At 43.3% G+C, this 110,944-nt stretch overlaps 5 protein-coding genes across 11 annotated transcripts; 1 reads left to right on the top strand and 4 right to left on the bottom strand.

Annotated features, from left to right (window-relative positions):
* Nucleotides 1–4,549: 4,549 nt before the first annotated feature.
* Nucleotides 4,550–13,014, bottom strand: b3galnt2 (beta-1,3-N-acetylgalactosaminyltransferase 2). Its single transcript, XM_076743949.1, has 12 exons — nt 12,779–13,014; nt 11,936–12,062; nt 11,450–11,550; nt 9,324–9,523; nt 8,975–9,070; nt 8,509–8,616; nt 8,311–8,389; nt 7,524–7,707; nt 7,063–7,188; nt 6,715–6,874; nt 6,567–6,623; nt 4,550–5,606 (listed from the first exon to the last, which is right to left on the bottom strand). The coding sequence occupies exons 1-12, from the start codon at nt 12,885–12,887 to the stop codon at nt 5,469–5,471; spliced, it is 1,485 nt and encodes a 494-aa protein (XP_076600064.1). The 5' UTR covers nt 12,888–13,014; the 3' UTR covers nt 4,550–5,468.
* A 3,084-nt stretch (nt 13,015–16,098) lies between these two features.
* Nucleotides 16,099–28,535, bottom strand: gng4 (G protein subunit gamma 4). Its single transcript, XM_076743513.1, has 3 exons — nt 28,119–28,535; nt 26,730–26,835; nt 16,099–18,252 (listed from the first exon to the last, which is right to left on the bottom strand). Exons 2-3 carry the CDS (start codon nt 26,826–26,828, stop codon nt 18,124–18,126), a joined length of 228 nt encoding a protein of 75 aa, XP_076599628.1. The 5' UTR covers nt 26,829–26,835; nt 28,119–28,535; the 3' UTR covers nt 16,099–18,123.
* A 369-nt stretch (nt 28,536–28,904) lies between these two features.
* Nucleotides 28,905–84,297, bottom strand: lyst (lysosomal trafficking regulator). Of its 7 annotated transcripts, none has more exons than XM_076742782.1 (54): nt 84,247–84,297; nt 82,629–82,906; nt 74,094–74,185; nt 68,604–68,802; nt 65,745–65,835; nt 62,726–64,832; nt 59,263–60,211; nt 58,966–59,151; nt 56,362–56,518; nt 54,555–54,766; nt 54,363–54,429; nt 53,577–53,686; nt 52,477–52,843; nt 52,230–52,386; nt 51,942–52,115; nt 51,698–51,858; nt 50,795–50,985; nt 49,863–50,108; nt 48,631–48,804; nt 47,702–47,851; nt 46,735–46,872; nt 46,451–46,649; nt 46,237–46,365; nt 45,092–45,716; nt 44,117–44,297; nt 42,874–43,043; nt 42,473–42,703; nt 42,122–42,288; nt 41,352–41,504; nt 40,502–40,693; nt 40,164–40,375; nt 39,842–40,051; nt 39,220–39,396; nt 38,910–38,986; nt 38,602–38,790; nt 38,004–38,149; nt 37,804–37,900; nt 37,551–37,612; nt 37,299–37,354; nt 37,039–37,191; nt 35,446–35,690; nt 35,007–35,073; nt 34,764–34,920; nt 34,118–34,258; nt 33,812–34,029; nt 33,489–33,719; nt 33,175–33,364; nt 32,952–33,088; nt 32,634–32,732; nt 32,030–32,169; nt 31,792–31,889; nt 31,539–31,695; nt 31,370–31,441; nt 28,905–31,279 (listed from the first exon to the last, which is right to left on the bottom strand). In XM_076742782.1, exons 2-54 carry the CDS (start codon nt 82,707–82,709, stop codon nt 31,141–31,143), a joined length of 11,526 nt encoding a protein of 3,841 aa, XP_076598897.1. In that variant the 5' UTR covers nt 82,710–82,906; nt 84,247–84,297; the 3' UTR covers nt 28,905–31,140. The 7 variants fall into 7 exon arrangements, with proteins under 7 accessions (XP_076598897.1, XP_076598898.1, XP_076598891.1 ...); XM_076742783.1 differs by having other exon boundaries at nt 46,451–46,646; XM_076742776.1 differs by having other exon boundaries at nt 52,230–52,843.
* A 1,880-nt stretch (nt 84,298–86,177) lies between these two features.
* nid1a (nidogen 1a) lies at nt 86,178–99,633 on the bottom strand. Its single transcript, XM_076743937.1, has 20 exons — nt 99,337–99,633; nt 97,121–97,423; nt 96,817–97,043; nt 96,440–96,735; nt 96,184–96,324; nt 95,451–95,702; nt 94,953–95,153; nt 94,619–94,852; nt 94,279–94,416; nt 93,585–93,713; nt 93,139–93,285; nt 91,542–91,661; nt 90,814–91,035; nt 90,470–90,642; nt 89,234–89,360; nt 88,949–89,120; nt 88,431–88,588; nt 88,223–88,346; nt 87,441–87,553; nt 86,178–86,771 (listed from the first exon to the last, which is right to left on the bottom strand). Exons 1-20 carry the CDS (start codon nt 99,538–99,540, stop codon nt 86,641–86,643), a joined length of 3,612 nt encoding a protein of 1,203 aa, XP_076600052.1. The 5' UTR covers nt 99,541–99,633; the 3' UTR covers nt 86,178–86,640.
* A 5,098-nt stretch (nt 99,634–104,731) lies between these two features.
* On the top strand, nt 104,732–109,818 carry gpr137ba (G protein-coupled receptor 137Ba). The gene is made up of 7 exons (XM_076743916.1): nt 104,732–105,436; nt 106,214–106,263; nt 106,435–106,657; nt 107,902–108,048; nt 108,686–108,814; nt 109,061–109,182; nt 109,292–109,818. The coding sequence occupies exons 1-7, from the start codon at nt 105,056–105,058 to the stop codon at nt 109,404–109,406; spliced, it is 1,167 nt and encodes a 388-aa protein (XP_076600031.1). The 5' UTR covers nt 104,732–105,055; the 3' UTR covers nt 109,407–109,818.
* The last annotated feature ends 1,126 nt before the right edge of the window (nt 109,819–110,944 follow it).

Here is a 110,944-nt window from a genome sequence, read left to right as displayed (position 1 = left end):
TTGATGGTTTTTTAATGGTTTTTGGTCAACGTGGAGCTTAAAAATAAGCTTGAGGCTCGTTTCATGGGATTTGTTGACTAGAAGAAAAGTCTGGAGTATCGACAGACTCATCTTTTAATGTCACCTGATATATGGGATTATTAAAAAGATAGTCTTCATGCCGGCGTGGTTATCATATTCACGTCACTGTTCCCAGAACAACGCATGCTCCAATGCAGAATTCTGCAAGCTCGCTCTTGTTTGTAAAAACCTCACAGCGCCCCAACGTCCCACTGGGGATAAAGAGGGATAACAAAGCGCTCACTTGTCTCCACCTGCAGTCATTGTAGTCCTACACCAAACTGTCATTGAGTGTAAAGTGACTGTATGCTGATTAAAGGGGCACTCCAGGGATTTTACACATTAAGGTCAGTTTATTCATTGTGTGGAGAAAGTACGACTGAAAACTGCTGGATAGTGTTTGTGTCTCGGAGGGGAACTTTTTAAAGAATGGGGGATTAGAGATTACAAATTTACAACAAAATCCGTGTTACAAACTGTGTCTAAAAGTGGCCATTTACCCAGTAGAAGGCTATTTGGCCAGGGCCATATCTGACCCGTTCGAGGGAGTAAAAGTCCAGATATCTTGGCATCTGCTACATCAATTTTAACTATTCTTGCAGCCTCGTGCAAGTGCAACACTAAATAGACGGAGTGCCCTTTTAGTGCTGAACTGGACTCACTTAGCTGACATCATGACATTTCTTCCTCACATGGAGTTGCATCAGGTTACATCAAATGATTGAGCAGTTTCCAAGAATCTCATCATCAGACCGATGAGCTAATTCATGATCCTCTTAAGACAGAACGTCTGTCAGTAATGGTTCAGTAATGACTGAATGACTAATTATCCCTCACAAACACTATCATAGTAAATCTGCAGTGTCACTGCAGCAGGGCTCAAGAGGGCTTATGAAACTCTGTGATTCACTCAGTATTTCCATCACTTTGTCAAAGATGCGTGTAATTATGTGTACTGTCTAATAGCCAACCTTCTACTGAATGTATCATCTAACTGATCCACAATGTCACACATTTCTCAGCAGTGTTCGGCAAATGTTTGCAAAAAGTGACAGCCACAACCTCACCGGGCTGAGACACTGTAGCTGCTATGGAAATGAGAGAGAGCTGTGGGTGCAGTGTCAAATTGGGAATGAAAATGTTGCCCCATTAGGGCATAGTTGTGTATCTAATAATATCTCCTCATTCCCGTGAATCAGAATCAGTCAGAAATACTGGTTTTAGATGCCGGGTGTCATGAATAAATGATTTCCTCCTCGTTTTGGTGCGCACAGAGGAGGGGGGGTGTCGGAGAAGAGGAGGCTGATTGACAGCAATGTGTGATGCTCTGCGAGGAGAGTCTAAGAATCTGGAGTTGTGTGAATGAGTATGCAGATGCACGCCACTCAGCAGACTGTAAGCAGCTCTCTCAGATCTCGGACAGCTGTGCCTGATCTGAATCGTGGCGTCTTCACTTTGACACCACAGGTAAGTTTTCATTTTACCTTTACTGTATGTTTACACGGTGCGGTAAAGTGAGACATGTAGGTACTGCACATGCTCTCACTAGTGGCATTTTGCTTAAATAGTAGTCATGTTATTCCACATGGTCAAGAAAAGTGAATCCCTATCAGGGGTTCTTGTACCCCACAGAGCACTTTTGGATTTTGGATTTAGGTCAGGGGAACGTGAAGGCCACTCAATGCCTACACACTCTGGCCACATGAGGCCGGGCATTGTCCTGCACCAGGAGGAGCCCAGGGCCCACTGCACCAGTTTCAGTGCTGACAATTGCTCTGAGGATTTCATCCTAGTACCTAATAGCAATAAGAGTACCATTGGCTATGACATGGAGGTCTGTGCGACCCTCCAAGGATACACCTCCCCAGACCATCACTGACCCACCACCAAACCGGTCATGCTTGATGATGTTACAGGCAGCATAACATTCACCACAGCGTCTCCAGACTCTTTGACGCCCTCATGCCACCCTCATAGAGTCTGTTTCTTACAGTTTGGTCAGAAACATGCACACCAGTGGCTCGCTGAAGGTCATTTTGTGGGGCTCTGGCAGTGCTCTTCCTATTCCTCCTCACACAAAGGAGCAGATCCTGCTGCACCCCTCTACGGCCCTGGGCAGCCCTCCTGGTATCTCCTCCATGCTCTTGAGACTGTGCTGGGAGACACAGCAAACCTTCCGATCGCATGTATGGATGTGCCATCCTGGAGGAACTGCACTACCTGTGTAACCTGGCTGGGCTGCAGGTACCGCCTCATGCTATCAGTCATGACAAGGACACTGACAGAACTGAAAACTAGAGAAGAATCAGTCAGAAGGATATGGAGAGAGCAACTGTCTGTGACCACCACATGCAGAGCCATCCCTTTTGTGGAGGTTGGATTGCTTTTGCCTCTCCGCTGCACCTGTTGTCACTTTCATTTGCACCAAAGCAGGTGTGATTGAGTCACAATCACTTGTGCTTCCTAAGTGGACAGATTGATATCCCTGAGGTTTAACTGACTTGGTTTTCTACCGTGATGATCAAGTTTTCCCTTCAATTTGTTGAGCAGTGTAGAAAAAAGTTGACAAAGTTGAAATTGTTATCTAAAAGTAATGAATATACAGTTGAAGAGCTAAAGGTAATGGATTAACAGCTGAGCAGTTGGCTGAAAGTGGAGGATAAACAGTTGAAATTGGCAAACTACAACACTGAAGTGGAAGTCAGTGTTGGACGTCAGCTGGACGTCAAGAAAATAAGACTCAAATTCATAATGTCAAAACATTTTTGTATTCAATCTGCAGCGCGAGAAGATGAGTTTTGGGAAGAGGTGAGACTCCAGATGAAAAGGATTTATAAATACAATTAACTCGAGTGGCCAAGTTCTCTATTTTCTCAGAGCAGCGCTTGTCAAGGGCTAAATGGATGATTGCACTTTCATGGCAAAATATTAATAGAGTGAAAATAAGTCAGTGGTTCAGGGAATTGTACTCTTGTCATCGCTTAGAAAAGATTACACATGCGCTTAAGGGCAGAGAGGATTCAAACACGTGTGGGGTTTATTTAGATCAAACATATGGATGAATCAAACGTTCTGGGTCGCCGAGATGAGCTGAGATCTTTTCATTATCGTGTTTTGTTGTCAGAATATTTTGTTCTACTTTATTCTTTCACGATCCAGCTTTGGGAGCGACGATCATGTTCACAAATATTGATCTCTCGGAGAACAAAGGAATTCTAGAGCAGCGTTTCCCTTTGACACATTATTTCACACCATCTGCTCTTGCTTAGGCCAGTACATACGCCTTTTCCTCTGAACACGAGGCAGTTTTCAGCAGAGGACTACCCTCCACGTTATATAAACTCTGTAGATAGTGGCGGGAAATGAAGTGAGATAAAGTGGTGAATTTCAAACCTAAGTAGACTCATACGACCCGGCCGCAATTTTTTGATAAACACGGTACAATTTGTCTCAAGTTATTATGATAGCGGCTGATGTGGCTGATTTGATTGCCTGCTTGAATGAGTATATGTGAGAGAACAGGGCTCGTGCTACATGCACAGGGAATAAAGCAGGCAGAAGATGTGGAGCATATCTGAAAATACAAAGCGCTAATAATTTAAACATCAGTGACTGACACAATCCCCACGACTCTCATCAAAATTTAGACAAATTCAGGAACTCCATCCTCTAAAGAAGCACCGGAGCAGAAATGAGAAGTGAGCTTTTTGAGTTTTTTTTCCCACACTTCTCTCTGGGTTCACAATGAAGGGCTTCGTGCCAACCCAGCGAGAGAGGCTGATGAGGGGAAAAATGCCATCCTTATCTACGTAGAAGAGTGGAACAGATGCGGATGTGACTTTGTTATCATGCAACACTGAAAGAGAGGAGGCAAAAGGATAAGATGGTGATGGAGGAGAGGGGAGCGGGGGTTCAGAGGAAGGGGTGTGCTCCAGCGTCAGGGTCCATAGGACAGGCCTAAATAAAACAAACAGCTTGTATTATCCTCCATTGGTGAAATATTCAGCATCATCTTTCATTATTTACAAAAATATACAGCGAGGGAATCTAATTCTAGTGACATCAATCACACGGCGACGCTTGAATAAACAAAACTCACTGCAGCAACTAACAGCGTGCGCTCAGAGAAGGTTTGAAGGTCTAAAAAGGTTTGGTGTACGAGCTGATGGCAGGATGCCTTCAGTCCTGTTGATTAACATGAAGCCACTGATAAAACTGGGACTACAGGTTTCCCTGTTCGTCATTCCATCGGTGTCCGGCTGTTTCAGAAAAACAATCACCGACGGAGATCAAAGTGATTTTACATTCCTTTTAAGTTGAAGAAAGACGGATCTGTGTAACAAGTCTGTTTGCTGGCGGAGTGTCTCTGGTGCCGACTGAGCAGCGCTCACGGCGATCGCTTCAAACTGAACATGGATCCCACACAGAATCAGCACCTGTGAGTCTACCGTGTCCACCGTCCCCCAAAATAAACGACAAGAAAGTCATTCCTCTCTTTGAAGTGTTCTTTATTTCCTGTGAGGAGGGTTTCAGAAAACCAGTGTTAAACCAGTGAGTCTATTTGCTCGGTCAAGTTCCAAAAACGCGTGTTGCAAATACACAAATTCAAATCTGTGTCGATATCACAAGTGTTAACATACATACAGTATGACGCCTAACAAATACAGTAAGGCCACATCACTATTTGCACAATGACAGTCACAGTACAAACTGTGTATGTGTGTGTGTGTGTGTGTGTGTGTGTGTGTGTGTGTGTGAGAAAGCTTGTCATAAATCTACAAATAGTGAAGAGGATGAAAAGCTTAAGACAATAATTTACAAAATATAGCGATGTAAAGCGATCATCTTTAAAATTCCATCAAATGTCCCTTTGAAGCCAAAAGGTTTAAGTCTGTCAAGTATCAGAGAGCCGATAATTCTTGTATTACAAAGTACTCAAGTCTTACAGCAACGGTTCTGATGATCATCACATGCTGGTATTGCACATGGTCTTATCAATCCCTGTCAGTTGTCTCATTACTAAAACGTCCTTCAATCCACAGTCTTTTTCCACCTCTTGTCTGCTCCACCGAAGACATTTTCAATGTCAAATTTAATAACTGAGTTCATGATACAAATACTGAGTGTGCTACAGCTAAATGTGAGTTTTTAACATATTCTGAAGCTGCAAATGGTTTATTATGTTGGCACAGTCTTTGTGTTAATATTAAGAACCTGCGATGGCATCTCAAAGTTTTTCAGATTATTTTCCAACAGAAAGTCCCAAATTTCAAAAATCTAAGTGTTTTTTTTCATATAACAATAAAAGTCCGAAAGGACCCCGTTTTAAGGAAACCACAGAAGCTGAACTGATGACCTGTGTCGAGTGCATTCTACCCACAGCGCCACCTGGTGAGCGTGAACCACATCTAGTGGCCCCAGGGACAGCCGCAGGGGTCTCCGCAGGTCCTCTTCCTGTCCCAGAGGATGTGCAGCTCCTCGGCTGTGTGCTGGGGAGAGGACAGCATGTCCAGGTAGCAGTCTTTCTCACACAGCCAGCCGGGGTCCTGGCAGTAGCAGAGGGGCGGGACAGAGGCTGAGTTAACGCGCACACACTGACGGGGATATTAGCCGTGCACCGGTTCAGGTCTTACTCGGGTTTAATTGTTAACATGCACCTTTGATACGCTGCAATTGAACTCCATGTAGCCGAGTTCACACAGATAACAGACTGATTGTAGGCGTGCAGTGAAACGCTGCACAGGTGGTGCAGCTGTGCTAAAAGGCTTCTGAACTATAAGGAATGAGCAGTTTGTGTTTTGAATATGAAAAAATGTCAAATGTGCATACAGTTTGTCACAGCTGTAAAGCAAACGACAGCGAACATGAGAGCAGTAAGAAGAGGAGAAACATGACCATCTCAACAGCAAGGGAGAGATTTAAGAGTGAGAGGAGGTCAGCCGTTTATCATAGTTCACACTTTTCTTTTAGATACTGCATGTTTCAGTAGAAATATTAGTAGTAGAAATATTTTCCTATCTCTCCCATTGCTTTCCTGTTGATCGCTCTGCTGTCCTACTTGTTAGCTTCAGTCACTTTGAAAACCACTAACTTGTATGAAAAGTCCATACAAATCAAGTTTGATTGATAGCCCACAGTAAGCTGAGCTCATCACGTCAGCTGAGATGGAAGATTCACTCTTATTTTGATTCTGTTTATTCCATGTTTCCATTTTTAACTGATATTTGCATTCATATTTTTGTCAACTCTTTTTTGTACCATGTCTGCTTCCAGAAAAAAAACATTGTATACATGATTAAAAGTCATTTCTTCTTCTTCTTCTACACTGTTTTCTAACAGACACTGAATGCCTCTCGTTGGTGGACTGTGAAAACACCAAGGACAGCGCTGCGAAGTGTTCGTTGTTCTTTCCCTGACAAAGGCTGATATTGTCATTTATAGATGTATTCGAATGTCGCCAGTAATCAAATCATTTGTGATCAAGGTGCTTCATCTGGATGTCTTACCTGATACTTCTGTGGTCCAACAGCTGCCATCCATATCCCCATGCTGACATCTTCTCCCTGTAACAAGATCAGGGCAGAATCCTCACACTATATATTCACAACTCCCTGCTCTCACAGCACCACAGTCACTTGCTCTCGGGTACTCTACCTGGTAGGCCTTCAGTTTATCTGCATTGCTGGCAAGCCACTGGACCAGGTCACGGGAGACCACATAGCCTGAGCCGCAGGCGAACGCCGGGTAGGCTGGACTAGCGTACTCCAGTTCCTGCCACTTCCCAATGCGATCCACTGCCCAGCTCTGCCTGAAACTGGGTCAGGGCAGCAGATACATCACCGTCATCACATCCTGTCTGCCTCTCACCTGACCCATCATCCTTTTCACAGAGCGTTCCTGTTTCTGTCATCTGACATTCACCTGACAGCGCGCTGAAGTTGCAAACACAAGTGGACCAAAATCAAGAGTGAAATGCACGTTCAGACACCAAATTGCACTTACTTCCCCCACCAGAAATTGCTGCGCCTGAGACCCTTGTGGTCAATCTTCATTAATACTGAGTCCACGTCGATGTAACAATCATCATCAGTCTTCAGCAGCAGATTAAAGTCAGCGTTTCCCACAGACCTGCCAGAGAGGGAATTTGCAAACTTAATTAAAGCCCACCTTCGGATTTTTAGCAATATCCCAGAGTGGATTTACTTTCAAACACTGCTGAGAGTGAAGGGCAGGAGGTCCCGCAAGTAAATAATATGCCTGTCAAGTCAAAGCTGAAGACCACTCTGTATATTTTACTACCTGATGACACACAAATGTACTTTTTCCCTGACTGAGTGATTGCAATCCTGATGCTAACAGAGACATTTTGAGCCAATGACACACTTTCATTTCAGGTAGCTGATTTCCTCAGAGGACTCAGGCAATTTGGAGACAGAGAATCGAGTCATTAGCACTTGGCGTACCATTTATAGAACTGAAGCAGTTTGGAAGGCACGTTCCTGTAGGTGTCTACCACGTCGACAAACACCATGTCGCCGTGCCTGAGGCTCTCCTGCTGCAAGGCAGCGTCCTCCTGCCTCAACCTGGAGGCATGGTGCTCCATCCGAGCTGGACGGTCCCGCAGGAGCCCCGACAGGCCGTCTCCATCTGACTCACAGGTGGTGGGGGTTAGGCATAGGGAGAAACGTAACGGAGGTAATGGGGGGGAAAAAAAGAGAAAAAAAAGGATAAACTGGGGAAAATGGAGGAGTTCTTGTCCAAAATGAGATTTTGAAAAAGTCACATTAAGTTTGTATTCAACCTCTGTCTGAATAAATTACGGCACCTTTGAGGGATAATAACTTAAACCACTGGCTGGCAAAACACAATGAGAAAACTGTAACATTTCACTGAATGGAACATTAGTTCTGTTTTCACAGACATTGGATGGTGAATTTAATTTGGTTTTTCCCAAAATGGCCACAAATCCATTCTCAGATAAACTCAAATGCAAACGCATGCAGGTGGTATAATCAATAATGTAACACAACAGGGTAGAGAGGGGGAAAAGTGTTGTTTCATTTGGCACATATGCAAGAGCCCCGAGGCGAAAAAGGAGCTAATCTCATAACCTGCCAGAGTGAATCACAGTGGTTTTTTTTTATATTTACATGCAGACTGGGATTTCTTTTACAACACTTGGCTCATAGGGCGATTTTGATCGAGCTGTTTTCATAAAAAGCACTGAATTAATTCTGTTGCTGGACCAACCATAGATAGTAAATGTGAACCCTCCAGCCAAACCGGGAAATCCAAGCGCGCTTCTGTGAGGCAACACGCCCTCTGCAATCTGCAATTCAAGGAAACAGCAGTTTTTAAAGTTTTTAACCGCTTGAAATTTTCCTCTGCTTCAAAACTTGAGAGAAAATATTTTGATTTTTAGATGTTGGACGCCACGTCGGTACGTACGGAGGAGATCTTGAGCACACCTCCTCCATCACTGAGCTGCACAGAGGAGGAATTGACACTCAGTCCAGCAGAGTCCAAATTCTCCCAAACCAGTGTCCCCTCAAAACCCTGGACAAAAAAACAGATATTTAACTCTCTGTACATGTGGCATATATTCATAAAATCTTGTTTCTGTCATTTTCTAACTTCTCATTTTGCAGCAGTGATCTACACGTGTACTCCAACATGATGGGGAGGGCTTTGACCGCTATGTACAGCCATCCGTCACTAACTACAGGAAAAAGTAAAGACACAGTTTAGCTAGCTGCGTTCAGTTTCTGATTTTCCTTGAAGAACTTTGACAGAACTTCTCTGTTTTGCAGACACTACAATCAACATGAATGATGAATGAAATGAAAGCCATCGAATCGTGTTAGAGTCTCTCTCTTCTGGGTGCTGGCTGGGGAACATCCTGTGAAAAACTGACCTTAGGCAAGATGAACTGCTCCACTGGTTTGTACCACACCCCATTCACCATGGTCCCTGGGCTGATGGCACTGAAGCGAGCAGTGACCACAGCCTCCTGCAAAAAAATCAAGCTCCATCAACAATTCATGAATGTGCAAATTCACCTTCATCCACACTCTGTACCATGCTGTCTTATCTGTTATCTTAAAGACAAGCAATCCAAAAGGACTTGGAGTTTATGTCTATAAATGAGGCAGTCAACAGTACCAGCAGCATCCTCCAGCTGCCCCCCAGGCTCTGTTTCTACTGGGCTCCACAGAAAAACAGCATACGGGATACATTCTGCTCAGAGGTCCAGGCTCTGTTACCTCCTGGTCCAGCTGGAGAAGCTTCACCGTCACATTGCTCTGAAGCTCGGGCCGGGTCCCGCTGGGAAACACCCCCAGCCTGGTGATCACCACGGGGTGGAGGACCTTGAAATCCAGAGCGATGGCCGACACGTCGGAGGGGGCGAGCGCCGAGGGGTCGGACACCGTCACGAGCTCTATCTCTGCATCCTGGCCTGCCGCTGGGACAGAGGGATGGCAGACATTACTGCACAAGCACGGGTGAAATTTATGACGCCGCCAGCGTGCTGACCGTCGCTTTTCGGTGATGAAGGCCGGCTGATTCGGGGGGAGGCAGAGCGCTCAGAGAAGAAGGCAAGCTCTGGTAAAGACACACCATCAGCACTTTGAGGAGCTGGATCGTAGGACTGCTGTCCTCAAAGCCAGTTTCTGCTCGTGAGTGTGGTTTCTTAATTACAAAAGAGCAGTTTATTACCCAGGAGATCAATGAAAAGATCAAGGCTGTTAAAGGGAAGCAGGCTTTTTTACTTTATATGCGTTCCACAGAAGTTCTGCTGCTCACTCCAAAATAAAGACAATTAAGAGGCGAAGAACCACAAAGAGGAAGCAGCAGTTCATCAAACCAAGTGACTGAGTGGGACTGAGTGGCAGGCTTTTACCAGAGTCTGCACATATATTTAACATTCCTACGCTCACTAAATACAAATGATTAGTTTGTGCTTATTTCTCAAAACTAGTAACAGCAGTGCATCTCTTGGCACTGGACAGCGTGAGACTGCTATTTTATTCTGGGGAAAAATGAATAAAGCTTGGCATAAATTATAAATTATTAACAGCAAATTCAGTGTTATTTAGCATCTTTTGGCGATTTTTTTTAACATCAGGCAACAACTGAAGGGTCAGAATATTCTACAGTGTTTACAGTTCAGCAGTAAAGTACGCAGAGTGCAAGTCAAGTCACAGCGATGGAAACTTCTTACGTTAGTTAGTCTGCAGATGATTGTTTTGTCAGAAAAACACTAAAAGATGAACATCCCAGAGCTCAAGATAACTTCTTCAAAATGCTTGTTTTTGTCTGAAAAAGACTAAGAAAGCAACTAATATGGAACAAATTGTGCAGAAAAAACGATTTAAACAGTTAACTGCTGATCAACAAATCAGTTAATCATTTCAGCTCTCATTTCAACACACTGATCCAACACTGTAACACACACTCTTCATGTTTCAGTCTCAAAGCGTTTCAATATCATTAATTCTTCTTCCTTTTCCTCAGCGAAGCACAAACAACAGATTTAGTAAAAGAAGCTGATCAGCATTCACCTCGTTGTGGTCCTGAAGAAAAATCCCCGTGATGAATGCAGCACACACAAACAAATTTCAACAACAATTAATTGTCCACTTAACACGTGCTTTGACCTGAATCCTGAGTCAGGTACCGGACTGAAGCAGCCACTGTCTCTCTGTCCTCCAATCACACCGAGCATCCCTCACCAAAGCCCGCCCGCCCGCCCGCCTCCGATTCTGAAGCAAATCACGTCAACACTTACAACCATTAACTCTGCGGAGAGCGGAGAACGGGCTGGAAAAAACAAAACATCACCATGACCCTAAAGGCCGTCATCTGAAAAAGCCTACTCCGACGAGCAGTAATTATGTTTTCATGAAGGCAGCGCACGCTGAACAGAGCGGGAAAAGTAGTGAAACGTCTGCGCTGGACTGACTCTGGAAGGTGAGAGACATAACAATTACTGTGGACGTTCTATCTGACAGTGAGCCGGTTCAATTATTTCCTGTATAGTGCGTCAGTGCTTCCTATAGCTTTACTTTTCAAGTGTCAGTACGCCGTTCTTGCAATGGCTGCAGCAGCGGCGTCGACTGTGAGAGATTTCTGCTTCGGCCTTGGGCGGAGAAAGGAAAAGAACGGTGTCCTTGAGGTGTGGGTGAACATGAATAAAGGTGTTTTACTTCTGTTGAGAACACACATCTTTTTCGTTCCTTCAGCTCATCTCCTGTTTTCTGCCTCGGCTACACTTTTTCTTTTTCCATTTTTTCTGCACATGCAAGCAACAGATTGAACACAGAGCATCTTTCCATATCAGTGTGTGGGGCTGTCCTTTCTTTCTTTCGTTTTTTTTTTTTTTTTTTACCTGGCTCAGTGAAGTTCAGGAGGGAGCAGGAGTACGGATCCTCTCTGTCCTCCTCTGGAATGGGACACCCATGTTTGCCCACGATAAACTTCACCCCCACTCTGAAAATAAGCACAAACACTATTGCATTCATCTTTTTTTTTTGTGCGATATTAGGCTGCAAGATTTCTAAAGCTTGTCCATCTATCCACCCTCCGTTGCCATGGTTACTGGGGGTTGCTTAAAGGCCATCACACCTTATCTGTGCTCAGATCACTGAATGAGAAGGAAATGGACAAAAAGGAAGAATGAAAGAGAGAACAATATTGGCCGCCGGTCAGGTAGCTAAAGATAAAAGGGTTGATGGGGCAGTCAGTTATTTTCTGCCAGCTGCGGGCTTTATTTCCACTGCATGAATCTGCCCTTGGAAGGAAGGAAGGAAGGAAGGAAAGAAGGAAGGAAGGAGGGAAGGAGGTGTTGCTGGAGTTGGAGCTCCAGCGTACAGACCTGTGCTGGAAGTGGGGGTGATCTCGCAGGTAGCCCAGCCAGGTGTCCCTTATCGCTTGTCGCAGTTCATAATGGTGTCTCGCTGACAGCACTCCCACCAAAACTTCACAGAAAGGTAAAGCCTCATCTGTGTCAGAAACAGAAAGCCACGCCAAAATGTTGGAAAAAAAAATCTCAAAACAGGATGCCACTTCCTACCCAGTGATGAGGTGTTTAATGGGAGGATGGTGCTAAAATATGAGCTACAGCTGGTGACAATGATAAGGCATCAACCGGAGATAAAAACACGAACATCACACTTTGATGAAAGCGTGATTTGCGCTTCACATTCCTGCTCCTGACAGCCTCTCATCTCTAGTTTTCAGCGGCTTGCTGTGATGCATCCTGTACCTGACCTGAAAATGGTCTTCATGCATCAAAAGCTGGTTAAACTCTAGTCCTCTGATAAAGAAAAGCGGGTTCAGCCTCCGCTGTAGCCCCGATAATAAGTGACAGTCATTTGAAGGCAGCACGGAGCTCAGGAGTTGCACTGTAACAAGGCGGAGATGCTCAGCTCGCTTCAGTTCAGACATTAGATGATCCCAGCAACGCCCAACACTACTGAAGTGTTACATTCACACTATTTCCCACTAAAACACACACACGGACACACACTCGAGCACGAGCACACGGTGAGACGAGCACAAACTGCCTGTTCACACACAAACTCACAAGCACAACACACACGCCGCGGCAGAGAAAGCAAAGTTAGCCAGCCGCTCGGATGTGAAACAAAAAAAAAAATGAATAAAAAAGTTGCGAGCCTTTGAGGAGGTGAAGCCCGTGGCTGTGGCTAAAAAGTACCCGAGTGTGTGTTGTTGTCCGGCGGGGTGGAGGAGGGTCGTTGTGCCAACCACAAGTGCACCAGGACGGCGACAGCACAGGGCAGCAGAATGAGCGCTAGCCTCCGCATGGACGGAGCCCTTCACTCAGCCGGAGCAGCCTTCAGCTTTAGCGGCGCGGAGCCTCTTCCTGAGCCGCACGGAACTGCACGGTGTGAGCCGCTCCGTGTGTGCGCTTCATTTCAGCTCCGCAGCTCTCCGCCGGGCTCTCACCACTGCCTCATGTCTGCCTCCGCCGCTCGGAGAGACGGACCAATGGGAGACGAGGAGCCCTGCTGCGGTGCACTCTGGGAGATGCAGTTCTTTAGCCAGTCAGAACAGTATTGTACAAGAATCTCTACAATAAAATATTGGTAAAGATAAGTAACCTCTTCATGCAATTTGTTATTATTATCATTCTTATTAGTAATAGTAGTAGTAGTAGTAGTAGTAGTAGTAGGAGGAGGAGGAGGAGGAGGAGGAAGAGTATTAGTAGTAGTAGTGCTACGAGTAAATATATATATGAATGATATAAACTGTTAAGGAATAATAATAATGTTATGGTTACATAGAATTAATTATATAATATGAACTTTACACATACTATGATATGCAGTTTACAGAGGCTGGACAGAATAATGAGAACACCTTAAAATATAATGTATTCCATTTCAACTTTTCACACTTTTCTGTAAGATTTCCATCTCTCCCTACCATAAATTTGTATAACCTATTAAAAGATAAATGTGTGCACCACAGAGTGTTTCGACTCTACATTTCAGCATTTCTCACATCTCCATAAAAAATTGAGCAGCACCATGCAGTTGCAATTTCCATTCAAGCAACTTAAAAGTAAACCAATGCTATAGCAAGCACAATAAATAGTTTATTGCATGTCCTTGAAGTAAATTTAAACACCGAAACACTGATTATGGCTACAAACAGTGTTGCCGAGGTGAACCTCCCCATGTTTATCACATAAAGAAGTGTCAGGTTTTTTGGTTTGTTTGCTTCTGTCTACATTGTGAATTTCTTATGAAGTGAGAAAAACCTTCTAAGCAGAGAAGAAAATTAACATATGAATCATTTTATACCTCTAAAAGCCAGGTGACATGTTGTGGCTTTAAGATTAGAACATAATGTTATTAAACCCGTTCCTCTGTGCTGCACATAAATCATTTAAATGGAATCTATTGTGCATGGAGAGGGGTGTTTGAGGAGGATTTCTTCTGACTCTGAGAACACCAGTGTTTCTCCTGAAGAGGAGGAGTGGGCCACACCACCAAGAGCGCCTGCTGCCATGCTTGTAAACATTTCATTTGTGCTGATTTTAATGGAGTTCCAGTGTTGCATAAATGTTATTTTAAAGAAGACTCCACCATCTACAATATCCTAGGGAAAAATACTAATGTAATGGGAATGCACTGTGCCGCCGTTATGAGTAGAAATGAAGCTACACCAGAACAGCATGCTGCGACTGTAGATGCATAATCTTATCAGAAATGAATACTATTCTCATGTATTTTGCGTACACTTTGGGGGCTCAGTGCTCAATTTGGAAAATTGCTCTAGCACAGATTTCCAGTATTAGATAACCTACTGCCCTAGGGATAATTACTTTCCTGTGCATTATATAATTCATTTTGGGGCCATATTCATAAATTTACTGATTACAATGATTCAGTTTTCTCTCTGCAACACATTATTCATTTGAAAGGAAAAGGCTATTCATAGCATATTTGGGGTTTCTTGAAACACGATCTAAGATCCTGCTCTACTGCAGATATCCAGTCCTCCTCTATTCGAGTTTGTTGTTTATGCTCTTAACTCTGAGCTTGTTATTTATATGTTGAAACCTGTTTATGCTCTATTTATACTATTCCAACCCATGCATTTCTTCTCTTTCTCTTTTGCTTTGCAGCATTCGAAACACTCAGCACTCACTGCACTTTTCTGTGGATCTATAATTTCTTTTCATCTCGTCAGGTCCCAGCTGAGAACCATGTGCATACTACATAATATTGAGACCTATTTCTTGAATTTCTAATTTTAGTGGTACATAAAACTCTGATTTTTTCCTCCATAGTGCCTAAACTCTTCTCCCATGAAAGGATTTTTCTTATCCAAATTCAGAGGGTGCCGCATGCTGTACGGACTGCAAAACCCTCTGGCATAATTTTGTGATTGTGAAGTGTTTTTCTATAACCTCAATTAGTCAAGACTAATTGGCAAACAGTTCATTTAAAGTTAAACATCCTCAGGTATGTATTTAACACTCAAAAATGCAGCTGATCTGCTTCATCGGGACTATGTGGGTGTGGCTGGATCAGATTTTATCGACCAAACAACCCACAAACGTTCTGACTCAAATGTTGCTAAATCCTGATTGGTGCACAGAAGTTTGTGACATCACGTTTCTCAGTGAGTGAGAAGAGCACAGGAAAAAAAATAAGACAGAAACCCCTCATGTGAAAAAAAAACTGTTCTAACTTTAGGAGGCAATGCTGCGTTCATGCAGGACCCCATCATTCACAGTACGGAGCTGATTGAGAAAATAGGTTTTCAGGGCCTTTAACTTGAAATAAATGTTGATAATAATCCACACCACAGCTGTGCCAAGGCGGGAAAAAATATCCCCCTTCTAGCTTCTCTTTAATTACATTCTGCTCCTTTGAGATTGGTTCAGAGAAATCAATAAGGGACACGTGTCTTATCAATGTCATTCATCAAAAGTGTCCATACTATTTTGTACGGTCTGTTCAGTTATAGAAAACTGGAATTTGGCCTATGAGAGTGAATCACCAGGCTGCTTCCTGTGCCTGTCCAATGATGGATTAGGCCAAAGAAAGCAATTCTGACTGCTATGATCAGCGGAAGTAACTGATATCTATTCCCAGGTGCGGCTGTGCATACATGCATCTATGGACACATGAAACAGCTACAGCAGGACATTTGAATGCTGATGTCAGCGGCTGATTCCCCGAACCTTCATGCGACCTGCAGCGCCAACTGATGTCTTGCTTTTTTTTTTCTTTTTTTTTTTTAACTACACTGCAAAGCAAACTGGCTGCAGCTGAACTGAATCATAATCCATTAAAGAAAATGCCACGACACATGAACGGTGCATCCAGATGGCCTGTGGTTCAGCTCAGCCACAGGAGGTCTCCACTACACACCAGACTATCATGTTCCTCTACACAAACCCAGAACGATTCGCAGTGGCATTTTATGTTAACGGTGTGATGGGACAGACTGTTGCTCAGACAGAGACACGACGCACAAATATCGAAGACACAGCACACGTGGGTTGCCGTTTTCCTTTAATTCATTTGATCCATCAAAGGATTTACAAAGCCTGCTATTTAAATGCTATTTTTTACCAAAATGATAATTCCATTCATGAATACAGCTGCACATTGTCGACATATCCGGACTCCAATTCTGTGCAGAGTAGCACCCAGAAAGTCAACGAAGAGGCAATATTTCATATCATAATAGTTCTCTCTGTTATAGATAGAAATAAATCCATGCAATATTCATCTCTAGCCTTTATATTTCTTGTTTCAGATTTGGCACCATCATTAAGATGAGGTCAGTGAGAGCGCCCTGAGGTCAGTCTCAGGTTTGCTTTTTTTTTTTTTTTTTTTTGACAGGAAATAAAGACAGCAGTTATCCTGAAAACAATTTGAGTCCAATAGTTTGTGTTTGTGACAGTCCAGTGTCAGGTTGATTCCTAATGCGAAGGCTGTTCAAGTACCAGGAGGAAATTTCTTTGAATTTTACAGAAACAATGATGCAAAAAGCCTGAACCACCGAAGGGATCATATTATGTAAACCGACCCTTACCTTTATTTTTAAAAAATACTCAGATAGTATCAATAATTGCATGATTTATAAATGTTTCTTTTTTCTCCTAAGTATCATACAAGCTTAGTAGCACTAAACGTCATGTAGCAGTCAGTGCTGTGCAACAAATATTCAATAATACTACTGATAATAACAATATTAATAACGATCATAACAATTCGTCGTAAAAATTAGCAAATGCTATTCAACTACCATGTAAAGGAAATGTTTCGACAGTGTGCTTTTTCTTCCAAAACAAACAAAACGGAAAAAAGGCTGTGGGACCACAGTGTGAAGATCACACTGCTCTCACAGAAATTGGCACTGTAACATACTGTACACTCTAAAAGACTGACAGTCCCTCGGAAACAGAGGGGGCTGTCAAAAAGGAGCAGAGAAACATGCAGGCCTCTGGTTTGGCATTAATGTCAAAGGCCTTGCCATTCACTCTAGGACAGGCAAAAAGAATCAGGCTCAGGAAACATGCCCAGAAAACAAACGAGGCCGTTAAGGATATAAGAGGGAAAGATCTCCTGCAACTTGTAAAAATATTCCAGTCGAGGGCGGCAGGATTAACTGATAGTGTCTCTGATTTGGAGTGTGTGAAGTATATGACGAGTAAATCAAACACAGCAGCAAAGGTAGAACGCATTAGAGCGGGCCTGCGAAGGAGGTGGCAGATTCATAAATAATTTTTGACTTAAGGGTTGTTTGCACAGTGATAACCCTGAAGAACTCATTTCGCTGTTGAAACATTAGCTCTGCACCTTAGAGCCTATTTATTTATTTGCAGCAGAACTGATGTGCAGCCACCTCCTTCTCATTATAAGTGCAGTTTGCACCAACTGAAATAATTGACTATGTTTTCGCGCTCTAATCTGAATCTGACTGTATTGCATTACCAAAACGAGCGGGCTAATCGGTGACTGTGGAGGCAAATTGAAATAGAAACCACTAGTGAGGGAAGTGTCAAATTTCACTGGTGCTTTCAGTAAGTGTTGCTACAAATAGTCAAACCTGTTCACTGAAAGCAATAAAAAAACGAACTGGAATTCTGTTCAAGATGATACAAAGATGAGTGTTTTTTTTTTATTCAGATACAGGGAAGGAAAATAAACGTTTAAAAAAGTCCTAAACACTGGGCAAATTTCTGTTTCCTGAGGCATGTTAAGATCTAGCACAAGAAAATAAGAAAAAGAAAAAAAAAAACATCTCTCATCTCATTAAGCACTGAGCAAGGCTGTTCTCTAATAACAAAGCAATAACAAACCTATTTAACAAGACATGATACGCTCACTGGGTTGCCAGTTTGGTAGCTGACTCCCCCAAAACCTTCAGCCACCAGGACAGAGCTGACCAACAACAGAGTGTCCACCTGGCAAAACTCAACTCAACGCCTATGGCCAGTAGCTTCAGGTGTGGTGAAGACAGAGAAGGCAGGCAACGCCATGCCTGCACCTGTACGGCTCTACAGGCAGGTCATCAGAGGATGGTGCAGAAGAACTTCTTCTCCCGGAAAGGGTTCTCGGAGGCGGGCACGGGCATGATGAGGGGGTCCTCGCGTATGTGGGCGTCGCAGTACGCCATCAGGTCTGCAGCTGCTTTGGATACCTGATACGTTGAGATGAAACACAAGAGCACACAGAGGTGATCAGATGATTAATCTATAATAACGATGACTTAAACTTGTTTGTCTGAACAGCCTGAGTGACTGATCTCTTCTCCTTAAACTGTCTTGAATGGTGTTTGGGATATCAAACTAAGACTAGTCGCACTTGAACTTCTTCAGCTTGATTTTCAACATTTTTAACTGTCTTGCCTTCATCGGGGCGGCATCTGAAGCTGTTTCCGGTTTTCTGATATATAATTCATGTGACTTTAAAGTTCAAATCTGATGGGGACCTTTGCTGCATCTCTCTCCTCTTCATTTTCTGTCATCTCTCCTCTGTCGCTTTCTAATAAAGGCCTAAAATGCCCCAGAAATACTCGGTAGATGCTGCATGAAGATTTATGAGCTGCACATTTTGTGGAAATGAATCATCTGGTCTTTTCTCTTCAATATAGCACACAGGAATTAAGACAGTATCTTTGTCAAAGAGATTTTGGGGAGCTGCTCATTCAGAGGGAGGCATGTTGGATTTCTAACTTGGCACTTTTAAACTCAGGAGGATCAAATAAGGACTAGATTAAAGGTCATTTTGTAGAGTTCAGTGGATTACATCTGTACCTGAAAAAAAAAACAAAAAAAAAATCGGGAGAACAATTTGAATTTTAGCTCAAGCGTTAAAGTCAAATCTAGATAACCTTAACTTATTTCCAGTTAGGGTTATTCACAAGTATTAAGAGACGGTGCAGCTTTGAATATACTATGTTATGAAATTTTTAGTGGAAAGAGTAAAATTTGCTCTTTTGCATTGCACAAGATTAAGAGTCTGCAGCCATGCTAACAGCTCTGTGAGGCTGTGCAGCAGTGCTTTCAGCTACATGCTAACACAGGCGTGCTAACATGCCCCAATGTTTAAGGATAATGTTCACCGTTTTAGTTAGCATTCCAACATTTGCTTATCCCCACAAAATAAAGCTGAGGCTGATGGGAAAGAATTGGAGAAATTAACATGTTGTCCTGATGGAGTCCTCAGGATTCATCCTCTGGGGTCATGAACTAAATTTCATGGCAATCCATCAGATAATTGACGAAATATTGAGCCATGCCACTAGCATGGCTAAAAATGGAGGCTCAACCTTTTTACCTATTCATGCCTCACATGCATTATCGTATTTTGTGTCAAGCTGGTTATACAGCTGTATGCTTTTTTCTTTGTCCTTCAAGACTTAATATTTTGCAGTCTATTATAAAAAGATGATGGTAAAGTTGTTTGGTTAACTTGACGATCAGTGCTATGAGGATGTACGAGTCACATGACTGATTGACAGACTGTCAGCGAAACTGGAATCAATCTGAGACGCCACCCTGATCACCAAGAAAACTGCAAACATTCGTGGAAGTGAATGAGGCACAGAGCGCTGGAGAAGAGCTGTTTTCATTTTGACAGACTTGCACAGAAGCTCAGGCTGGTCTCCCTGTGTGTTTCCTCTCAGAGAAAATGCTTTCGGAGATAAACTTGCACCCGATTAGACCCGTCCAGAATCGGGGTGAATTCTTGCATGGCTCCTTTTTCTTTAAAACTGCATACTGTCTGTGTTTCCAGCTCGTCGGTGCCTGTGGCGACTGCACTCATGCCTGTTACCTCAGCCTCAGGCAACAGGAAGAGACAGCTCATCCAGATGACTGACAGGTGTAAAGGCGGAACCTTGACCAGCTGAGGGGAATGCAGGGTGGGACTAACAACACACTTCTTGCCTCGAGGCAGAAAGCATATTGTATTTTACAAAGTCAAACACTGACTATGAATTTTACAGTACAGCCAGACTGCATGTGAATGTAGGTTTCTACTGGGGAGCTGAGTGGGAGGTTATGGGAGGGGAGGCCGCAAATGGAGAGCAGAGGAGCAGCTGCATCAGAGGGACGGCGAGGGCTCAGGGATCTACGTGGAGGACAGAGCCATCTGATCTCCTCCCTGCCACTTCACCTCACCCACTGCTGCTCTCACAAGAGAATACAGCGTGCGAAATCCATCATCATCTATCAGCCGTAGTCTCAAGCGTGGCTTATACAGTATTATTTTTACAGTCTCACGGCATTAAAATAATATGTCTAAATGGTTGCTGATCGATACGCTGAGTTCTGTATTCTCTGTATTTTCAAAGGAACAATGAGGCTGCTGTCGTGTTAAATCCCAACAAAAGACCATAAACCAACAGTGCACTGGTCCATCTCTCAATTCTTTCGGTCTTCCCTCGCCTGTGGCAGTCCTGTCACAAGCCCATTTGTTCCTACTGAAGATAGAAATCCATTAAAAACGGCTCACACATACATGTTCCTTCCCTTTTAAAAAGGCTTCAGAAATGTCCTAAAACAGTTGGACACTGTGGTTTTTAGCAAAGGTTACCCAAACAGGAGAAAATAGCGCATTTGTTCGGAACTATTTTCAGCCGTGGATTAATACGTGTTAGTGCGACAGCAGCGTGACTCACTGATGTGTTTTTAATACTTTTTGGACAACAATCGAGGTAAAGAGGCATGAAGTGTATCAGGCTTTGACTACAGAGGAAAGACTTGTCGACAGAAACAATTCACTGTGCATCGCTAATCTGCACTAAAGTACAGCTGAGAATGACGGGAACGCCAAAACGCATGACGGTCAAACACTTATTCTGATCCAGCTGGCTGATTTTATTAAACTCACATATGTCATTTCTGCTGCCAGGGTCAATCAAAACAAAAACAAAAGGCGGAGTTGTATGGCATTGCAAAGTGGCGTGGGATCCTGGGAGTTGTTGTCTTACATTGTAAAACAACCACCACTACTGATGAAAATGAATAATCGTGCCCCATTATGAGTCAGCATGACAAACAACAGCAAACAACAGAATGGCTCGCTACCTCACTGAGTCCCATCCTCACTCTGTGATTGGCATCTGGTGTTTCCTGTGTTTCCCGGGAAGTTATAGAAGGGATAAAGGGAAAACTGACAGGCCTGCTCAGAGATCTGTTCGGCGCAGAGCGAAGAGGAGAGTGATATTAAAAATGATGGGCTCATTCAGAAGACACAATATTCTAAATGTTTAATTATTTTAGCTGCATATTTAGTTGAAATTCCCCTCTCTATTTGACAGAATTCAGGCACTAATAGGAGCATCCTGCAAGCCTGCACAAAGTGGGAACGTTAACAAAGTCGTCTCTTGGACTGCGAGTAAACAGCTTAATTATTCTCAAAATCAAAGTAAATGCAATAATTATATTATCATGTAACTGCAGCCAGGGTTTCTGCAGAGAGCGAGAGCCCCACAGGACAAAAAGTGGTATTGCACAGTGTGTGTCATTAGGCCCAGACTGACTGTAATTACACTGCAGCCCCTTGATGGAAGGAGAGTCCTTCTAATTAGCACAGATCACATTCCTTTGGCTGATTGAGCAATTAATGAGAATGTGGTGATCCCTCAATCAGCAGCACAGAGACTGCTCTTGTCACTGATACACACTCTCCCTCATCAGATCCTTTAATTAAATTTAAGGGATCGCCAGACGTGGCCAACTGTCTGTTTTCTCCTCTTTCTTTGTACTTTCCTCTGCTTTCATTTGCAGCCACGTTGCACTTCAGTGGCTCTTTTTTGGGGCCGTTCATAAAGAATCACTTGGATCTCCACATCTGATGTGCCAAGTGGTTATTAAAGCACAAGCAGCTGCCTCACTATCGATTATCCAACTACTGCTGGGAAAAGGATACAGATGTGAAAGCATGCCGCAACTAAAGCTGTTCATGATTTTCAACACACCAACTCAACTGTCTGAGGACATAAGGTCTTTTTTTTCCACTTTTAGATTTGCAGAAATCTTATATAAATACCTAGAATATAATATTTATAAGTGCCTGTGGCTTAATGTAGCCTGCTGTCTAAATCAGTACAAACTTTTTTCATCCTTTATTGCATTCATTAAGTATTTCTTTGAACACCATTACTGCTAATTACTTGCTGAAAATGTGAGCACTGATACAAAGAGCGAAGCGGTTTGTGAACCCAGCGCCTCTTGCCAAACATTTCATATAAATGTCGTCATAGCTGGCCGAAAACCAAACTTTACTAATGTCACGTTGCATTTTAAGTCGAAGAGTTACGTGGTTTTTTGAGAAAATGAGAAGTTTGGCCTTTAAAAAACTCGCTAGATTAACTTAAATATGGCTGACTATCAAGCAAAGAAACAAGGCTGTTTGTCCACCTGTAAAAAGAATAACCTGGTTGCAAATAAGTTTACATTTTGGTGCAAAGATGTACCATGTTGCAGCCAAATGAGGCCGCAGAAGCCAATTATTCAGAAAGCTTACATTTTTTTTGTCAGAGCCACTATGGAGCTGAGTGAAAGCCTTTCAGACAGAGATCAGACTGACATTTAACATTCATTTACATTCAAGTCTTTTTCCATAAAATGTTACAGTGACAATAAAACTGACAAGTCAAACCTACTCAGACACTATGTGATCCAAATACTCCTCAGCTCATTTAACATAACAGCTTTCCATCATTTTACATGTTTTACCATTTACAGGTTAGTTTACCTTGCACGTGATTTCAGGCCTGACAGCAAGTTATTAAGCATGCTCTCATTTAAATTCAAGCAGTTTGCAATTACAATGTGATTCAACCACAACCTTGGTATGCTTCATAGTGGTGCCACTTTAATCGCTATGTGACCCATACCGTGCCGTTCCTGGATATTCTGTGTTTCTGTTCTGTCAGTCGTGATGGCTATCACCATTAGTCCCGAACGTAATGTGCAAATGTATAAAAACTGACAACAAAACAAAGAGACAGCCGACCCAAAAAGAAGGCAGGAGTGAATGTCAGCTCAGGATAAAATTCATCCGCCGCACTTACATACATAAAAGTTTGTGGGTAAAACAAAGTGACTTGGCATTTCGTGGTACACCCTTGTGTTGTAGAAAGATAAATAAATGAACCTTGAACCAGTTTTGTTAACATTTTAAGCACGTATTCTGCATGACAATATTCTACAACTACTGGGCCAATAACGAAGAGATTTCCCTCAATAATTACCGACATGATTACCCACATTTTAGCCACCAGAGAAACTGTATGGCTTCTCTGTTATTCAATATGTCTTTGCAGCCATTTTGCCCCAGGTTTGTTGACACTTTTGTTGTTCTTGTCACCACCTCTGACTCTGAATTACATCTCAGAGGCTGATGTGAACAGTCTCAGCTGCTCTGGTGTGATATGATGTGAATGTGGCATTAGCCCTTAACTCAAAACACAGGGCCTGATGCATCTTAGGCCAGTCGGGGTCACAGAGAGTTATGATTTGGATGGTGAGAGGGGAATCTATGCAGAAATGAGCTGTTTTATACGGGCTTGAACAGAGCATGTAAAAGCTTGTCATTAAAAAATATGCAAAATATCAGAGTAACTGAACGGTTTGAATGACAGGCTGAATCAAAAAGTCAACTTGGAAGTTAAATCAGGGGTCTGCATGATGCATCTTCTAAACCCTGATAACAAATTGGGGATAATCACTTTGCGTTTTAGGAAGAGGAGTTTTTCTTGTAAGCAGCCTTTGTTATGCTGAGCAGGGATGATGGTGTATGGCAGGCTTCCAGGCCTGGCTATAATGCTGAGCGAACAGCCTCGGGGCTGTGGGGCAATCGTTCCCCGAGCACATGAAGAGCATACCGAATGAGATGATGACACGGCCTTTTAAGTCGCACGAGAAGTCGTCGATGAACGCTGTCGAGAAGAGCCGCGTCGTCACGACACGTCAAGATTTAACGTACAACCGTCTTTTATTGGGGTGAAAACACTGTGCAGTAAAAACAACTACTTCTAGTCAAGGTTGTATCTATTGAATGGAAGAAAAACAGAAACATCCATTCGGAGAAGCAGCACTATGACATGGTGACTCAACCATAAAGAGTGTATGGGACTCAAAAGTCAATATTTAACCAGATGTTGTTTGATGAGGGCAGTTATTCTTTATGAGGCCTGAACTGTTTGAGTGGTGGAGCTGCAGGAGGTTGTGGGTATCACGAATCCGATTATTATACAGAACAAGTGAAATTCAGCTCATTTAAATGTCCACATTTTCTTTACTGCAGCTGGGGATATGAACCGGAGACCTTAAGATCACAAGCTGCACACTTAGCGAAATCAAACTCTGGCAACGTAAAATAAGAAGAAGCCTGCGTGAGAAAGTGCTACGCAAGGGCAATCTCTGTGATCACACTCAGAGAGGATGACCCAAATTGGTGGAAAACTAATGTCAGAAGTGGTCAACAATCACCGTAGCCCACCACGCCTCTGGGTCCACCCCTCACAGCCGCCACATTGGTGCTTCTTGCTGTGCACAGCAGATGTACTCTGACAGAGAGGTGGTGACACCGGTGCTTTCAAGGTGAACTGAGGCTTCATGTGACGCCTGTCAGAAGAAGTTGCACTAAACTAAGCTGAGACACATTCATTTTTTATGAATGCAGTCGGCTGTTGGAATAAATTACAGTAGATTATCAGCGTTCATGTATGTGGAAAAGGTTTGTGCCTCCAGAGGCAGCTGTGTGAGGTCTGATAAATTGTCTCTCTCGTGATGTTATTGGTCTGAAGGCGTCAAGATTGAAAAGGGAAAAAAATCTGGTGTGGTGTGCATGAGCCACTGATAGCATAACACACATGACTCTATGACATGAGTTTCACCGTGGCTAATGCAGGCGCCAAGTTTTGACCAGAAAGAAGAATGCATGGAAAACTACACATGACATCTCTGCCTCTTCAGCTTTTATCCCTTTTACACTGTGAGTCTCATAATATTATAGGAGCGCGGTGTTAAATCAGTGGAGCGCTCTTGTAAAGACAGTCAGCACAAAGTGATGGTGATGGTCGACTGCTACTGTGTCAGTCCATCTGATATATACACATTCATAATGACAAACAGTGACACAAGAATAGCGTGGAAAGGTGATACACTGCCTGCTTCTGCATCTGAATCTAAGGAACAGCATAAAAGACGCATATTCGCTTTCGGTTGAAGAATTAGATGATATGAACTCCATAACTCACATCTCAGTCTTCTGTTAATATGAAGCTGCAGCCAGTAGCTGGTTAGTTTCTGCTTAGCATGAAGACTGTTAACAGTCTGAGTATGTTTCAAACCTAAAAAGAAACCAGATATAAAGAGATATAACATGGAAGTCAGTGAGCTTTGGAAGTAATGGAAAGCACCTTTTATTGCTTCTGTACAGGACCACGCTAGCTGTTTCCCTCTCTTTATGCTAAGCTAAGCTAACCAGCTGCTAACTGTAGCTACACATTTCCCATGCACTGAGATTGGCACCATCTTTTCACCCCACTCCCAGCAATACTGTGAACTATTCCTTTTGATTCAGTGTTTGGAGGTTTAAAATAACCAGATGGCAGCATGTGAAGTTTGTCACAGAGGAGGTGAGAGCTAAAGCTCGAGCAAAAAAAGCAATGACACTTCCCCTGACGAAGGTTTAAAGGGTCAGACTGACAGTATTCTATATTCATGCAACAAATTGCATGAAATTACCAAAACCAATAACGTGTCATTCTGTCTCTCAAAACCTTCCCAGCCTCTCTGCTGTCACCTTCAGCCCTACAGCCAGGTAATTTGAGCCTCTGAAGAAGAAAACCTTCAAAAATAATCATGAATATATGTATACTTCAATTACTAAAAATACTCTGTAACGTACAAAAACAGCTGGCACCATAGTTTTTATCAAACGTTACCCAAACAGGACCAAAGAGTCTATTAACAGAGGACTAATTTAAAGCGCGGATGAATACACATTTGGTGCACTCGTTGAGCAGGATGGTGTATGTGGGATTGAATCAAAATCATTATGATGAAGGCTGTAACATGTTCCTTAGCTTTTTAGTCAAATAAATGATTACTTTCATTTAATTGTGTGCACATATTAAACTATTACAGGCAAGTATGATAATGTGGCCAATTCTAGGCAGGAAAAAAAAAATTCTGTGCTTTTTTCAGACACTAAATGTATGAAAATGAAATGTTTGCTGAGAGCTGAAGACTGCCACTCATGAAGAGAAGGCCATTGTACTGCTCTAAGCACTCAGTGGGTCTAATCAGTGGAGCTTGAATATATGCAGATTTTTGCCCTGTATCACATACAGGTTTCACTTCATTATTGATTCCTTATTATTCATTATTCCTGGTAGGCTGCTATTCATTATTATTCATAAACAGACCTGTTTTAGTGCAATTAAGATTTGTGTAACAAGTGTAAATATCAGACAAGTTAGAGTTTATTAAAAATCTGTATTTCTCTAAATCAATAACAAATCTTGTGGTTGCAGGAAATTGAAGTTTGGAACAATTGTGGCTGACAGTGTTTAGAATGACGGCGGCGATTTATAAATGAATATTAAGTGGAAACGTGCAAACATTTGCCCACAGACAGACAGTAAACGCCCTGTACCTTTATCCTATCCATGCAGGCCTCCATCTTCAGCTGCTCCACAGCTTTCCTGGCTTGGGAGATGCTGGCCGTGCTGTTGTTGGCAATACTGTCCTTCATGGCGCTCCTGTGACGCCAAACACAGGCACAAAGGGACACACACACACACACACACAGAGTCAATGAACATCACATTAAATCCACAAAGCAGCCCCCCCGCCCCAACCCCGGAGCAGCCATTCTCTACCACAACCTTTTTATTTAAAGGACCCATTTTGTCTGGGGGAATCTGTTTTAGAGCAGCCAAGCTCCATTTTACCTGAAGAAAGGGCTTAAAAGGCAGCAGTTTGTCATTTTTCAGTCAGTGCTCATGCATGTTTATTTTCTTTTGGGGGGGCGTGAACACACACACCTCTTTGGAGCTGCATGGTTCACCGCAGGGTTCAAGCACGTTGCTCAAGGGCACTTCAGCAGACATCAGGGGGTTTGTGTTTACCTCATTTCCTTTGAATCATCAGCTCCTGGAGCGGGAATCAAACCTGCAACTTTGCCTCCGCCTGCACCTACACATCTGCCCGCTCTCCACCTTCACCCTCTCAACTTTCTCCACAATGTACATCAATGCAGCTGCACCGTTACTTAATCTGCTCCACTGCAACCAGCCTTTCTGTGCATCTATCTATGTAATGACTAAACCTTGCTCTCATTTCAGGCCCCTTGACCCCCTCGCTCCTGAAACGTCCCAGTTTGGCAGCCCCAGCACAGAAAGGACACCTGACCACAGATGTGTTTGCCAATGATGTGCACGGAAATATGAAGCGTTTCATTGAGGTGGGGTACTGCTGAATCAAATCACACTCACTGTGGATTTTTTTTTTCTTTGCATCGATTTGTTTATTTATTTCATTTTCATCGCATCAAGCAGAATTTAACTGTATCCAAAGGACGTTGTGAAGCCGTTGTTTTGCAGAGGGGGGGACGCAGACGGAGAATTCGTTTTCCAATCCCACCCTTCATGCCTCTAAAGCCAATTTATAGCTTTTAATCACACCCTCGTAGGTAGGAAGCTATCAGGCCTTTTCCATTTAGGTTTCCCCTCCATCCTGAGGCTCACGCGGCTGTATCTGTGGCTGTAGCTGTGTCTACACCGTTTTATCCGAATGCAACGATGCTAATTGTTGATGCAGATCTGTCAAACATGGGCGACTCTTATTTCTAAGGGGATTAAATTGTGGACACACACCGTGCGAGCTGCGGCCCTGGTTAGAGCAGAAAACAGCAAACCACACATCATGAAACAACAAATGATTTTGCATGAAGGAATTCTCTATCTAAAGAAACCATCTCCTGATGCTTCGCTGCATTGCTCGGCTATGAGCAGATTAATGTAGGCTACAGCCGCCGACCTACCTGAAATGTGCCTTTTCCAATTTGGAGAATTCCGGGTTGACTCCACCCAACACACACTCACGCAAACACACACACAAAAGAGGATCTGTCAAATATCAAATGATAAGAGGAAATCCCAGCCTCGTTTCGGTCTGGACTGAACCCGAGGAGGTAAATCCTGGCGTTTTAATTTCGCCTCAGCGCTTCGCTCTGTGTGAGTCGTGCGTATTCCGTGTAGGAAGATGAGATCCAAGCGGTGAGGTCTTGGTGAGCACCACGGCTGGACTTGGAGAGATGTTACGCATGCAGCAGGGGGGGAAACCTCTGTATGACGATCAGATACAGGCTGTGGGGCAGGGAGCACTCGATCAGTGGACCAGGAGCTGCGGCAGCAACAAGCCACGATGTGTTCCTACTGTACAAACTGGCCCTAAACGCACCGAGGCAGCGCTATTAGTCAACTTAGCATCTGCTGTTTTTCTAATTTGCTTTATTGCTGCAGAAGGCACCTGAGATCTGCAGGCTTCCCCATTTCATTTTTACATCAGCTTTGACATCACCGGGTCCCCCCCATAGTAACTGATGGGCCTCATTCGTAACAACGCCGCACTTTGGGGGAATTTACATCCCGATTAAAAATTCAATTCCATCTATTCTTATCATAATCAATATCTATTTTCACATTTCTGCTTCTGATCTACTACGGTAATTCGTGCAGCATCACTTTAGTTTCTTTTTGCTTTTGATGTCCCTGAACGCACCGTTTTCCACACAAAGTAAGAAATGGACACAAACGACGAGATGTAGTAATATTCCTTCAAATATTTATATATATTTATATATTTATAATATACTCATCACTTGGTTTGTTCATACATACACACACTCGTATATACAAAGACAAAGAAACATAAAACGTGACCTTTCAGAACCTCAGTCCATGATGCCAAACTGCAAAACCAAAAAAAAACCTAGACAATCAAAGCAACCTAAGACATGATCTTAAATTATGCATAGCTTAAGTAATGAACAGAAAAATATTTACTTCAGTGTACAAACAAATTGCTTGTTAGCACGTTGTCCTCCCTGCATTTTGCCATTTTCTTCAAAAAAGGGGGAAACAAACCATTCACAGAATCTCACACGTGGATGTACAAGAAAAAGGAAAAAACAGACATACGTTTCATAAATTTCACTGAGGAAATGTATGTACACATGCAGGCTTGACAAACAGTAAACAAACACACTAACTTCATGTCTTGTACAGGCCTGATGGTGGGCACAACAAGGGTCCAAGTGGGCTGAGAAGGGAAAAAAAATCAAGACAACACAAAAGGAATGACGTCATGATATAAGAAGAAATATTCCCTTTCTTGTAAACAAGTCAAACATCAAGTGTGAAATGTAAGACATCATTTTTACATGACAGAAGGCTTCTGCAGTCACCACAAAGGTAAACGTCCTTTCAAAGCTGTGCTAAAACAATCTTCTGGTTTCTTCCCATACAAAGCATGACAACACATGCATGTATGCTATTGCTTTCTGGATAAGATTTATTAGTGGAATTAAAGCAAAGCTCAGTTAAAGTTCAGACCACAGATCATTGGCTCTCTTTGAATTAAATGGTAGCTGATAAAAAAGTGCTTTGACTACCATTTCACACATAGTAAGACAGACGAAGAGCTGTGAAGTGGGAATGTAAAGAACAGCTGCATGGATGCTTGAGCGGGTTAAAGAAAGAAACAATTGGTTGATTGTTTCCCAGAGTGATCAGTGTAGTGTAAAAGATTCTGAAATTAGCTGTAAACCTCATCAATGCAGGAAACACTGAGTGCTCTTACTTCAGTCTGCTGGACATGACCCCTCACCACACCCTCCCACCCACCACATCCTTTTTGTAATGCTGCACAGGTACTAAGCACGACCTTTCGGTCAGTGAGGACGAGGGTGCATTCAGGAGATTACCCTCTGCCTCTTCTCCAGCATCTAATGCTGTTTGTTAATTGCCTTCTCAGAATTTCAGCGAACTATTTTACATACTGAAGAACTTTTAGTGCATTTGAGTGGCAGAGAGTGAAACACCCAACAAGGAGAGAAGAAGAGCCACCACGGTGTTTCGAATAAATAAATGAATATCAACATCTCTCAACGCAAAAAGAACAGGTTCAACCAAGGCAGGCCTTATTAATAAAGTATCATGACAGTAAATGTCACATCCACATACACATAGTCAAGGTCAGCGTCATTCTAGCATGCAAAAGTAGGACAGAACAACAGGCAGCACAAGGAAAGATTCAGGTCCCCCCGTCCCTCCACTGAGCTCAGATACAAAGTGATGCAGGGCTGTGACACTTGTGATCAGACTTGAGTGGAGCAGACAGCCCAGCAGAGCGGCGTCTCACTCCCACAGAGCGGGACGTCTCCCGGTGACAGACGCGAGGAGGAGCCCCCTCCCTCCGAGCTCGCCGGAGCGTCAGCAGGACGTGCTCGCCGAGCTCCGGCAGCAATCTGTCAGACAGCGCGCTGCGGGGGGACTGAGCGCCACGCCGAGGTGAGAGACGGGGGTCCTCGCACTCGGGGTCTGGCTTTGGCCAGACGATAGCAGCTTACCGGGAAACAGCAAAATCAACATCAGGCAGGGATCTTTGCACAATGACAAACTCAACGGCAGGAAACAAAATAAAAACAGACTTAACAAACCAAACACACTCTCAGAAATGCATTTTGTATAAAGTGTCTGTTGCAGCCTCGGCCAAATACTCATCCATTCCCCCCAACATTCCACTTCAGTATGTTTATAAATATATATTTTTATACATATAATACTATTTTCAGAATTTCTTGATGCTGGGAGTGGCTGTACTGGAGCTTGCTCAGTTGGGGATGCTTTACTTAAAAGTCAGGGAGGGTTCAGGGAGGTTGAGGCCATGCCGACACCTCCTACTCCCCGTCAGTGCAGGGAGGAGGAGGAGGAAGAGGAGGGTGGGGGGGGTTGGGGCTCCTCTTGCTGAGAACTGGACAGTCGTAAACGTCAGACACACAGTCAGCCTGCGGCGTAGCTGCTCAGGAAGGAGTAGAACATGGGCAGCTTCATGCGCTGCTGGTCCCGCCGACACCACGCCATCACTGTGCCCTCGCTGTTGGCCGTGTAGAGGTGGTGGCCGTCGCACGAGTACGTCAGGCTGAGGGACACGGGAGAGGACATTATAATCAGTATTCTGAGGTGTCACATGACAGAAGAGAAAGGCGCGGTGGTAGCGCTGATCAGATACCTGATGATGGGTTTGCTTGACTTGGAAAAGGTGATCTCTCTCACTGGTTTTAAATCCCATGTGCTCCACAACCTGAACAGATTTCAGACATCGAAAAAAACATCAGTGTGAATAATTCAGTGTCTCGAGAAGAAGCACAAAAACAAAAAACAAAAAAGTCTCTGCTAACCTGACAACACCGTTCTCCAGGCCACCGGCGATCACGTTGACAGACACGCCCTCCGGCTGGTTGGAGAAGGCCACCGAGCAGATGATCTCTCTGCAGTGGACGTGGCCGATTAGATCACCGTTCACCGTCCACAGGCGCAGGTCGCTGCCTCCGCCCACTGGGATGCAAGGAAGCATGTGTCATAAATGGCATCCAGGACCCAAAAAACACATCGTGTCAGTGTAGAAAAGTGAAAAAGTGTGAGAGGACGCACCTGAGTCACAGACTGTTGCGATGTCCCCTGTGGTCTCGCTGGCAGACACCGCGGTCACTGGGCTTTTGTGGCCTGTGAGGCTTTGTACATAACAGAGCCTGAAGAGACACACAGCAGCTGAGAGGCCACACAATGCTACACGCTGCACTTTAGATTTCTCATCACACACAGAAAGACATGCGGAAGATAATGAGCAAAGCATGTTCTCCTTCTTCTCACGTCTCACACACACACTGACCTGTTGAGGTCCCAGAGGATGCAGGTGCCATCTTTGCTGACACTGATGAGGATGCTGTAGGGTTTGCAGACAAACAGGCTGGTGACCTCCCCGGTGTGTCCATACAGGTGGACCTGAGATTCCACCTCCATCTCCGACGGCTAACGAAAGACATTTTCCAAATCCAGACACATATTAGTGACCATGCACAAAGGACATACAGCACTGAACGGTCGCATGTGACTCAATGCCATTTCCTAAAGAAAAACTCCATTAATCAATCCCCAACAGGATTTTCAGAACAGCACCAATCAATTGCTAATGAAACACCCTTCAGAGACAGAGAAAACAGGAAATCTAGATGCCTATTGGTGGGGACCGATGAAAGTCTGAAAGCCTCTCTGATGACTGAACTCCCAGACCTCTAATCCCACTTGTAGGCTCACTGGAAATGTGTTTCAAGGGCAACTGTGATGTGACTAATGAAGCTGAGCGTTTGAGCACGGTGAGGCGGTCTAAAGAGGGGTAGGGGAGGGCGAGGGGGGGGTAATGGGAGGTGGGTGGGTGTATTGGGTGTTGATGTGGAGGCGGAAGGTTAGAGAGGGACGTCGCCATGGAAACCCACCGTGGTGCTGGTGAAGCGGTTGCTGTAGGCGGTGATGACTCCACACTTGCTGCCCGTAAATAGCTGGCAGCCATCGGGCACCCAGGCGCAGCTGGTCACCTGGAGGAGAGCGAGAAAGATGGTTGGACAGAGGAAAACCAGAAACCTGGCAGCTCATTGGGCGATCCTCAACGTAGTGTAACACTGAGGCTACATCCACACTAATATGTGTACGTTTTTTTCATGTTAGTACGTCGTTTTAAAATGAAAATGTGTTAGTGTGACGCAGCCTGATGGGAGAGCAGGGATTCCTTCCCTGAGAGTTTAGCTTGTGCTTACCTGGTGAAGTTGTGAGCACTGAATGAAGTTGATAGGTGGTTCGCTCTGCTTGCTCTTCAGCCTCAATATGTTGTCCGCGTAGCCCCAGCTCAAGATGGCCGACCACTGGATGTCTGTGCTGTGCATGCTGCGGACACCTACAGAGTAGAGAACATGAAGTTAATGGATTCAGCAGAGACATTGTGCAAAACGTCCCAGGATGACTGACTGGTGTGCTTCCTACCCTGCTCCTTGCTGTAAATCATCATGAGGCAGAACTTGCGGGACAGCCCGCAGATGGCTCGCGTTGGCAGAGCCAGCAGGGATCCGAACCTCTCCCCGTGCGGCTGGCTGAAACACACCACCGGGTCCGGAGCGGAGGGCGAGCCCACATACTCACCCCACTTCAGACCTTTGATCCATGGCAGTGGACTCTGTGGGGGAGAAAGAAGAAATTGCCAAGTGAGCGGGAGATCATTTCATGGACAATGCATTAAGTCACGTCTTCCTCAGCGCACAGCAGGCTGCCAGAGTCGCTGCCATCACAGAGAATATTACCGGGCACACTATTTCCTTGGCCTGTTCTCGGGATTCTCTGAAGGCCAGCTGAACCAGGAGACCCATGGCTGCCGGCAGCTCTCCCTCCATCATGAGTTTGGGGCTGGCCCTGCTGATGTGAGAGCCGTTGAAGAGCTGCCTGGGAGTCTGTCCGTATGTCTTGATCATTGTCTCCAGGGCACGCCGCTGCACTGGGTCTTCTACCGCCGAAACGTCCATGCCAAAATATGTCTGTGAAAAATTATATGAATGTATGTAGACAAAAACTACTAATATTTTCCCAATAAATTCTAGCAAACGCGATGAAACTGGCAGTTGCTTACAGCTGGGTGGAAGACGTTGATGGCCTGGACGGCAGCTTTGCCTTTCTGCTTGAGCCCAAACACCAGGTCGATCCACTGGCACAGTGTCTGGGAGACCTGGTCCGACTCCAGCGCTTGTCGGTGGATAAGGATGAAGAGACGTGGGTCGTTGCGGGCCCAGGGCGGCAAATTCACATGATTCACCCTCTCACCGTTTTGACGAACACCAAAATCAAAGCCTGTGAAGGCAAAAAAAAATATAATAATCTATGAAAAATGTATGCTGGTATAAATGATAAACTGAGAGATGAAGATAAGAATAATTACCCTCTCTATTGACCAGGAATTCTGGAAGATAGAAAAACTCTGGGATGAGCTCTTTCACATCGGTCATAGACTCGTAGGAGGAAAGGCGCCACGTGGTGTTCATGGAGTGAAACGTCCGGTCCGGGATATCAAAGCTCTGGTCTGATGAAGGCCAAAGACAATCTAATTACAGATTCGACTCACTGATTGAAAAGATCCCCTTTCATGACCTTAGACGCCATGCTTGCTGAATACATTCACGATCACATGAAAAGATGCCTCGGAGGATCAGAGGAGGGAGAGATGGATTGAATGAAAAAAGAATTAACAAGAAAGGAGGGGAAAGGGCGAGGAGTTGATCAGAGAAAAGCAGGAAGATGAAGAAAGCTTTCATGGCTAATACATGTGATGCAACATGGCAGCATGCTGCTCAGATCTGAGATCAGGACGCTGCAGCATTTCAGTACTAAAAGCCTCTCGATCAACCAAGATGTAGCAGTCAATGAAATGCAGACAGGTAGCACTCGGTGCTGCTAAAAGCTTTTTGGAGATGTGACTATGCTAATTACCTGCTGTTAAAGAGCCCTGGACTGTCAGTCAGACAACATTTACAGTACTTGCTGAAACCATAGATACTGTGAAAAGCCATAGTTCATGTGAGACTCACCCTGGTACGCGAGGAACATCTTGGTGAAAGGAGGCATTCGGACCAGGAAGTGCAGAACAGTGCCGCTGTTGGAGTAGTGTGAGCCGTAGTGGTAAGGCTGGACGGGAGGCATGGGATCGTCTTCACGGATGCCCTTCTTGTACTCCTCCTCGAGGTACTGCACGACAAACACACATAAGTGTTGATGCGTTTTCTCACTGAACATCCCATACACCCGTGAAACACATGTACAACACGCCTTACCCTGTAATTATCCACGTAGCGATCCTCTTTTTCTTTTGACTGCACTGCGATGGGTTTGCTCAAATTCCTGTAAGACAACAGAGTGCACGCAAAGCAGTAATGAACCACGATGTTCAACAGTGACAAATGGAAACGATTTTCCTGTTATAAATGATTCCCATGTCATGAGCCTTGACTTCAAAGAGGCCTCATTTGTCATGCAGTTCATCAAAAGATACCACAATATGCCTGTTAAGTGCACACTTATTAAGGGGAGCAGTGCATTTATCTTAAAAACTACGGATGTGAGGCATCAATGACAGAGGAAGATCATGTACAAATCCTCTATATGGTGCCTAATCTTAACTTCATATCATGTCATTTTTTAATTAAGTTTCCTTTTTCACGTAATTTGTGATATAACCCAACCTCACTAATAGAGCTGCCATCCAGCACTGACCTGTAGATGTTCGGCTCCTGCAGGTCGAGCGTCTCACTGGTGTAATCTCGCAGGATAAAGGGGAACACCGGGTACTGCATGAGGTCGTTGAAGGAGCGGCCTGCATGCTTGTTGAGATGTGTGAGGTACTCGAAGTTAGAGATCTGTCCTGAGCCCCACAGCTGAGTGAGCGCTGTGATGTTGCCGTGCTCCAGCAGGTTGGGCAGATCAGAGGTCAGAATGTTGTGGTAGACGTCATCACGGAACTAGGGCAAGAACACAGACAATCATGAGATGTTTTCCATGTCTAGTGTCGGGACTGAAGTGGGACACGGAAAAACTACAAACCCACATATTGAATCTGAACAACATAGTTTGATGAATAAAACCTGTTGTGTCCCAGTCTTCTGAAGCACTGAGAAAATTAGGCTGGTGCCTTTAGGGAGCAGCTGAACCACATAAAATAACTCAATTAGTTTTGAGGTTCAGTTTCATTTATCTGAAAGCTAAAACTTCCACCAGATCAACTCTACGATCCTGAGAGAATACTTCAGAGATGATGAAGGTAAAATTTACTGAATGCTGCTATTAAATTTTCAACTATAAATAACCTCAATAAACAGTTGAAGAACCACGGTGGCCTAGACATTAACCATCCAAAACCCCCCATCCAACCTTTATGTCGTTGCCCATCACTCTGTCCCATCATGTCTTTACTGTCAATAAATGCATAAAATGCCCCAAAACATACTTTAACAGAGTCCTGTCATGCTAGCAGCTGTGTGAGGCTTTGCTTAGGGACAGCAGGGCTTGGAGCTACATGCTAATGTCAACATACTAACATGCGCACAGTGACAATGTTAAAATGCAGCTAACCATGTTCACCAGAGGTAAGCACATTAGCATGCTAACAACTGCTATATGTAATTAGCACAAAGGACAGTTGAGGCTGATGAATTATAAGTTTTGCAGGTATTTAGTCATAAATCAGCCCCTTTAGCCAGGAAAGGTTTTTCCAAGCCCACAGACAGTCTGAGGACAGCAGACAATCTGTTTGGCTTCCGTGTTTTTGTATTTGCTTTGATTTGTTTGATTTGTAAAATACCTGCTGTAAGCTTGCTTAAAAGTCAGTTGTCCAACAATGTAGGAACATTCTTTCAGTATTTCACTTAAAGTAGAGATAATAGTTTTTTTCCTGCAGAGAGTGCTCTGTATCTTATTATCATGATTGATTCCTGGCACAGATTACTACAGAGCTCTGCAGCTATCAGGAAAAGAATATCAAAAAGATAATTCAACAATTATTTCGCACTGCAAATATCTGTACTTTTCAAGCGACGTGATTTCACCTCAGTCCATCCTGTGTGGCTACATTTTTATATTCAAATGAAACATGGCCTGAATTTTAATCTTGTATCTGCTGGGCAGTCCAGCTACGGATGACAAGCTAACTCAGTTCTTGCAATAATGAAGTAAAACGGCTGAAGAAAAACACAGTGGAACATCGACTGTATGCCATTCATGAGGAACGTCAGCATTCATTTCAGCAGTTCTTTCCAGTTGCAGCATTGCTTTCTTCCTTTTTATTCCATGTGACTTGTGTTATTGCCTCACCTTGGTGTTGTCAAAGGCTAACAGCAGGGTCCTGCCGTTGGTGAGGAATATCTCCACGGCGTTGTCTCTTAGCTGCCACCAACGCTTGTGCACCTCCTTGATCTCCTCGTACGTCCAGGAGAAAGAAGGTGCCTCGGTCTCCCCGTGAAGGCTCTGTCCAAACACATAAACACATCCGGTGTTGAGTAGCCAGGCCGACTCACAGAACACACGGCCGTCCCCCTGGCAGAGAATAATCCTGAACAGTCCTCTGGCATTACCTGGTTGTCATGAGCATCAGTGGCGTTGTCCTCCACAAAGTACATCCCAGACTTTCCTGTGAGGAGAGTGCAGGGTGAGTGAGATTTGGTGTACTAAGCACAAGACAAACAAAAGCTTCCCCCACTGAATAACTAACAGTAACAGTACAAGTATTCTCGAGTGCCTCAGAGAAAGCACATTACTCTATGTTCCTTGTGACCGGCTGGCTGTATTATGCATGGAGCAGCTGTGAGAGATGGACAGTGTCTTACCCAGAAGTAGCTCCCCTGCTGTCTCTCGGGAGGGGGCAACGCTGATGCAGCGTCTGGTGAACCTAAGGACAGAAAGACATTTCTCATACAAGAAAAACACCCCCTGAATAAAACAAACACACCGCTTAAATGTAGCACATGTTGATGAGACATTCATATGCCTTCTTCAGACCCTCCCGGCTGCCTGAGAGGGATGTGATGTTTACTAAAAGCTTACAGGCAGGCAGAGACACGGAGGGTAAGAAAATTATACCTGATGGGCTCACTGGTGGCTTTGTCTTTGACGGTGGAGGAGAAGGAGGAGTGCGTCTTATCCTCAAACAGGAAGGACAATGCTGGTTTCACTGTGTCTAAACAAGACATGGACGTCAGATTAAGAAAACAAAAGGAGACAAACACACTAGAACTAGACAGAGTTTTGCAATATTGCTCCAAGTCAAAGGGCTTTGTTACCATCAGGTTTGCGTCGGTCTTTGAGCAGGTATTTGTTGGGAATGGTGAGGTAGCATCTCTGTAGCCGCCGTCGCTCCCGGTTCGGCCCTTCGGTAGGGTCCAGCTGCCAGGACGTTGGGTAGGATGACTGGTCGTACCAAACCGCACTGAAACAGATCAGAACAGATTGACAGCGCTGTCAAACAAACATGTCTCAAAACAGAAGTTACCTCACTGTGAGGTGATTAGTACGTTTGCCAAAAATACAAATTAGCAATTAACTTATCAGAAAGCATTTGTGCTAATTGAGCTGCTAGCATGACTGTACACTCCAAACCTTGCTCTAAAATCCTGCCACACGGGTTATAGATGTACTAATGTACAGATCTAACAGTTTGATTTCAGTGTTTTACAAATTGCACTTTCTTTTAAGGTCTTCTGGTGCTCTGCATGCCCGAGACATTAGATTGTCATTTTCTCTGCTGTTTTTTTTTTAAAGACAATGACCGGAAAAATAATCACCATTAGAATAACAATCATCATTACAGTAACGATGTTATGATTGCACTCCGTTCTAACATTGCAAAAGCCCTTGTGAGAGATAAATTTCAAAGCCAACCGGTCATGCGTGAGTTGTTGCACCAGCTCCTGCCAGTGGCGGCTAGCACTGAGGTCAGTCTTGTAGAGTCCCCTGATGTGCTGGATGACTTTCTTTCTCTCCATGCCTTGCCGCAGAGACACATTCTGAGTGATATCAGCTGCAATCTTGGAAATGTCCTTGGACTTTCCATCCAGTCTCTGGATAAGACTGCAGAGAAACAAGAAAGAATGGAGTGAATAGAAGAGCATGGAACAAAGAAACAATTCTTACCAATATTTTCTTCTGCTGAACACCAATCTCACATCAGGAAAAAAGCCCCTACTCACTTCCTCTGAGTGTTGGCCATTTTCTTTTCCCATGCCACTTTGCTTGTTTTCTCTTCTGCTTCATACTTGAATTTTTCCTGCATGAATAAAATTACAAGCAAACAAGTTCTTAACACACATCAGCTTTACTCTCTGATTAAAAAACTCCACCTGACAGGTTACGCTTAGCCTTTTTAGTTAAACGTATTATGCATGTTCAGCAGTTTGAAATATCAGGTTGTGTGGAGGTGGAAATTCTTGGTCATCCACAAAATGCCTGGAAACAGTTTTCCTTCCTTTTAAAACAATCCGGTATCTTTGTAGGTCTTACCTCTTTTATGGCCTTGAGCAAGTCTTGTTTGTGTGGAGTGTTGGGTGGGATGCAGCGATGGCCACAAAGCTTCAGTGAAGTCATGAATACACCCACGGCGTTCTGCTCGTCTTTGGTAAGGCTGTCCTTGTGATCGTGCAGCAACTCATACAGGTACAGTGACAACTTCGGTCCATGCTGAGCGAAAGAAAGAAAAAGAGGAGCGCAGATTAAAATTTTATTTGTGTCTGGAGCAGTGATGACAGGAAACAAGCCTTAACCGGCTAGTTGACCCTCTGTAAAGCCTGAGGGGAGCACACAGAGTGAAAGAAGACTCCCAAGACAATGCAAGTGGGCTGAAGAAGAGCATGAAAACATGTATCAGAGTTATTTTAGAGCCACAGCTTGACAGCTGCTGGGAAAATTGTCTGCAGGAGTGAAAATGACAAACAAAGCTACTATACTGTATACTTGCTCACACTCTGAAACAAACATGAAAAGAAGTACCTTCTGCATTCGGTTGATAAAAATGACCAGACATATATCAATTTATGGTCTATATGTAATAAAAATATTGAATAAAAACCAAGCTGACGTGTAAAGAAGCAAACAGATTCCAATGATGCATTTCCACCACACTTACCTCTAAACCTGGGCTGAGGCTCTCCTTGAGGATATCCAAATGTCTGGGATCAAACACAAACTCCAGGGCCTCCTTCCTGTCAGACAGGGGAAGCGCGGGGCTGAGTGTGTGCACAAGCAGACGGCCGATTTGGACCCGAAAAGTGTCTCGACACGACCATAGGATCCTTCGCCACTGCTGATGTGGGGCTCCTCCTCGACCTGTGCTGCCCTGTAAGATCACAAGCATCAAAACAAGCTTGCACGATATAGCAGTTAGCTCTTATAGAGTTAAAACAAGCATTCTAACGCATCAAGAAGCTTCCCAGTGACCATCTACATACCAGGCTGATTTTGATCCCGTCCATCATGAGTTTGAGGATGTCCTTCTGAAAGCTCTTCTTGCTGGCAGGTGGCAGGATGAAGGGAGTGGGTGAATGTGGGACAGAGGCGCAGCCACTCTCATCCTGTGGTTGATCACCTGGATCTGGTGTGAAAAGCTGTTGGTCTGGAGAGTCGGGAATGTTCAGCAGGTCAAATAAGTCCTGACTCACTTCTGAAATAAGAGACACATTCAAACAGAACCAGAATTAGACATCAAGTTCAGTTCAGGCTCATTTGAGGCGAAGGAGAAAATAGAGAAGATAAGAACAGATAAGTAAGATAGGAGCAAGTTTTGTACCGTGGTAAATGAGTCTGTTAACAGCAAGAACCACAAGCCTCTGCAGCCGCTGGACAAACTCAGTCTCACTGGCACGAATGGGGTTTTCCTGGCTCATCCTCCTTTGCATCATTTGGTTGAGCTCATCGCTGGCTACAGAGCGCATCCGTATCAAGAGAGAGTCTGTCTGGGCCAGAGAGAACCGGCGCCGGCCTACAGACACAATGTTGGTATGTGTTCAGATGTAAGAACACAAGCTGGACACACATGATGGCACAAGCATGCTTGTTCTTTTACTTTCAAGTTCAGAGTTAGGTCATGCAAATATCTCATAAATCACTGAACACAGAGAAGATTATAAAGATTTACTGATCAAAATGCCATCTGTGCTGAAATGCTGCACAAGCATTCAAACATGAACACAAAGGCACCAGTAGCGCACGAGGGTACTGGGCAAATTAATCCCCGAGGTGAGGGCCGGGGGAAATGGTGAGTTCACAGCAAACATGGGAGACATGCCCCGTGGCAGGGAGGATGTTCTCCGCTGTGGACCGCAGTCCGAGCTACCTGCGTCACAGTGGAGCATGTAGGATGGAGCTCCAGAGGAAGAGGAAAGGGGGGAGTCCTGGGACAGGAAGCTGAAGGGAGGGGACAGGGGGATCTGGCCATAGGAGCAGTAGTGCTGTCTGGGGAGGCGGGGGATAATGGAGTCTTTCATGGCAATGGAACCTTCAGATCGGGAGAGGATCAATGAGCAGATAGGTGTGAGCGGTGAAGTGAAATGGCTGGTGGTCAATTCTACCTCGACACCCAGGATCAGCAAAACACCAGGTTTCTACTGCTGCATCACGTACATCAATGAAACACTCACCTGCGATGCTCTTGCGCTTCTGATAGATGGCGTGATGCGGAGAGCTCGGCGCATTAACTGAGCTGCTCAGCTTCTGAGGTTCCTGATTGGCTGTCGTCTTTATGAACTCAATCGCTGACTGAAGGACGCGGAACTGCAAAGCCACTGCCATCTCTGTGGAGAAATAAAAGAGATGATGAACTTTGTCACGTTAGAGGTTCGCCTGATGGTGAGGATGAGCTTCATGCAGGAACCACACCAAAACCGATCTGTGGCAGGTACAAGTTTGCTGAATCCAACTTGAAAAAGAGCGAGAGAAGTTAGAGAAGGATACAAAAAAATCTTGCATGAGGCCCAATGAGGGCAGCAAACTACACTCAGCTACAATATAACCAAAGATAAAAGGTGCCATGTACAGAGCCATAATGCCTTTGCAATGTGTCTGTGATCACAGAATGACTATATCAGATTTAAGGAAAAAAAAAAAAAAAAAAAAGTAAATATAAGTTGGTGCTAATGGGGTAGAGATGGGCGAGATATTTTTCAGAGTAAATTTAGGGAAAAATGAGAGAAAACAATTTAGCGAGAAGATGGAGATGTGAGATATTTCTCAAATTACATTTGTTCTCAAACGAGTTTCCACTCTGCAGCTGTAGATAATAAAGTGACAGCCCAGCTTCTTCCTGCAGCAGAGCTTGACAGCTTGATATCATTCAGAAGTGCGGAGCATAGTTGATGACAACACTGACGCTTTTTGCATGTGTATTGCGTTTCAGAAATCCAGTCCTCACCCTGCGTGCGACGCATCTTGCTGGTTTGCATGAAACCCAGCAAGGTAATGAGGTCTTCGATGATGCGGAAGTACTGGGACCCTGAAGAGCTGCAGGAGTGGATAGTCACAGCCACTAGCAGCTGCTGGATGTCACACACTAGGAGCTTGTAGTCATTCAAGGGAATACTGCAGAAGGAGGACAAGAAAACGAAAAAAATATGAAGCACCGGAGCTCTACCACTCACATATGCCGGATCAATGAACAGTGAGAGGATTAATGATTTAATTCATGGCTCAAAGGTCCAAGACAAAATCCCATGAACCCATGGAGGTGTTTGAATGAATCATCCTTTTGTTCTGGCTGCCGTACCCGTTTTCCATGCCATTGAGGGTGGAGAGGGTGTTAAAGAGCACGTAGAGCAACCCGTGGTCTAACAGGATGTCTGCCAGCTTGGGGCAGGCATTGAAGAGCTGCAGCAGCATACACAGGATGTTGTGCACCAAGGAGTTCTCATACAGGGAGTTCTCAATAAGGCCCAACACTGGGATGATACAACGCTTTCTGAAGGGTGAGATATTTTCCATTTCCTCCAGGTCCAGACTGGAAAGTAATACAGAAAAGAAAAATAGTGGTGAAAGCGCAAATATGCGTGCATCAAACACATTTGTTCACACAACAGACAATCCTATGCATAGTATTACAAGTTAAATACTAAGCCGATGGCACACTAGACATCATGGTGTGCCAATGTATGCTGTCCCAGCACTCACTCTTCCTCCAGGCCCACCGGCCGTCCAAACAGCATCTCCAGGAAGCATTCGAGGAGCCCCTGGCTGCCCTGGTGGATGTACAGCTGGTTGGCCAGCAGTGAGAAGCCGTGGTTCTTCAGGAATTTCTCCTTCTGCTCCTTCTGGGCTCTGCTGAAATAGGCATCCAGGAGCTAGGGGAGACAGGTGGAATAATGTGAGGCAACTTTGCAACTACTACTCTGTCAAGCCCTCTTACCATCAGTAATGGGTTGCCACAGGGGTCTATCCTTGGTCCATTACTGTTTACATTACACATAAATAACCTAGATCAATACTTCATTGTCCATTTTTTGCTGATGACACTATTTCACATGCCCTAGGCTCCACCCCCACTCTGATTCGTCTTCAGTCTGCCTTTGATGCTTTTCAATTATCACGGACCAGTTCTAAATGCAGAAAAGACAAAGTATATGGTACTCTCCACCTCCACCAGTGAGTCCGACTATCCTGCCAATACAACTTTAAATGGCACTCAGATTCCTCTTTTTGAGTCATACAAATGCAGTAGATGCAGCTCCACCCTCTGCGTCATAGTGCATTACGCTTTTTTCACAAATGACAAATTTCGTACTCATCATTGTTCTCTGTATCACACGGTTGGAAGGACTCCAGACAGTCAAGAAGAAAAACCATGTCATGTTATTCATCTGCAAAGCTCTGCTGTTGGAGCTTCCAAACTACCTCACATTCCTTCTCTCATTTAAATCTACTAACTACAGCACACAATCCTGTAACTATTTAACCTTAGACATCCTTTCTGTGCACACTAATGTTGGCAGAACTGGTTTCAGGTACTATGCACCTCTTAAATGGAATGAGTCCTACATCCCCTTTGGGGATTTTAAAGCTTTATTGTCTGATGTCTGATGTTTTTTATGATTCTCTGAATTGTTTCTATTAATTGCTTGTTTACTGTGTAATTGTGTTGCTTCTGTTCGCTGATTGTGTTCTCGTGAATGCTTCCTGTTCTCAGGTCTCTCTTGGAAAAGAGATCCTACTCCAGCTAGCCTGACTCTGCCAACCAGCACCTCTAAAGCTCTAAAACATAAAAAACATATGTAAATGTAACTTTTGGGAATGGTAATCAGAAAAAAAAATTGGACATTGGGAGATACTTTGTTATCTACTCGTGTAGTAAAATGTGACACCTGGTGCTAAATCACATCAACAATCTTTACGGCATAAGAGAGGACACTGAACCAACCCTCATAACTCCTTGCTGGATGACAGGTGACGAGTGGTTGACCAGGACGATGAGGGCATCTGGTTGGATGAGCTTGTCCATCACCTCCTCAAGCATGAGGTCAGGCAGCAGCAGCAATATGCCCCTCAGAAGGTCATAGAGTCCACAGCAGATCAGCACCAGGCAGTCCTCAGTGTTGGACCTGAGAGACACAGTTTAGGCTGCTGAATCACTGTGCATGAATAATAAGACAAATTTGCTACAACAAAATAAGGCCGCAAAAATCAAGTGTTGTAGAAATTTGTTTTGATAATCGAACATTTTGCATAAAAACCAAAACTAACATAAGTCAGAAGATAAGCAATTCATCAAAGAACACACAGCAATCGGTTGTACTCAGCAGTGAAGAGACATAAAAGATTTACTTTCATTATCACTATCAGAGCAGTTAAATCATATTATCAGAATATAAAACACACTCCAGCCATGAACTTGGATATTAGACATTTTTTTGTTTCCTGCACAGCTTGAATTTCATCAACAAATCAAGGCAGATGTCTTATTGTCAGACAGCCCACATTGTGATGAATAAAAGACAAAGGTGATTTTGGTGAGAAAACAGGATCACGATGAGCAAATCTTTTTTTTTTATTTCCCATCAGCTTAAGTCAGCAGCTTGCTGGCAAGTAGAAATAAAATAAAACGGCATTACAAAACTATTTTCAAAGTTGGCTAAGGATCATTACCATAACCAAATGTAGTTTTTAGATTATGCAAATCCCTTCACAGATCTTCTTTTATCAAAGATTTTTTGGAGTACCAGAACAAAACCCACATGTACATACAGTTAGAAAGAAATGTTGGACAAGACTGTTAGTGCTCATTGACATTTATAGATTGGCCAAGGTTTGGTATGGACTGCCTTAATAAATATAATAATTATAATAATGACACTGAATAATATTGAGCACCCAGTTAGCTACTATGGCAGCATACCTGTCATTAGACTCCGTCTTGCTGTGTGCCCTCTCATAGCCTGGAGAGTAGGTGTAGCTCTCCCAGTCTTCGGGCATGGAGCCCCGGTCAGCTGCAGTGGGCCAGCGGCCGATTGCCAACGAGCCGTTTGGAGCTGGGAAGGCCAGACCCAGACTGGCCAGGTTGCTGTGGCTCCTCTGGAAGGACTGGATGCCTTTCAGGCTGTCGGGGCGGCGTGGTGCTTCGTCACTGGCCCAGTCAAACCTGTCCTCAGACTCTGCCATCCCCACGCTGCCCTCTGCTAGGCTGTCCACCTCTGTCGCCTCATCCCGCTCCTCCTCCACGCTGATGGAAGGGGTGCGCAGGGCTCCCCCTTCACCTATGTCCTTAGAGTCACAGATTGTCTTGGCTGATTCACAGCTGCTCAGGAGCAGCTCATCTCCTCCACCTTTCTTGAGCGTCTCGGTGCTGCCAAGAGCCCGCTGAGTGGCGAGGGAGACCCCATCACCTTCAACTGCCTCATTTGAGCTACCGTGTCCGAGTCGAGGTGTCAGTAGAGGAGAGGAGTACGGAGATGGCGCCAGACTAGGTGGGCGTAACGACTGATCATCACCTCCGTGTTCAGGGGAAGGAGCGTGGAGATGGCCTGGAGAACAGAACAAAATGATTCAGCACTTAGAAATTATCAGACTTTAGAACAGAAGGTCGCAAAGAGCCTAATTTGTATGCAGGCCTATTCTACAACTGCAGTGCAAATGGCAATATTGATACACCTGTGGCTATGATGAGTAACATGACATGGCAGAACAGAACTGTGGCTGATCACAGACAAAATTGTATTTTGTATTTAATTGTGTTGAGACTGAAAACAAATAAAAGGTCAGTGCAGGAAATGTCAGTTGTTTTTGTACTGTTGAATTTAGCACAATGTATTGCTGCAAGTATTCCAATCTATTTCATTTATACACCTCTTTCCTAAAGTTATACAGTGCTCTACAAGAAATAAAAAGGCTTATATTGTAGCCTCTGTAAAAGTGGAACAATAAAAGCTCAAATAAAAGAGCTAAAATGGCATTGGTGGAATTAAGATGTATAATAAAGGCAGGCTCTGTAAGTACTGCTGTTAGGAGCAGCAGTTAGAACAAATCTTTTTTAAGCAGCTGTACCGTCATGGGGAGCATCAGTGAAGACAGTTGGGGAGAGTGACACCACAGAGCTGCTAGTGGACTTTCCTCCACTGTTGGAGTGTCTCAGGTACATAATGGACTGCACCTTCTCCTGGTACAGCTTCCCATCTGACAAATAAGAGACATCAAAAGTGCATTAAATTAAAGGCACTTTGATACAGAGGTGCTGCTTTCAAGTGCACCATTTCCTCACCAATATGTAGTGAGAAGTAGAAGCTGGATGGAGTGTGGCAGACATAGGTGTTGGTAGGTGGGTGAACAGCCAGCAGGAAGTTGTAGATCAGTTTCAGCAGGTCCATGTCCGGAGGAGACCCAAGCACCTCCTGGATGATTTTGACGAATGACAGACAGACTTCCTGCGGGATGGCAGTCAGATGCTCATCCCGATGCTCCTTAAGGCAAACACAATGCGGTCAGTAACCATCTCTGAAGAGATTGAAAGGGTATGATTACAGCAGTTTTATGACAGGGACCTACCTGTAACACCTGGCAGGTGAGCAGGAAGCGATGCACTACTTCAGCTTTAAGGAACTGACGGATGTTGAAGACCTGATGAGGGTGGTGCACCCTGATGAGGATCTCTAAGGCAGTAAGCAGTGTTTCCCAGACTCCACACTGACAGAAACAACACAAACAGTGAGTGACAATGGAGAGCAGACACATTAACTGGTTCTCCATCATCTAATGTGAGGGCTGAGAGAAAAATTACTCCTCAGCAAAGTAAAACAGGACTGCACAGAATGCAAATATACAGAACTCATCAGTTTTTCTCTTTGATTTTATCAGTGTTTTTTTTTTTGATAAACTAAAAGCTGGGTGGACCCAAAATTTGCAGTGCAAAAACATTACTTTAAGAATTTATTGTTTACCTAGCCAGACTGCATGATTAGCAGTCCATTAGCGTTTCCTCCCTAAACTTTTGGGTTTGTCAGGAAATGAAATCAGAGTGAAAATGAGTTCAAACCATTTTACTACTTTTAAATTCTGTGGTTTTCTTGGGAAAAACATGGTAAAAACTGAAATTGATGAGCCTGTGACCACTGAGAGTTTCTCCTGAGGTGGATGAATTTATTACTAGCTCATCATTAGATGATGATGTTTTGCGCTTTCTTTCCCTCATCAGGAATGGATGTTCATAAATTAATAGACCTTTGGAGAAACTAGAAATGTGCGAGGATTCAGTAAAGCCACTCTTTCCTTCTCCTACTTGTCTATCCCTTCAAGTCTGATGAGACAACAGCAAATCATCTAGACCATCAGTTTATTTGCACTGTTTTACAGTTTTACATAAAAAAACAACAATAAAAATGTCTTTTTAAAAGTTACTTGTCTTAATTTGAATTTGTGATAATCAACTTTTTGTGTGCTTGATGCGTGTATAGACAATGTGTTATGTCTCTTGTCACTAATGAAACATGTCTGATGATGTGATGTTTGTGTTCACCTCAGCTTTGGCCCAGATCTTCCAGTCCAACAGGACTTCTGAGAGAAGCCTGATATCCTGCACCACAGCGACGGACTCAGTGTCCAAACGGAACTGCCCATCGTCCCCCAGGATGAGGATGGGTCCACTGCAACATCCATCCAGCAAAGTCTACGAAGACAGAGTGCTGGTTACTCTCATTAGACACATGCATCAACGTATTGCTATCTCTCCAGAAACAACCTTACGGTGCAGAGCCCCAGACATCAATAAATCCTCCATGAAATTTTCTGGAGTGCTTATAACTCCATCAAAACCAATGCCATTTACTCCTGAGATGACCTGTCTGTAATGATCAGACTCTATCACTTATGTCCAGCTTCACTGCAGTGGTTATAAATCTTGCAGTCCTTTGGGTCTGTAGATGGACGTAAGATAGAAGCTTGGAGTCTTAAGCACAGTTAGTTACAATAATCATCTGTCTGACAAGTGAATTCAGTTTAAGTCCAACAAAAGGTTAAACTTGGAGAGGAGAGATTTCTATTGCAGCATAAATAGAAAATTGCTAGTAAAAAAAACGCCCGACACTGTGACACAGCGTGCTCCTTTCATACAGGAATAATTATGAGTGTTTAATACCAGTAATCAGTGCAGTTCTGTGCTACACAATACAGTATGTGGAAGCCTAAAGTGACAAAGGCAATCAGAGGTGCTGTGTGACTCTGCAGGAGCTCAGTGTTTCATCAAGTCAGACAGAATCCATTTCAGCACACAGGCATCACACAGCTCCATTACAGACACAGCCAGAGGGTCAAGTAACAGCAGGGTCACCAACACTGGCTCAGAGAGGTACCGGTGTGTCGGGCTGGATCAGGTTCAAAAATGTTTCACTGAGCAGATCAGTGGAGGCTGTGGGTAGAAGACAGCAAAGAGTTCAAGGTGTGACTCACTTTCAGCATATGATATCCCACGATGCATTTGGACTTGATGAGGACCTGGTGGATCATGGAGTAACCATGGTAACAGTCCATTTCATGGATGCGGTGTTGGTTAAACTTGGACAAAGACAGCAGCACACGCAGGGCCAGAGCCTGGGTCTTCTCACAGTCACTCAGCTCCACCGTCTGGACACCGCAGAGCCAGAGGTGACAGAGGGACAGAACAGAAAACATGTATGAATGCAAGCCTGGCAATGCAATTATGTATTCTACTGTGTTCTCACAGAGCAAACATGAGCCTAAAGTCCAACTTTGTCTTTAAATGTGACAATAAACTACAGTCTCTATTGGCAAGTGTTAACAAGTGCATCAACACTAACACGACCGTCCTCAACCAAAATAATTAATTTGCTCATACTGTCAGAATCAGATGAATAACCCAGCTGATTATAGTTCAAACACAAGGTTATTCACTGCCTTAAAATATACAGGACTTGGTCATTTATCTATTGGGCTTAGTACGACAGCATATAGATTTCAAAATAAAATGGTTCTGCAGACTTAACTGTCGGACTGCAGCGAACTATTATTTTCACAGTCAATTAATCCGCCAATTGGCATCTTGATGAATAAATTTTTTGGTCTATAAAACATTAGGAATCAGTGAGAAATGCCAAAAGCCATTTCCTTGAGTCCAAGGTGATGTCATCAAAGGTTAATTTATTTTCCCGACCAAAACAAAGATATTAAACTTACTATAATGTTAAGAGGAGATGCAACTAATTGTCAGATCTGAGTGGCTGGAATCATCAAATTGTGCTTGAAAAATGACTTAACAATGAACAAAATAGTTGCCAATTCATTTTCTGTTGCTGGATGAATCTTGCTCAGCTAAACCAGCCCTGGCATAAAACTTCCTTTTTCTTTGACATCCAATTGGCGAGGCTTCATGATTTTAAAACTGAAGCCCTTCAGTCTCTCTGCGTGTTGTTTGTTGTCTGACAAAGCTGCAAAGGAGTAACAGAACAGCTGACAAGCAGAAGCTGTTGCAATCAATATGTGAAGTTATGAGACACATTTTTCTCCATTGCTGTGAAGTGACTTTGACTGATTTTTGTCTGGTTTATTAAATCTCTGGAACAGATCCGTGTAAATCCTCAGCATTCCAGAAATACAACAACAACTGAGAATAACAACCTCCTCTGACTCAGCTAGAGCTCCATTAAACATATGGACCATCCTACCTGTGCGAAGAGGAAGACAAAATTTCCCGTTCCTCCGATCTTGTGCAGGACGCTCTGCAGGCCTTGGGTTTCAGTGGGGAGCAGAGCTCTGAGGGAGTTTGACTCCAGGGAAACACTCTGCACTTCCTTGGAGCTGAACGGCCGCTGGGTAACCACTGTCTTGGCCTGACCCTTCAGTCTGATTACAGGCTCATAGATAGTGTAGACTCTGGGGCTGCTGGGAGCATACACTACTGCCAAGCTCTCCTGTACATCAACACAATGCACACAATTATCATTTAGGGGCTAAACTTTCATCCTGTAACTTTTAATTACTTAGAGTTTGAGGTACTAATTGTATCAGATCTTCTTGTTCAAATTCAATTAGACCCAAGCAAAGCATCCAGCTAGCTTGGGGCAATAATTTCAAGCATGGATTTAGACCCGGGTTAAACCTGGTTCGAGTAGAACAGCAGTTATAAAGATGTGGAGGGGAAATCATTCATTCTTCTTTTCTTACTCCCTTCTTTTCTTTTCTTTTCTTTTCTTTTTTTTTTTTTTTTAAATCAGCAGAGCTATTATCAACAAATCCATTAGCATTTAATGGGAGAAAAACTATTTTCAGTCTCACTGAAATAGCTGCAGCTTAACTATAATAGCTTTTTCCATTGGGGAAAAAAAATTACTTCCGACCATGCAGTATCATTAATGACAGCTAATTGGAACAGCACATTACCCATACACCGTGAAATGAAACAATAAATGAGACATAGGGGGGATTTGCTATGCTTACAGAGCACTTGACTCACAAAGCACAAGTACAGCGTTTAATATAGTGTCAATCTGCACTTGACACAACTGACATGCACAAGTTTTGTTTGTCTGTTTCATAAGTGAATGTTTTGTGTTGCGACGGGAACGACGAGATAAAGCTTCATGTAACAAAGACTTACAACCAAAGCCGTTGTGTCCACATCCTTGTTCTTCATCAGAAGCTCTCGTACATGCTCACACTTCAGGCCTTCCTCAGAAACAAACTTGGAGAATGTCCCACTGGGCTTGCCATATTTGCAGGGCATGATGGAGGTGAGGTCAGGCCCGCTGCTGAACAGGTACAGGGCCTCCTCAGATCCTATTCTAGATCCTGAAAATGGAGGCAAACAGAGTCATAATTACTGCTCTAATGACACAAACGTTGTTTTTCAAAGCTGGAATACTGTGAGAAATCCAACGCAGATCCTACCTGAGTAAATGATTTACATTATTCCAACAATAACTCATACAGAAATAACACACAGTGTGATGCAAAGCGAGACCCTCGAGGAGCCTTGATGTTTTATTTCTTGTTTCTGTGTAACTTTGGTGAATCTCGCAGTCCTTCTCTTCCAAGAAGAAACTGATGAATTCCAGCGACAGAGGAGAGGCTAAAGCTTGTCTAAAGATATCGGTTGGGTTCACAGGTTGAGATCGCCAAGAGGCAGGCCATCCACAGCCAATTAGAGACAACAAGAGAAGTATTCAGTGAGCCTCCAGAGAGAATGCTGAGAATCTACAGCACATGATCAACAGCCTATTACAGCCACTAGATTGGATACACTTTTAAAATATAACTGCATCTCAAATCATTAATGTACATTTATTTACAGTATGCTTACAAGGGAGATGATGGTAATCAGTGTGCCATCAGGGAGCAACACTGAGGGCAAACAGATAAAATTACATAAAGGATTAAAACGGATTGCACATATGCATGTATAGTAAAATGAAGAGGGACTGACTGGGATTAAAGGGTCTAAGAGCTTATAGACACATGATTCCAGTCAGATAAAGAAGACAGGAGTTAACAGGAGTCCTACCATTGAAGAGAAGCACAGTGCCCATGCTCCAGTGTCCACCCTGCTTCAACGGCTCCCCAGACGATGGTGTACAGTGGCCCAACATGCAGAAGGTTTTGTTGCTGTCTGATGATAAACTAGACTTCCTGGGTAGAGTGTAGTCCAAAGAAACCTCACATTTCCTGAAGCAGAGAGCAGGTTAAGGGAAGGCTCACTTATTCGCCCGATTAAAAACCACATTCTTGCTCTTACACAAGTTCCTCACCTGATGCCACAAACCCACACAACCACACGGCCATGGATGTTTTTCTTGCCCTCTGGCTGCTGGGTGTAAGTGAGGCCAAGGTGCTGCCATTGACCAGCTCTGATTAGTTCCTCACCAGAGTCTGCCTGCGCCAGCAGCCCTGCTTTTATCTCATCGTTTGGGTCTATACAAATCCTGAGGGAAACAGCACATTACAATACTTCAAGGTCCGTAAACTATGAATACTTACGCAGTAGTAACCCATTCTTCAAACACATCTTTGAGACTGCACTCTACACTGAAAATCACCTGAATGTGAGAGAGCCTGTAGAGAAGTCTGCCCACACTTGAAGCATCAGTGCCTTTGAGCCCATGGATAGAATATGAATGAGGCCTTCCTCCACTAACCTCGTCCCAGCCTGAGAGGAGCCATGGTGGGACTCAGCAGCAGGAGGGTTACTCTCCTCTGGAAAACAATGACTAAAGATTCTCATAACCAGCTCATATTTATGGGCTCCAGGCATAAAAGCATTCTGGTGAAAGTTCTGTGTCTCACCGTCTTTGTCCCTGTCCTTCACCTCCTGCTCTGTCACCCTCAGCCACATAGAGGCACTGAAGCCGCTGGCCATGTGGGGCCAGCAGTTCTGCCCTACCAGGGGCAAGTGGAGAGGAGCAATGTGCCAGGGAGAGGAATGGATGTGGCTGGGTCGGTATTCGCTATCCCCCTCCCTGCGTCCAGGAGACAGTTTGCCCTTCCAGAGCAAACCAACACTTTTCCCTCCGGCAGCACCGTTTTGTCTGGAGCTGGCAGACACCCCTCCTGGCGTCGAAGCCCCGAGGATTATTGGAAAGGTCAGGAAGTGAAGAGGTTCCATATTCATGTTGGCCTCAACGATTTGAAGGATGCCTTTCAGTAAGACCTCCTGACAGGTAACAAAGAAAAAAAGGGGAGGGAGGAGGACTGCCTCTATCATTTTAGATTTGCTGAAGAAAACATTTGACAGATATGTGCAAACTCTGCTCACAATATTTCAATTTAATTTTCTGTAAGATCCTTAAATTAAGTAAACATCACATGCACACATTACTGAGCTGTTCTAACTGACTTGATCCATCTGAACTACCTGAGCATTAAACCTCTGAATGAGCAGGCCATAAACAATAGACAAGACTGTCACAAAACGCAGTCTAAAATAGAAAAAACCTGGGCAGCAGTACAATTATATGTACCACGGCAGCCACTGATGTGTCTAATTTTCACAGATGGAAACCACGGGTCACATGTCATTACGTTCACATGGTTAAAAATAACTTCCCTTTTGGGAACCCATTTCTTGGAGACAGGTTATTAATGATGTCTGCTGCTGGATTCCAATTAAACACAGACTTGTGGTTATAAGTTGCAGCATCACATCTGCTCCGCACACATCGGTGTTAACTGCAATATAGACTGAAGCTGGCCCAGGGGAGCATCACGTGTTGATGAGTTTTAAAGTAGCAAGAGGTGAGAAGAGAGTGTGACAGGAAGGATGTTTTACAAACAAGTTCTTGTTCCTGCTGAAAAATGTAATGTGCACTGTGAGCATAAGCTATCACTGTTAACACCCTGAATGTAAGCTAACAGTGCATTGTTGAGTGACTGATAGCGCTATTTACAGTAGGTGGGGTCTTCTCCAGGAAGAGGCGAATCAATAGAGCTAGTTCCTCCGCTGTGATTCGCTGGCTCACCATGGCAACCAGCAGCTCCACTAGCACAGTCTGGCAATCTGAATGTAAACCAATGAAGAGCACATTACATAAACAGTTTTCATTCACTTGGGCATGCATCAGAACACCACAGGCAAAAACATAAAACAGCATCACTGCCTGTTCGTCTCTCAGCAGAAAATATACATCTCTATGGGAAAGAAAAACGAAAGAGGCCACAGACGAGCACATCAGACTTACAGATACAGAATAATCTAAAAAATCGAAGTCTGAGGGCTGTGTACAAATTGCCCGAAATAATTGCTCATTTCATTCATCCTGCATGTTATGTTTCAGCCATTGGAAACCAGTCAAAATGTCAGAAGCTACTAAAAAAAAAGTTGAAACCAACACTGTAAAAAGGGTCCATCCAATTTTGTTTTCCTTGGATTTTGCAGAACAGTTACAATTAATAATATAAAAATAAATCCCATGATACAAAAAAATTAATGGGTACAGATCTTCCTGATATTTACTACAATTATTCACATCACGTATGACATCCGAACCCTGAGGACCCAGGATCCCAAATGTCAGCAGCAGGAAATAAAAATCTTAGGAACACAGCAAACTGAGTGTACCCAGTATTTTCCCAGGATGTCACACATAAATAACATCCTACAGTATGAGAAAAGGCAAAAATAGCCACAAAAAAAAAAAGAAAAAAGAAAAAGAAATCCAACAGAAATAACAAACCTGTAAAGGAGGGGTCTGTTTGGCTGAGGATGTTGTGAAAGCCAGACAGGATGGTTTTGACTCCTCCCTGTGAGGACAAGAACAGGGGGTCAGTCGTATTCATCAGAGCACAGCTGAGGGGAAGAGGGAGACAAATACAGACTGCTGAGGTGGTTAACAGTAGTACAAAGAGGAAGAGGTGGTGAGTCTGACCTGGTCATAGAGCAAAGCAGCGTTGCGGCGGTTGGTGTGCACTGCACCCAGCAGGCTGTGAAACACGTGACTCAGAACCTCCAGGTCTGGGGAGCCAGTAGCGAGAAGCTGCAGCTCCATCGTGCAGATCTCCGGGAAGAGCAGCACGCCACGCCCAGGTCCGTCTGCCACCGTCGCAAACTCTCGCAGCGCGGCACACTCCACCTTCACTCCTGACAGAAAAAACACACAAACACAAGATCAGAGACACAAGAGACTTGCACACTGATATGGAGAGACGATGAACATCCCGCCAGACGTGCCAACAGAGAAACACATACTGGCAGCTTCATGATCCATAGGCATTCCCTGCTTCAGCGCCGACCTCCCGTCTTGGAGGCAGCTCATAAAAATGAATTATTCTCAGTCCTGTGCTCAGCCTCAGAGTAGCATGGGAGTCCCCTCATGATTTACAGGAGAGCAGCCCAGCAGGGCTTCACACAGCTTCTGGGACCTCTTTCATTAATGAAACTCACTCTCTCCCCCGTGCACAGCTACACCGTCTGCCTCCATCTGACACTCAAACATCCAGATGCATGCTGCTACCAGTATATAAAAACAAAAAGATTTAGCATGCCATCCCAGAATCCCTTAATACCAATTTGTGGGAAATCTAGATACCTGCGTTTGGTCTAAGGTCTTTTAAGAGGATGCAGGACTGTGATAGGCTGTGATAGACATGTCAATCAAGCGGCATACCTCTGAAATACTTCATATTGGAACACTGTATTTCAACAGCATGACTACCACCACTAATTTACCTACAGCAAACTAAAGTTTTTGTCAAACAATTTGAAATAGATTTTACTTTAGTTTGTGACTAAAACAAGAAAAAGGATGTTCAGTATTACAGAGGCTTAATTATTATGTTGCTTTTATTTGTTTAGCATGAGGTCAGCATTACAGACTGACTGATTTCCTGGAGATGAGACTTTTCCAGGAAGTTAAAGTCTCCATTTGATGAGGACTTGAAGTCACAAGATCCAGCTCATGAGGCCACAACGCATAGTCCCCTGCAGTTGTAAAATGTAAAACAATGACTCTATTCTGAGGGGATGAAGAAGTAAAAAGGGTGTAATCAGGCCATGTTCTTAACCTGCGAGACCAGAGTAGAGAAGCAGAGCTGACACAAGAGGCTGCTGTGGGGGAAGCGCTGAGGCCTGTTTCTGCCCTGTCATACGTACGCATCAAAAATTAGCCACTTGTTATTGCTAAATATCCTCCACAGCGAACCAAAGGAGGATGTGGTTTTTTCTACACTGCAAATTGCTTAAAAGCCATGATGATGCTGTTTAACATAAAATCTTGCAGCAAATGTAAGGAAATGTAATAATGCACAATAACGAATCAACAAAAGCTTTGAATGATAAATTCAATAGAGGGAGAAACAAGCAAAGAAACAAGCAAACAACTTCCCAAAGCTACAATTATAATCCGTCTATCTATCTATCCATCAAGATTAGTCTGCTGACATTCATTACCAACAAAAACAAATGGCAGAGAAGACGGAGTGCATGAAGTGAATGTGATTTAAGGCATTCTTAAAATAACCCTAGAGAAGTAAAAAGGGTGAAAAATGAACCTTCAGTGGACAGTTACAAGACTCGAAACACAGCAAACATCGCAAGTAATGTTAAAACAGACTATATGGAGCCGTCTGCTGTGTGTAGTAGCAAAGTAGTAAATGGGAGTAAGTGTGTGTGTGTGTGTGTGTGTGTGTGTGTGTGTGTGTGTGTGTGTGTGTGTATGGCACTAAGTGTGGACCTACCCTCTTCCTGCTTGGCCATGTCCTCAGGGTTGCTTTCGCTGTCAGCGTCGTAGCCCTCCTCCTCCCCTGAGGGCTTGACACCACAGCTCTGCACCTCGTCCACCTCTTCAGACAGATCGCCCGCTGGGGCCGCCCCCTCAGCCAACACCTGGAGCTGCTGACAGAGAGAGAGAGAGAGAGAGAGAGAGGGAGAGAGAGAGAGAGAGAGAGAGAGAGAGAGAGAGAGAGAGATGTGGCAAAACAAGACAAAGTCAGGAATTTAAAATCCAATACAGTCTAAATACAAGCAAACCGAGATCCTTCGCCTGGTTGACTGTCCATTGGTCGGTAAAATAAGATTAATTTTGCTTACCCAGTCCTGTTTTTACAAAGGTCCAGGACTAAAAGGCTAAAATATAATAAGCATGACAAGCAGCGGTCCTTCCACTAATACAGCGAATAAATTGCCCGCAAAATGTTTTCAAGTGATGAGGGGGGGAAAAAAAACAAGATTTTGGTCATAAGACAGATATCAGCTGACTTGCACTCACACAGCCCAGTTCCTTGACGCGAACAGTCAGTCATCATATGTGCACGTAGGCAAACAAACACACACACACACACACACACACACGCTCGCACTGGAACAAACTCTAAACCGTTTATTAGTTCAAAGAAGAGGCTTACTGTAATACACACCTCTGTTCTTTTCAACATGATAACTAGGCAGCTTTGATATTGAATCATGGGTGAAGCGAATGTTTTAAAGAATAGCCCATTGGACAAACGTTGTGGTGGAAGACTGATCTGCTTGTAATGGTTAGGAGAACATCACACTCTGCTGGGCTCACTGAGAAAGAACTAAGCTGTTAGGAAATAGGTAAATCTATTATATAAAAAGCTAAATCCTCCAGAGTTGGAACAGGCTTAGTCAGACAGGCATTTTAAGACTTGAGAAAAACACATCTAAGGCTGTGAGACGGGAGGCACCCGCTACAGGGCGGGATGTGGTTTCACTGAGGACAACCAGGAGAGAAATCAGCTTTTTCTACTGTTCTTTTTTACATTCCTGGAAATAAATAAAAGCAGTTCCATGTTTGCTCCTCAACATATACAGTGCTGAGAATTGCTCATTAATGCAGCCACACCGCCAACAGTGACACTGCTGAGGAGGCGGGAGTTGCTGTGGCTGATTTTCTTTCCCACCTTGGTCATTATTGTGAGATGTGATCAGCATCTGTGAAGATTAATAACAGCCAATTTATGTTTATGAGGACTATGTTGACAGACGTAACGCGAACAGATACCAATCTTTAGAACAAAGTTAGCCGTTGCGGCGTCACAATGAGGCCACGCTTGCTCATGTTTGCACCCACTGCTTGGTCTAAACAAGGGCTATCATTATTTACGTCTGCTGTTTTGTTGTACATCAGGCAGATAACGGCTGCTTAGCAACGTAGTGTGAGTGGCCACACACACTGCCGCCGTGACGCTTGATGACGCTTGGCAGGAAAATGGTTTTCCTTTCATTGTACTGTTGGCCTCCTAAATAAACACCTCTGCTCTGTATATTTGGCCATATTGGACGCAGTATGTGGTGCCTGAACACAATCTGCTTTGTTCCACTGGGAAAAAGGAAACTATTGTATTTTTTTATTTGTTGCGTTCAAATGAGCTTTGTCAGACAAAGATTCATTATTCATCTGATTGGACAACGTCTTTATTGGCCAAAAGTCCTGACCCTAATTGTCACCTTGACAGTGGCTCATTTCCCCACATCGGAAGACAACCCAATATCTTTGAGGAGTATTTGTGGCAGCCGGCCATGATATCACCATTCAACACCACATAATGATTTTCTATTTCTTCTCTTTTTACTACTTTAGATGAGTAAAATTTTATCTCAGTGTAAAGCTGTACACAGCACATTGATTCACTAAGCCTTGCTCTCTCTCTGCCCATCTGTCACCTTGGTGAAACTCGTAATGAGATTTTTTAATGAAAGGACATAACACAAAATGTACAAAATACAGAGCACAAAGAAAACAACAAAAAACAAGAAACAGAGCGATTGAGCAAGCAAATCAATGAAACTAAGCAGATATGTAACAATTTGACCTTATTTCATTGCAATTAGCAACTATTCCTGGGTGTTTTATGCCCCTCTCTTAGAGCTGACAGTAAAGAAATCAGGGGAGAGAGAGAGGAGTGACATGCAACAAAGGTTTATAATTAGCACCATAGGCCACCAGGTTGCCCCTCGTTACTAATTTTAAAATATCAGCAAATGAATTTGTGGCAAAATTCACTTAATAGGTAATGACTGTACACTGGGTAGCAGGCAGTAAAGGTTGAGTAGTTGTTGAGAAGAGGATTTGCACATAAGGTGCAAGCAAAAACATTTATAGTTTTTATTAGGAATTAAAATGAAAGCTTCTGTTTACTGCACAGAAGTTGTGCAGAGCACCATTTTACCAAGAGCTTTATACTGTGATGAGCATGGATAGCACCTGCTGTAGCTGCAGAGGGATCGGGTGTCTGATGCCTATAACCTGAACTTGCCTCTTGACACACAAGTAGCTCAAAAAGGTTGAGAATATAAAAAGGTGCAGTAACTTCACTCACAGTTTCTCCCACGGCAGGACTCACCCTGTCTGGCTTCTCATCAGGGGGATCAGGACTGGACGACACCTCTGCCAAGGCCACTCTCAGGAGAGAGTCAAACAGAGGAACGGCAAGGTCAGAGTTCACCACCCCTGAGCGAGAGAGCTGGTCTCTCACCTCAAACAGGGTCTCTTCCACTGACTGGAGCTGCAGACAAGAGAAGACATAAGAGTTTAATTGAAGCCGGGGTAAAAGTGTTATTTTTTGTGGTTGATGTGGTCAGGGATTAGTCGATCAATATGACATTAAAGTACATACCTGATAAGAAAGCTCCGGCTCTGTCCTCTGCAGGGCTGAGTGAGCACTGTGCAGACAAATAGCCAGCAAAGCCTCAAGCAGACGAATACTTTGTAGTTGCCACTCTTCCTCAAGCTTCTTCGCTGGATCTTTGGTCTTTCCTTCAGACAGACTAAGGCCGAGGTTGTCAGCTGAATCGTGAGTTGCCTCCTCCAGTCCCAGTGAGGCACCCGGGGCTGTGGACTCGGGGCTGCCCTTGCCCTTACCGTCCCTCTTCTTCTTTGCTTTTCCTTCCTTGTTCTTACAGGAAAGCTTCTGAATAACCATGGTCATGAGGCGCAAGCAGACATCCAGTCCTCCCAGCCTGAAGAACTGCCTCTGAAACAAGGGGCTGGCCAGGTAGATCCACCGACACACTGACCAAACATCTGCAGCGCGTCGTACCTGCTCTTTGGACGGCAGAGCCACGCTGTCAGGGGACAGGTAAGGCAGTCGCCCACCGAGAGGTTCACTGGCTGTACTGTCGTAACCTGAAGTGTCTTCAGAGTCATTGGCTGAGTCCCGGTCAGAATCGGCCTCTTTGCTGACACAGAGAAAGGCCACGCACAAGAAGAGGTTGATAACGTGCAGATGGGTCTCTGCTCTGCTACGGCCTGGTCCACGGCCCTGCCCGCTCCGGCTCTTATGGCGTGGATACGCCTCTTTCAGGCCTTCGTAGAACTTGGTGAGGCTCTGCGGGCCCTCTCCAGTCCCTCGGGACCCCAGTTCCTCAGCCAGGCCCAAGACGACCTCCCTTTCTTCAGCATCAGCACTCTCAAGCTCCTGGAGCACCCCATCCACATGCTGATATCCAGTGCCTATTATCAGAGTCTCAAACACCTTCAAAGCCAAAGAGCGGGTCTGGTCGAGGTACACGAGCTCTGTCACCTGATTGAGGCCGTTACAACTGACGAAAAGGTCTCTGATCACTCTGAAAGAGAAAAAATGAGAAATTAAGCAAAGTAAAACAGAAAATGGACATGAACATTTCAAAGGGTCAATATAAATATGGGTATTTAGACTCTTCGTTTATTACATCTTAATACACTACACCATTCATTTACTTAATTACCCCCAGGGAGAATATAGCTATGCAAGCACCTTTCACTGACCACAGAAAGGATTAATATGGTGATAGAGAGGGTAGATGTGAACTGAACACACTTAAACTCTCCCAGACTCCCAGCAATTAAAGTAAAGGCCACCACTTATTCTAATCTAAATAACTCTACAACTAGTCAATCAGAGGAAAAGCCACTGCCATCACACAGGAGCGTCACACTCCGTCCATCACTTATTTCATTTCCTCCCATCAGGTTGCAGATATGATTCCCCCCAGGAAACAACAATGCCTTTAAATAAATTAGTCAACTTCTATTAACGTGATAAATTAACTGTGAAGGACACTTACATTGTTCATGAACACACCTGCTATTTTGTATTTGCTAATTACGATAACGCATTTTGCTTTATCTAATGTGTTTTGTCGGTGTTTTTTTTATTTTTAGATGAGCCACATTAAAGACAAATTTCTGTCACATTGTGTCAAAGTTATTTGAATGTGAATCATGCATTATTTAGCAAAACAAAGCTGGCATTGTATCCTTTTAAATTTGTTTACTACTGGTATACACACGCTAAGCCGTGATAAATAATAAATTACACTATTACAATGCAGGGTAAATTGCCTTAAAAGAGTAATGCGTCACCTGTGAGTGAAGGTTAAATCAACATTTGGCAAGAGAAAACAACACTTTCAAGAGATGTGCTGACATTACACACTGACTGACTGGAATAAAAACACTTTAATCTCAGCACGGGATTGTCTACCCAGTATGTTAAGGAACTGAAACAAATGTTCAGCTGAAGCTTTGAGCTCAGAGCATGAAATAGATATATCTTAATAGATTATAAACTAGCAGATTTTTTTTCTCTCTCATTCAAACTCTTTCTCCAACCTTCTTCTAAATTAATGTGGGGTTGATTAATTCTGCATTTTCAGAACATTTCCTCTTTTCATTAGTGGTGTGCAAGTCCATCAGGGTGACTATCCATTAGCCTGAATATTTAATACTCTCATGCGAAAAATACTGAGTTCTGTTATGCAGAAAGCAAAAGCAGCAGTGCAAGAGGATGAGGACGTGTGCAGCTCACTGAGTTACTTACATGCCTTACTCACACTTTCATTTGTACGCTACATTGGAATTCATCAAATATTGATCATATGTTTTCATTGACAAATTAATCATGAGTAAAATAGGAATTCAATTTTGCATCCCATGTACATTCATGAGCTAACCCCTGTATGTAAATCACAAATATCCACAGAGCATCAGTAGCTTGGTGTTGAAGGTACATGAAGAGAAAAAACAAAGTTATGATGTTAAGTTTAGGTACAACACCACTTTCCAAAGGTAAGATTTACCTGAATGTAAGACTTATGTAATGATGCCTTTTACATAATCAGAAAGACCGAAAATTGTCTCTAAAGTGTCTTTTGAAAAGGCTCAGATCACAGCTGTAAAGACTCTGAATGCCAGTCAAACCTGCAGACAGCAGAACAACATACTCTGAATTTTAATAAGTAAACCCATCAGCCCACTGCTGACAGACTGCCTCAAAGCATCCATCCATCCAGTTTCTATACCAATTGACTCCTATACCCCTGCTTAGGGTCAAGGGGGAATTCGACCTGTCCCAGCATGCATTGGGTAGGAGCTGGTATACATCCTAGACACATCACCAGGGTTAACAAGTGGAAAGACAACACATTCACACATTATGTGTGAGTCCTATAAGATAACTGATATAACTGATTATTCACTGATAATACTCCAACCAAAAGTAAAACCTAATTCCCACAGTATTACATCTATTCAATATTGGCAGAATTTTGTAAAATGTGTCAGAACAAACAACACAAGCACCTGCTTTTGCCAGACTACACGACTCATTAGAGTGTTACATAAGCAGTCAATAATCTTCCATCTCTCACTCAGTCCACAAAGCTGTAATAAATTATGGATTCACATCAATTAGCAATGACCTGGAGAGACAGATCTAATGACAAACAATGTTCAAGTGGATTAGGTGTCCAGCTTTAACCTGGCTGATCATATTTGTTTTGTGTCATCGTGGAAAAGAAGCAGAGAACATTCCTTGAGTGAGAAAATTGTCAAAAGAGGTTTCAAAACAACCATCTGCATCACATTAATGGAATGAGAAATTACTCTAAACACATGTTATTGATGCTTCTGCACATTTGATTCACTCAGGAGCAGCTTGCAGATACACATCTGTCAACCTAAAGAAATTAAAATGTAAACTTTTTGGCAGAACACTGAAATGCTGCCCAGTACTACAGGGAAAACTGACTAAAACAACCACTGAAAAAAGACAGTAAATAAAACTCAGGAAAAACACTTCTTAAATTGATGCCGCTCACCTTGATTTGAGAAGGGCAGGTAACGTTTGCAGGTAAATGAGTAGGACCTCCACAGGCAGGCACCGTGTGTGATACCTGCAGACCTGAGTACAGACAGTGGACACCCCAAGCTGTTGGGCATGGTGGGCCACCTCTACCCCTCTCTGCAGCACAGGGTTGAAGATGTGTGTGTAGAGCTGCCACTGCACTATAGCATTTCCCCGCAGGGTCAGGTGGCACACATGGCCAGCTATCTGCTGGCTCAGCTGCCAGTCCTCACCAAACACTAACTCTTGATAGGCCTCCAGAGCATCCCACTTCCACAGCATGTCCTCTGTCCCCCCTCCACTTGGCAGAATACCCTGGGAACGGTAGCACAGACTGGCAGGAACGGCTGAAGGATCCCCATGCTGCAGTGTCTCCTCCAGGCCTGGCAACTGGCTGCTGTCCAGAGTGCAGATGTTACAGGAAGCCAGCTTGGCTTTCGCTGAGGGCTGCCCTCCACCAAGCTGGTCTAGGATCAGTCTGCCCAGGACACTGAGAACATGAGACTGGTAACTACGCAGACCTGGAGCTTGGAAGGCATGAAGCAGGGGTCCTACGACTGAACGAGGGTCCATACAACAGCAGATTCCGACAGCCTGCACCCCAGCCAGTACTTGCAACACAGCTGGACCACTGGGAGAGAGTCTCTGCAGGAGTCGCAGACACTGGTGAGCACAGGCGGCCAGGCAGCAGCAGCGCTCAGGGTAACGCACTGCATCACCCTCCATCCCTTCCTTGCCTTCTCCGTCCTCTTCAAAGGGATTCCGTCTAGCAGCCTGCTTGAAAGCAGAGACTGGCAAACCTGACAGGTCTCTGTGGTGATGCAGAAAGTGAGAATATTCACAGCGACGGTGGCGGCGGCGGGCACACACGGACTGATGTAACTGCTCTGACTTTGCTTTCTTGACAGCGCTGATGATCTTGAAGACCCCTGCAATGAGACCTCGTAGCCTCTCTGAAGTCTCACCTACTACTTCAGAATCCATGGCCCTGCTCAGTCCCTCCAGCCGCAGCACTGTGGCCTCAAACAGCTCCAGGCCACGGTGCTGGACAAACTCGTGGATGAGCTCCAGTGCCTGGCTAAAGAAAAAGGGGTTGGGTGTAGAAGCCTGCAGGCAACCCAGGAGCACTTGTAGTACTCCCTCTAGAAGCTCTGGTAGCAGTAGTGCTCTGTGACGATAGCGGGAGAATGAAAAGTCATCCTGGACCTCCTGAAGGGTCTTCTTAGGCCGAGGAGCAAAAGGGTTAGTCTGTCTGTCCAAACAGCTCCGGATCTTGAGGGTGGCTCGCAGCAGATCTGTCAGGCTGCGTCTCAAGCTATCTGGGAGGGTTTCACTCTGACTCACATCCACTGACATCAGGTGTAGGATGGTGCGTAGAAGCATCCTCTGGACCAGTGCAATGGGCTCTTCCGTCCAGCCTCCAGCAAGCTCCTCTGCCCCTGTTCCACCTCCACCCCCTCCCCCTGGACCACAGCAATCTCCAAACTCAGTCAGGATCTCAGTGAGAGTTGGTACGACACTGACAGCCAGACCAGGGTTGTGGTTGATGCTCATGTCAAATTTACAAACTTTCTCCAGCAGGGAAAGCAACACATGGCAGAGATCAAAGGGCGAGTTTTCCATGCGGTTGAAAATTGATATTGCAGCTGGGTCTGTCAGGGTTTCAGTGTCCGTCATCTGAGACCCAGGGGCTCGGGGGTGTAGGTATGGTGCACTCATGGTTTCTGTGGTGGTGGTGGTGGTGGATGTTAACTGTGAGGCCTCTGAACGATGATGCTGACAGCTTACCCGAATGGTGGAGCCATGCAACCTCCGGCTCCTTGCACCACCAGGACCTGGGACAGCTTTGTCTTCAGGGTTGGCTTCTGAATCTGAGGTAGAAACCTGGGACTTTCGAGCATCCTTTACAGAGTACCTCTGCGCTGTCCTGCGCGACCTCCGTGACTTCCAGGTGCCACTGCCAACACGGGACCTCTTCCCAGAGTTCTGCTCATCTGTCGCAGCCCTCTGTCCTGCTCTGGGAGGGGTGGCCTTCACCTCCCGGCTCAGGAATACCTCCAGTAGGGATGGCAGGGTGAAATCTGTCAACACACAGAAACATCTGTCAGTTTCATTCTGGACGGACATCCAGGGCTACAAGCCAAATGTAAATACACACTGGTACTTTAAGGCATACCAAACCTAAATTGTATATTGAAGTCATATAGGATTAAAGTCACATCAAGACGTAAAATCAACATTCGAACACCAGCCATTTGGAATTTTCAATTTCCAAAAATAAAGAATATATATTCTTTGAGTCTAAGATGTCTAAGATAAGTCTAAGTCAGCAGGCATTCTGTGTTTGTTAAAACAAACTCAGTGAGTAGGAATTAATTAAAGTAAAAATGTCTAGGGTCCATGTTAGAGAGGTTCAGCAGCGCTGTACTAAATACCAGTGTCATCCTGAGGTCACAGGCCTCTGCAACCACTAGTCTTCTCCTGTTGTGCGGCAGGGACAGTGAGCACAGTGATGAAAAAACTGAATCATCCATCCCAAACTGTACAGAGCACAGTTTGTAAAGCAAGTAATACAGTAATACTGCATCAAAAATAAAAATGAGTCATTTGATAAGAACATTACAGACACCATTTACAGTCAAAAGCCATGTGCACACACTGCCTTCACATAGACCCATCAAACCCAATGCTGAATCATCGCTTAACCTTAATAACTGGCAAAAATTATGTAAAACACAGAAGATGAAAAAAAAAAAAGTTAGGGAACATTAAGAGGCCCATGACATGCTGTTTGCATGTCAGTTCATCAGTACAGATGATTTTATTGTACAGTACAGCAAATCAAAGAAAACTGCAATGCACAGCAAATCTAATATCATTAGTTTCAAGCAAGGAGACGATCACACACCATGACAGCGGCAATTGAGAGGTATGTGCTGTTAACATCAACATTAACACAATAAGTAAGTAAGTAAGTATTTGTGGGTACCGACCTGGGGCTTTTTCCTCCTGCACAGGGATTTTCCACACCAGTGGTAGCAGAGACAGCAGCAAAGTGAGCAGCTCCTCCCGACAGGTCAATTCCTGAGCGCAATAAAACACACTGAGGTTACCCAGAAAGTGTCCCCGCCTGTCCAATGTCACACAGACACTCCCATCAAGGCAAACTCTTGTCCATACTCAGTACAAACGTCCCTTTGGGCTTCACTACTTTGTACAAAAAAATTTAGCTAGTTTTGGCCTGAATCTGAATTTAGCTGTTTTCTAAAAGTGTTTTCATCCCAGGTGCTAGATATTCATTTGTGCACATTTAGTCAGCTAGTTAGTTAGTCTTCAGCACAAGCGTACGGGGCGCAATGTAGCATCTACATGACAGCCTTACTTCCAAGACCTTGGGGATGTCATGTGTATCCTGGGCATACCTCACAGCAGAGAGAGAACCAACTCCTTCATGTGTTAATTAAAAACAATCATCCTACTCCTTCATGTGTGAATTAAAAATGATCAGCCTACTGATTGAACAAAACTTTCAAAACACACAGTATTTTAGCATCACTGTATGATACACAGTACATTACACTGGATTCAATCAGCTACTCCTACTGATACTGCTCGGGCTGTGCAACTCCATTAATCACTAAATGGTTGGTCATCTTGGACACAGTGGAGGGACAGAATAAGCAAGTTTCACATCTATAGTTTGGCATTTCTGTGCTGGCATTTTTAGCTATTGATTGGCTAACATTTATACACACACATACATTTTAATTCAGATAAAGATTATGGGACTACTGGTTGTGTGGAATAGTTTTATAAATGTAAATGCATAAGACTCTTGTTACCATTACATAAGGAGCATTTTACTGAGCTGAGTCATCTAAGCAGTGTCAGAACTGGCAGATAGAGACCAGGTGGCACAGGGGAAGAGCATTTCACAGCACAGTGGAACAAACCCAGTACATATTCTACTAAATTCACACACAAGATTTATGATAAGAAACTACGTTTTGCAAATTTCTTATATACCACAAATAAATAAATGTTCAAAGTGTCTGGCCCTGATTGTTGCTTGCGGCTTGACTCTATCCAGGCCACAGCTGACACACACACAGCTGGAGCTTGTGATACACTGACTGCAGTACATTTCTGTAGTGAAAGCTCCCATTAAAAGAGAAAATACAATGAATATGCTTGAAGATATGAAAAATACGAGGCAACTGGGAGCAGACACACAGGATCACATTCATCAAATTATAATATTTCATTCAATGAAGCATGTGTCACTTCAAGTCAGAGCATTAAACCACTTTGTCTTCTTAAAAAGACTTTTAGGCAGGAAAATGATTGAGCTCAGTGATCACATCTTTCTCTCTTGGCCCTATGGACCCTTTTAGGAACAGATCAGTATTTACATAACGTCAAAAGGCAACCAACCAGCCCACCTCAATATCCGTGACACACTGCAGCACACTGTATTTGTGGGTATGTGGCATGTTTTTATTCACTGATGTCACTGTTTCCTTAAAGCTAACTTCACATGATCAGCATCAAAGCATGGGTTGATTAGCATACCTCATTAAACCATTATGTTTTATGTGCGTTGACACCTACATAAAACATTTTATGTGGGTTGAGCCAAAGCCCAGTGCTCAGAGGGCATATTGCTTTCAGCTTGTCCTGGTTTGACACTGACCTTTTTATGGGCAGTGCTTGACTTGTCACATGAAAGCCCTATAATTCTCTGGATAGGAGCACCTCCTAAATTGTTAATTGATCCATAAACACTCACAGGTCAGACAAACACATAAAGCCCGGAGGGAGTCCACACAGCAAACACGACCAACTTCTGTGAGGTAATCCCTATCATTTAACTTAAACACCCAAACAGAGCGCTCACAACTCACTGTTGTAGATAGGAGCCAAACTGAGTGGCTGCCTTTGCCCTTCATAGTACAGTATATCCACCAATACTCTGCCAAACCAAGTCTAAACCACATCTGTGAAATGAATTTTGAAAGAGATGGTGGTCCTGACATATTTTGTGTATATTATATGCACAAATAAAGAGCTGACACCGTATTTAGAAAGCTATATGACCGTGCAACTTTTTCTAAATGGTTTTGATTATCATTATCAGCATCTTGCATACAGCAGCAGAACAAAGAGACCAACATTCTGCAATCAGTCTGAAAACCAAACAATGTGTGGGCAGCGCAGCGCTAATTTCTTCTTCTCAACACAGATGCAGAGAAGCAACCTAAAAGGCCACTAAACAAGTGCAGAGACGAAAGTGGACTTAATAATAATCATTAAACTTCTGTGGAAATTTAAAGGTCAAAAAACATACGCTATGTTCTAGCCAATGCCATCTTGTTTGTACATGAGATTATATAGTATCTCATCCTTGCATTACAGATTTTTCACTAATGGCTTTTGCTGCACTGTGCTCATTAAACGCAACTTTAATCTCACCAGCTGATGTCTGTCTGATGTTTGTATAATCCTTGTTGCTTTATCATCTGTTCTCACTATACTGTATCTCTACTGCATCTCTGTCTGCGATTTCATTTTGATGAAGAGATTAGCTGCAGCAGAGGTTACATAGGCCTCTGTGCAGACATTTCAGTGTTTCATGCTGATATTGAACAACTGCATGAAAAAAATGTAATAGACCGACTGAAAAATGTGAGGCAGAATTTGAAACTAAAAGTAGTGGCCTAAAGCTCAGAGTGAGTATTACTGGATTTAACTACAATATCAGCATTTGCATACATTTGTGACAAGAGCTGAGCTGAAATGTTGTTTTTGACTGCTGAAGTGAAACATTGATGTTCGTGGCGCTGCATCCTCACCTGGTCAATGATGGAGTCCAGGGTGCTGAGCAACAGGAAGCCCCGTCCTCTGACCAGGTACTCTCCCAGTGCCACCATGTGACTCTCCTCCTCATCTTCCTCCCGTGCCTCCGCTCTCTGGGCTACCGCACTGCATAGTTGATGTACATCAGTCAGGAACTCCCTTGCCAGTGTGTTACTGGCCCCACTCATGTCTGAGCTGTGGCAGAAGAGATGGATCATCATAAGGCTGTGGCACAATCCAATCTGCCACACATCTGTATACACACTGAAAAATACTATGGAGGATTATGAGACTACCGTTGTCAAACCAAAAGGTTGCCATTTCTGGGGAGCTGCACCATTTTTAATTTCATACTGCAAATGAAAATGAAAAGTTGTGAAATCATCTTGACAGACATTTATGGCCAAACCGGCCTTTTCAAAACATCCTGCAAAGTCACATTCTTTAGTTCCAGCCTGACTTGTGATCTAACTCTTAACAGAGATGTTCCTTGGCAGTGAATGTGAACCCAAACAAATGTGTGTAAGGTAGACAACAGAAGTTATGGAAGTGAAGTTAAAGAAACGCAGCATGTTTAGAGTTCATCTCTTCTTCTGCTGTTATATGTGATTGGATATTAAGAATATGGAAGGATACAGATAAAACACATCACTTGTTTAGGCTACTCATACTAATGCCCGTGTAATGCACACTTAGAGCAACAATAACTTTTGTCACAGTACGTTCAGATGATAGTGTAAATGTCTGATATGACTGCTGTAAAAAGGAAAGAAAAAAGGTAGACAAAAGAACAACGTTTGTTTGGAACTTTATTATTAACTGCACTAATGTGACAAAGCTGCAGTTTAAATGCATTAGTCATTCTGTTGGCGTTTGTGTGATGGAAATGTCTGGATACCAACAAAGAAGTACAGTGAGATAAAAGGAAAAAAGCCAAAGCATAAGCTGACAGCATGGTGAAATCAGGCTGTTCCAACATTGTCCATCTCAATAAGTAAAAGCAGCTACTAGTCAAAGTGTGCATGTGATAGGCAAACCTTAAAATCTAGACTCAGGAAGTTTGAGGGTAAATAAGAAAACTGACTCACTGAGAGTGCTCACAGAGCGCCTCCAAGCTAGCATGCATGTGTCTGCAACAACCACGTGTTCCACTAAATGTAATAAGCAATAAACTGTAGGTCTCAACATAAAACACAGCTCACACCACTAAGGCCACAACCCCAATTACACAGCTCATAACTAGGTCCTTCAGACAGTAACCAAATAATGGACTACATGTTTACATTTCTGCTGTTTACTTGCTGCCCTGATCCAAGCCTGCTTACTCAGGAGAGCTGGGTTAATAAAATCTTCTGATTTCTGACACTAGCCTCTGTAACATAACATGTACGGTCGTTCTCATCTTACCAAATGTTACTGGGCCAAACAGTTTCCTTGCAGTCATCTTGCGTTTTCTCCAAGTGTGACTGCCGCTCTGCCGGCTCTATCTGCATACCTCCTCACACGACTGCTGACTGAATTTTCTGTTCCGCAGCACAAATTCCATTAAATTGGAATTTCAAATGGAAGCTTTCCAGATTTGCAGCAGATCAGCGTATCACATGAAAGCATGTGATGTCACATGGCGAGGGGACTTGCCTTGGGAATAGTGACAGGCCACTAGTGCCCTGTAGAAGACCTCTGTCTTCAACCATCATTCACAGTAACTGTCTTTGTATTCTGCACTACAACCATTGTTTGGGGATTTTTTTTTTAAATGCGCAAAAAGGAAGAAGTAGAAAAGGCGCCGGAAAGAGCCAAGAGTCATGCTTGATTAAGCATAAAGTCGTCTGTATTACAAGGTCAAACCCACGGTGATACATTTGAACTCCACTCTTCTTCTATTCCTCACGGTTCCAAAAAATAACTGGTTTCTGCTCCTCTTCTTCATCTAAGGAGTCACTACACAGTTTCCACACCATAGAGGCAAAGGAAATAATATTTAGTCTTCATAGGGGTAACTATTTGACTGCATCTGCCTACAGAACAGAATAGCACTGAAAATGCTAAATAACGAAGAGTGAAGTTTCTCTAGCAAAACTGAAAAGGAGGAGATTACATCAGAAGAAGATGATGGTATGAAGTTGCTGGAGGAAGGAGCAGGATGTGGCCAAAAGAAGCCAACCACAGCACAGAGAACCATATACAGCTTCACCCTTTCCATGCCTTTGAATATGCCCACGGCTCAGACACCACTGAGTGAAACTCGAGATTTACAACTTTCTGTCTGTAGATAATTAACCAGCCGACCAATAAACACTGAGCACACTGTGGACATGGAACAACACCTGAGAAAGATCTGAAAAATGCTCTTTAAATGAACGACTCCATGTAAATTGTAATTAGAAGACTGCATTGATCATCACGCTGATTATTTTTTACATAATTTTGCATACATTTTCTATATTATAGTATGTTGAAATTGCAAATATATTCTTCCTAATATTCAGATTTTAAAAGAAAATAAGCCATAATGACCTGTTTTAACTCAGAATGAGAAGTCCTTCAAAAATATGCTCACAGTGTGTAAGTTCTACATTTAGTGACATGATACCATGATAACTTCATTTCAGTCTGGGTGGAACATGTCTGTCCACTGAATGGATCTTATTTATGCAAAAGGTCACTCTCAAGCAGGCCAGACGCACATCTAAGAGGCTTTGAAATGCTATCAGTGAGTCTGATCACATCCCGACTCAATCTAGCACAAGCTCACAATTGTACTTATCTCTCCAACATGTCCAGCATTTACACATTTTGGTGCATAGCACTGTACTGAGGGTGATACTGGAGGAGCAGATCAGCTGTCACTGAACCAGAGACGATGTGAGCCTCAATCAAAAAGGTAAGCTTTCGTCAAATGGCCCAGGTTGATCTTCATCTGTGAAGGCTAAAACACAGGGCTGCTTGATTATGGCAAAAAACTTCATAAATAAAGTATTAAGGCTAAAGGCATCTAAAAAAAAAAAAAAAATCATTCATCGATCATTATTCTGGTCAATATTAAGGTCAACACAATGACTCATTGACTTTGGAAATGACACGCACTTATTTTAAAAAAAAGTGTCTTTTTAATGGTGAATTATCTTGAATTTTAAATATAATTCAACTGAAAAACAACTGATATTAATACTAACATAAAATAATATAATATAAAGACTAATTCAACATATGATATGTATAATAATGTCATTTTTATTTGGTACATAAAATGTGAGAAAGGATTCCTGACATGTGACACTTTCATCCTTTCTGGCCGCTCCAAGCACCTGTACCCTAACAACACAGATAGATGCTCATCAAAATCCAAGCAGCGGCTAGCGTGACTGGGTTTTCTCAAACAATGGCGCACTTGACTGCAGTGAGCTGAATTAAATGTGCCACAGCCCGACTGAGAGGGAGTTTTGGGCTTCCAGGAAGGGGCAAAAGCACACCGCTGTAAAGAAAAGGGGTGTGCTGGATTTACAGCAAAAGACAAGACAAGAGCATCATTGCGAAACTTAATAATGATTGGAAGCCAATATTCATCAACTCAGGGCTAGGAGAAATGTATTACGTCATGTATTATTAAATAAATTCTTCAAAACAAACAGATAATATATTGAGAGTTAAGGCTGCAGCACAAATTCAGAAAAATTCAGCAGAAGAAAACACAACAATAAAAGTAAATGATACCCCACAGTTTTTTAAAACACGGCATTTGCTTGTTTAATGTTTGAAGCATTATTCTGACTTATTTCCTCACCAGCTTTGTGCCAACATGCTCTCAGTTTCATCATTACCACAAGACAGTGATTAGAGACTTAGTAAACAGAGATAACGGGTTCTGTGATATCGTCCCGCTGCCAAACACATCTCTCCTGCACATCTCAAATTTTGCATTTCCCCTCCGGCCAATCTTTGTGACAATTTTCACTCCAGCTGAGTTTATTACAGTAGAAGCTGTATTCTCTCTTTCAATGTGGGTAAAAATAAGGAATATTGGTTTCATTTTGTCACAGCAAACTGTTTTCTCAGAGGATTAAAGGACACTTCAAACACTCTACAGGAGTGAATCATACAGTGTCTTGAACCAGGGGCCCTGTGTGTACGGTGCAGTGTTAATAGAGTGACAAGAGCTGAAATTATGTCAAGGACGCAAACATTCTTCATTCACATGATTAACTGCATCATTACGTTTGGTTTTACTGCGAACAAGAAGAAATTAAGAGTGATTCTATTCACTGTGGATCTGATCAGTTTAAACCTGTCACTCAGGACTGCGATGAGTTGAGCTGGACATTCATAAATGACAGCTGAACACAACATGATCATGGATTAAATAGCTTGAATTGAAGTAGCTTTTTTTTTATTGTGGGCTCTGACTGATGCCTAAAAATGTCTTTAATTAACACAGGTTTCAGATATTGATTTCAGTCGAGATACAAGTCAACGCTGCCTTTAAAGGTTTGTGTAACTCTGTAATTCATATAAATCAGAAGCGAGTGTGATGCTAATCAACAATGAGAGCTTCCTCATCTTCAGGGCAACACTGCACAAACTAACTTACAAACTGTCAATTTAATACAAAATATAATTACAACAACAAAAATTTGCAAGTATAAAACAATAATAAAAAGTGTGGGCAGTCAGACTCAAAGCTTACGGCGCTACAAAGACTTGAGGATTCTGTGACCGGCCAACAGCATCTTCAATTTCCACAACATCTGTTAGCTTCGTGCTTAATTATTGCAGACAAAAATAAAAAAATTGAACATTTAATGGTTGATCTCACAAAGCGGAACACTAAACTGCCTTAAGCTTGTCTTTAAACGAGGACATTATTTCAGCCATTTTAACCAAAACCGCATTCAGGCTAATCTTGTTTCAGATGAGGGAACACATAGCACATGAATGCTAATGCTCGCACTTAACTCCAGGTCGTGCGTATGTGTGTGATATATTTACACTGAAAAGAATACAAACAAGAGGCACTTGAGGTGCTGATGCCCCACAATTTTCCACATCAATATGTAAATCTATGCAGCAAGGTATTCCAACAGCTAATGCACCATGATTACATAATGTCTGCACTCTGCAACCTCTACTATAGTGGTAGGACATAAAAATGATGAGAACAAATCTGTCAATTCTGTAGTTACGTTTCTTTGGTAAAGATGAGAGAAAAGAGTAAGTAAGTACAGGTACTGCAGCCAGTCCATGTCACAGCTGGCCTCAGCTCCATACGACCATTCAGATGTATGATGCCACCTTTACAAACTGACCCATACTGTTCGATCACTAACGATTTATCACTGATCTCTTCCACTGATTAAGTCCAGTTTTGCCATGGAGGTTTTGATTTAACGCTATGCACTCTCTGAGGCTACAGTTGTGCGGTCGCCACCCTGAGTGAGACAAAACCACCACACCACAATGAAACATGTTAAAATAAAAATGAGACCTACCAGAATTTGAGTGCATCTTTGGCGCTGTGGTTGGGGTGATGCTGCACATAGTGGAAGAGACAGAGGAAATTCTCCAGACCCTGAAGGCTGACCTGATAACAAACAGGGAGACAAAGATAAGACACAAGCGCAGCGACATGAATGAAACCCAGATTATTATTTGCACTCATTTCAAGAGCAATTGAAATGAAAAATGCACCGTGGAAAAACGGCATCCTTTCACTTGATAACCCATGAGGACATTACTCTCAATCATGTTCTGTATTCCTTATGCACGATGACACACTCAATTAGACAGTGATGTAACAGCCACTAATGTCATCATGTGGAAGTATTACTTCACTATCGATTCATCAGTTCAGATGCATTTTATTACTCCTCTCTAACCTCCCAATACAAAAACACTGGATGCAAAAAAGCTCCATTTATGTTTTTACTCACTAGAAATCAAAATCACACAAGAATATTCCAGTCCCCCAAACCACAAGTCATATGTCGGCTGTTGTGTTCTATTTCTGCATAAACTGGCCTTATTCATGCTCGATGTGAAGGCTCATTAATAGTCTGGTGGGCGCGCAGCATTCCCCAATTTTAAATCACAATCAGCAGGAACAGAATAATGTGAGAGAATCCATACAAAGAGCAGAAATACTAAATCAGCCTTGTCACAGAGTTGCGGTCAGAGCCTGAACATCTCACCACCAGAGCTGGCAAGGCGAATTGGGACTTTCATAACAGTGACATGAGCCACCTGACCACTTTTAACTGCATTACTGGTTCCAGGGTAGTGTGTTAATACCATCCCCGGGGGGGGTGGGGTGGCGATTCTCTAAGCCAGCGTCCTGCCATCCCTTACATCAAACAGGAGCTAGCCTTACGCCTCTGCTAATCTGACACCCCTGACTGGATTTATTCAGGCAACGCTGATCCCTGACTGATGTGGCTGCGCTGAGTGTCTGGGTCACAAAGCCAGAGAACAGACACCACACAGAACCAATCACATTACGCACAGTTTGACCCGTGAAAGCTGGACACTGACAGGATGAGAGAAAAAAAATCCCAATACATAAAATTAACTGAAATTAGAGGGATATATCTTAATTATTGTTATTAATTTTATAAAGCGATGCCTACAGTGATGAAGGCTGTGGGTTCTCTACAAACCCTGCAACCTGGTAAGCTTAGTCAATGCACACGCTTTTCAATTAGCAAGAGGTAACAGCTGCAAATAATGATTATTTTAACTATCAATTCATTTGCTGATTATTGTCATGAGTCATCCATTAATTGTTTAGTCGATAAAGCTCATGCTTACATTTAAGAAGCCAGAACCAGCAAATGTTTTCCACTTTTCCTTGTAAAATGACTGAAACAATGAATCAATAGTCAGAATAGCTGCTGCTTAATTTTCTTCTGATGGACTGATCGATTAATTGACTTATTTCTGCAGCTCGACAAGAGATGAATTTTTAAGTCACATACTAATATATAGTATTATCAAAATGTTTCTTTTTACAGGAAGGATTTCAACTGAATCTTTGAAATCAAGGCAGAAATCTTTCACTTTTCACTCAGCATGAAGAGGAAGACTATCCTTGAATTTTTTTTAGAAATGAACCTTTCACAACATCTTCAATAATTCTCATGTGAAGCAGTCTAATCAAACCTCCCTTGAGATTCGACTAAAATGTGAAAATTTGTTCGGCAAACACAAATGAACTATCTCCATCATGCGCCTCACACACTTCTGCGCTTTAAGGTATCCTGTGAAGTTTTTCGACCACACATGAGGAAGCACGCGAGAAACACAGCGCACACTCTTGGCCACCGTTTTGACAGTTGGTGGCGGTAATGTCCAAAGAAGCATGGCGACGTCTGTCAAGAAGAAGACTGCTAGCAAGCAAACAAAGAAGTAAGCAATGCAGGGATTAAAATGCTCAGAACACTGGCTTTACAAATGTTTTATGAGGAAAGAAACACACTCAGCATAGACCTCAAGGATAAACACACTGCTTTTTGGTGAGAGTGTAATCATAACTTGCTTACTTTGATTACAAGAAAACTCCACAGAGCACCTTCAATTCATCATACCCATCAACTAACCTTTGACTTCCCACAAAAAAAGCAAAACAGTTGTGTAACTCCACAGAAATTTGGATACAGTGATATCTTTGTACGTCACAGCGACACCACAGCAAATCACTGAGCTGCATGGACACATGGATTTGTGCGTAGACTCAATTCCACACTGCATGAGCATTACACACATATACATATAAGAGCAGGAAGTGACAACAACAGAAAGTATGTGACATAAAACAGCCCTTTAAAGATTAAATACACCATCATCTGCAGCTAAGACAGCTATGCATGTCTCTGAAACTGATTTTCTCACCCTCCATGACTAACACACAGGAGGGAGACGTTCAAATCGGTTACTCAGGTGCCTGCAGCTTAGTCACACCTCAACATGTGCTGCTAACCATTACGGCGAGGACGGGGACCACGGCTCCTCTCGGGCTAAAACAGCTCTGTTGTACAGTTCAGCAGTGACTCAACTTCCTTCCTGTGTACAAAACTGTCAAAGCAAGTTTTGCTTTTATGTTACTTCTTAGCACTATGATTTGCACTAAAAGAGGCGTAGGTGGCAAACATGCGATACTACACATTTGTGTAATTTGTCGAAAGTGAAAAAGATGAACACAGTCCTTAAGTTTGAAGTTGCAGGTGATGAAGGTGCAGAGTCGACCACACTCACCAGGGTCAAGGAAGGGCAGAGAGGGTGATGCTTCAACAGCTGAGGCAACAAGCCACCCCAGCAGTGAAGGGATGGGTGGGTGGGTAGGTGGGTGGGGGGGGTCACTGCACACCAGGGGGCTGGACAACATCACACACAGGACACAGGAAGAGGAAGAGAAAGAAATGCATGGATCATGAGCCAGACGGGAGAGGACAGGGGTAAAACATGAACGCCGGCAAGAACATAAAGGTGAAAGAAATAAATGCAGCAACAGATGAGAACAGAGATAAACCAGGGGGGTGGCAGGAAATCAAAGCTTCAAGGTTGCCAAAACTATTATTAGTTTAATAAATAAGCCTCTGAGCTACACTGGAGCTGTGCTCTCAGTCTATTAAAACTAATCTCCTAAAATGAGCATCTGAAATGACTCGGTTTGTCCTTGTGTTATCAGTGTACCTGCTGTGGCCATATTCCTCATATGGGAAAGGGAAACTGAATGGTTCATGATAACACTAATTTCCCAGCAACAGGGTTGTTTTTTCCTCTGAGGCTCTAATCCAATATTACAATGCACTCGGCACAAACCAGCCAGTGTGATTTGATAATGGAGAGACTGCCAATACTGATTAATACAGTTTGGAGGGGGAAATCAACAGCTCGCAAAGCCCCGAGAACACATTTTTGTAAACAGAAAGAAAGCTTTGACCTTTCCTCCGCGTTGATGAACTTCCTTATTTGCTCATTTGTCACACAGACATAGACAAGCTATCTGAGTGGTTGAGACATACACTACGGATTTCACTTACTGCCACTTGTATGTTAAGAGCCATTTTCTCAAGAACAGCACAGATTCATCAGAATTAAGGAAAACAACAACACTCCTGGTGCAGCAAGGTCAGAGGTCAGCAACAGAACAGCAAACCTGAGGCTGGCACTAAGAGGAAACCGCATTTGTAAACCCGAGTCTCGATATTTCATCTTCTGTCAGAGAGTAGCTTCACATGAGAGGAAAACAAGTTTGAATACTGAAAGCCTGAGCGAAGTTTGCGTAATTGGTCCGACACGGTGGCTGTGACCTGTGTCTTTTGCACTGCCTTTATTCAACATGGCAATCATGGGAGGCCCGGTCATGGGAGTCTGACGGCTGAGTCACCCAAACTAGTACAGACTTTCCTCTCAAGCTCTCTTTGGATAATTGGGCAGACTACAACTTGGCAGAGGCAGTGAAAGCGATGTGATCCTGTCCTCGTGAGAGAGGATGTGGGCCGTTGGTTATGCAATGTTTTTTCCGACTTCAGATCCCCACTGATCTAATTTGACATTTGGGTGATGAGCATCATGAGGAGCCCCTAACGTTCCGCATTTCCTCAGAAGCTACGAGTCAGAGAGCAGAGCCGCTTCGCAAAACACCACAAACAACTTTCTTTTCCCCCATTAAGACACACTGCGAAATGTCAAGAGGCTACCATCAAAAAGCATGTTTGTATTTTTGTCAGTGGCAGGTCCACGCTGTCACAGGCAGCAACCTTTATACGAGCAAAGCCACTGTGGAGGAAATGAAACTGTGTCGCACTCTGCTTCATTGTTTTCATTACAGGGTAGATAGCGTGCAAGCTGTTGTTGGTCAAAATTACAATCTAAACAGCCTGCGTTGGCCTTTCTCTACCCCTGGTGAACTGAGAGAGTGTGTTTTTGAGGGAGAGATCTGACTTAATAACATGCCACTGGGTGGAAAAAGCTGAGACAGAGCAACGGTTGGCGTCTGACTCAGAACCAGAGAGATGAATTATTCATCCATTCAGCCAATCGTTTGGAACTGCCCTGGAGACCGGAGCCAGGAGGTGTTAGGTTGAAACTAAGGACGGAACAATAAATGCAGATGTGAAACAAGCGCTGTGGTCAACGAACGAGCCTAAGAACGCAGCTTCCCAAAATACACGTATTGGTAAACAACGTCAGAACATGCTAGGAACCACAAAAGTCACAGCACATGAAATTAAAACGATCATTAACCTTTAGCGAAAATAGCATGACCATCACAAGACAGCATAATCAGAGCCTCATGCTTTTTATGTTTGGACCATAGCACTTGAACTTCACTCAAAGGCCTTGTCATGGGGAATTCACTCAAAAGTGCGGGAGCATTAATGGCAAGTTACTGTGGAATACATGAAAGAGATGTGTCACACTAATGTGTTGCCAGATATGTTATTAGCAGTAGAGGCATAAATAATTTTTCCACGTTTCTAGACTGCTGTATGTAAAAGTATAAGAGCGATCACTTCACGCAGTAATTTCTTTTTCTTCGTTTCTCAGATGTGGAATATGACCCACACACATCACAAACCTCATGGCACATTGTCTCTGACGATACACAGTCATTTACCAAAATATCACAGATACAAAGTACGCTGCATCTCGCACTGATCAGTCCTGACAAGCCAAATAATTAACTTTGGGGACGAAGGTGAACCAGCGCTGCCATCTTTGCTCCTTCCTTAGTATTCACCATGTTTTGTCGTATGCTTTGCTTGACATGTTTAATCTTCTTTAGACAAGGATTCGGGGCTTTACCACAGAAGGAATGTAAAGCACGGAGGCACGCATGGAAAGCTAATGACAAGTAATGTGGGTGGAATGAATGTGTGACCAAGGTTGTCCTAATTCAGAAAAGTACTACATTTAAGCAGCTTTACACACATGTATCTGTTGTTTGGAGATTAACTGATAACATACATACAATGGACTTTTATATTAGAGTTCGTCACGCTTACAAATTGTCAAAAACATGTCTGATGTCAGAGCAGCTGCAGAACAGTACTTACAAGGTGAGTCTGATCACCCTGCAGGAAAATGCCTTTTCAAGTGCAGGTCATCCATTTTTACTGCAAAAAGCTGAACTCAACCAGAGTTAACATTAGTGCAAGACTGCAACTGACTGAAATCAAAGTGATATAAGAGTGAGCCAGAAAGGATCGATAAGCTGGAGCCCCATTGTACGAGAAGACCGACAAAGTAAAGTGTTCAAAACACCTCTCTTTGCTGTTTTGAAACATCCTGCAGGCTCATTATGAAACTCAACAGTCCACGAGCAACAAAACCTGGCCTCTTGCTTGGCTGCTGGCCAGGTAGCCATTCTACTAAATTGACTCTGCTCATAAAGATTCAGAGAGATTGGGCAGAATGGAAAGTGTCCCCAAAGATATTTTCATCTAAGTGTGCCTAAGGCAAATTTCCCTTGTAGTGGAACACACTAATATGTAGTTGGGGCTCTATAAAGGAAGAAATTCTTGAGAATGAAAAGAAAGGCTCAACGCCAGTAATCACATTAACTGAGGCTATTATACTCAGAGTAAATGCTGCAAATTAAATGCAAAAAGGGATTTCTAAGAAGCGTTAATGTACAGAGAATATAAAGCAAGTGGGAGGACGGCCGTGTGACGACTTGGAAACTGAACCAGTGCTGTTCGCTCCATCGTAACTAATACTGGGGTTTCTTCTGACACCAAATACACCACAGGCAGTCAAGAAATGACTTTAATCTTTCATGGCATTTCTACTTTTTCAGGAAAGTGGATGATAGTCACAATGGGAAACAAAAAGAGGACGACTCAAGTCAAAACAACAAAAATCAGGTCAGGGTTAAACCCCGCCCGATCAAAACATCCCAGTCCTGTTACTGTCCTTGGTCACTGTGATGTGAATAAGTGACAGAAACAGCAGTGAGAGATTAATCCTGAAAGAAATGCAGATGAGAAGCAAAGACACGAGAGACAAGAACGCAGAGAATTAACGATGAGGGAGACAGAGAAAAAGGAGTGGGGCTGCAGCATCAGTACTTTCACACGTTTTTCATCACCTCATTGATTGAAGGTGTATTTTCAGCCTCAACCTTTCACTGTAAAGAGTGATCACACAAGAGTATTGCTGTGTGATGGCCATTAAAACAGGCGCCTTTCAGTTGTTGGATGGTTTCCATGATCACTTTGTCATGCCTGAGTGCAATGACTACCGGGCGCCACTTTACGTGGGATGTTAGGAATTTATACACTTGTGTGACCCAGAGACAAATATCAGCAGCGCAATCCATGATTCCATCAAGAGGGAAAGCTACAGTATGAGCAAACTGAAGGTACAGCTGTGCTCACTTAACCATCTTTCTGCAACTCATGCACGCACGCACACACACATACACACACACACACACACAACACTTTGATCACTGTGACGGCGACAAGCAGAGGGGCTAACACAGTCATCAAAGGAGACTCATCACAACATGAAGTGACATAAAAAGTTACCAGTAATAGAAAGGCAGAGCCTGCTTGGTGCAGTACAAGCATTAGAATTACTATGACAACTGAGAGCGAGCCAGCGTGATTTCTACTGCTGATATCCTAATGCACACCAACGTGATTAACAAAACGCCAAAGCACAACACACCAGCACGGACGTGATGACGACAGAGGAAGGAAGCCATTATTTCCCAGAAAGAAAAAAACCCCTACAGTCGACAGTCTTTCTCAGCACACGTTAGCTTGAAAAAGGCTCACAGGTCTGTCTTTTAAGAGCGACTTGCATATGATAAATCAAAAATAATGGACTAACATAAATCAGCGACTCATCTGCCTCTGTGTGTGTGTGTGTGTGTGTGTGTGTATGCAGGGCAGATCACTCTTAGCCTGCAGTGCGATCCTAATCCAAGTCTCGTGATCTGGCTGCTGTTAGCTCTCTGACAGCAGGAGGAGGGAGAAAAAGAGCTGCAGTGGCCTGATAGAGATTTCAGAACCACTGCCACTCACTCCTCTGAAACGCCGACACAGGAACAAAAGTGCACTTGCGCAACACTCATAATAAGCAATCTGTGGTTTACACCTGCCTCCACCTCTGTGCAGTGACTCACTCATGGTCCTGCTCGGGACTGAGCTGTTTATCGGTTCAACTTCTGTTTCTAAAAGTGATTGTCTGGGGACCTCCAGGATCCTACAGAGGATTCAAGTGATGTCCCAAGCATGCCTGGGGAATCGCTTTCTTTCACAGTTATTTTCACTTCTTGTTCCTGTCTCAGTGACAGAACCTCCTCATACAAATACATATGAATCTGCACAAAGTAAGTCACATCTGAAGACAAACTGCTCTGATTCTAAGGAGGGAATCTATTTAAGAGATGTATCTGTAGTCTCCTCGATGTTTCTATACAGATGAAGTATGCATTAACACACTATTTATCAGCTACATCGAGCATAATTAACATTAACATTTGAGCATATTTGTCCCTCACTGTGAGCAGCTAGGACAAAAACAGGAAAGTAATTTAGGCAGCTTGAACGACGAGGAGCAGACTATAAGAATGTCTCTGAACAATGTTTGCTATTGTTGGATGAAATTAACTTCGTGAACATTTTAGTTAGCTTGGAATCAAGCAAATCAGCTGCCTGCAACTGTTTAGACACAGCAAGGACTAAATACCTGGATGATGGTGTGTTACATTGAACTTGTGCACAGACAAGAAACCCTCATTTTTTCAAAGTGGGCTCTAATATAATGACTTATGCTGTATTTGCAAGTTACATTAAGCATGATTTCAATTTTCAGTTTTTATGAATTACATAGTGTATAGAACCAGTTTCCCAACTTAGCATGACGAAACAAAACAAACACTGCATCAGAATAAACAAGATAAACCTAACTTCATTTAAGGACCCACTACCAGGACCACTGCCTTGTAAGTCTGGAGATTAAAAGTAAGCATCACCAGCACTCAAAGACCCTTGAGCTGAGCCCGCAGCGCCTACCTGCAGATCCGCTCCCTGCAGTCTACAGTCCATGTACTTTTCCCACGCGTATGACAGCTCAGTCTGCTGTGGACTGGCCATGTCGTCCACACCTCCAGGTGCAACACCAGTCAGGGCGCTTAAGAAGTCAGGAATGACAAAATTCTCCCTCTGGGTTCCTTCCAATTCCGGCTGAAAGTGGCCCGGACAGAACCGGATGAAGCCCCAACTGCTCTCCTGAGTCCTTCATAGCAGATTCATGACTCACGGCGTTGCTTTACCACTTTTAAATTGTGCTTCTGCAGAGATATAGAGTGTCAAAGGTTAGCAAAAGAGAATAAGCTTGCAAAGCAACTTTCGCTTTTGCACTCCGAGATACTGACAGTCGTATATGACGCACTTGAACCTGACTTGAACCCGAAACTTCGACCGGACGAGATCCACACTTGCATTACCACAACAAAACGGACTCAGGCAATACACTCAGCTAGCTAGCTTGGTATCTGGCAGAACTTGCGTCAAAGTCTCAGGTAGATTGAAGCAACTAATTTCCGGTACGGGATTTCGTTTTCAAAATAAAAGGCATCGATGACTATCGTTGGGTTCTCCATTTTCACGCGCGCACACACACATATAGAAAAGAAGATCAAACGGTGTTACGGATAAATGCATACAATGTTTTACTTACTCCCATTATTCAAAATGTTGAGTAAGTAATGGGGTGATGACCACAATGTACCATCTCTGAACTGGGCAAAATCTTTAAATGACTGACTGAAAGTGAGTTATGATGCTTTGTTCTTCTCTGCTTTAATGTGATAACACATCATATATGGTTTAGATGTAAAGGCAAACCATCAAATCAGCTGTAATCTCAAACAGTTTACCTGAATGAGTTTAAACTATTTTCCATTAATAAATAAAAAAGTCTACATCTAAAAATATCTTTGCGTTTTTATATATCTTATGAAGACTGAACTTCACTAAAGTAATAAGCTTGAGAAAAATAATAATAATACACACACAATACCATAAATATAATTATTTTGGAGATAAATGCATTCTAGTCTTTTACAGCACAGTTTCTTACGTAAGTGTAGTGTGACATATTTATACGACTGATATCAACTGTGTACCACGAGCTACACAACTGGTTCTAATTTCTATTTTCCACTGAATGCATTCTTAACTTCCTGCTGGGAACTGAATTGCTTCTCAAACAATGTTGCAATTCATGTTTTATTTTGAAAGTTCTGCTCCATGGTTGTGGGTATTGTTCTAGCTACCTTGACCATAAGCGGCAGCAAGATAGCTCGATAATTTTAACCGTAATTATTTAGATAAATGCGATATTAGTGTCGGAGCCACTATACCTAATGTCTCTTACAACACATTTTAATTAACAAAATGCATATTCCGGTATTTAGTTATTTTGCTAACAGTAATAACGTTAGCTGTTTTGCTGGTTGTTGCATCGCATCGTAATGTGTATGGAAGCTGTCAAAACTATGTAGCAGAGAGAAACGAACACATCGTTTACAGCCTTTACCAAAACAAGCAGACGGTCCGGCTGCAGCTACATCTTTCTTACATTCATCATATCAAGCTCCGAGTGGGAATAATTCACTTTCATACATACCTTCGCGTCCCATGAATTAAAGGCAGCTAACGCTAGCCTTCGTCCAGCTGAGACTGTGATGTGATTTTGCCCTCAGCGCTGACTGCTAGTCAACCCCTCACAACGCCGCCTTTTGCCTGCCGTGACGTCAGAACCTCCCAGCCGTTAACGGCGAAGTGAGGGGTTGAAAATATATTTTAATGACGGTTAGTCACAAAAATTCATTTTTTGGGCGATATTTTTCATTTGTGTTGCCTAATTCATTTAAAGGAGACACAAATAGACGTACAGTTTCAGTGTTTGAGTCCTGTAGGTAAAGAAAAATTGAGTTTTTTTGTCATCTGACGAATCTGAATCTGCCGAACACACAGATAACACAGATGTGATTAAACATGAAAGAGGATTCGGTCTCGCATTTCGAAAAGAAGGAATCCCCAATAATAATCTGTATGTATTGGCAAAATACGAGTACGAGTCCGAGTACGAGTTTTGGCAAAATATTCCTCGCAGACAAAGTTGAGGGGCATAGAAGATTTGAAAACGTCATAAACGTTCAGCGCCGGTGACAGGCCCTCTGACTCATGTTCGGTTTCTCATTGGATAACACTCCGCTAATTCCCCAGTCAATCAAAACTCTTCGTTCAGAAGCGGCGAAGCGTTTGAAGAATCTCTGTAAATCCAACAATATAGCAAGGCAAAAGTACCAGAAATGGACTGGCACGCTGGTTGCTATTTTTTATTTTTTTGTCAGTATGTGTAACTTGCGTGCTTTAGGAAGTAAAAGGAGATGTATTAATGCTGTATATATAAACCATCACATACAAGATAAATAATGGTTATTAAAAAGCGAGTGTTGCTGCTCTGAACTCAAACTGTTAAGATTAAATGCCTTTTTTTTTGGAGTGGAGAAGGGATGTCACGTGTTTGTGTGTTAAAATTATTTGCATTTGCATTTAAAATAGAGACAAATAATTGGGTGATTAATAAGTTACTCGGTTATCATTACTGGTAAATGTGAAACTCATTTATTAATCACTGATGTCGTTTTTTTCACGGAAACATTTCGGAGGTCCACTTGTCAACAGGGAACTGAAAGTCTTTAGAATTTTTTAGTACGAGTCAGACAAAACCAGCAAGTTGATTACATCACTTTAGACTGAAGGACATTGATAAGCAGTTTTCACTTTTTTGACATTTAGTTGGCGACAATAATCAACAGACTATTTAATAATGACAATGTAGTTTCAAGTTGGGTGAAGCTCATGTATTGAATGACCTATATTCCGACTTTATCCAGAGCCCCTTAATGCACCACTGACGTGAGCAAGTGTCTCCCTTTTTGCGGCAGCGCACAGCCTGTGGGGGTGGCAGCTATTTGTTTTCTTCATCTTAACAAAGCAGAGACGTCATCCCATTGACTCACTGCATTTTAGAAATAGGCCACGTGGTAACAGCAAGCCAAATGGCCCTTTAAAGACAGGTTACAGGTAACAGGTGATTGTATATCGTGATGAGCAACATGATAGGACGGATCATTAGTCCAGTGTCCCAAGAAATTATATCCTCCCCGTGTAAAGTTTCGCCACTACGTCAAGGGCCAATTATAGAGTCAGTTATTCAGGTAAAATTGTACTTAATGACTTGCACATAAAGGATAATGTGGAGAAATCCTACATTGGTATATAATATATAACAAAGGAGATAAAAACACTATTCATTCAACACGCAATTCATGATAAAAAACAAAAAAGACCTTGCAAACATTTTCATATTCTGCATTTTTACACATAAATCTGTCTTACACAGGTCATTTTGTTCAGCCGAGCTCGTCCTCAGGTTTACTTGGGCAGCACGTACCGCAACGCAACACGAAACAGGGATTTGTACTTGACGCTATTGACCACACGATGTCGCTATTATCACACCAAAGCTACAGACACAACACACCGACATGTTAGAAAAATGTTTATTCTTCTGCAGCCCGGCATGTAAACTCATCCCACCAGCTTGTACAGACACTAGTCATACTCCACAATAACACTTCCACGAGATCTGCTAATCCGAACATGCCACAGTGTAACACAGCCCACATGAGGTAATGTCATGCATGACTGTGATGGATTTCACATTAAATTATGTATCCCTTGAGCTTTATTCTCAGATTATGTGCACTCGGGAAAAGACAATATAATAGTGTTTATATTTACAATTCTCAATGGCAGTGATTTTATTAGGGCAATGGGAAATGTAACAATGTAGATAAGCATGACACTGAGCATTAAAAAGGCACAATAAGTTCACCTCGGGTTTTCAGTGGCATTTTCAGCAGCTAGAGTTTAGTAATGCTGAGTGGCTCCTAATTTGTGGTCAAACATCCAAACAGTGTCAACTCTCAGAGAGTGTAGCCGCCTTCTTTCAGTACCCGCTGTCTCTCTCCACACAGCCCACACCCACTGCGTTGTCAGGACATTTGCAGGAGCGTCCGGTAGGGGTTGCTAAACAGAGGTGAGTACAGCCCCCGTTGTTCACAGCACAGTAGTTTTGTCCTGGTGCAAGGTAGAAAACATATACTCATATTAATGTGGGACATTCCAAGAGATTTGTTTAAACCACAAGTCACTGTAGCACGGAGCAGCAGGAAGCAGTCTCTTCACTGTTTTTTCAACAGATATATACATACTTCACTGCAACACATAGCAAACTCCAGATGTTGGAGGCCCCTCTCCCTTGGCTCCACATTCCCTGGCTTGCGTAAGGCATACAGCCTTATTTAGAAGGGAGGATGAGGCCTGGTGCTGCACAGTCATTGATTCACTTAATACTGAATACCAGCTGCAGAATTCCTCTTGTTGCTTTCAGGTCCAGGAGTGACCCTCAGAATTATTTACAGAGGGCACGGAGGTCACAAAACTGGTCTGCTAGGTCTTGGAGAGTGAAGGGAGTGGATAATAAACCAGACTCAAAGGCAGAGCGTCCAAATGTGCAAGGGTCAAGCTTTTTCGAGGAATGGCTCTACAGTGGGCTGTACATCAGATGCAAGGCTAGATGCAATACAAAAATGACTCCAGGCATGAAAAGACCTTTTTTTTTTTCTCCAACTGCTACACATGTAATAAATTCAATAAAAATTTTGAAGAACTTCAAGAGCAAACATTGTAAGGGGAATTTATGGGGAATGTGTGGCCCCGTTTCACATTCAAAACTGGCATATTTACCTGAAGGACACTGGGAATAGGCTGTGGCGATCCCATATAGCTTGGTCTGTTTCTGAGGCTGGAACTGGTCTGATTCTTTGCCAGCGTAGCGGTCCACAGCAACCACCGCATCCCTATTGTAAACACAGCCAGAGTTTAGCAATCCTGGACTATCCCAGCTTGAGAAATGTTAACGTCCTGCCTCCCTGTTTTTTTACACAGTCTGTCAAGAATGTGTAAGGGTTAGGGTAGGTTTTCTTAGCCATAACTGAGATAGTTTGTGCGCCTCCCCCACTAGCACCACCACCTCTCAACCTTCTCCAGCGAGGCAACAGGCCTGGTGAGATCAGAGGGAGGCCCCGGGCAGGTCACTCACAGACGCTGAGGCTGAGAAATTGCAAGCAGCTGCCACTTTTTAGGATGCTTCCTCAACCCACACACACAAACAGACACCCCAACCCCCACCTTGTGGTGGTTAACATACAGAATCAGCTGCGTGGGAAGAAAGCTCCACAGTCCTCATGGTGGGAGTGTCCGAGTCTGGAGGAACATCAAGGGCCTATGCTCGAAGTGTGCTTTTTGACCTCTGACCTACCCTCTCCTGCCTCTCACTTGACAGATCTTGGTTCTTACATGGCATAGTGGACCATGGATAAAGCCTGCGTTATGCCTTTATACATACAAACATAAAGCATATCAAGATTTCAAATCACTGGAACCCTAACAGTAGTTTATTTTACTTACACCTCATACATTATCATTGTACAACAAGCTAGACTTCATAATAACACAAAAAGCCAAACCTCCGCCAGTCAGTGTAGTAGATATTCTTCCCAAAAGACGTGATTCCAAAAGGGTACTGAATCCCTTCCATAACCTTTCTGCGGTCACCCCGAGCAGGATGCATGCACTCCATTTTATGTGTGCCTGCAGGCGAGAGATCACACTTATTGGTGATGACAAGGCAGACATCGTTTCATAAATGAGTCATCTGTCTGAAATGTACAGTACCTGCATCTGCCCAACAAAGCAGAGAGCTCTGAGAGTCGTAAGTCAAGCCGTTTGGCAGGCCCAGATCGTCTTTCACCAGCACCCTTCTGTTGGCTCCATCCATGTAAGACGTCTCAATCTTGGGTGCGTCGCGGTTCCAGTCGGTCCAGTATAGATTGCTGTTGTAAGGACAGGCATTGAATTACTGGTAGATTTTAACACCGTATTTATAGAACCATTAAGGTTATTCTTCTGCCAAATAATTCTTTAGCAGTAGCAGATCAAACTTGTTGCGTCTCGTGAGTAGGTGGGGTTATGTACCAGGCTATTTCTTGGCTAGATACAGTGACTGCTTAGAGTCCTTGTCACTGTGAGGCTACACGCTAACCGGCTGCTGGCTGTCGCTTCATATTAAACACGTTTAAGTGTCTCCAAAGGCAACTGGAAAGCAAGTCCAAAAAAAGCTTTCTAGCAATTGGTATCTCACTCGCAGTATGTTAAAGAGGAAGCGTAAAAGTTTTGTGGGAAACAACACGTACCCATTAGGAGGGTCAGTGATAATAGCACGTGGATTGACAAGATCGGAGTCTATGATGACACGACGCTGAGACCCGTCCAGAGAGGCCACCTCGATGCGATCCTTCACGGAGTCCGTCCAGAACACAGCTCGTCCCAGGTGGTCGATGGCGATACCCTCTGGGCTGTCCAGTTCTGTTGACAGGTTACAGTTCCTTTGCTTTATGAAAACAGCCTCGTGATTCACAACTGGCCGAAAATGAAAGAGAAGCAGCAGAGCGAAGGATAAAGGTGACCAGTAACGCTACCTGATCTAATGACTGCAATGGGCTCTCCCCCCTGGATGCTGGCCTTGCTGATTGACGGAGATGTGATTTCAGTCCAGTAGACCATTTTCTCCACGCAGTCATAGGCTACTCCAATGATTACCTTCTCCTGTGGAGGGGTCAGCAACCAACAGTCTTTGAAGTGCACTTTACTCAAACAAGAGCGGTCAGAGACAAAAACACGGAGCAGATGTGCTTTTTGACATTAACGTCTAGACATAAATCCAAACAAACAGAGCCACACACTGAGCGAGAGCAGCTCGGCCAGACTTCAGACCAGCTGCTTTGGGAATCAGTGTAACAAGAAATGTAGATTGCAATTCCGAAGATGTCGGACTGATGTTAGTAATTAGAGTGAATGTCACCATGTGCCTCCAATAAAGTACAGGCCTTGAATGCATGCAGCAGATGGGGAAATGGCTGAGCGAGAATGCAAGTATTATTGCTAACAAGGGAGCGACTTGTCTAAGAGGCTGAGCTGATGTTTTATACACAAACATACTGTCGCCTTTTCTGATTGTTTTCTCTGGTGTAATCTGAATGATCATGCATCCCATAAAGTCCTGACTCGACGCTCTGCCTGAGATGAACTTAGAGTAGCTGTCTTCTTAAACTCACATCTGCGTCGTGAAATATTTCTGCTTATTGTACAGCTACAATCTTCTGAGACCTTATCAGCATTTGTCTGTCACGAACAGACGTAATCCAGAAAGTTATTACCTTTTATGACATTATTCACAAACAGAAAAGCCTATTAACACCTCTGACAGGTTAAACAATATCACTTTGACAGTGCTTCAAACCCCCAAAATGTAGAACCAAATAAATAATAATAAATAATAATAATAAATAATAAAATGGATCACACAAATCTGCTCAAGCTGAACGCTGAAGTATTTCATGTATAACTGTCTACAACGTTAGAAATGTAACAGGAATAGATAACGTGAGCCTTCAGCTTGACTATGCTGTCATGACACGGAGAACCCCAACCCACAAATTGATGGGATTGGTTCCTTGGGTATGTGATGTGACGTGTGAAAGCTCGGCTGTCTGAAGCCGCGTTAGTGAGACTGTCATTGTTCCAAAGCGGTAATGCTCAGCCATGGCGTTGACTGCTTTTTTTCTCCACTGATATGTGTTGTAGCATATCAAAAAAAAATCCTGTGGACATGTTAGCAAGGTTAAAACCTTGATTTCAATGGAGGAGAGACTCACAGGGAGATGGAGGACAGCCTTGGCATCGTCCTTTTTCATATCATAACCTTCCAGAGGCACATGTTCTATCCTTCCACTCTGGGCAAACAACAGGTGTGTTCCTGGAGGCAGAGGGTGGACATCAGGTCGAGGGGTGGGTCCAACAGGTGGTGGCACTCCACCATGGTCGATACCTAGAGGAGACAAACAGGGAAGAATCAGGGGGGCTGCGGTGGTGGAAGCGAGCTCAATTTAGTTTAGTGTCGGAAAGGCTCTCTGGTCAACAAACAGCCCATATTTGGTCTTTTAATACACAGTGAGAGACACTGTGGTCTCTTGCTGTTAAACACATGTGGTTTACTCACACATTGGTCTGCTGCCAGGCCCAGAGCGAGTGCCGGGGATCTCCTGTCCGTTTCGGTCCACGCACCAGCACTGTCCCGTGCTGCCGTGGCACTGCATGGGTTCATAGGCACCATTCTCATCACAAGCAGGGATGTACTGTCCAACAGGAGGTCGGGGGCCACGTGGACCAATATCCGCCAGGAGACTGTCTCTGTGGGCCTGACACTGTGTTTTTGAGCTCTCTGAAGAGAATCAAGAAAAATAAGGGGCACAGTGAACACACCCTGCAGCAATGTCACAGACACCCTGCAGCAATGCCACAAACTTATTCATAAGCTAATTATCATCTCCTTTTCTCTTCTACTTTAAATTCAGCTACACAAAAACTCCCACAGCCCTCATAAGACATGACAAATTCCTATTGCTAGCCAGTAGAAAATGAAAAACAGGTTCCAGCTGGCACCAATACACTCTGGCAAGGAACTCATTTCCAAACACTCCTCTTGTCCAAATGGGTGGAATCAACAATGCTGAGAATAAAAATAATCTATTTTCCATTTTTCTATTACAAGCCTGCAACTTAATCAAAGAAAACTGTTACCGGACTTTCTAAACTCCCCTGACAGATTCCTAAAATACGCTGGCTGAATGTTACCGGACTGGGTATGAAATAATAAAAACCGATGCACTGTTTGAGCAGGATGTTGGGTTTGCTTGTCAAAAAGCGACGGCATTCCAAAAGACTTACCTGGAGAGCAGCTGAAGCCATCGCCATAGTAACCTGGCCTGCACTGGCAGGTAAATGATCCCTGGGTGTTATAGCACACAGCGTCCTGATGGCACCTGCCTGGCTGGCACTCGTCTATGTCTTCAGGCGGGAAAGAAGAGGGTGAGTGAGGACAGAGCAGAATCAGACATCAACTGGACCAATGTGTCGTGTCCTTTTATGGTCAGGGATCTCCACTATGATCCGGGTCGGCCTGTGACCAAAATTGTCCTCGGAGTGCAATGCATCAAGCAAAGGCCAGGAAAGAATGGAAAGTATGAATGAGTGCTCCTGAGGGCCAGCCAGAGAAACCCAAAAAACTACACGCCGACTCAGGACCTGCACACATGAAATGCCCGTCCGCTTTTTATATTTCACTGCGCGATCACTGCAGATGTGTTATGTAAGCAATCTCACCTCCTCCGGTCTTGAGCAGATGGCTTAACAATCATAGCCTTAAAGGTCAGACAATGGCTTTGAAATCTGGACTGCTTGTGTTAAAGGACAATCACTAGAAATACATCAAGTTACTGCCAACCTTTTTCAAAACATGTGATGATGGATTGAACCATAGCATGCAGGCAGCCATTAGTTTCTGCAGATGTTTGTTTAACTTAGTCATCATCACGATTACAGCAAAGAGGAACAATTTTCGAAACTCTTTATAATAATGACACTCGGGATTTGAAGATGAGTTTCTGACCTTTCTATTGCCAGAAGCTACTAAAATCACATAATTTCACAGTGTCCTTTGCAAAATTATTTGTTTCCCTTCCTCTTTGATCATCCTCTGATAACATTGCTCATTAATGCTGAGCTTTTTGGCATCAGACTCTCAAATCTGATTACACCAGTGTGCCACAGGTGTAATCATAGAGTTTTCCAGTATTTAGATAGAATCAATTAATAATTTGAATGAATGAAAATATTTGTATTAATTATTCATGAATAAACTTACACATCATTACATCAACCAAAAAATACATAATATGTGTGTGTGTGTGTGTGTGTGTGTGTGTGTGTGTGTGTGTGTGTGTAAATGTTACAGAAGGCAGACACATAATAAATGAACTCCAAAAACATCACACTTAAAAGCCTTTTAAAATGGCTTTTGGGATTCAATTTTTAAGTCGTCATATGAAACAGACTTGATGAAAATCTACATGGATAGCTTTTCTAAATGTATCGGTGTATGAACTGATTACGAGTAACAAAAGTCTATAATTATTCCAGTGGCACACAAACAAGGAGTCCCCGTCTGCAAATGCATCACACCTACGTATATATCTAACTATATAAAGCAAGTTTCAAGCCTATAAATGGATTTTTACACTGTAACTGCAATGAAATGAGTGAAAGCCAGTGGTTGATGGGAATAGATCTACTCTTGAGACAGTCCTGTAAGTCTGATGTTGTGATAAAGCTATGTACAAATATTAATTAGCTATAATGTACTATGAGTACTGCATTTTAGTGGATGTGAATTAGATGTCATTTTATGTTGTACTATACACCTACACACTGAAAAGAATTTATTCCTGTGATCAGCACAAACATATTTAGTGTCTCTGTGCAGTACCTTGGCAGCTTCTACCATCTCCTACGAACCCTGGCAGGCAGGAGCAGGTGTAGTACGAGTCTCTGGTGTAGATGCACTGAGCACGCTGTGGGATGTCACAGGTATGGGTGCCGTCTTCACAGGCGTTCTTCTCAGGTTGATTAACCCCTGAGGAGAAGACGACCAGGGAAATGCTGTTAATTGATTTTGGTATAGAACGATTAAAAGGAGATCCTGATACGTTAGAGCGTGTCAGAATGATAATGTCACTGCACCAGTCAGTTCAAAGCTGTAGCATTGTGTACTTATGGTTTGTAGGTTTACATGGCTTTTATCTTGCTCACCATGATCCTCTTAATATTTTAACGCATTGTATTACAGTTTATGTCTGAACCTGTACATCCCAAACACAAGGTGAGATTTCTGAAATCTGTAACCGTACTTGGCAATGCACAAACATCACTTACGAGTGCAGGTCTGCCCATCATCGGCAAACTGATATCCATCTTCACATTCACAGCGGAAGGTCCCAGGCTGGTTGTTACAGATAGCGTGGGAGCCACAGATCTGAGGATTCTCTCCGCACTCATCAATGTCTGATAAAGAGAAGAGCCAGTTATCATACGCTAATAACTCCAACATTAGGTCCAAGTTTGAGTTTGGAGCTCTGAAGTCTGAAGATTGGTCAGATCAGGATCCTTCATTATCAGATGTCGGGAGATGAGAGGAGTGCTTAATTAGATTTCTTAATTACAAATGTTTCAAGATAGCATCTGTCTGAAATACTTCCTTCCTTTTTCTAGCGTATGTGCCTCAGAGCTCTTCCTGTCTTGAATGCAAAGGACTGTTAGTTGTACAGAGCTTGAGCCTGGAATGAGGACCACAATGGACATGTTAACCAGGTCTGAGAGTATAGGAAACTTTGTTTACCATGTGGGACTCACTCTGCTAATTGGCAGCATTACCCAGTTCTCCAGGAAGGAAGGCTTTAGAGAGTCGGGCTTAATTAAATGATGGCTCTAAACAGATGCAGAAACTGTTTGATTTACTTGAAAGCAGAAAACGCAGTACATTAGTGGTGAGAATCAAGAGACCGCTGCTCCCTCTCCATTGGCACAACAAAAGGAGACATTGTTGTATTGCATCATAGTTGATTCTTACCGTAACATGTGCGGCCGTCACCTCTGAAGCCAGCAGCACACTCGCAGGCGAACTGAACTCCCTGTCCAGGCCGGCACACGGCGTTGGTGTCACAGCCGTGTCTTCCAGTGAAACATGGGTTCTCCTCAGGCTGCCCTCCTGAAAATTAACAGTTCATTTTAGACACAATGTTACTGCTATAGTATTAATTCATGTGATTCCATCAGAAACGTCTTCACTATTCATAAATGGTCCTAACTTTCAGTAAATCTGTGCTTGGTCAGGATGTTATATGTTGTATTACAGGAAGGAAGTGAGCACAGACCAAAACAGGAAGACAAAAATAACCCCATGACCTCACCGTTGACATCCCCGATCTTGTTGCTCATGGCGAACCGGATGAGTTCATTATTAGCATCGTACATGACAAACACCTGGTCCACGCTAAGCATCTGGGTCGGTTTCACGTCTCTCAAAGCCTCGCCATGCTGGCAGCTCTGGAAGGTGATGGTCTGACGCCACTGATACGTCCTGGTGTCAGTGGAGCCATCAGGCAAGCTCACTACGTAGTCTCGAGTGGAGGATGAGGTGATCACTGGATGGTACGATAGGCAGGTAAGAAGTAAGTAGCTCGTAGTTTCTCTTGACTTTGTTTCGTAAAAATGACAAAGGAAGCTGTTCAAGCTGCATCTTACAGTTGTTGCTGTACTGATAGATCTCAGAGTAAGGATCGATCTGCACAGTGGATCCACGAGGCACCTCAGGGACCCGGCCTTCCAGGGTGGTGCTCACAACTAGGTGATCGTGCTCATCGATGCCTTTGAACTCCTGCCTGATGGTCAGCTTCTCATTCCCTGGCAGAAAGGTCACCTCAGCCTGCCTTGTGAACTCCCCCCCTACAGAGAAGAGGAGGTTAACTTTGAGACCGTGGCCCTGGATGAACTTTAGTTTACTGCCTTCTGTCACAGCTGAAGTAATGTGAGGGGAATTCAGCTGGACGGAGTGAGTAATTCTGCAGCTGTATGGCAAATTGCTTGCCGCAGCATTAAAATTTCTGCACAGAGATGTACGCTTCCTGAATCTTCAATTTTGTGATTTTCTAATCAAGTGAAGCATGAAAAAATCACACAAGAAGCTGCCGGGTGCCACAGGATCAGACATTGTTAACACAGTTGTAGAAGTCTTTCCCTCACCAATAATGCTGAAGCCATTCTTGAAGCCACGCTGCTCCAGAGCAAACGCCCACCCAATCACACCACCGAGGGCCGACAGAGGCAGCAGCGAGGGCCCAAGGGTGTAAGGGATGTCACTGATGGCCACATAGGAACGGCCATCATTTACCACAACGTATGAGTGGAGATCGTTGCTGGCGAACTCCACTGGAGAAGGAGAGTTGCCCACATACACTTTTCCATGCACTTTACCATTCATCCTCTGTGGCTTTCCTGCAAAAACAAACCAAATCCATCAACTGTCTTAAGCGTGATGATATTAGTTTTAAAAAAGCTAGAGTAAGGGTAAACTGCTAAAACTATGGCACTCCTGTAACTTTTTTACTTCTGTTAGCTGGTCACGCTAGCTAATTCTTTGCCCTTAAATTAGCAATGTCAGCCACTTTGATTAGCTACACTAAGATGCAATTTTACAAAGTAGGGAAAATGTTATTAGTAAACTCTCAAATCCACAGTGGAAAGACACTGCAGCATTACTAGGCTTAGAGACTAATGCAGCATAACGGTACAGTACTAGCACTGACCTCATAGAGTATAACAGGAAACTGTCTAAAGTTGGCCATAGACACATATTTCATGTATTTTAACCAAACCCTTTGCTCTCCTTTTCCCTGACACAGTAAAATGATGACACTTTCACACACAGTTTCAATCTTGTTTCAAGATGAAAAGTGACCACTTAAAGTAACATTACCCTCTGCCACACACTGTATCCCATTGCCATAGAAGCCAGGCCTGCAGTGGCAGCAGTAACCGCTGGAGTAGTCCTGACAGTCACCAAACTGGGAGCACTTATTTCTGTTGTTCGCACATGTCCCAAGGTTGTACGAGAACACTGAAAACATGTAAAAGCACGGTAAGAACATGGCAGGACCAGCTAATTAAATGAAATTCTGCCAGCAATGATAAAAGAGACTTTAGAATTCTATGTCAAAGTACATATTTCTCACCATCCACATTTATATCTGTGTCGTCCAACACCACCACTTCTTGGTTCCCGGGCTGATGTGGCTGGTACTGAACTGTGTGGACTGTGATCTGCCCCCTTTCTGACTCATAAGGAGGGTACTCCACTTGCTGTCCATCAGTATACACTGGTCTCCTTGCCACGGAGGCCCCCTCAGGGGAACCCTGTGGTGTGGCCTCTGTGGGCAGGTCAGTGACCTCACCTGGAGCCATGTTGGTAAAATAAGGAGAAGTTCCAACCTCATACACCCATACACCCCGCAGGCCGGAGTTGGTCTCCCTATAAGGAGAGAAGACACTTTTACCGTCATTGTTCTTGAAAGATTATCCAAACAGCCGGTGAGGACATTGGTTGACTTACTCCGCTAAAGCCCTGACAGATGCCTCATCATCAGTGGTGGTACGGTAGTATGGCCCCTGACTGGAAAACAGGAAACCCCGGACCAAACCCTTACTGAAGCCTGCATGCAGGATCACACTACTGTCTTGTGCAGGCGAGGAGGAAAACTGTATCCCGTCCCTTGCATATAGGACAACAGCATACGAGGAAGTCTCCAGGGATGCAATAACCAGCTGGAAGGTGTTTCTCTGTGTGATAAAACATTAGACATGATATAAATGACGAGCTCCACATCAGATCACTGAAACAACCACGGGATGCACACCTTCTTATCAATGCCATCTCCTCTGCTTTGAGGTTCATTGGCGGCCACATCGACCCAAGTGATCACCACAGCATGGGTGGGGTTGACTTCATCATCCTCGGGGAAAGCCCTGTTGATGTGCTCGGCTGCCCGTTGCAGAACATCAGGACTGGAGTCTTGACGGAAGAAAACTTTGCCCACACCATCACTTGTGTCCAGGTCTCCTTGCAGAACAGCAATCATGCCGAATTTTGCGGGCATGTTGCCAAGATACGTCGCCTCGCTTTCTGGCTCTGCTGTGGCAACAAAACCATTGGTGTTGATCTGCAATTAAAAGCTCAAGTTAAGGTAATGGGGATGACAAGAATTGGGATGATTGTAACACCGTATGACTCTCTTTATAATAACTAGCATCACAACACATGAGGAACTGTTTCACAGCAGAGGGAAACCTAGTCCACTCTGACCCACTTTGATCTTTATTCCAAACTCATTAGACTAATGATCTGAGTCAGCTGCCATGTCCTACAAAAGCACTAACGAACAAACAAGATGCCATATAACACAGATTTTACACACTTAAGGTTTGACATGAACACATGGAGGGCTTGTAAAAGAAGAAAAGCTGGGCTCATGTCAGAAACACTCACACACACAGACACTCTGCACATGGGGCTCCTTCACTTCCTGACCAGGGGAAAACAAGCGCACTATTCCTGGCCGGGCCACACTGTTTCCTGTCCTTGCCCCTGACGAGCAGCCCCAGAGAGCCTGAGGATTGTGCACTAATCGTCATTACAGAAACTTCCTGCCAAAATTGAAGATAGAGCTGGGAAAATGATCAGTGATTCTGATCTCGCAGATGTTGTGCGGAGAGACATCTTTAAGGTTACCCGAACATACCAGGGCTTGTGGAATATGAATCACACTCATGAGGAGACAATAAAACCCCCTAATAATTAGAGAAAATGTTTTTTCTATAACCACGTCTGGCGTGAAAAGCATTGGTTTGCCTACAGGGCGCAGACAGTTCAGGGTAGAATGTCTCATAAATGAAAAACAAAAATCTTTAAGCCATCTTGGCTACAGCAGGGAAATATGTTTGTGGTGAGTGATGGAGGTAGTTAGCAGTGAGGAAACCCCCCCAAGACTGACAGTTATAATAAGGAATTAAATATCTATTCTCAACCGCAGGCCAACGTCTTAAACATAACTTTTCTCCTCTGCACATCTCCACAAACACATCTGCTCCCTGGGTGAGACTGGGCATGTGACTGTTCCATAAAGGACAAATTAAAGGAATGCTTAAAGCTGAAGCTGTCTTTTATCCTTTAATACTTCTGGTCAAAGAAATTAAAGCTGGAATCCAGAAATAGTGATCACTGCTTAAAGTATATGTCATCAAGTAACCACTACTGACTTTTCTTAAAAAAAAATACGGATACTTAGGCAAATGTTGAGTTCCTGTGGTTCAAGGGAAATGCCTTTTGTATATAATCACTCTCTGATAGCATATTATCCACATGCAGCACAATTAAAACGGACATGCAGCACTTTTCTTTGAAAAGGAGAATCGCAGGGTATAAAGGGCTGTTTGTCTGTTCAGCACAATGGTGCAGCTTTCAGCTAAATGTTGCTATTGCCTTTTTCCAAGTCATTTACAAAAGCTCCACATGGTAATTGCAAACAACAAAATTATTATTATTTATTTGCAGAGCATTTAATATGTTATCGGCAAACCTACAAGGTCACTATTGTGTGTTTAGATATGGCAGGATGTGGCCATTTTAAACGTATATTTGGTTCATAGAAGCCTCTTTTATTGGCTCCACAGCTATGTGACATACTAGACTCATGAGTAGAGATTTCGGGACGGATTGCAAAATGAGTTTCCTGGAGTACTCTGGTCTTTGTGTCAACAGTAAAATAATAACCTCGGGGGAAGCTGCAAGAATGCGTGGACACATGCATTCCACAAGATACAGCAGCCGGTCTGATAAGTAAAATCAATATTTCCAAATAGACCTGAGCCAGAGAAAAAAAAAAAGTCATACCCTGCTCCAGATATATTTTGTAACTTCCCGGCATTGTTTAAGGTTGTACTACTAACCCCTTTCCACGTTTAACTGTCTATGCGCAATTGCGCAAGATCGCTGGACAGTCCATCCTGACCAATAAATCCCACGCGTTTGTAATAAAATTACTACGATATTGTATCGAGTTATGCGTTAACTCACAAAGATGCTGTCGAAGGTGCCATCATAAAACAAAACTGGCTTGTCCAGCTCGAGTCGGTGCGTCTGGTCATTCCCTGCTTCCAGTAACTGGTCTCCTGCGCTTGGACCGAAGGGGAAAAGCTCTCCCCGCGTTATGCTCTGCGCCGACGCCACAAACCCGAGAAAACTCGCACAGAAGAGCCATCCTTGCTCCTGCCAGCCCATTGTTCGCGTTTCAGGAGCAGTTGAGCAGTCCTGTGGTTTGTCCAAACCAGGTTAGTGGAGAGTGACGCACGGGCCCCACTAAAGAAAGTTCAGTCAGAGTTTGGGAGACGTGGGGCGGAGTTGAAAGAGAGCTGCTTTCATAAAACCACCAACACTGGAGAGAGAAATGAAAGGTAGCCTCTTCTTTGCTATTCATGCTGTTCCTAAAACAAGTTCCTGAAGTGATGTACTGTTAGACAGCTGCAGTGAAGGCGTTTTGCCCACTTTGAAAAACAAAAACTTTGGCAGCAGTTAGGGTTGATCGAGGACAGAAGTGGGCGCTGAGAAGCACTGAGGTCAGTTTCACATCATATCCCTTGATTTAAACCCTGACTTGCAACTCACTGTCCAGTATTGCCAATACAGTAGAAGCAGTCACCTGTTTGGATGATAGGGCACTATAACACAGGGACCACTGTGTGGGAGGTCCAAGTGTCTCCAGAGGGACACACTGGAGCTGTATTGGCTGATTTGGACACAGGCCAAGGGGCCATCGGAGCATAGACATCAGAGCATGGACCAGTTACCAGCAACAGAGCCCATGACCGGTTTGATTGAAACATTATGTAAAGGACAATATCACAGAGCACTGTACCATACTCTAATCATTTGAGGCATATCGCTGTGGCTATCAGACTCCACTCCAGCTGGGATAATGAGGGGTATGCTGGTAATATGGCTCAACTTGGAGCGGTTTCTGCACCACTAACGGAGAGTCAGTCATCCATCCAACACTTTGGTCCACTTATCTGAGCGAAGGCTGGCCACATTACCATGACGTTTTAATGTGGGTATTCATGGTCCCCATGATTCCTAATGATTTATGGTGACCTCTGATCTTTGGTTTAGTGCTAACATCAGCCTAAAATGTCTTTTGCTAACGCTGTGGTAGATAACAAAGTATTTTGAAAGGGAAAATAAGATAACAAATGACCTCATGCCAAGATTTCCACTAGATTTGGTATAGACACCTGAATTTCCCCCAGAGAAACTAATGAAGTATTTTCCTTCCTCTTCATCTTCTTTGTCTTTTTCTTGTTGTTGTTGTTGTTGTTGTTGTTGTTGTTGTTGTTGTTGTTTTTGTACTATCATGATCCCCAGGTGATGATTAATAATGTTTTTGGTGACCCTGTGACCTTTCCCCAGGTCCACCACTAGGCCAAGATTTCATTATAAAAGTGATATCAAAGTATGGAATATGTACAATGATCCTACATTTTTCCAGTGGTGGAAAGTATATTTTACACAAGCCCTGTTCTTAAGTACAACTTTGAGATACTTTCTTTACTTGAGTATTTCCATTTATGGTATACTTTATACTTTATACTACTCCTACTCCAGTGAAAATCATGTATCTCCATATGCGTTTATTTTGAATGTGAATTTCTCTGATAAACCACAGAATTAGGTGTTCCTTTGTGGGTTGAAAAATTTCTCCCACTTCTTAAGATAAATAAACTATTTAACTCCACCCCCCTCTTGGACTATCTGGGAAATACCTTGTCACAGAACTGAAAACAGAGCTGTTTAGATGACTTTTCAGAGATACGTAGCCCTCACAGGAAAACAACACCACAAACATATGATGATCTTATTGAATTTGATGCGTTGCTGTACATTAAACTACCCAAACAGTATGAGTACTTTTACTTTTTATACCTAAAGTATACTGATATGCTGATAATACTTACATACTTTTACTTAAGTAAGGTTGTGAATGCAGGACTTTTACTTGTATTGGAGTAATTTCACATTGTGGTATAGCCACATACTTCCTCTACCACTGTATTTTCCATAATGCAACTCCAAAGTGCCTTTTCTTAGACCTTCCCCCCCTGGTTAACACCCACAGAAAAGTCCTCCCCATGAGGAGTAAACTGATCTTCATGTGAGAAACTGGTTGAGTGCCCATGTAAAGGCATAAGAATGAAAAAAAAAAATTATATATATATATAATTTTTTTTTTTTTTTTTTGAGATTTATGTGTTCAGATTTTTCTCTTATTTTTCATTTATTTGCCCTTTATAAACCGCAATGATGAAGAAAGCAGACATTGATTCATTCCAAAGGGCCACAAAACAAATAGGTTGGGAACCACTGCCGTAAAGTATGAGTCCTTCCTGCACACAAAGAGCTACCCTCTTGCACCACCCTCAGGCCAAATCTTGAGAGTCATATTTACGTAAAACCGAACAGCCAGACTGCTGTGAACTCTGAAGGGCACATTTATGCTTCCATGTTAAATCCTTGTGATTCTAATAACTCCATGGCCTTTTCTGAAGCAGCACCCTCAGGACAAACTTTTCATTTGTAGCCCCTCTACTGGCACTGCTTTAGTATGACTTTTTCTTCAACAGTAGTGTGACATAATGACCATTCAGACGTGCCCTTGCACTTTATCTTGCAGCTATACGTTCTGATAAAATACACAACACAAACAGCCACAGCTTGTTTAATTCTAATGTGTTTAAACATATTGGATTTGTCTGTATCTTAGTTAACCTCAACATTTTTCCATCTGCCACTAGCTGCTAATGTTCTTAAATGATAAAATATGTGGACATTGAGCCACAGACAAAACTTAAGGTTTTCCCCTCAATCACCATGTGAAAAGATTCTGTTTTCATTGCAGGTTCTGAACCATACACATAGTTTATATGTCTGTTGTTCCACTTACGATGCAGTCTACAAAGGCTGAAATCAGATGTCATCTTAATGCATCTGCACTGATTTTAGTACCCTGTGTTGAATGAACATTATTTCTCCCACCTTGGATCCCTCTCAGCCTCTCCGTCTGTATATACAGTTGGAAGGTGCCACCTTCTGGTCATTTTAGAAAGTTCGCGTAGCTGCTCTCTGAGTATATTCTCCACATTATGAAAAATATTGACAGTGATAAATATAAGTTTATATAGATACAGTAACTTAATTAACATTGTATATATGTATATTTTATTATTTAAAATACATCATGACTGCAGGACTTCCCAGTAGTGCTTCTGAAAGTAAAGGCAGTTCACACATTAACAGTAAATGTCTTTATACACTGTATATTATTATTATACACGCTATCGTTTGGATAACACTGTCGATTGACACTGCACTTAGATGGCGATACATATTGGGCCCTTGTTGAACTCTCAGAGGCTGATGGGATGTTTACCCTGGGGCCGGTAATGCCATTAGCTGTGACTTATTAGTGTTTGCATGAGTCTGTTTTGTCTGGCTGAGTTGCCTGGGAATCAGCAGTGGATGTTATCTGATGCGTCTGTGGCACCAAACTATAGCCTGATAATCAGACTGAAATGTCACCACTCTATTATTACTGTTTTTTTTTTTTTTATTCACAGAAAAAGCTGGAGATGTGGGTGGTTTAAAGGGCTGGAGTCAGGCTGAGGGAACTCTGGGGGGAAAAAACAAGGTATTAAATATTTTGCATCACATTTATTCTTTCATCATTTAACTACATTGTTTGCTTCTGTTTCTAAAGGCTTTGAGGTAGCTCTCTGCCATTTGGTCAAACCCTCAGCGTCCTTATAACACAAGCATAGTGTGTCTTTAACTCAAAACAGATGTGTGTGTGAAGCAAGGCATGTGATATAATTGAATCATTTTGTCCATATGACACAGCGGAGGCCACATTTTTTAACTCTTTGATAATGCGGTTATTCAAAGTGACGTTTAACAGCGAAGAGGAAGGACTGTAGCTGACAGCATCCTGTTCACCGTGGTGCCTGGGTGGTAGTGTCCCTGTGTGCAAAAAGATGAATGTGTCACAGCAGTCAAAGGTGAGCTGGAGTGACCCCCACCCTTGGCCTTTCTCATGTTCACATGCCCCTGTCCTGTGAAACAAAAAACCCACCTCTACTCACCATTACAAACTGCACCGAGGTCTGTGCACACATTAGATTTGTTTCTGCTTGGAGCAGAAAGCAAATCCTGCCACTTTGACTGGACCTGAAATGCTTTTGGTTGTAATTAAGGGGGAACTGTAATTTTACACTGAACAATCAAATCAGTCCAAGAGAACCACTCAGCCTGTGAAAACAGTCGTATAATGTCTTCCTTGGTTCTGGATGAGTCATCTTAAGTCCAAGAAAACAACTTTAAGCTTGAGACTTCAAATTTTTAATGGAAAGTCTGTGTCAAAAACTCTGGGCGTGGAGTTTGAAAGATGTCTTTCCCAGGCAGAGAGGTTTTCATTATAAAAATGCTATTGATTTGAATTTGTAGGGTCCAGTATATTTGGAGCTTGACTCCTATTTGGGACAAAAAGTCAGAATATGTTGTCCTCTGCTGCATTCATTTGACCTTTTAGCATCTTATCCAGGTTGGGTTACCAGTTGGGGAAAGCAGGCCCTTTGCTCTAGTTGCTGCTCAGGCACTACGCTGAACCTTTGACCCTCAGGAGTTGGAGTGGAAGACTTCACTTTGTGGCATTTACATTGTGGAAATTTGATTAATTAATGAATTAAAAGTCAATAAATGAATAGAGGCTAGTTTTAATTGATAAAAATACAATTTGTGTATACAAAATGATATGATCATGGATATGTTATCACTTAATTATCGCAATGAATAGGTTCTGGTTTATTTTTTTCATCTATGCATTCTTGTTTTTGTCACTATTTGATAGTTTACGGTAAAGCATGACCAGGGACACTGATTATAGGGCATGTGCCTTAAACCACGAAGCCACCTCCAAAAACCTGCAAAATGCTCATTTCTCTCTAGTTTTAATATAGTTTTTCGTATTCTTAAATGCATTTTCTTTTAATCAGCATACATTTACAGGTTTGGGAACATCGAGTTCTGTGGGGCTGAACAGGGATCCTTTATCATGACTTAGAGTTCAGCATAGCCATGACAAATGTAATGTGTAGATGCAGTATATAACATCTTCTTTCACTTGTGTCCTATTTTGTGTAAAAAATAGTTTTCTGTGTTGAATATTGATGATGAACTCATACATGTTTTTTTTTTCATACACCTTCATATAATGAAAGTAAACACATGAAACAGCTCTGAGCTGCTCTCTTGGGACCGGCGCTGCGGTGGGAAGCTCCATCACAGGGTTAAAGGTACAGTAGCGTGCGTCAGCTGATGCGTAGCGTCACGTAATGAGTGCGGGTGGCGGAAGGGGGGCGGAGGCAGGTCCTCGCGCTGAGCCGCTATAGCTGCAGCTTCCTGCGCGCTACTGCTCCTGACAAACGGCTCGCTCTCATCACTGATCATGTGCCTCGCGCTCTGCCTGCCTCTGGCTCCGCAGCAGGAAGTTAGCCTTGTTCTCTGTCCGCTGCTCTTACTTTCTCCCACCTCTTGACAGCTCCACTGACAGCCTCATTTTCTCCTTCTTTTTTTCCGCGGCTCTCACCTCCCCTCTGCCGGGCGTGAGAGCCGACAGAGACCGGCGGCGGACACCGGCAGAGGCCCATTCCGCCCCGCTCCCTCCTCTCCCGGGCTGGGAGAGCAGGTCATGGAGGCCCCTGTGAAGGAAAAGGAGCCGTCGCCGATGGACAAGTCCCTGCCTCTGCCTACCTTGAGCCCGGCCGTGCCCCCCTTCGTCACGTTGGGCCTGACGGTGGTCTACACCGTCTTCTACTCCCTCCTCTTCATCTTCGTGTACGTTCAGCTCTGGCTGGTCCTGCGGTACCGACACAAACGCTTCAGCTACCAGACGGTGTTCCTGTCCCTGTGCCTGCTGTGGTCGGCCCTGCGCACCGTGCTCTTCTCCTTCTACTTCAAGAACTTTGTCACGGCCAACACTTTGGGGCCCTTCCCCTTCTGGCTGCTCTACTGCTTTCCTGTCTGCCTCCAGTTCTTCACGCTCAGCCTCATGAACCTTTACTTTGTACAGGTGAGTTACGTGGCAGGCTTGGGACAGGCTTTCATATAGTGTTGTGACAACAGTATTTGATTCTTATTGTTATTTCACTTGGATGTTTGAGCTTCGCTGTGCAGAATGATGTGTGTGTGCAGAGGTTGACGCCTGAAGGCTGTTTTCACATCATCTGCTGGAGGGAGGAAGTTCCTCAATTTACAGCTCAGTTCAAGACAAATATGTGGGGCAGGACATCACCAGCATGGAAGCCAATTGTGGTCCAAAGTGCAACTCAAGCAAGACATTATTCATAGACTCTGGATTTCTTTGCTCTCCAATGTGATATGATAATATAAACAGCTTTGAATTATGGCTCAGGTGCACTTGCTCCAACAAATCGCACAGGGTTCATCTAAGGACTGTCCAGTAAATATAACCTGTTGCTATCAGTGTAATACACTGCCATTCAAATCAGCTACAAAGTACAATAATGCAGTGAGTCATTCCTCCGTATGCTTATGTGATCCAAATATCAAATAATAGCTTGTTTGGCCGCTACCTACAGTTTATTTTTAGCATAATCCTCTTGTGCTGCTTTGAGTCACAGTTGCAGATTGACAGCGAGGCACAAAGCATAACATCTGGCCCTGTGCTGTGTGACCGTCATCTGTCTAAAACTGTGCTTTTTTCAGCTGCGAGGTTCCTGTTTCAAAAGAATGTCTTGTTTCAAAGGGAGAGAATGCAGAAGTGAAAATGGGCTCCTGAAATAGCGTGACGCATTTTCATGATTTAAGATTTGTTTTCTTTTCACAGGTCGTTTTCAAGGCAAAGTCGAAATATGCACCAGAGCTTTTGAGATACAGGTGAGATCAGGTTTCAGATTTCAAGATTTCATTTTCCATGAAATAATGTTTTTCTAACTATTTGGCAAAAATGCATGAATTGTCTTCACTAAAGTAATCAAAAAAAGCAGCTAGAATTTGGTGTATAGCAGTTTCTGGGATTAAATATGTCTCTCGTTCGCTGACCCCCAGGCTGCCGCTGTACCTGCTCTTCCTGTTCATCAGCCTGGTGTTTTTAGTTGTGAATTTAGTATGCGCCCTGCTGGTGAGGATGTCCTCTGCAGAAGCCCACACCATTGTGCTTGTGAGGGTCGCAATCAACGACACGCTTTTTGTGCTGTGTGCCGTCTCGCTCTCCCTGTGTCTTTACAAGATCGCTAAGATGTCGCTGGCCAACATTTACCTGGAATCCAAGGTGAGAAACACCTCTGTGTCCTGAACAAGGAAACTGTAAAAGAACGGTCAGAGCATCATGATACCAGCCTTCTCATGCTCTGCTCGGTGCCACTATTGAAGCGTATGAGAGATGCACACTAACACCCAACATATCTAGGTCATAGATTTACTTTGGTCTCTATATACTATCCAAAGATGATTACAGAAATACCTTCCAGGAGTTGCAAAAGTTGCAAGTGAGGCATCCCTAGAAAATATTGAGTTTAGGGCAAATAAATATTGTAAACAAAATGTTTACTTTTATTTTGATGCAGATGCTTTGCGATGATTGACAGGGCTAATAATAGCTAACGTTATGGGGATATCGTGTTCAAATGAAACAAACACATACATTTCTCTCAGAAAATGATGCCTCATAATTATGAATGAAGCAATCTCTGTCAGGATGAAATCTGGTTCCCTGCTGTGGCTAATGTACCTGATGCCGGGTTACCATATCAAAAACTGTCGACTACATCACAGAACGTTTGCTAATGGGTTCACAGTAAATTTGGTTCAGGTATTATCACAGTTTAGCTAACTTATGAACATTAGTCTGCTGATAACCTCCATCACATATGCATAACACGTTCCTGTCTATTGCAAATCTAACATAACATGAAGCTGAGTTGCATGCAAATGAATTATTGAATTGACATCCAAATCAAAGCAAATATATCTTGAAAACACACAACAAATCAGCTAAATGGCGACACACCAAAATACCAGTGCATCCATCTAACCTGTAAAACTGGGAGGGGAGATGATGGAGTCTGGCACCAGTGTGTGTTCATGCGCCGCACAGTGACGTCACGCGTGCTTCTTTTACAGTTTCCTGCTTCTGTGTGGCACAATATGAAAAGAATATAAGTGGCTTGTGCTTTGTTTCATGGGGATTAGCTTAAGTGTCATCAAAAGGTATTGTTCGCTGCGTGAAGCACCGCTGTGAGAAGATGCTCCTCTCCACGTAATTTATGCTTTGTACATAGTGATTGTTTCCTAGCAACACAGGGTCGTTCTTATGCGTGACTGATTGTACTGTAGAGCATTCACACAGTGGAGGTACAGCACAGTATGTTATTTCACGCCTGAAGCTCAGAAGGTGTTTGAAAAAATACTATTCTTATATGATTTGAATCACATTATGTCTCATTTCATCCTAAAGGGTGGGTTTATGGTTGATATGCTGCTTCCTGACTCTGTGCTTTCTTTAAATCTGTGCAGGGGACGTCAGTGTGCCAGGTGACAGTCATAGGAGCCATCGTCATCCTCCTGTACTCGTCCAGGGCCTGCTACAACCTGGTCGTCCTGGGACTCTCAAACAAGAGTATTAACTCCTTTGACTACGACTGGTACAACGTTTCAGACCAGGTGAACCATCAGAGGTCAGACTGCTTTGAAGGAATAGCTGGACGTTTTGAGAAATGCTGCCGCACTCAGATCTGTATGGTAAATCTGAGGCTACAGCCAGCAGCCGATTAGCTTTGCTTAAACTGGAAACAGGCTCTGTCTGAGGGTAAATCTCACTAATTAACACGTTACGTCTCATTTGTTTTGACCATACAAACAGTTTTACGGGGAGTTACGTGCTGTATTAACAGTGTGTTAACCAGGCAGGCACAGCGACCTCCTGGAGTCTTGCCAGCCAACCGGCCGAGGCAGTCCATGAAAGCTTAACAGCTCCGGGCTCTAGCTTCATATTTACTGTGCAAGCATGAGAGTAGTGTCAGCAAAAAAAGCACATTTCCCAAAACGTCCCAACTATTGCTTTAAGTAACACGATGATTAATTAAGATCTTGCTTTTTCCCGCAGCAGTGATCGACTCTTCAGACCAGCTGATCAGATGTAATGTGATCTGCTGACCTACGTTTGTTCAGTTCTCAGGCTGATGCAACTCACGTGTGTCAGCTCTGTCACGAAGCCTCATGATAATGATTTCTGTCAGTTATGGCTGAAAAATGACTGTTTTCCTTTAGAAAAACAATCTTTTTTCTGTTTGTTTTTCAGGCAGATTTGCAGTCAACCCTGGGTGACGCCGGCTACATCGTCTTTGGAGTGATCTTGTTTGTGTGGGAGCTGCTCCCCACCTCCCTTGTAGTTTTCTTTTTTAGAGTTCGACAGCCAAACCAAGACAGGGTGAGCCAGCGATTACTTTGTTTTGTCTTACTCTTTGGTGAAACAGCTCATAGGTCATAGATGTATGCAACGTGTGACAAGGGGTTGCAAGTATATTTTAAGGGGCTGTGAGGCGAACAGGTTGGGAACTAAGCCATAAGCCACTTCCATATGAAATACAATCTAAAGGGATTAGAATGTAAAAAAATTACCATTTTTGTTCATGATTCTATCTTATGGTTATTGTCTCGTGTGCTGGTCCTGCAGAGTGGCTCTGGGCTTCCTGGTCACATCTTCTCCTCTAGGTCTTATTTCTTCGACAACCCACGGCGTTACGACAGCGACGATGACCTGGCGTGGAGCGTCATGCCTCAGAACATCCAAGCCAGGTAAAAACGCAATGATCGAAATCACCGAAACACTGTGCACGAAGTAGGAGTGCAGCGAGAGGTGGGCGGGGGTCAGTCGGCGTAATGTAATGGGTATTTGTTTCTCCAGTCTGGCTGCTGACGGCTACGAGTGGGGGAGCCAAAGCAGCGGCATCGGTGCCTACATTGGAGAGGACGACAGTTACCACCTCCCTCCTCCTCCAGAGGAGCTCAGCCATTACTGACTGGAGTTCACGGTGACTCCTGCTGACCTGCGGCATTGTGTTTTTATTTGTATATTTTTGCACAGTCTCTCTTAGTGACGGGCACATGGGCCTGAGCGTCGCCCTCTACTCGATACATTCAGTTTTCTATTTTGTCTAGAGAAGAAGAACTAACAGACTTTACTCTCTGCCAGTATATGAAGGTCCACTAATGGGACATTAATTTTGCACACTCCTTGTACAAAGTATGATCTAATTTTGACTGCTTGTAAACATTTTCAATGTATAGTTTATACTGAATACCGCTTAATATATTTCCTGACTTTTGTAATACGTACTGTAGTACTATTTTATGTACTGTGTTCTTTTTCATACAGATGTTGTTTATATAGGGGAGATATTCATTTAATTCATATTAAAAAGTTTAAATGCTATGAAAGATGCAGTTCATTTTTTTAAATATCAAACCAGTATTTCTATCAGGGTCTCTAAAAGGCTAATAAATAATAATTAGTTATGTTTATAAGGACAATTTCTGACCATCAAAAGTTTGATCTGTTTGTTATAAAAGTGGCTCCAAGAGCAGGAGAGGATTATGGGAAATCATGTTAAAGCCAGCACAGAAAAGCAAACGCTACCTTTTTTTTTTTTACCTCTTTTTTTCTAATTCTTATTTTCCACAGTCTTTCAGCACATCTTCAGGAGCAGCCACATTCCATGTCAATACACACATCACTCCATGTGATAAGTACATCTTTGATCTGAATCATGCCACAAACAGGTTTACATAATAGCTCTATAATAAAGTGCATGAGCATACAGATTCTGGGGCCCGGAGGCCTATTGGCCCGATGGTAGTACAGCTCTGAGTACAGGAAAGCATCTCTGAATATAACCAGATGAATTTACAGCAGCTGAAAAAGATGTGCTGTGCATTCCAGCAGGGAGCTGAAACTGGTTCAGAGTTTGACATTAAAGGAAGTGGCAGAACAAAAAGAGCAGCAGGCCGGACATATTTAACACATCTCACCATTTTATTGATGAGCTGTTTTCAGAGTCGGTTGAATTCTTGAAGAACTTCATACATTACGGGCCACGGAAATTTACAGAAGCTAATACTTTCTAATTTTGCAAGTGACTGATTGTTCATTCACAAAACAGGAATACTGTCACAGTGAATTTTCGAGGCTTTAGAGAGTCTTGGTCTTGGAAAAGGTGCGTGTTGGTTTTAAAACGACTCAGTGATATGTCTCATCTCATGCAGTTAAGTGTGAAAGTCAAACAGAAAGACACTGGTACGCTGTGCACAATAATAAATAACCTTAGAAAAACCAACTTGCAAAATCATTTATGCAGTAATTTACTGGGTGATTTACCACTTGTTGACTGAAATGTTTAAATTATTACTGAAATTGTGCAATAGTGTAACATTTTAATTTTGCCTTATTTTCAGTCAGTAATCATTCACATAGGCTGTTTTTCTTCAAGAATTTCATTTCCATTACTTAATTATTAGCATTTATTCATCTTTGGGTCCAGAAAAAAAAAAAAAAAGCTGC

The sequence above is a fragment of the Chaetodon auriga genome, chromosome 11, assembly GCF_051107435.1.
Source record: "Chaetodon auriga isolate fChaAug3 chromosome 11, fChaAug3.hap1, whole genome shotgun sequence".
In the NCBI taxonomy this organism is placed as follows: domain Eukaryota; kingdom Metazoa; phylum Chordata; class Actinopteri; order Chaetodontiformes; family Chaetodontidae; genus Chaetodon; species Chaetodon auriga.
The sequence above is the reverse complement of the archived record's forward strand: the minus strand, read 5'-3'. Positions and strand labels throughout refer to the sequence as shown.

Excerpts from the sequence above, each read along its gene's own strand:
- nid1a (XM_076743937.1), bottom strand. The coding sequence starts at position 99,540 with ATGGGCTGGCAGGAGCAAGGATGGCTCTTCTGTGCGAGTTTTCTCGGG. Across the intron at positions 97,424-99,336 it reads GCACCTTCGACAGCATCTTT|ATCAACACCAATGGTTTTGT; the intron begins GTGAGTTAACGC and ends TTTTAATTGCAG. Across the intron at positions 88,347-88,430 it reads GCTTTGTTGGGCAGATGCAG|GCACACATAAAATGGAGTGC; the intron begins GTACTGTACATT and ends TCTCGCCTGCAG.
- gpr137ba (XM_076743916.1), top strand. The coding sequence starts at position 105,056 with ATGGAGGCCCCTGTGAAGGAAAAGGAGCCGTCGCCGATGGACAAGTCC. Across the intron at positions 108,049-108,685 it reads GGTACAACGTTTCAGACCAG|GCAGATTTGCAGTCAACCCT; the intron begins GTGAACCATCAG and ends TTTGTTTTTCAG. Across the intron at positions 108,815-109,060 it reads GACAGCCAAACCAAGACAGG|AGTGGCTCTGGGCTTCCTGG; the intron begins GTGAGCCAGCGA and ends CTGGTCCTGCAG.
- lyst (XM_076742776.1), bottom strand. The coding sequence starts at position 82,709 with ATGGCCAGTCCACAGCAGACTGAGCTGTCATACGCGTGGGAAAAGTAC. Across the intron at positions 40,694-41,351 it reads GAAGCGCAAGAGCATCGCAG|GCCGGCGCCGGTTCTCTCTG; the intron begins GTGAGTGTTTCA and ends TTGTGTCTGTAG. Across the intron at positions 38,150-38,601 it reads CAACAACTCACGCATGACCG|TGCGGTTTGGTACGACCAGT; the intron begins GTTGGCTTTGAA and ends GATCTGTTTCAG.
- gng4 (XM_076743513.1), bottom strand. The coding sequence starts at position 26,828 with ATGAAGGACAGTATTGCCAACAACAGCACGGCCAGCATCTCCCAAGCC. Across the intron at positions 18,253-26,729 it reads CCTGCATGGATAGGATAAAG|GTATCCAAAGCAGCTGCAGA; the intron begins GTACAGGGCGTT and ends TCAACGTATCAG.
- b3galnt2 (XM_076743949.1), bottom strand. The coding sequence starts at position 12,887 with ATGCGGAGGCTAGCGCTCATTCTGCTGCCCTGTGCTGTCGCCGTCCTG. Across the intron at positions 12,063-12,778 it reads GGACAACAACACACACTCGG|ATGAGGCTTTACCTTTCTGT; the intron begins GTACTTTTTAGC and ends TTTCTGACACAG. Across the intron at positions 9,524-11,449 it reads CCTGAACTTCACTGAGCCAG|CGGCAGGCCAGGATGCAGAG; the intron begins GTAAAAAAAAAA and ends CCTCTGTCCCAG.